The following is a 144,179-nucleotide window of genomic DNA, read 5'->3' on the forward strand; positions in this document are numbered from 1 at the left end:
CCCTGCCGTCCCTCCTGGGGTCTCCGCACCGCATCTGAGAGCAGCCTTGCTATGACGTCATTTCACCCTGTACCCCGTGGAGAGGATGTGGTCTTACTGCTAGAGCTGGCGACTTTGGAGCTGGGAAACCAAGGTTTGAGCTTCGGGGTCGACTCCACATCTGTGATTCTTGGAAAAGCACTTCTCCCCATGCCTACAAAGCAAGCAAATTGCAATGCAATAGGTCTCACATTTACGCGAGTTTAAGCTACTGGCATTGTAAATGACAATGATTTTATTTATGTTGTAAAAAAACAAGAATAATAGGCATTGTCATTTACAATGCCAATATCTTTAACTTGCGTAAATGGGAGACCTATTGCATTGCAAATGCTTGTTTTACATATTACTTAAACAGCAAGTCTTCAAACGTCTCACACTTTATCTTCTAACAACTTAGTCAACCCTTTCCAGTTGGATTGCCATGCTCACCAATCCACAGAAACTGCTTTCCTCTGCATCATCATATGTATCACCACTTCTCATCACAATCACTTTTCTCATGATTCAAGACCTACATGTTGCCTTTGACACTATCAACCATCCCGCTCTCCTCTCCTCACTCGCATGCCATCACATACCTGACAAAGAAATGGCTTGTTTTTCTTATCTGAACTCTCTTTCTTGGTCATTGTGATGCCAAGCTACCAACAGCTACATCGCTCCTGTTTGGTGCCCCAGAAGATTCTGGCCTTGGCTCTCTCATTTTCTCACTTTGTAACTCAAGCAATCAATCAGAGTTGGTTAAGCTCCGATACTCCCCCGCAAGGGTCTCAAGGCCCTAGGTGGAGGTGGGGGGCTGCTCTGTTGAGTAGTATGTTCATTCGAAGAGCCAGGTCTTGAGGTCCTTCCTGAACTGGAGCAGTGTATGGACTTGTCGGAGGTGGAGGGGAGGTCGTTCCCAGCCTTGGCTGTGAGGTAAGAGAAGGACTTTCCTCCCATTCTGATCTTGTAGATGTGTGGGATGGAGGAGAATGAGGTCAGCTGATGGGTGGTGTCTCTTGGGTGGTGGAAGGAGAGACGGTTGTTTAGGTATGCTGGTCTGATGTTGTGAAGGGTCTTGTAGGCGTGAGTGAGGAACTTGAAGGGTATTCTTCTTTCGATGAGGAACCTCAAAGGAGAAAACATTTTTTCATTTTTGTTCCCATGTCACCTTCATTCTAACAACACTGAAATCTTTTTCTCATTTCTTACGTTCTCAACCTTTTTTCAGTCATGCCCTACTGTCCCACAATCCTCTATATGTTAATGGCATCATGATCCCTTATACTAAACTCCTAAAACATTGTGGTCCTATATTTTCCAATTCATTTCCCCATGGGACCCTTTCTGTTTCCTATATGCTAACGCCTTGATGTTCTTTTTAACTCATTAATAAAAATTTAATCCTTTATAACCATTGTTACTCTGTCATGGTTTGTCACAGAAGTAGCACAGAAGTCTCATCCACTTGGGTATCCTAGGGCTAAGCAGGTATGTGTGCCTATGGTAGTTTGGTTTATTGAAATGCCAGGCCTTCAGCTTCTTGCAAAATTCAAGAATGGACAAGGAGGCTCTGATGGGGAGTGTGAGGCTGTTACATGTTTTTTGAGTGATGTAAGAGAACGCCTGTCCTCCTTATCTTATTCTGTGTATGCACAGGATGTGTACAAGTGGGAGTCATGCGGAGGGAATGTGTCTGGGTGGTTGGTAGAAGGAGATGTGAATGTTGAGGTAAGTGGGAACACCAAGTGTTTGGTTACAGACCAGTCCCAGAGCAAGGAAAGGAACACACAGCTCTCAATCCAGCAGGGGACCTCACTCCTGGAGTCGTCCTCTTTATTCTGGCCCATGATCAGGAGGTTCTGTTCCTCCTCTTTTATCCTCCCTTTTCCACATCCTCCTCATCCTCCTCCTGCTACTTTGAAGTAGACTGCAGCCAGTGGGCCTGTTCCCAGGCTCGGAGGGTTTCTTGGCACCTTTTGGTATCGGCAGCCCCCTTTCCTGGCACAATTATTTAAGCTCCTTCACAGTGTAGCTTTCAATGTTGCAAGGACTCGTTCCATTGTTTTAAAGTCTCACAGGGCAAAAATATGATTTGAGTTATTTGAAGTCAAACTGAATATTGAGCCTTGGGTGGGAAGGGAATATCATGAGGCTTGAAGAAGGAGTAGACAGGGAACTTGAGAAAACTGGAGGAAGCAGTGCGGCTCAAAGCAGAAATGGCACCCAGGATGTTGGCAATGTCAAACCTTCTGTGACTGATGCAATTCAGATACCTGCATAGTTTTTTTAACCAAAGAGATTGGGTAGGATGCATAGTGTGAGGGAAAAGGACTGTCACAGATATAGGACATGGGTATGAACACTACTAGTACTTCCCCTTAAGTAGTGTAGTAGGTGAGGGGAATAAACATCAGTGCTCAAGCTGAAGATGCAGTGTATGTGAGTGAGGGGGCCATATAAGCCCACGAAAATATGGGGCCTTAGACTATTCCATTGGGCAAGTGTGTTAAATTGAAGCAAGCTGAGTGCTGAGAGGGAAGGGTAGGGTTGATAGCAAAGATAGAATGTCTCACCTAACAACATATGACAAAATGTATCGTTGATTTACCAGATATGTAGATGTCTGTATGTTGTCTGTGTTTTGATCAACCATAGAATATATCAGACTTTTCTTTAAATAACATTGACATTTTGAGCAAACACAGCAGGAACCAAATCCCCATTAAAACTGAGGGGAGTTTTACTAAGGGCTTGTGTTGTCTTTGAGTCACACAAGGCAACTCAAGGCAACACAAGTCCTTAAGTAAGATTTACAATGCCACGCAGAGCCACCTTGCATGACTCTGCATGGCACAGTAAATCTGGAGAAACACAAGGCAGTGCAAGTTGCCACCTCATGCTGCCATGCACCCTTTCCTGCACAAAACAATCAATCCTGGCCTGCAATGCAGGCTCCCTTGCACAATGGTTCAATGGTTCTTGTGTTGGCACTTGGCAGCCACAAATGTGCCTGTGCAGAGAGAGATCCATATCTTAGTAGGTATTGCACATTCCCACTCTCTCCATATGATTCAAAGCAGCAGAGCAAGCTGTCTTGCTGCATTGTACTGCATCAAATCCTAATAAATCTGGGCTTGATTGTTGTCCTTTTTCTTGGGTATTACTACAGTTGCAAAATGAGGGGGACTAAAGTATTATTTTTAGCAATGACCTTTCCCGATACCTCTGACTTCAATCCCCACCGTTTGAATATCAGTTGACACTTCATAGCTGAAGGAAAGGAGCTTTCGTGTCGAGTCCCACATGAATCCTGCGTGACCCATAGGCCATATGATCCCTGTGGCAGATCACATTAAAATCCATAGCTTAAAATGTTTGTGACAAGGAAACAATACTCAATTGATTGTTCTGTTGTAAGCCCCCCATTTGTGCTTCCAGAATTGCCAGTCTGCCATTGCCTAATAGACACAGTCACTTTGTTATGTTATGTTATATATAATTTGTAATGCGCGCAACTACTCAGGAGTATCCTGGCGCGAATGGACATAGACAGAGAGAGTACCAATGAAAAAACTAGGAGGGTTGAAAAGATGAGTTTTGAGGAGTTTCTTGAAGATACGGAGGTCCTGTGTGTCGCAACAGGCTAGGAAGCTTGTTCCATAGAATGGCCACTTTTACTGACCATGATTGGCTGCCCATCCTAGAGCGGCGAAATCAAGGAATGGCCAGTAGGCGACAAGAGGAGGAGTGGAGCGAGCGCCAGGCTTGTAAAAGGCCACGCGCTTCCTAATGTATAAGGGTCCAGAATCATTCAAGGCTTTATGCGCCATGGTCAAGATCTTAAATTGAACCCGCAGGGTTACAGATAACCAATGAAGGTCACGTAGCAGTAGCCTCGCACTGGATCGTTTGGCGATGTTAAATAGGAGGGGACTGCATTTTGAATCAGTTGGAGTTTATTCATGAGGTAGCCAGGGATGCCAATAAATAGGGCATTGGCGTAGTCAAGCCTGGAGAGGATAAGTGCCCGAGCCACCATTTCCTTTGCCTGCTGTGGTAGCAGAGGGAAGAACTTCCTGAAGATCTTAAGAGTACAGAAGCTGATACCAGTCGGTTTTTTAATATGCTTGGAGAACCAGGGATCTTCCCCAAACCATATCCTCAAATTCTTGGTAGGCTGCCCACCGACCGTGGGTATGGGAAGTCCGGAGGTCATAGGGCCTCTCTAAACTGCGGGGGAAAGTTGCAGTTCAGCAGTATCTCTGATTTTTCTTCATTACAGTTAAGATGCGCCTCGGCCAGCCAGGTAAACACAGCAGATAAGCACCTCTGCGCATCCCCGGTGCCCAATTCGGAACCTTTCCATGTGAATAAAAGCTGCGTATTGTTGGCATATGCCATGATTTTGGCACCCAGCCCCTCAGCCAGGTCAATCAAAGGGTTCATATAGATATTGAAAAGTAGCGGGCTCAAAGTAGAGCCCTGCGGGACTCCCGTTGATAGCTTCCTGGCTGAGGAAGAGAAAGGAGGCACCCAGACCTGTTGGGATCACTCCTCCAGAAAGGAACTCAACCAAGCCCAGACTGCCCCAAAGATGCTGAAGGCAGAGAGTCGATCCAGGAGAAGCTGATGAGGTACCGTATCGAAGGCGTCAGAGAGGTCCAATAGAATCAGAGCCGCTCTACCGCCCCTGTCCAGGCACTCCCTGATGGCTTCCGCTACCTCAACCAATGCCCAGACCCTCCAGGGTTTCGCGATTTCGCGATTTGCAAAAAAATCGCGAAATCGGCAGTTTTGTAAAAATGCTGCGATTTTTACAAAACTGCCTGCGAAATTTGGACGGTTGGTCAGCGCTTGGAAGGAGGCCCCTTTAAGTTGTCTGTGATGACAGAACAGCTGTCTGCAATGTGAAAATGTGGGGCATATTTGTTAGGCCTTTGCAGGCATCAGTTACAATAATGTCCGTCTATGATTTCAGGAGCTGGGGGGAAGTGTCTTTTTAGCAGATCTCGCCCGACCTGCTCGTATGCCGGCCCCACGTGTGTATTCTTACACATCGCCCTCGTTGGGAACAGGGCGCGGCTTTACTCCTAGAAGTAACCCTGCCCCCCTCCCACCCATGGTGAATCTCTAGGACAAGTGAGATTTCGGACAGCCTGTGCATCGTGTGGTGGAGCATAGCAGAGAGGCAGGCGCAGCGGCGTCAGGAAGTGACCGGAGCAGGCAGGCTGCAGACAGAGCCACAGAGGCGGGATACAGGCCGGAGACCCCTCTAACAGCGGCCGGGCCCCCCTGCTGCCCCCCTCCCTCGGACCCGGAAAAAAAAAAAGAAAGTGTGGTGGAGCAGGCTAAGGAGGTGTGGGGGGAGGTGGGCTGATATGACCAGCGGCAACTGCGGGCTTTTAAATGAAGAGCAAATTGCAAGGAACGGAAAGATGTGCAGCGTGGAGAGGGGGAGCTGTGAATGAGACGTGAGGGGGCCCGAACGGGGGAGGGCTGGATGATGTAGAGGCAAGGGGAAGAGAGATTGGAGGAGGGGGAAAGGTGAAGGGACAATAGGGGAGAGAAGTGTGAGATGTGAAGGAAGAGTGAAGGAGCTAGAAAGGGAAAGGTTGGAAAGAAATGGAAGGTGTGAGTTGCTGAGGGTGGGAGGAAGATAGAGATGGCAAAGGAGAGATGGGATAGAAGAATTAGGTGTGTGAAAGGAGGCCAAGGCTAAAGAGGGGAGGGAAGGGAGAGGCCTTGAGGGGGCAGAACGAGGTTGAGATGGGGAAAAGAGGAACAGAAGAGATGGGAATAGAAGGGAGAAAGAGTACAAGATGTAGAGAACGGTGGGACAGGAGAATAGAGTTGCGAGGAGAATGAGTAAAAGGTTCCCAGAGAGGAAATGGAGGGGGGCGATGAGTTCTTGAGAGCTGAAGTGGGGGAGGGGGGCAAAGAGGAGGGAAGAGAAGAGGAGGAGAGGTGGGGAGTTTAATATAAACGAGAGACAAAGATAGAAGACATTGGCAGGCAAAGGAGAAGTGCTGGAAGTGAATGCACGAGAGAGGCAGGAAGGACAAACTGAAAGCAGGAGGGAAAGGCATGAAAGGAAGAGCTATGCACTGAAAAGAACCGAGGCAGAAAATTGGAGTGAAAAAGAGAGAAAAAACAATGAAGAAGAGAACTGAGCGAGTAAGGAGAATAGACAATTTGAAAGAGAATGATAAGAAGCACTGGAGGGGGAATTATAGGGATGAGAATTGATGGAATCAAGAACAAAACTGAAAATGAGAAAAGAGAAAGGGGAGGAAGGAAATAAAGAGAAGAGAAAGGCAAGGAGCAATGAAAACAGAGTAAAGGAAGAGGAGCAGAAAGGATTGAGAAAAATAACAGAAAAGCAAGAAAACGAAGAGAGAGAAGGAACAAGTCAACGGCTGAAATGGAAATAAAAGAATTATTTTAGGCCTGTGTTGATAGTACAGCTGTCTGCAATGTCAGTATGTGTTCCTTATTGGATAGGCCTTTGCAGGCATCAGGGTGTCAATACTCATGCTCACAAAATTCCAAGGAAAGGGAAGACGGGCAGTGGCCATTGAACCTTGTTGCTGCATGATGAAAGGTTTCCTGTCTGTGCAGAATGCACTGTTCAACGTAACCAACAAGAAAACTACAATTATCAGGCTACATGAATTATCAATTTCTTTGGAGATGGCAACCAGTGCAGGAAAGTAGGGGGAATCCACCTGATCTCACTATCGGCAGATTTCCCAGAGAAAAATGCTGAATTTGTCCTGGTGTCTGATAACTCAGCAGCGCCTGCAAGCTGTTTGTATTCGGCTGGGTGCCGCAACGTGCAGGCAGTAGGAGGGCTTTCTTATTTCAATATTCAGCTGGGAGTAAAAGTTATCTTACCTCTATTAAAATCCCATCGAAATTGCAGGGCACACAATGGTCTCTACAACAGGTATCTTAACCCTGTAAGATATTTTAAAATGCAGCCTCTATGTAACCAATTGAGTAACCTAGAACAGATTTACTGTCACATTTGTCATCTGTTAGCAATATCTTTGCAGCAAATTTAAAAAAATAAATATTATGCTGCTACCAATGTTGCAGGGCATCAGTGGCACCCGCAATTGGCAAAAGAGGGTGCCTGAGGAAGAGGTGTCCTGCCTCTCGGAACCGTAGGCAGCGGTGCCCCAATAGGGGTGCATACATGCCACTAGAACATGTCAGGGAAAAATACAGCTCCCTCCAACGAGGTTAGGACTGGTGCTGTGCTTACGTAGAGCTGCAGACACTTTAAACATGTCTATTTCAAAGTGGAAGAGACTGCTAAAACACCTACCATTGATTTCAGGCTGAAATGAAGGATTATGAGTAAAATAAAGTGCCGCATAAATGCCGCTAAATTTCCATATTTGTGCCGCTAAATTTCCAAATTTGTGCCGCTAAATTTGCTAATCCATGCCGCAATATCCTGGGGGGTCTGAATGCCGTCTCCGTGTTGAAAGATGTTCTAAAACCAGACTGGGCTGGATGGAGCGCCCCAGATGTTTCAACAAAAGCCTCAATTTGACGAAAAACACCTTTTCACAAACTTTGGCCAGTGCCGGCAATAAGGAGATAGGCCGATAGTTAGAAGGCAGCAGGGGATCAGCAGTTGCTTTTTTAAGAAGCGGGAGAAGTTTAGCCTGTTTCGATTGGATGGGAACACTAGCAGAGTGAAGTGAGCGATTAATAATGGAAGTGACTTCAAGATAGACACTCCCCGCTACCCCTGCTAAGGCTCTAGCTGGGCATTGGTCGGATGGAGAGCCGACTTTAAAGATTTGAGGATGGCAAGAATGTCGGAGTCTTCTGCTGGCAGAAACTGAGAGAACCGGGGGCGGGTAGAGATGTTAGACAGAATAGCTGAGGTAGAAATTGAAATTAAACTCAGTGATGCTTGTGTTTGGCAATTATCCATCTACATGGTTTGATACCTGATGGCCCACTTTGATAAGGTTTCCTCTTTCACCTTGAGTAAAGTCCACACTTTGGGTTTCATATTCAATGATAATTTGTCTTTAATGCTTCATGTAACTTAGCTGGTAGCCTTTTCCTTTTTTTGCTCTGAACCTTACACATTATATTCCTGCTATGTCTCCTAACAGCAAGAAGGGCAGTCACACATATTGCCTGCAGCTTACATTCCAGAAATGCAGTCTACCTTGGACTCCACATGCATATTGTCATTCAATGCAACATGTCCAAATTATGGCAGACAGAGTTGTCTTAAGCCTGTCTCGCAGGGAATATTCTTCCAACCACCTGAGGTCTCTACGTTGGTCATTGGGTTGTAAGCAGTCATTTTCAAGAGCCTTTCTGCCTGCTACATAGTGCTTCACAAGGTTTGCCCATATCACCACCTTTTATCAGATACTTGTGGACATGGGACTTGTGCTATTCCAGTCCCATCTGGATTCATAGGACCAGAAATGGTGATAGATGTCTTTCATATGTGACTAGCAAGACCTCGAAATTGCATCCTGTTTCCATTCACTCCAAAGCATTTGACTTTTCATGAACATATTCAAATTTGGCCCTTCACAGCCCCTGTTTAAATGCACCACTGGTCGCACCCTTCCAAGGCTTCCTGCGAGTACGAGTGAAAACGTTTTGGACCGGACAAAAGGAGAATTTAAAGCAGCTAAAGTAATGGTTCTTTGAACTATGCAAGGAGGAGCTCTGCCTTACATCGCCTGAACGCTCTGCAGCCAGAGATCGGGTTTTAAGAGATACGCGTCAGACCTATAAATAAGACATATATCGGTCTCAAGTACAACAACTCAGCGGCTATTTACGTCCATAAACACGAGGAGTGTGATTTCATGTTTCAAGTCCCAGTCATTGTGACATTTAGTTTAACACCGGATCCATAATAAACAAGCCTTTGCACCAACAATTAGAAGGAAACAATATCTGATAAAATAGGAAGTACTACTTAAATAAATCCTGAAGTCAATACTTGCAACTTGACAGGAATCCTTTCCCAGAATAACAGATATTCAACTATGCAGGGGCCATAAAACTATTGTTTGTGTTTGAGTATTCTGCAAGACAGGTCCTGAGGAAGGCGGTCCACACTGCCGAAACGCGTCGACCTTGCGTATTAATTTGCATTTCCACCTGCGATCCCTCAGACGCAGAATCAAGAATGAATGTAGTATGTATGTTAAGTAAGGGATGTATGTACTTGTGAGAGTGTTGATTGTTTTGTATACCGTTTCCCCTGCAGTAAATAGTTTTTTTACTGATGATATTAGAAAATGATGTGTTTTATACTATGTGTTTTTTGATAAAATATATTAACTGATGTGATAAAACGACAAATGAAAAAAATCTTTGTACTAAGAAATATAACTAAAAAGGAAAAAATAATAAAATGATAAAGTTATAAAAAAAAACCTTCCTTGTTGTTTGCCCTTATGTATGAAAATAATAGAATTAAAGTATTGGATATATACCGCTAAAGTTTTAGAGGTCAAGGGGGAACATATTCTGTTAGCGCACCCTTCCTTAGCACAGGGATACCTTTCGATGTCGCAGCAAAATTTACAATCTTGTTTCATTGATTTATTTATTCAAACCCATTTTTTATAGCGGCAAATGGAAGTGAGCCTTCATAAAGAATTTTGTAAATTACCTGACTACGTTTTAGTAATAGCTCACTCTCGTCAATTTGACGCCGTTTTCCATTCAGTTAGAGCAGGATCAGACTCCTACACAAATGTAGATTTCTTACATTTTGGATACTGAAAATCTAGTTTGATATGTGTGGATGGAGTCCATAGCGTAATTGCTTTGATATCTGAAGATACTGAAGATGTATTCGGTGTGTCTCCTGTAGAATGTAATGGGACTATTGCAGTTTAACAGCTGTGGGCCCTCATCTCTGTCCTCCTCGTCCCAGAAATAACCATGAGAGGCGTCTCCGCTTCCCTATGGTTATGACTGAGGCCAGGAGGAGTAGGAATCGGGGTAATGACCAGGCTACCCGGGGCTCCCCGAAGGGGACCCTCCAACAGGGCGGCCGCTTTAGTGCCACGGGAGGCACAGAGGTTGGCGCCCCAGGCGCCCTGGGGGATTGACCTCAAGGGTCTATCGGCCTCGTCACTTCCGGTCAGGGGCGGGGGGCAGGGGTACAAAACCTGTCCCCCGCCCAACGTGGCAGTCTCTTGTCCGCTGCCCATCGCGCTGTCTCCCGCCCTACCGCTTACCCGGCGGACGGTCAGGAAGGGGTACGGGGAAGGGGAAAATCGAACTTATTATTTTGTGTTGCAGGAGGAGTTACATGGCGATCCAGAGTCTGCAAGGTACAGAAGGGTACTATACTGCAGCAGCACAACAAGGGAGCTAAGCCAAGGATACCCAGGGATGTCTTAGCGTGTCTCCTGGAAGAACTACGGTGCCCCGCTAGTCCTACCGGCGGTTGTGGGCCTGAGCAACCGGGGCCTGCCTGGAAGGCTCTGCCCACCTTTGAGGGGGCGTGAGCAAGGGAGTGGACTGGCGCTCCACTGATTGGTAATCACCGTTTGCCGACGGCCACGGTGTAATTTGGCTCATCAGGCGGGCAGGTGGCATAGGGGCGTATCTGCCCTGGGATCGCCCATAAAATAACCCATCATGTTGACATATTGGTATGCTAATAAACCTGCAGCAAATTTCTCCACTAAAAAGGTGTTGTGTGGTTTATTCATGTATGTTGCTGCATGAGAACGGATGAATGTTGCCGATATTGGCACTATGAAGATTACCACTAAATAGTGGAATCCAATGCACCTCTGAAAACCGAATTCAGTGTCGTATTTCAGTTTTAATTTTCAGTATGAGAACCTAACTAAATCGAAAGGAACATTTTTTGCGTGTATGTCTGTCTACAAGGCAGGAGCCCATCGGAAGAGTTTTTTAAGGCTTTAAAACACGTTATATATCGAGTCTGTAAGGGGTGCAAAATAAAAGGACTAAAAATGAATTATTCAGCGTAGGCATGTGTCCCAGCCTTGCACTCTTGGTATCCCTTTGCTCATTCAACAACATCTCTGATTGGTGAATGCTGCATAGGGATAACTGTGCCTTTACTGATTGGCCTCCTTTTTGGTACACAGGCAGATAGCATCACGATATCCCTGTGGCTAAGCGGGTTAGTCATTATTATAATTATAATGTGTATGTCTATCTCACAAATACCCTCATCCATCACACCACCAGGCGCTACATCCCATAACACGATAACTTTACCTCAGAGGACATCATTCATAACATGAAAACACTTACCACATAAACTCAAAACAAAGGCAGCGCCCTTCTACCCTACATGGTGGAGCTTGAGATCTGTGTGAGTAAATGCTTCAGCCTCATGCTACGCGCTATTAAAATAGAACAGTACAATGCAATTACTGTAGAGAGAATTACTGAGGAAGGAGGGATTGGAGAAAGTTGGCCAAATGTGTGTAGAAAGGGCAGGACGTGCTCCTTCATTTGGTGATGGCAATATTAGTTTTGGAGGCAATTAATATTGTTTATTAGCACCCTCGATTCAATGCTGATTATGGCTCGCACTGTTGATTTGCAAAATCTAGAACTGAGAACTCATTTTGCCTAAGTCCAAATGTCAGTAAAAGCTTGAAGCAGTCAGTAGACAGGGGCTATTGGCATGTCTCTCTGCTTTATGCAAGATTAGGGGAGTGGGTACTTACAGCCCTATTGCTTATGAGCTGATGGAAAGTTACAAACAGTTGTTAATTGCCCTTTTAGAGCCATGTCTTTGGCCGGAAATATGTGGCAGGCAATTAATACTCGTTAGGAGCATCATTAGAGGGGATTAACCACTGTTAAAGTTAAGGCCAGGCGCAGTAGACAATAAAGTCTAACAGTACGTGGGCCTATCATTAAGTTTATAGCTAATGACTCAATTGACAGTAAACCAATAAAATATGTTTTATGGAGTACATCTTTGTTTGGCAACTGTAACTTTTAAATTGAGTACAAATGACACCAATTGTACATAAGAGAAGTTATTATGTTAATCCTAGTCTGATCTATCTGGCACACCAACAACTTTTTGCACTTTGCCCTTTCTAGGCAGACGACGCCTAATTTTCCAAATGCTTTCAGTCTGAGTGAAAGGATTGCCAAGCAGATGCTTACTCAAGACAATCCACCATCATGTCCGCCAGAAGCATTGAAGTATTCAGAGCTGTCATCGGGTCATCCGAGGACTAGGGAGGCACGAGATATTTGAGCCACCCGGCCCTTTCACAGCATCCTTTCACTGGCATCGCACGGGCATTCTGCAGCAGTTTTGTGATGGCGCCAAAAGCAATGGAGTATCATGTTCTCAGACCTCTCAGATATCCATCTCGCCAGTTTATAAACTGAAGGCCCAGCAACAATTAGCCCAATACCCCCCTGGTGAGATGTGCCAGATGTCAGCAGCTGTTCGTGATGTTTGGGGCTGGTGACAGCACTATGCCTTTGGGCTATATCAGAGTGATCTATATATAACCACAGGGGCGTAGATCGGTCAGTAAGATTGGAGGGGGCTTTAGATTTTCCAACAATGACGCTGGCATATACTGTTTAAATACATTACATGATAAGCAGCGCACATGAGAGGGGCTAAAGGGGCAGTGCAAAGGGGGACGATGGCGCGTTAGTAGGGGTATTAGTTGAGAGAAAACACAACTTTTTGTAAAATAACCAACATTTTTTACGGCTTTTAAAGTAGATTGTATGTGCACTTTTGCCACCTGTGTTTAGGTAAACATTCCTGGTGAAATCCGACAGACACCTCGCCATACCTGACTAAAAGCACCTGTACCCAACTATTTACCAGAAAATACATTTATTGGGGGAGCAACACCCAGCCCACCCCACAAATTACGACCCTGATAAACCATACACGACAGCCCAACCCCTCATCCTGCCAATCCAATGTGATCACGTTTTAAGGAGTGCATTATTGGTTAATAAAGAGAGCTAGCCAATGGAAACTAGGTGATGCCAGGGTGAACTTTAGAGCGCTCTCAACAACTGTTCTGCATGCCTCGCTTTCCAGAGCCGTCATCGTGGTCTTCATTACACTGAGACTTAGAGATGGCATAGCTACAAAGCGACAGCGACACATGGCAGCTATAAACATGAACTCTGTGCTGAAGGAACTCCAGCAGCAGAGCCAGTGAGACAGAGGGCAGGATTCTGAACCAAGCCTGACGGCATCTCTCTTTGAAAGCTAAGGGTGCCATTTTAAAGTGTATTTCTAACACTCAGACACCAGATGTTGAAGTTCTCTCAATCAAGAGAAACTTCGGGATACACGCGATGCAATTGACAGGTTGTACACATTAGAATAAACGATTTTGCTGGGACCGGTTTTAAGTCTAGATGTAGGAACTCACATGATATACCTTACGGAATTTCTGCATTCCAGTGTGGCAGATGTGAGTACTGTGTCATACTAGTAGTGGAACATTAGCAGCAGTGTATATCTGCAGTGGCGGCTGGTGACATTTGAAAGTGGTAGGGCGTAACATTACCACCGAACAACCTACGGGGGGGGGGGGGGGGGTTGGGGGTGTTCTCCCCACAAGAACATTTTGAAAGAAGAGTGGAAGAACTGGGCCTAATACACATAGATCCATCACTACATAGGAAAAGCTACTGGAGGCTGTGCAGTTGGCGAGCAATCATTGCAGGTGGCTAAAATGGCAATGTGTACCTGCAAATTCCAAGAGCAGCTTTTGCAAATCCCCATGTCTTATCTCTCCCAAATTCAGACCCCCTCACACTTTTTTAGCCATGCATTTGCTGCAACAAAACAACCTGTCAACCGAGAGAAGAGTAAGTTTAGCAGCAGCACAGTAGAACGGACCCCGTTAGTATGCATGGCCATATCACCTGAATGCAGAGTACCGACCACAGATTGCATGCAAGGAAAAAAGGGCACTTTTACAACCATGAATGCTCATTCAGAGACTAATTTGAGGCAGTGTTTGTCGGTGCTCGGCATCCGGCACTTAATTACAACACTGTCACTTAAGTCAATCCCCCGCAAGGTGGTGATATTAAAATATGTGAGGTAAGCACTTTAGCAGAGAATTAGGCACTTCAATATACATTTACAAATAACAATGCATAAGGCCAACAGGTGCAGGCCATTCTTACAGCTTTGAGCGTAGCACTGTAGCGTACCCTCCGGAACAGTGTTAGCACCTGCACTAACAGTCCTTAAACTGCTTTGATGTGCCTTGAACACTACATCAACGAGGCGCTTTGTGCATTTTTCCATCGCACGTCCGTCATTGTTTCGAAATAATGGGACTGAAACGCTCAGGGTGGCGTACATGACCGTGCAACCTTTAACTATGGCACATCCAGACCTGTGGGATTTGGAGGCAATGGGGCAGAAAGAATCACAATGTTACCCAGGGCCGTCTACTGCCTTTGTCAAGTGCCATTAGTCACATCTATTGCCTCCTTTGTGTAACCTACTCGTGTGCAGTGCTTTCTATATGCAAATTACTAGGACTTTTCACATTATTCCACATTTGCTTTATCGAGTCTAGTTTGGCCCTCTGTTACGGAGTTTTTATACCCAGGCAGGATTGCAGGGAGCAGTATGCTAGCAACAGTCACGGCTCGCTCACAGTGGGGGCCAGGGGGGTGGGGATAAATAAAATAAAAAACTTACCTTGTCTTCACTTGACCGGGTCCGACCGCACCATCTCTGCTCTGGGGTCCCGTTGGCGCCTAGACTAAAATTAGTAATGGCTGCCAACTTGCCGAGACACAGTAGTAGCCAATCCTGATGCTGCTCTCTTTAGAGGAGAGCTGCTCTCTAAAGAGAGTAGCATCAGGATTGGGCTGAGCATCAAAAAAACGTCGTTCGTTTTTTCAGCAACGGGGTACGTTGCATTAGGCAGGCAAACCCCTAATCGGTTGTTTTTTTTAAATCCACATAGTTTGCTAGTTAAAAAAGCCCTGCCGGGAAAACACCACATGCGCAGTGAGTGCGCACTGTGCCGGCACAGTCAGTCCAGCGCCACCCAGTGTCAGACAGTGCATACTGTCCAAGTCCATGACACACACCACGGCCGCAGGGCAATAATTATCGGGCAATTTATTCGAGCGGCGCGTTAATTTATAAAACTTTTATTAACGCGCCGCTCGAATAAATTGCCTGATAATTATAGGTGGGGCAACGCCCAAACGCCCTAATGGTAAAACCGCCACTGTATATCTGTTGCAATGGCGGCAGAGGTTTCTCCATTAAAATGCCTGACTCTGCTGTGGGGAAAACACCTCCATTGTCTTTGTAGTGCAGTGGAATTTCTCTCTCCTAATTTTAGAAAATGGTGGGGGCACATTTGTATTTGTATTTGTATTTGTATTTGTATTTAATTTATTTATAAAGCGCTAACAATCATCCTAGGTAGGATATCACGGCGCTGAGGTTTGGTGCTGAGGGGTACGGTGACCGCATTGATTACTGATTATTCTGTATTGCCAGTAACCACTTGTTCTCTCTGCCTTGGATTGTGGGGGGATTTCCCTGCATGTTACCAATACCTCTAACCGAATACCTCCATATTCTCAGTGGTCTTTCATTGTGCTATTTATGCTGAGCAGTACTCTAGCAGTTCGTCCGTTCCTTTTCTCACTATAAGGCAGGAGTGTACTATACCTCCATTATAAAACTGTGTAGAATTGCTCTTGCACTCTCTCAATTACCTGAGGTCATCCCGACATGAACCCTATGGACACATATCATATACCATAAAAAGCAATGCACCTACACTCCTGAGGTTACACAACACAAACTGGAGGGACTTTTTTTTGTGAAGAAAGGGTTATTTCTTCACAAAAAAAGTCCCTCCAGTTTGTCTACACCTAAAAAAAAAATCATATACGACAAAATGGGTAAAGACATTAATGCAAACTTACTTATAGAATGTCATGTTTGCAATTAACAGTAACTGTCCACCTATGAAAACTGGTGTAGAACCTTTTAGTGCTCAACTTACAAAGATTAGTATACATGTATACATTTATTCATTTGTATCTTTAATACTACACCTAGGTGTAATCCCTCACTTTTTTGCTGTTCACCATTTCCAAATAGAGATTACACCTACGCTTAGACTTACATGCCTCCAAGTCCTCCAATGAGTTGGTGGAGCTGGCTAATAATGAGTTTACAACCATGAAGACGCTACAAGTACATTTGCAGCCCTATTGTGCATTCTGACAGAACTTGTCTGCCACCAGGGCAGAGAGCTCAGCCATGTAGATGGAGATTTCGCTATTAGAAAATATTTTGACATTTATTAAAGTTTAGTTTAAAACAATCTAATTCTATCTATCTATCTATCTATCTATCTATCTATCTATCTATCTATCTATCTATCTATCTATCTATCTATCTGTTTTAAAGTACAATATAAATGTAAATGAATGTGCCACATTTGTTTTTAACATGGAAATGATAAAATAAAAACTTACAGTACATTACCTGATTGAGTTTGGAGTATGAGTTGCTCCATCACAAACATGACATATATCCCGTCCGTGATTATTACAAGTGTATTATTATTATTATTATTATTATTATATGAAATTTGTAATGCGCTCAGCTTACCCGGGGGCATCCCGGCGTATTATATCTTATTTCACTTGTTATAAGGTGGACAGGATATCTGCCACATTTGTAACAGAAACACCTGTCTGTCAAAGTCGAAATCAGCCCTGAAGTCGTCTAATTAAATGTGTATTAAATACTACTCCCCCCATTCTTGCACAGGCAATTTCCTACTACATTCCTTCTAGAGTTCTACGTTCGACGGGTCAATTTCTGGCTTGTGTTCCTCGCTTCAGAAAAGCCAGAGTTGGTGGACGCTCCTTTGGTGTCCTGGCAGCGAGTCTCTGGAACACTTTACCCGTTGATATCGGTGCCCTACCGGATCTACTGTCTTTCAGAAGAGCTATCAAAACTTTTTTGTTTCCACTAGTCTAAAAATGTTCCTTTGTTCTGTCTGGTATTTCCATCTGGTTGTGTTATTTTGTCCATTATAGCGCCGGGATGCCACTTTGCTGTGGCAGCTGAGCGCTTTACAAATTTTATAACATAACATAACATACCATTATTTAAATGTATCCATTTTAACTTTTGACCACTTATGAAAAGAACTATAAACATCACTGGAACAGACTTATTGAAGGCTATGCAATTGTATTTTTCAAGAGACCTGGAACCAGGTTTTGTGTCCTATTATGTTCCAGCAGTACCGCTGCTAACAGGGAAAGGGCGCTCCTCTGGGGGTTACTGGTATGGATTAGTATATCTCTGGATTGCTCAGTGAAACAAGTCCATTGTATTTCCCCTGACCTGTTAAGATTGAGCATTAGGGAAAATAAAGGAGGTAGAACCCTAGAAATTTTTAATATTTATGTCCGGGAAACGAAGGAAGGAGCAATATCCCCAATAGTTACATCCCTAAAGGCTGAGCTCTCTAATTGCCCACATCCTGGTAGCGGGCGACTTTAATTGCACGTTCGAGCCTCTCGCTGCTGAGGATGTGCTGGACATCGAAGATGATGACGCGAAACGGGGTATCCCCTCGCTGAACATCCCACCAATAAAAAGATGGACCAAACTGGCCGTCCAATTGAATTCTATGGCCATGTAGTATGGGCTAAGGGCGGCAAACGGAAGGTCAGTGTCTGATCCCAAAGGGGCACACACCTACAATAGGGTGCATTGTTCATCGCAAATTCACTATATTCTTTTGAATTACAAATTGTGGCAGCACCTAATAGACATGATAATAATACCAACAGTCATCAGTGACCACAATCCACCGTCTCTATCCCTAAAATCTTCATGGTTGTCTAAACATGATCCCCTCGGCTCAGAACACCTAATACCAACAAGGGAAGTAATCCCCTCTAACTGCAACAGATATCTGAAATGGCATAGAGTCCTCCTGGACGACAATAAACTTGCAGCCATTAGAGAAACAGTAGCAGAGACCTTGGGGGAAATGAGCGAAGCCTCCATAGATCCTGTTAATATTGATAAAATCCTGTGCATTTATGCAAAAACTATTAACACACAGATGAATCTCTTTCGTGTTACCGTCAGGCCAGGTCCTCCCCTAGTGTTTGAGAAGCCCAAAAACAATGACCGATGGTACACAAAAGATTGCAGGCGGAAAAAACTGCCCTAGTTACTGCAGTGAAAAGCAAATTGCTCCCAAAAATCCAGCAAGCAAGAAGGGACTACAAGGAGGCAGTGACCCATGCTAAAAAAGAGTGGGAATAACACCACTGGCAAGACCTAAAATCAGCCAGTTTGGAGAAAGATGCTGGCCGATTTTGGAGTCTTATCAGATCAAAGACATGCCCTGATAGTGAATCGATTACCTGCAACATCCCAAGCCATATTTGGCATGATCATTTTCTGAATCTTTATTCCACCACTGAGGATGCTGTACAGGAAGGTACACTAACCGACCCCAGTATAGGCCCGGGGGACGAAAATAGCTATCCCTTTACTGCGAAAGAGGTGGAAACCGCTATTCAGCGCATAGTTCCAGCTAAGGCAGCAGGCCCAGACGGCATCCTAGGCGATCTTCTCCGGGCAGGCCCCGCAAAATGGGCGAAATTTATCATGATCTTAATTAATGCCATCGACAAAGGCTCCCTAGTCCCAGATTCTTGGAAGGGAGCAGAAGTCGTCCCCATTTATAAAAAGGGCACCAGGGACGACCCTGCCAACCAACGCCCAATAAGCCTAATTGACTCAGTACAAAAGGTTGTTGGGAGGGTGGTGTTGGAGAGGATCTTGGAATGGGCTGATGATAACATGATCCTCTCCGACTTCCAAGCAGGCTTTAGGGCCAGTACAGGGACAATAGAGCAGGTGTTCAGGTTGACCCTCCTTTATTGGAAGGCGGTACGGCTAGGCAAAGGCAGTCTTTACCTCGCATTCATAGATCTAAAGACTGCCTTTGACCTGGTCCCCAGAGGGTGCCTGTGGCAGGTATTGGCTGAATTGGGGGTCCCAAAGTATCTTCTAAGACTGTTGATGCATCTTCACGAGGGCAGTTATGCCCAAAATAAGATGGGGTACCCAAGGAGAGAAGACTGAAAGAATACCGGTGAACTGGGGTGCCCACCAGGGCTGTGTTTTAGCTCCCACCCTATTTTCTTTGTATGTGAACGGGGTGGTTGAGCATTTAAAGCGAATACCATCTGATGCACCAGCCCTGGCGGGCGAAAACATTCCTACCCTCCTGTTTGCCAACGACACCCTTCTCATCTCTAAGACCCCGAAGGGCTTACAGAGTTTGTTAGACAGCTTCCAGTCGTTTTGTAACAACCGAGGGCTGGTTATCAATTCTGAAAAAACTAAGTATTTGGTGTTGAATCCTCCAAAGAATCTTGGGACTCCCCCTGTACTGAACATGGTCCCACTAGAGAGGGTGACCAGGTTCGATTATTTGGGAATTCGCATTTCTGACTCTATGCTTTGGAATTGCCATATGCAGAAAATGCTCCTGAATCACAAGAGGGTTACGGGGGCAATACTTAAAGAACACCGTACCTCAGTGAGCAGGCCTATCGCTCCTGCAATTGATATATATAAGGCAAGGGGAGTGAGCTCTGCAATCTACGGTACCGAACTCTGGGGTTTATCCAATGTAGACCAACTAGTGCAATCTGAGAATACATTTACAAAGGAACTTATGATGTTGCCCTCGAGGACCCCTTCTAGGCCCTTGTTGCAAGACCTAGTGTGCCACCCATTTAGAGATTTGGCCAGACTGCGTCCCCTCCTGATGTGGGCCCGCCTATGGCGGACACCAGAATTGGCAGGGTATGCAGCAGGGTTAAATGAAATACTGAACATGGACGGGTGGCACAAGTTGAAATGGCTGAAGGACCTGAAAACCCTCTTATACGACCTTGGTCTGGGCGAAGCGTGGCTAAACAGAACCGCTCCGCCGAAGACAGAACTCAAGAAAATCTATTGGTCGTGGGTTCGCACCAAGGTTTTTCTGGATACCAACCTCGGTAGACTAACTGAAGAGTTTATGCAATTTAAAAACTCCACTTTCTACGAACCCTACCTAGATGTTATCCAGAAACCTTATGACAGGGCTTTGTTCTTCCAATTTAGGGATGGCTTGCTTCCCACACGCAAAATGACTGCCCGATGGAAGGCTCCCTATCAGACACCAGCTTCCTGCCCGATCTGCAAAGCCACTATAGAATCAGTGCCATAAGGATAAACAATGGTCCTGAACCTATTTCTTTATGATCCGATTCAATCAGTACATGTTCATACAATTATATGTTCATGACGTTCCTACTGAATACGCTCCAACACATATATGAACTCAGTTACTTCAAACAAAAAAGAATATCACTACAACAACAATATATCAAAGAGGAATACAATATTTAATTCATTGTCTCTAATCAAATAATTGATGATCTACAAAGTTTCTCAATGTTTTAGAGTAAAAAGATTGCCCAAAGGAGCGTGCACAAAGGAAGTAATAAAAGTGTGTACAGTGAATAAAGAAAGAAAGGAAATTCAGGATAGTAAATAGACAAAATATTCACATTAGTATTCTGTAATTACGGTCTCACAGTTTTCCGTATCAAAACAACCCGGCCCACAAAGTAATAATTAATAACACCTGATATCAGAATAAACTAGATACAGACAGCCATGTCAAATGTGTGCACTTGTTTTTATATTGCAGATATGGGTCCAAGGTGGGAATAATATTGTCAACGTTTCGACTCGACTTATGGTCATCCGGTAAGTTAGACCTGGACCGTGCGAGTCTTCATCAGGACAATCAATAGTGGGGCAACCAAGGGTTAAAGATGACCCTATAAAGAATAAATGGGAATTACCCTGTAGTAGTGATATATTGCAAAACAATTAAAAACCCAAAAGGGCAGTGTGCTTACCCAAGGGTGCAAGGCCAAACAAAGTGTACCTCCTAGTCAGTCGAATGGGATAACTCCTGCAAAACATAATAATGCAGAATATGGACAACTAATACTATTGAGCCATGCGTACATAGCCATCACCTGGGTCTGTCCATAATATTACCTTTCAAAAAGATGATTCAATCATCCATCAGAATGTCATCCAGAGTCCTATGCTGAAGATACTTCCAAACAGCCGTGTCTTGGACTCGACTCCATTCCCTGTCCCACCCGATAAGGAAACTGTATGTGAGACAAGATTTCCATAAGGGATTGACCAATCAGGCTTTTTATCATTCAAAGAGCTCAACATGTAGATGGTCACTGTACTGAGGACTTTTACCTTGAATCAGTAGCTTAATTCCTAAACCGCTCCTGTCCCGCACAGATGAGGAAGCTGTATCAAAAGGAGAAGCAATGCTTCATTAAAAATGGGTTCAAGTAGTTTCCCGCCTTCAGACTAACGCAGTAGAACAAGCCTTCGAAAACGAAAAGGAGTATCTTACCGTACTGCCCTAGTTGCAGACTTCTAAACTCCCTAGTTCCAATGAGTTCCGAAAATGACCGCGTTTCAGAGCGTGTCACCTGACTCATATGTTGAGTCGCTCTATTACTTGATGGTAAAAATGGACATAGATGAAAGACTATTCGTCGAACTGAATATGAAATAAAGGGTCTATCGTCTCGTTTTAAAAAAAACTAAAGGGGTTGATGAGACTAATACCCGACTCAAAATTGTACCTACAATGAAACAACAGTCAGATTTAGAATTCCGACCGCAGTTATAAAATCGCGGGTGCCATCTTGAAATGGGAACAATTCCGGAAAATAAACAGAGGTACATAGGGGAACCGGGAGTGTTCAATGCGACCTCAAGCAATGATCCGTTTGCATAAAGTATTCAAAATATATTTACAAGCCATCAATATCATCTACATCAGAAAAACATTTTACAAAACAATGGGATAATTGTCATTCTGCAGCAGTGTAATTATCAATTTGTCCCTGTGTTGTGTTTTACATGCCAATAAGATAATATGCATCAGAAAAACATTTATAAAACCTGCAATTTAGTCGACTTTTGCCAAATGAATATGTTCATATTGGTAGGGATAATTGTTACCATACAACAGTATACTAATCAATGGCTCCCTATAGGGTGATCGAACAACACAGTTAAGCAGTAATACATACATGATTGTCACACAAGTTGCTTGTCCACTAAGGGAACAACACAGTTAAGCAGTAGTACATACATGATTATCACCCAAATTTCTTATCCACTATGGGAATGTGACTTAAATCGATATCATGCAGCCCAAAAGGATGTTCTATACCCCCAACAGTGACACTTGTCTGTTAATTTCCTCCAATTCGTTCAATCCAGTATTCACTGTATCCAGAGCATATATCCATTTACATTCCCTTCTGTTAAGGATATTATGCAAGTCTCCCCCTCGTGGGTTGGCTGATACTCTCTCTACAACCCACCACTTCAAGCTGTTTTCAGAGTGTTCAAACCTAGAGAAATGATCCACCAGAGGTGCTCCTGTGGTTCTGCAATGTATACGACTCATATGCTGCAGGATCCGGCATTTGACCTTCTGTATGGCCTGCCCTATGTACAAAAAACCACAGGGGCAAAGAATGGCATATATTGCCCCTGAGGTATTACAATTGCTGTGGTCCTTCAAATTGTATGTACGATCATTATGGGTAAACGTAGTGCATTCTATTGTCAAAGGACAGGCCTTACACATGCCACATTTCGTGTGATCAAACACTGCCGGAAGGCCCCAAAGTGTTGCTTGGTTCACTATCTGCTTCATAGGTAATAGGGATTTTACCACATGCTCCCTGATGTTTCTACCCTTGCGGAATGCATGTAGTGGAGGTGCCATCCCGCCTAGTTCTTCACTGATTAGGTGCCAATGCCGATTTATGCACTTTTTTATGGCATTGCTTTGAGTGTTAAATGTTGTAACACATACCAGTCTATTCTCAGTTGTTTTAGGTTTCACATAGGTTCACATTTAACAGGTGTTCTCGATGGTTATGCCAGGCACGTTTTCGTGCCTTTTTCAGTAGTCTTAGTGGGTAGCCTTGTTCACTCAGCCTGGCTATCAAAAGAGAGGACTCTTCAAAATAATCCTCCTTTTTGAAGCAGTTCCTCCGCAACCTCAGGAATTGCCTGAAGGGCAGATTATCCCTGAGGTTACGGGAGTGATGACTCGTGTATCTCAGCAATGTGTTTCTCTCACTGCTTTTCCTGTATAGACTAGTGTGCAGGAGACCTGCTTCTGACTTAATTTGTACATCCAAGAAATTAATTGAGGTAGTATCAAAATCTATCATGAATTTGATATCGTTTGAGCAACCATTGAGCCATTCATGGAATTCCGTGAGTCCTGTTTGATTACCTTCCCAAATAAGGAGAACGTCATCAATATACCTAGCCCATAATAAAATGTTATTCCGGTATGGTTTAAGCTGGTTCAGGATATATGTACTTTCATATTCACTCATAAAGATAATAGCTAAATTTGGGGCAAAACTTGCCCCCATAGCCGTCCCCTTGGTTTGGATGTAATATTTACCCTGAAACATAAAGACATTTTTTGACATAGCAATTGAGAGTAATTCGATAATAAACTCAGTCGGGACTCTATGTGGGGCGACTCTTTTATTCAGAAGATATTCAATGCATTCTAACGCTGCTTGCTGGGGGATGTTCGTATACAATGCCGTGATGTCCATCGTTGTTAATAAACAATTATTACAGTCATATGGGCGTCTTTCGACCAACTGGATGGTGTGCATTGTATCCCTTATGTATGTGGGTGTGGAAATAGCAATAGGTTTTAAGAACACATCCACAAACTTGCACAATGGTTCCAGCAATGACCCGCATCCCGATATAATAGGCCTGCCGGGGGGGCCTCCAGGTTTTTATGCACCTTTGGGAGGGTATAAATAGTCGGCATTCGTGGATGCTTATTGTTAAGGAACTGGTGCTCAAGTTTAGTGATTACCCCCTCTTCCAATGCTTTTTTTGTCAATTTAAGGATAGACTCGCTTATCTCTTTGGTAGGATCTTTCTTAAGTAGAATGTAATTACCTTTTACCGCTAATTGGGAAAGTATTTCAGTTTTGTATTTGTCAAGGCTTTGAACCACTATAGCCCCGCCCTTATCGGCGGGCTTTATGACGATGTCATTGTTATTCTTTAAGGAATGTAAGGCAGCCTTCTCCTGTCGACTTATATTATAAAGGACATACTGCCGTCTGGTTAATACATTTTCCACATCGCGTGAGACTACTTGCTCATATGCCATTATTTTATGGTCCATCAAGTGGGTCGGAGGACTAAACTTAGAGGGGGGGTCTTAGTCCACTGCCTGAAAAAACAGGATTGTAGAGGACTTTCAGAAAATAATGTTTCAAACGAATTTTTCTGAAAAACTGCTGTAATTTAATTTTTAAATTATCGGGTACCGACGTAGCAAAAGATAAGCCTTTTGCCCGGACGTCCTGTTCAGTGGGCGACAGCTGATAATCAGATATGTTAATTACAGGGTTCTCTGGTTTATGCACTAACACCTGTAGTGCTGGCGCCTCGTCTGGATGTCGCCATGGGAGCCCTGCTGGAAGCGTGTTTGCTTCTTCCCTCTCCCTGTTCCTCTGTTCCACGGCACAGAACGGCCTCCCCTGGGTCTCCTCCAGGGGCGTCCTCTCCCGGGTGGGCCCCACCATTGGTCCTCGCCTAAAAAAGGTTGCTGTTCTGGATAGTTTTGAGCCAAGTTATTGGAACTAGCGCCAGCACTTATGCTTGGGCGCTCTGTATCGCTATCTGAACTACTGCCAAAAGAAGATCCCGAGAAGCTATTCTATCTCTTATACCCCCCTCTACCTCTACTTGACAAGCCTCCTCTTTGGTCTCTGACAAAATAACCCTCCTGTAAGTAGGGATACGTTGTTTTTTTATCGTATGCTCTTATGTCTTTAGCCACTTTCTCCAATTTTGTACCTTGAGTGTATATATCAAACTCCTTAATAGTATTTTCAAGCCTCTCTAGAGCCTCCTTGGCATTCACCAAGGCTGTATCCTTCTGGGTTGCCCCATTTCATTAATGGTTACTCTAGAATCAGTTGCACATATTATATTTGCATGCCCAGCCTATAAAGCTCCAAGGGAACGTTGGCTTAAACCAGTTTGCAGGGAATTGGGCATTCGTAACCATCTTGCAGCGTTGCGTATTCTAAGATCTGATGCGCGAGCCCTGTACGTTTGTGGTTTGGCCAAATTCCTGAGCTGGGCTTGGATCATTAGGTCAAGATCGCTGAAAGCTAACCCTTAAGTATTGTTGCTGCTATGAGCTACCTGCATTCTAGAAACTGTACTTTCTCTGATTTTATGTTGTACATATTATCTTTTTATGCTATTTTAACTATCTTATTATCAAGGTCCAGATGAATTCTCTGTTCAGTCATATAGAGTGTTAGTAATATTTGTGATATTGCTTTGTCTTTTTTAATAATAATTCTGTTTTTTAAATTATGTATTATAGCTTTTAAGATATGTTTTATTGAAATAAAGCTAACATGGCTGACTGACTATAAACATCACTAACATTTTCATTTTGTATTTAATATTTAATACATTCAGGTTAAAATTATGTATTTATTGAATTTAACGCTTTTTAATTTTTTCAGATAAAAGTTTAACAGTTCATAAAAAATTATGCTTATTTATTCACTTACATTATAATATTACACATTTTTATTACCTAAAGAAATATACAATTTTAAATGCTGAACTAATTTAATGTATCTAACATTAGTTCCTATGTGGCCTTATTTTAATTCCTTGCCTCAAATGATTTCTATGGGAGTGTGTTGCAGTACCTGTGGTTCGCCTTATGTGGTGCTTGACTTTCTTCAAACCAGCATTGGAGTACAAATAAACCTGATTTAACAACTTTAGGGCTACCATAACTTTAAAAGTGTATTTTGTAAATTGTAATGTTCTTACTCTTTTGTAGCTGTGTTATTTGATGTTTTTTTGTGCTAGCATGTCCCTTTGAAATCCCTTCTTAAATTTCCCTAAACTCCTCCCCTTAAGTAGTCTGTAATTCCCATTTTCCATTCTCATCTCCCTTGCCCCTCCTCACATTTCCTACATAAAAGCAAATACATGTGTGTCTGTACATCTCTCCACAAGTGGCGGAGACCTCAGCATAGATAAGAGAGGCAGAGACAAACATCTCTGGTAGTAGGCTTGTGAACTCTTTTTTCTAATATGTGAGTAGTACTACTGTAGGACTACTTTACATATTGCAAAATACAGTTTGTGAATTGGGCCCTATATTTTTAATTAAAAAGACGCAATTCTATCATTTAAAGGTCAAAGTCTCTGTTTCTTCTTATTATTCCATAACCTTCAAAGATAGTTTTCAACTCAAGCCCTTTACAGACTTATAAGTCATTTTCAAATTCAAAACAGTTTATCAGTGGGACCAAATCATTGTTGGCTTTAATGCAATCACTTCAGCTAAATTATATTACTACATTTATTTCAGCTGATGATAAGAATCCCTCACTCTGTATATTTAAATTCCACCACCTCAGGACTGCAGTGAGTGCATTTTCATGACTAAACAGCTCTCTTGTTTATGAGTAACGTTCCCTACCTATGCTCACCGTCTGAACAGATATACACTTATTAGGTCGAATTGCAACCACTGGCACTGGCACTACTGACACTCATTTCTGGGGACATGCTCTTATTTTTCCTCAACAGCTTTGATCCAGAGCAAGGGAGAGAAAAACACAAAAAGGGGAAAAGGGGGGAATAAAAAGATGGAAAACAATGACAAGGGGAGAGAGATGTGATGAGAAAAACCTGCAAGAGTAGGATAAGAAGTGGAGAGTCTCCGAAAGCGGATCTAAGAGGTGAGGAAATATAAATTTTTGGTCATGTTATGTTCCCTAGCGCGTACCCCACCGACTCCATGTACCAGCCTAAAGTGCATGTAACTTCCCTCCTGTGCCAGCTATGAAGACGCAAATACATTTGCGTCCAACGTTAACTTGTCCTCTTTCAGATCCACCCTGAATGGGTTAAATAGTCCGTTCCTAAGTATGCTATGCCAACGTCTTTTTGTAGTGTACTTTACATGTTTTTCCTGCTCTGACAGAGTAGGCCCTGAATTCCTGCCATCGAGCCTCTTTCCTGGCTTTCGACTCTGACAGCCTCTGCCCAGGCTACCTCTGTACCCGTGAACTCTGACTTACTTTCAGCGCGGCCCCTCGCGCTCAGCTCAGCCTGCTTTCTGCCAAGACTGACTATAACCTTCGAGTTATCTGTTCCGCTCCTCGAAAATGCATTCCTGCCTACCAGCTTCGGTAAACATCCTCCCCAGCTGCAGAGCCAAAGGGCCGACCTGTCCCAGTGCAAGTAATTCATAGCCTCTGTTACCATGCTCCCATAGAAGGCCCCGTGCCCCCACGCTTCTCATGTAGACACTTAGGCGCTTATACACGCATCCACAGTTAGCATAGAATAGCTTCTGCCCTAGAGACCTTTCCGTCCAGATAATATGGTTCCTAAACATCAGATATCAGATATGATAGAAGTACAAGTTGATCTGACATGCCAGACTTCTGTCTCTTTCCGTCAGTGTAAATGTCAAGTCCCCTGCACCCCGTTAATCACACGTCATGCAGCTGCGCGCGCATCCAAGCTTCTGATTTCTGCTGATATTGCAACATCTCTGTTTGATGCCACCCACCCGCGTCACCTATCAGTGACGTTTCTAGCACACACCTCCAGTTCACGCCTAGTTCACGCCTCTTGATTACGTACTAGTACCACGTGTATACTGTTATCTTGTCTTCTCTCAACTGTTACGCCTCCTGCACTATTACTTATGATGTGAATTAAGTATATAAGCTATGTATTGTTAATAAACTGTAGCGCGCTCATCTATCCCTTCTGACACCCCTGTGGTGTTCAGAATCCGATATCTTGGTCACGACCATTCCTTTATGAGGAATAAAACCCTTAGAAACTCTAACACCACGGACTCTGTCTTTTTTCATCCGATCTGAGTTATTATTGATTAAGTACTTACCTGCATAGAAATTAAGAGAGTAAATTAATTATTTACGTCATTTTGGCGCCCGAACAGGGACCCCTCCCCCACCTCACGCGCCGGTTGGTGCGTTGCAAGCTCTGTCCCCTGCCATCAGTTAGACGGAACCTACGCGTACTGGCAGGATTTCCTGCATCTCCCTCTGGCCCACGGAGGTGACGAAGACTGCGATCAGTGCCCAGACGAGGCGGTGAGGAGTGCGGAGGATCCCGACCAGAGCCTAGCCGAAAGAAGCAAGGTCCGAGGTGTCAAGAGGCCCACCAGGTTTCCGAAGTTTTCCGAAGTTATCCGAAGTACCGAGTCGAGTCCAGTCAAGTTTTCCGAGGCCTTCTGTTTCCGTGCTTCCCGGTGAGTACCATTGCTGGGACGTATCTAGACGGGTTTGGGTACACAAGTCCGGTCTGCACTGTTTTCAGGCAGTGTATCTGTACTGTTTAGCAGTATATCTAGTATTCCGAATTTCTGCACTGTTACACCAGTGTATCTGTACTGTTGAGCAGTACATCCAGTATAGGGGGTAGTCATCTATGTCTCTAAATGTCTTCTTATGTGATTAATGTCGTGGTATGAATGTGACCGTTTAATGTGCATTTTTGTGTTTCTTGTATAAAGTAGCTGTAACCAGTATTAAGTAGTAAGGATTGAGTATTCAGTAATAAGTAAGCAAAATGCCGTTTTTCAACAAGTTAAAGCAGATAGGAACTAGGAAAGGGATACTGGAGGAAGAAATTCCTATTCCCCCTAGGGACACTCCAGGTAACTTTATGTATCATAAACATGGCATAGATGCCATATTGTATCTAGACTTATGGGCCGATTATACCAAGCACCTAGACGAAAGACACAGATGGCCTGTTACCGGAACATGGGATGCCGAGTGCATCATGAAGGTAGAAGAAGTATTATGGAAAAAGAAAGCTAGACAATCACAGAAAGACGCCATAGAATTTTGGCGTAAGGAATCACATAAGCGTGCTGAGAAAGCACTCCGTAGAGAGGACAGACTTAAAAAATCAGAAAAGGCCCAAGAAAACGAATTAGTTATTGAAGGGATCCGAGTAAAAACAGAACAAATAGACCGTGCCCGAAATAATCTTGTAAACGGTATGTATCTTGCAGCCGAGGGCACATCTGAGGCCCTATCAGAAATACCGAAAAACTTACCGCCACCATTAGTTCCAACTAAAGTAATGCATAAGACTACTAAAGACATATTCCTAAATTCTTATCTAGAGGATGTAGCACCAGCTTACACCAATTTGCCTGTTCGTGCCCTGCCTAATGACAGGGACGGGGGTGGCACTACGCCCCCAGATCATGTTCCGCCAGCTCCGCCACTTCCCGCACTAAAAACTGACCTGCCGAAACCACTCCGACCTGATCCTACCAAACGACAAATTCAAGTTCAGGTACAGACTCCACAGGGAGATAATGCCCAAGCATCCGCTTCAGGAGGTGCGACTGCGGGTCTTCGGACCCCGCCATTAACACGCAGATTCAATTTCAGGGACACGCAGAGTCCTCTCACGTTCCAGTCACCCCGACTTGACGCATTTAAAGAAAACCTTTCCGTTTGCAGATATGATCCAGTACCCGGTAAAAACGATCTAATGATATTGGCATCACTACGGTTAAGATCTGCTACTGATATCTTGCTATGCTATGTAGGGATGAAGGACCGTCTAGATAGAATATATGAGTTTGTTCAGACAGGGAAAGATCCTGACAGTATCAAGGATGCCATGGAGAAACAGAAAGTTGACATTCAAGCACAAATACTACGATTTTTTATAAATTGCTTAATAAGAGAACGAGACAGGCCCGGAACAGATCAAAGTGAATTAGATGCACTAAACAAGTGGGGTCAAAATATAGCCGAAGGAAAACATGACAAGGGGGCTTGCATAGCCAGTATGTACAAGAAAATTAGAAAAGCAGTGATAACAGCACACCAGAAAGAAAAAGCTTCCTCCGAGGAGGAAGAAGAACATGAAGAACCAGAAAGGACTCCAGATACTATAGCGTATGTAGGTAAGGGAACTTACCTTAGGAAAGGCATCCGTCCAGAAAGCAAGAGAGTTTTTCTCTCTGCTTTAACAAACCCGAATTCTTCTGAACACCTGTTCCAGGAGACTGATAAAAGACTACGAGAAAGAATGGGGTACCATGTACTCAATTCAATGGATGAACAAGAACTAGCCCGGTCAGCCATATTATGGGCTGAAAATCCAGACATATATAATGATGATACGTTAGCGCAGACATTCTTGAACCTCTCCCCAGACGAGCAGAAATTAGCAGGTGTATACATGATTCAGCACCTCCTCACGAAATACAGAAATAAACATTCCGATCCAGGTCCCTTACACGAAACATTAGAAGCACTACTCATGGATAGATGGAGAGGTTTCAGTACCAAGTTAATACAAATAATTCTAGAACAACGACATAAATATAACACCTTCATAAGTTCTGAATATGTTCCCGCTCCGCCCCCAGAAAGGAAAACGTATCACATGCAATGCCTGAGTGGCATTGAAAGTCAGAACCCCTTACGAGAAGTGCACCCAGTTATGGGTGAGGATCATGCCTTGAAACGTGTATATGTGCACACGCCACTGACTAAGTTAGAACTGTTAGAAATGAAGAAACTAGTTCTGTGCCATGATAAAGACCCTGCAGGTTTTCACAGAGAGCTTAAAGACATGTTGTTAATGGGGGATTACACGTATGATGATATTATGAAAATGTTAAAGGTACTGTTGCCCACGGGCATTTACGAGAAATTAAAGGAAAAAGAATGGGAGGTGGGGGACACAAAGATTGCATGGGCAGAAATAGAAGACGAAGAAAGCAAACGGGTCCCAGGGGTAGGCCTTGGGGACAAGACTAAAGCATTACCCGGATTAATAGTACAGGTTTTGCCAAGATTATTGACAACTAGAAAGGAAGATTGGGACGCAATCTCGTCCTGTAAACAGAAACATGATGAAGATACTAGCGACTTCTATTCAAGATTCGAGAAATGTTTCATTATAAATAGTGGCCTACAACCAAGTAGCGAATCATATCCACACCTTTTTGTATCAAAACTAGTCGAGAACTCCCTACCATTAGTTAAAAATAGAGTGTACAAGGTTGAAAGTACTTGGCAGGCAAATACGCCATCCCAGATGTTACAAATGTTACAATATCATCAGAACAGAATTAGAGAAGAACAAGATCAAGAACAGAAACGTATGAAAGATACGAAAATGAAAATGTTAGTAGCTCAGACGGTTCCAGCCGACGGTCAGAGAAAAGGTGGGACCCAGACAAGTCACACTACAGCTCCCGTTAAGGGGACCTGTAATTACTGTAAACAGCCAGGTCATTACGTACATGAATGCCCAGTTCTGAAACATAACATCTCAACAGGTAAAACTAAAGAAAGACCGCATCCGCCTAGACAAGATCAGGTCCAGCAACAGACCTCACAAAATGTACAGCCAATGCAGAATACACAGCCTATGCATGCTCCATCCCATACAGCACAGACAGTAGCAGTACCACAGCCACAGCCCATTGCCGCGACTCAGCAAATTTCGCAACAGATGTACCAGTATGCCCAATCTGCATATCCAGATTACCCCCGATATACATGAAACAGCCTAGAGAGGGAAGGTGGTTTGCCTCTTATTGAAATTCCTGTAGATCAAGAAGGTCCTTATGTACACAGTCACGTATTGGGAAAAGACAGAAAGTTTTTAATTGACACAGGGGCAAGCCGCACCACAATCAGTCATAATGAAGTCCCAGGGGCACCCCTCTCAGGCTCGCAGAATGTTTCCCTTGGTTTTTCAGGACAGCCTATTGTAAATGAAGTATCGGAACCAGTACCCTTGGCTGTGGGCCCATTATCACGAGTTACAGATTTATTACTTACGAACTCATGTCCAGAAAATCTGTTAGGAATTAAAACTCTGAAGGCTCTAGGAGCTATAATATGCTGTTCCCCGGAGGGAGTTAGACTCTTTCTACGGGATTTCAAGGGTCATTATGTTTTACGAGATTTTGATGTCAGATTGAAAAATGTACCAGATCACCTATGGGCAAAAGGCCCAGCCGACGTAGGTTGTATGCATATCACTCCATACCGTGTTACACTCAAGACAGGAGTTGTTCTACCCAGAATCAGACAATACAAGTTACCACCCGATAATGTAGTGGCTTTACTGAAAATAATTGAAGAGCTCATTGCCCAGGGAGTGGTCGTAGAGACCGACTCCAATATCTGTAATTCACCCATCATTCCAATTCTTAAACGTACAGACCCCAATGCACCGCCAGTATATCGGCTGGTGATTGATCTTCGAGAACTGAATAAATGCATTTTACCACAGTACCCTGTGGTCCCCGATATCTCTTCCCTATTGACTGCTATTGATTCAGAAGCAACGTTCTTTACTGTAATCGATCTCAAGAACGCTTTCTTCAGTGTACCTATTGATCCGGAGAGCCAATATCTCTTCGGATTCAGTTTAAGTGGACGAAGTTTCAAATTTTCCCGCGCACCTCAAGGATTCACAGAAAGCCCCAGCATCTATAGTCAAGCACTGAAAAGACAACTAGATTGTATTCAAATGCCAGTTAACACCGCTTTACTGCAATACGTCGATGATCTACTGATCACCGCACGAAGTGAGTCCGAATGTGAACAAGCATCACTGACAGTTTTACATTTCCTGGCAGACAAGGGACACAAGGTGTCTCCTTCGAAGCTACAATTCTGTGTTCAGCAAGTTGTGTACTTGGGTCACTTGCTGTCCAAAGTGGGGAGACAGCTCACTCCTGATCGCATTCAGTTAATTGTAAATATGCCACGACCACAGACACAAAAGGAAGTGCGGGCCTTTATAGGCCTCACCTCGTACTGCAGACAATGGATTCCTCAATATGCATTTCTAGCTAAACCACTCATCCAGTTAACGACACAGGAGGCAGCGACTTCGACTGTCCTCCCTTGGACTCAGGAACATACACAGGCCTTTGAAGAATTAAAGAAAGCATTATGTCAAGCACCAGTTTTAGCGACACCATGTTATAGCAAACCGTTTACTCTTTTTGTTACAGAACGTGATGGTACAGCATTGTCTGTCCTCACTCAAGATCAAGCAGGTTCACATAAGCCTTGTGCTTATTTTTCAAGTACATTGGATTCAGTAGCCCAGGCACTCCCTGCGTGCTTAAAGTCAGTAGCAGCAACAGCACTAGCAATAAGACAGAGCGATTCAATTGTTTTAGGCCATCAGTTAACAGTACAAGTTCCACACTCTGTAGAGGTTCTTTTAAACAGAACCCAGACTCAACACTTGACTATAGCACGACTGACAGGTTACGAATTGACACTATTCCAGCCACACATAGAAATCAGACGCTGCAGTATCCTGAACCCAGCAACACTGTTACCTACCATTATGACAGATCCAGCCCCGCATGATTGCATAGAGATCATTAATGCAGTAACAAAGCCCCGACGAGACTTAACAGATGTTCCACTGACAAATCCAGACCTGACACTTTATGTGGATGGTTCACGTATGAGAACAAGTACAGGAGAATTAGTGGCCGCATATGCAGTGACCACTGAAACTGAAGTTAAAGAAACACATCGTATTGACACACTGTCTGCTCAAGCGGCAGAGCTCATCGCTCTGACCCGAGCCTGTATTCTAGCCAAGAACAGAAATGTTAACATATACACTGATTCCCGTTATGCGTTCGGAGTTGTACACGACTTCGGCATGTTATGGCAAGAACGAGGTTTTCTGACCTCTCATGGTGCCAAGATCCAACATGGCCCCCTCATTCAAGCACTGTTAGAAGCAATACATCTGCCTTCAGCCATATCCGTCATGAAGTGTAAAGCACATACTAAAGTCACAGATTCTGTTTCCCAGGGTAACGACCTGGCAGACCAGACAGCAAAACATACAGCATTGACTCACACTCAGACAACTGACACAACGAAGACAATAGGACCGACAAATTGCATGACAGTCAGGGATCCCGCACTAGATGTTATCGACATTCAGACACACGCTACCACAGAAGAAATAAAGAAATGGATTGAACTAGGAGGGATCCAGACAGATCAAGGTTGGATGACGAAGGGAAAATCTACATGGTTTCTCCCTGACTCTATGGTTCAAGTTATGATAAATACAGCACATAGCCCAGCACACCTAGGAGAGAAAGCGATGTTAGACAGTTTACAAAATCTTTGGAACAATAAACACTTACGAGCAGCAGCGAAACAGAAAGTGCGTACTTGCATGATCTGTTGTCAGTTCAATCCAGGTAAAAGTGTCCCTGTAGAGCAAGGTGGATTTCATCCTCCCGATCACCCTTTTGAAGTCCTCCAGATGGATTATATCCAGATGGACCGTTGTCGAGGATTTAAATATGTTCTCGTAGTTGTCTGTGCTCTGTCCCGCTGGACCGAAGCATACCCAGTCCCAGATTACACTACTCCGACCACTGCCAAGCAGCTGGTTCGTGAATTCTTCCCACGATACGGCTTGCCTCGTGTCGTGTACTCAGATAACGGTCAGCCATTCTCATCTGCATTAATGAAAGAAGTTTCTTTATTACTGGGATACCAGTGGAAGTTCCATTGTGTCCGACATCCCGAAGCCGCAGGCCTTGTAGAGAGGCATAACCAGACACTAAAGATCCGCCTTGCCAAAATATGTCAGGAGAAGGGGGTCGACTGGATAGTCGCCCTGCCAGTGGCACTATTCTACATGAGAATGGTTGCCCATTCGAGATCAGGGCTATCTCCGTACGAGGTGGTCTTTGGCAGACCACCGAATATGTGGGGGACGCCCATTCCGAAAAAGATTACTGATGTTGATTGTAATATGTTGACAGATTACCTTGCCTCCTTGATGTCTGCACTCCAATCATGTCGTTCACAGGTTGCCGCAGCCTTCCCTGACAACACTGATGTAAAGCCACACGACGTCCGTCCTGGGGACATTGTACTAGTGCGCAATTTTGATAGAAAGAGTCCGTTGGAGCCCCGCTGGAAGTCCCCGAAGACCGTTCTTCTCACCACGAGGACGGCCGTGAAAATCGAAGGAAGAAAGGGGTGGGTTCACACGAGTCATGTGAAAAAAATTTTTGGACTGAAACCTGATCGAGACTCGTCCACCCCCACCAAAGACTGTGTCGAGCCAAAAGACTTTACAGAATCTGAACGAGAAAAAACTCCTCAAGAAGATTATCGCATGAAACTCCGATCTAGCAAGTCAGACAGTTTAATTGTTTAAGTCCTCCCCTAGGTGAATCGGTTAAATAGTTTCTGACATGTATCCCCTAGATCGAGATAGAGAGAGAGAGAGAGAGAAGCCAAGAAAAGTACATACTGTAAATCACTTCGTAGTCACTGTATAGTGACACTATTAATCATGTTTATTCTGAGTATCTTAATTATTGTTGCGAGCATCCTTTTACCTATCTACTACCCTATTTTCAAGCGTGAACAATCTGTCGATAATGTATCTACTGAACACACTTTTAGTGAGTTACCTCCACATGAACTCTCCTACAGACTTGCGCTGCGCAACAATACATTCATTAGTATGCTACACCATTCTCATCAAACTAACAATGCTACAAATTGCTGGATATGTGGCCGACTCCCTCCCTACCAGAACTACAAGGGAGCTCTGCCCCTCTTTCCGTACCCATTCACTCACAATGGCTCTTGTGGAGCATGGTTTAAAATAATTAATTCCTTAGATCCTGATATTGCTGTTTTCGATGGGGGCTGGGTTTGGGGAAACCTGAACTTAGTCCTGCTCGACGTCTGTTACCCTGATAAGGAGGGACTCCCCACTAGAACAGGAACTGATCTAGAAAATGAAGTATATGGATTAGGTAATTACACAATTAGCCTTATGATTCTTACTGTTGAATCCGAAGACACGCCAATTCTACCCATTATGTCAGTATTGCCAGTTACTGGTGAATTATGTATCAAGAAGAAAGGTTCAGTACACTTAGGTCATAGTAAATGTACTACTGTGGTCGAATTCAGCGATCATGGAAAGTCGTCCTTTAAAGCTATCAGTCATTCCTACTTTGTTTGTGGTCATACCGCATACATACGTCTACCTCCAGATTGGGATGGTACCTGTTACATTGCATTCCTTCTGCCACCTGTTTTCCTAGCTCCCCCTGATTACCATAGAAATACCAATCTAGTAAAGAATAGACCCAGAAGAGATATCCCACTTGTCGACTACACAGAAACGGCATGGGAACAGTACACCGATTTTAATAAAGGATTCTTTTTCTTTTTAGGACCTGTTCAGAATAGTAAATTAATACGCAGATTAACTAGAACGCTTGAAGCAGTAGTAAATGAAACTGCCTCCGCCTTAGGTAACTTAACAGAAGAGCAGTCCGCCATGCGGGTTGTTGTCCTTCAGAACCGTCTTGTTATTGACGTCATCTTGGCAGATAGAGGTGGAGCCTGTAAGGTCATCGGGTCAAGTTGCTGTGTTTTCATACCACAAAACGCACCATCTGTATATCAAGCTATTACACGTCTCCATAAAATTGCAAATCAGATACATCAGGATCCAGGCACCTGGACTTGGTCCGGTTGGTTCTGGACAACGTTAACAGCTTGGGGATGGAAGATCTTATCCTTCCTAGGCATTGGCCTAGTCCTAGTATTCAGTTGCTGCCTGTGCCTGCAGTGTGGGCCAGCGATTTGTGGACTATGTGCCACTTCTTGTATTGAACATTCCAGTTTTTTCTCAAAACGTAAACGAAAGAAAGAAGAACAAATGATGTTACAAGAACAAACTGATCGATTTATGAGGATCGATATATCATGAAGGGTCCGTAGGGAACAAGGAGGGAATGAGGAAATATAAATTTTTGGTCATGTTATGTTCCCTAGCGCGTACCCCACCGACTCCATGTACCAGCCTAAAGTGCATGTAACTTCCCTCCTGTGCCAGCTATGAAGACGCAAATACATTTGCGTCCAACGTTAACTTGTCCTCTTTCAGATCCACCCTGAATGGGTTAAATAGTCCGTTCCTAAGTATGCTATGCCAACGTCTTTTTGTAGTGTACTTTACATGTTTTTCCTGCTCTGACAGAGTAGGCCCTGAATTCCTGCCATCGAGCCTCTTTCCTGGCTTTCGACTCTGACAGCCTCTGCCCAGGCTACCTCTGTACCCGTGAACTCTGACTTACTTTCAGCGCGGCCCCTCGCGCTCAGCTCAGCCTGCTTTCTGCCAAGACTGACTATAACCTTCGAGTTATCTGTTCCGCTCCTCGAAAATGCATTCCTGCCTACCAGCTTCGGTAAACATCCTCCCCAGCTGCAGAGCCAAAGGGCCGACCTGTCCCAGTGCAAGTAATTCATAGCCTCTGTTACCATGCTCCCATAGAAGGCCCCGTGCCCCCACGCTTCTCATGTAGACACTTAGGCGCTTATACACGCATCCACAGTTAGCATAGAATAGCTTCTGCCCTAGAGACCTTTCCGTCCAGATAATATGGTTCCTAAACATCAGATATCAGATATGATAGAAGTACAAGTTGATCTGACATGCCAGACTTCTGTCTCTTTCCGTCAGTGTAAATGTCAAGTCCCCTGCACCCCGTTAATCACACGTCATGCAGCTGCGCGCGCATCCAAGCTTCTGATTTCTGCTGACATTGCAACATCTCTGTTTGATGCCACCCACCCGCGTCACCTATCAGTGACGTTTCTAGCACACACCTCCAGTTCACGCCTAGTTCACGCCTCTTGATTACGTACTAGTACCACGTGTATACTGTTATCTTGTCTTCTCTCAACTGTTACGCCTCCTGCACTATTACTTATGATGTGAATTAAGTATATAAGCTATGTATTGTTAATAAACTGTAGCGCGCTCATCTATCCCTTCTGACACCCCTGTGGTGTTCAGAATCCGATATCTTGGTCACGACCATTCCTTTATGAGGAATAAAACCCTTAGAAACTCTAACACCACGGACTCTGTCTTTTTTCATCCGATCTGAGTTATTATTGATTAAGTACTTACCTGCATAGAAATTAAGAGAGTAAATTAATTATTTACGTCAGAGGCATGAGGTGGAACCAAGACTATACAGAATTAGGTGTTGGTTACGATGTCAGTCAGAAACTTTCTGCCCAACACCATCTTTGAATAATCTTCGACCAACTCATGGTCGTCAGTTCCGCCCTACTGATTATGATGAGTCTGAGCTCTGTTCGGTCAGATTCTCATTTTTTCCTTTGGGAGCTTGTGTTCCGCCCAACAACACTGGCTGCTATGGGGAAATGGGGGGTGTGCAGAAAGCCCTGCACCCTGTCGCAGGCACTGCATGGTACCTGCAACACAGTGCATGGTTTTAGAGGGGGGGTCCCTTAGGTCTCCCCTCAGCCACCAATTGGAGGCATCAGAATTAAGATGGCCCTTCTAGGGTCCCCCAAAGTCACTTTCTGACAGCCATTCCATGTTGGACAGGCCGACTCACAAAGGGTGTTGGAAATCGACATCATAATCCCGTGGTCTGAAACGCAGTCCATAGGGGTGTACGATGCAGTTCTGACTGACAGGGATACTGAGAGCTGGTCGGAACTGATTCGGAACAACCGCATGGTTTACCTTCCGACCACGAACATAGTAATCAGTCAGCCGGAATATAAACAGACCGAGTTGTGGGAAGGGTTCTGACACGGTTGAGGAGAACTCAACTGTTGGAAGGAGGCTTTCCAGCCAACTTCGTAATCGTCACCTTAGTATTTCTCACCCTGAACTTCGATATGGTAAGCCTCAGTCTTCTGAACAAAACCTTCGTCCCTGGAGCTTATTCTTTTACAAATTAAGCACTGACCTGAATCCACCTTACCACATAGTTCAATCCTTCCTCAGTTTCTCCAAATCCTACCACAGAGCTGCCTGCCATATCAGGGAAGCAAGGAAAATCTCAGTTACCTCTATGCTGACAAAATATGGACTCCAAATGTTTCACTTGGTCTCAGGTTACCTTTGAGTCCACATCTCAAACAGAAGTGATAAAAGTACAGAAGAAAGCGTGGTTCACTGAAACACAGGTGACACTCTTAGGAATGTTGGACGCAGGATAAGCCTGTGAGAAGCCCCAGGTAACAGTACTTTGCATGCAAAGTGCAGTAGACTCATATTTATATGGGAAAAGGCAAAATACTGGGGCCAAAATGCAATGTGTTATTGGTAAAAGCATCAGAAATGTCCCAAATGCTTAAATGGCTTGGGGTCGCCTGGCACATTTTGAGTTTCTTGGGAAAACCAAAAAAAGCATTCACCTGTGGCAAATGGAGGAATGCAATTCATTCCGGAGGGCAGATGTCTTTGAGATTGTGTGGGGAACATATTAATGGCAGCAGCTAGGAAATTAATACCTATGCTTAACACCTACGTCGCAGAATGGCTTCCGTGCTGGGCACAGCACGGAAACCGCCCTCCTCGTGATGGTAGAGCATCTACGATCGGTGTTGGATGCTGTTCAGACGGCGGCGCTGAAACTATTAGACCTCAGCGCCGCCTTTGACACGGTCTCCCACAGTATCCTATTGCACCGGCTCGAGGAGATTGGCGTTGGGGGCAAGGCTTTGCAGTGGTTCCGCTCCTTTCTTGACAATCGCTCCTTCTGTGTGGCCATCCCTCCCTACAAGTCCAACTTCCAGCCGCTGGCCATGGGGGTTCCGCAGGGATCCTCACTGAGTCCCACGTTATTCAATCTGTACGTGAGACCGCTGGCTGAGGTCGCTAGGCAGTGGGGCCTGACCTTGGTCTCATAAGCCGACGACACACAGCTGGTGGTTACCCTCAGCGGGGATGCGGAACAAGATGCCCCCAGGTTTCAGGATGGACTGAAGGCGGTGGCCAGCTGGTTGACGGGGAACTGTCTCCAGCTCAATGCCACCAAGACAGAAGTTATGATTGTCGGAAAGAGAGTGGATTTATGGGGTGACCAATGGTGGCCGTCAGAGTTGGGACCAACTCCGACCCCGGTGTCGGAACTGAAAAACCTGGGAGTCTGGTTGGATGCCGGTCTTACCTTCGTTGGCCACACCAAAAAAACAGCAGCTTGCTGTTTCGGCCTCCTTAGGGGCTTAAGACCTGTTCTCAAATTTTTTGATGCCCCAACCAGGCAGCTGGTAATCCAGGCCACTGTCATCTCTCGCCTGGATTACGCCAGCTCTCTCCTGGTGGGGGCTAACCTGGCAGAAATCACCCGTTTACAACGGGTACAAAATGCTGCGGCTAGAGCGATTGTCGGCCTGCCCAGATTTTGTCCTGTGTCAAGTGTCCTTCGCTCCTTGCACTGGCTTCCAGTGAGGAAGCGAATCCATTTCAAGGTCCTTTGTTTGACCTTCAAAATTCTGAAAGGTATAGGCCCCCAAATCATGTCTAGCTTCCTGTCCTTTTATGTACCCACACGCACCCTTCGTTCTCAAGGCCAGGCTCTCGCTGTGGTCCCTAGATTCAGGCTCTGCCGTGCGGGAGGACGCTCTTTTAGTGTCAAAGCTGCAACCATCTGGAACTCCCTTCCGGTTGAAATCCGCCTGTTGGAGGACCTTTTGCTTTTCCGGAAAGCTATCAAAACTTTCTTGTTTTAGTCAGTCTTCTTAATGGCCTTCCCTGTTCAGCTTCTGTTATGTTATGTCCTACCTTGTCACTGCGCCAGGACGCTCCTTCGCTGGAGCAGCTGTGCGCATAACAAATACTGTTAACATAACATAACATAACGTCAAGCTTTACATAACCCATTTTTGTTTGCATCATTTCCAGCTCTGTCCTCTTCACACTCAGCCCCTCCCCGTACCAAGACTCCATATTCAATCCTGGCTCAGTTCCCTCTCGTTCTGTAAGCCTCCGACCAAAATTGTTAGACGGGAGAGGTCCCAGTCACTATTCAGGCTCAATAAAGTCTGTGGGGCTCTGGGGCTAAGAGTGAACCCTCGCCCAGAGAGCCAGATGTGGCTGGGGGAGTTGCAGGGCTCCTGAGTGGCAAAGTGGGTATTTCATATAATATGTTTAACTTTCATGTTTTTGTGACAAAGAGTATTTATTGTCTGTTGACCACTAATAAGAGTTTTTTTGGATAGCTACAAATGCGAGTTTGGAATGAGTGAGCAAGGTGAGCCTCTTTCTGTTTGTGACCTGCGCTTCTTAAAAATAAACACTAACTCAGTGACATATCTGATTAAATGAATTCTCTTTACCTACTGCAGATGGATAAAACAGGTGGTTGGCCCAGTGCTGCGTCAGAAAAAGCCCATCATGGTACAGGACCTGGAGCCTGAAGGAGAGATGGAAGGTGGTGCCAAAGTGCAGAGCATGTGCTGCCTTTGTAATGTGATGCTCCGGCAAGGATTACCTTGTTGGGGAGGTAGAATGGCAGATCATGGGTAGTGCAGTCCGGTTGGGCACAGTCATATTGCGTCTTGTCGTCTATTAGGCCCAGACAGAACCTCTAGCCTTCCTCGGCTGTAGAGTGAGCTCCCGAACCCACTGCTTCCCACTACGAGCACCAGCCGGACTGGCCATAGCGGGCACCGGGAAATGCCCCGGTGCGCAGCAAGGGTGGGGGCCGGTTTTGAGCCCCTGGGGGTCAATTTTGTTCCAGGGCCGTTTTTGCAGCATAGCTGCAAAATCGGCCCTGCAACAAAATCGACCGAAAACGCACTTTGCCAGGGCCGGTTTTGGTTCCCACTGGTCACCTCACTGTGCAATTTTGAACGCATACAAGAGCAAACAAATACTAATATGTGCCCATTCAAACTCAAAATGTGGGTACAAGCAATCCAATTTGTTCTTGCAAAAATAGGAAAAATGTTGCCCATTCATATTAGAAAGCTTTCATAAACCTGTCCAACTTTCGATGATGACATCACATGCACACTCCCATTCTGGTTGATCTTTGAATATTTCGTAAAGAAAACATCCACAGTCAAAATGCCTAGACATAGGACAGACAGTCAGGTATCTGACTGGAGGGTTGTATGTATCCAGGCTAAAGTAGACAGCAGCAGCATCGGTGGTCGTTTCATTTGCATGTAGTTTTTAGTCATATTTAATCATATTTCTTGAAAGTCGCCCATAAAAATGTGAGATGTTTCATAATAAGACAAGTCATTATGTCATGAATCTCCCTCTTCATGCGTGTACAGCGCAGACGAGAAACAGACAGTAACAATGGATCCATTTTCAGAGCTGTTTTCTATAGTTCATGTATTAACTTCTGCAGCTATGGTGTTACATATGTACTTTCAGTATCCTAGGGAAAAATGGTCACCCTCCATTATCCTCATAAACCCATTACATAGAAAATCTGTGAAGCACTGTGGGGCAGATTTACAAGCCCCTTGCGCCGCTTCTACGGCGCTGTTGCATCACTTTTGTGACGGCGCAAAAGTATCGCCATGGTGCGGGGTATTTACAATGTGACGCATCTCCCAGATGCGTCACGTTATAAAGCCCTGCACCAGAAGAGGCGTACCATCGCAGGGGGAGTTGTTCCCCCTGAAATGGCTCCCCCAAAAGTGGCTGAGTGAAATCTACAAGATTTCACTCAGTCACTTTTGGGCCCATGCTGCGTCAAAACCCTGCGCCTGCTTGAAGCAGGTGTAAGGATTGACGCAGCATTGGTCACATACCCTGATCATTTCTGGAGATGCGACGCAACTCCAGCAATGCGCCGCTTTTACGGCACAGATGCGTGACGCATCTGTGCCGTTTTTGCCCCATGGTGCGCCGCATTGTAAATGCGGCGCATCAAGGGTGGCGGAGCTGCGGCGCACAATTACTGGTGCATCCCTGCCGATATGCAGGGATGCGCCAGTAATTGTAAATCTGCCCCTGGAAGGGTATTGCAGAGAGACGTCGACACTGCTGGCTTCATGAGCTGGGCACAAAAAATGCATGAATTAGATACAAATATATGAAACTATAGTACAATTGAATCATCTCTGAAGCACTTAGCATTCGTCGACCAAAGGAAGTCTTTAGGATAAGAATGAAGCAGTGAGAATTCAGAGCTGCTACAATCAATAGAAAAGCACCATGATGGAGAAAAACAGAAACTTGTGGCAAATATTGAAAATTTAGAAGAACAATTAGCAAATGGAGAGTCGGATACACCATCTTGAACAGAGAAAAGAAAAGTGGTCATTCCTTAAGCTAGCCAATGCATGCTTTACCCATCCAAGATAGCTGCTGCACTTATGGATATGTGCCAAGCCTGGCCACGCTTTGAGAAGACTAACACTACTTTATAAGTTGTTTTAAGCTGAGCGCAAAAACATATATCCAAAGTTTACTATATGTATCATGTTTTTTAGGATTTAGATAAATATAAATACATTTTGTTTGATCCATTCTCAGGATATACCTCTGTGGCTCTCCTGATAAACGCATTCCTTGTGCTGAAACGCGCGTAGAGAACTTTTACAATTGTCACCATCTGCCACAATATATCAACTGTTCAATTTTTAATAACCCTTTTTTACACATTTGCTTTAGATTGTATTTCATGTATAATTGTAGTTTATGTATTTGTGTATGTCTATATTGTCTGGGACAAAGTGCTTACCACTCGTAACTCATGGTAAATACGTTAAACTTGATGTATATGCACCTGTATGTAAATGTTGTGTACCTTTTTGCGTTTTCCTGTCTGAAAAAACATTTTAGATAAACACCAAAAATGAAGAAATAATATGTTTTAAATAGTTGTTGTTTGATTGCACTGAGCTTTGGTTTTCCCCCACATCATGCTAAATAAATCAATGTACTGCCACTGGTATTTACTGCCTAGGAATTTTTTTTGTCTATGTGCCAAACCGAGTCATACTGACCAAGCCTGGAACTAGCAATTTGTCATCAAGGTTGGCCACTTCCCCAGTGTGCCAAGCTGAAATGCCATTGTGCAGTGGACCTTAGCACAGTACTTTGGTCATCTGGTTGCAGAAGAGCTCAGAGTAGGGGCGTCCAAGTCTGAGATTAGGCTCATAATGCAGAGCTCCTGCTCTTGTCCAACAGAGATACAAGATCCGCTGAAAACATGATATTCTCATCCTCCTATGTATATTCTGCTTGGTAACTGCTTTTGTTCATTCTTTAACCCCTTGCGTGCTGCGATAATTCTCCCGCTGTTAATTAATGAGCGGTACAAAAGGGGTTGGTGATGGACGGAGCATCTGAACCAATCAAACACTCACACCCAGTCAAAAGATCTGGGTTTGAGCCATCACCATTCTTTAGCCCACTCTGCCACCCCAGTTCAGACATGGCTATATGCAAATCAGTCTGACCTTGTGCCTCATGGGAACAGTCCAGCCCGAACTGCCAAGCCAGGTCTTCCCTGGACCGGAAACAAGCTTCAGAGGACCGGTTTCTGGCATTCCAGCCGTCTTCAGCCCGGCTTGATTGAATCCAGTGGCAAAGTGAGCAAGGGACTCACGTATGAGCATACCCTGCCACACTTATGGTGGCCAAAAGCAGCTATTATGGAGAAAAAAGGAAGGTACTATTAAAAAATCTCAGAGGCACTCAAATCGCCTAAGGAGCTTTTTGACATTTTTAACTCACTTATCGCGCCTACGGCTACTGACCCTGTGGAGCCGTCTCAGGAGCTTTGCGACAGTCTTTCTTCCTTCTTCTGCTCTAAGATATCTGATATATATGCTTAGTTGGACATTTTAAATCTGAATCAGACATCCGATGCCCGGTCTAATATCTATCCAATGGACAGCACCAGTAATATGGCGCCTCCCAGTTTACTTGCTTTTCCTAAGCTACAACAGCACCTACTAAAAGGAGTTAAGTCGGGATCGCCTATTGATCCCTGTCCTTGAAAGGCACCTCACCACGGTCCTAAATCTAGCTATCTCGCAGGGCCAATATCCTTTGACTTGGAAGGCGGCAGTGGTTAGGCCACTTCTAAAAAAGCCCTCTCTAGATCCGGCAAATCTAAAACATTTCTGTCCCATCTCCCTTTTGCCGGTCCCAGCGAAGATTTTAAAAACTCATCTGAATTTCAATTTGAGTGCCTATTTGAGGGAGCATCACATTTTGAATGGCTCTCAACATGGGTTCAGAAGGTCTCACAGCACGGAGACTGCCCTCACTGCGGTACTTGATAATATACAGGTACAGGTGGATGCAGGATATACCACCCTACTAACTTTACTTGATCTGACCGCAGTATTTGATACCCTGTCTCCCTTGAGATTGGAGGGGCGTCTCAGGGAGATAGGGGTTGGAGGCTCGGCCTTGGATCTTTTTGCCCCCTTTCTTGGTGAGCGGTCTCAAACAGTTAAATTGGGAAGCTTTTACTTGGATGCTACCCCCCTTGTTTGCGGAGTGCCTCAGGGCTCTTCCCTGAGCCCTACCTTGTTTAATACCTATGTGGCCCGTTGGGCAGGGGTGGTGAAATCATTTGGGCTGGAGGTGTTGTCTTATGCGGACAACACTGAAATAATGGTGTCCATCACGCATAATGTCAGTGACTCCACGCATAATTTTAATAACTGCATGCAAGCAGTCTCGTCATGGATGGTACAAAACGATCTAAAACTGAATGGCAAGAAGACAGAGCTCTTGATTTTTGGGGACAAGACAGACATCTGTTCTGGGGAGTGGTGGCCTGATTCCCAGGGCACCTGCCCAACCCCTGTTTCCCATGGCAAAAACTTGGGAGTTGTGTTCCCTTTCTCTGAGTCTGCAGGTCTCCAGGACAGTGGCCACCTGTTTCGGGCTCATTAGGAAAATTTCACAGTTCCTCTCATTTGATGCACGAAAAAAAGTGGTGGTTGCACTAATATTGTCCAGATTGGACTACTGCAACACCCTTTATTTAGGCATCAACAAAGGACAGCTGCGTTGCCTACAGCTGGTGCAGAATGCCGTTTCAAGGTTGTAATGGATTTACCCAAACATCACTCAGTCTCGTCTTCCCTTCTTTAGCTGCATTAGCTCCTAGTGGATCGTAGAATTATGTTTAAGACTCTCTGTCTCACTCACAACGCCTACTATGGCCTGGGCCCGTTGGGCATTAAGGCCTTATTTCAACAGTATGCGCCCTCGAGGAATCTTAGCTCAGCAAAAAAGAATCTCCTTACGGTTCCTAGGTTTAAAAGGTTGAGATGGGGCCGGAGAGCTTTTTCATTTGCTGTTGCCAAAGTTTGGAACTCACTCCCCAATGATCTTTCCGGGCAACAATCTCACACAATCTTTCGAAAGACTTTAAAGACTTGGTTATTCCCTGAGAGGCAGGTTTGACTGTGATCTTCTTTGCCTGCATGCTGTTCTGTATTCAGCACCTTGATGCCCTTGGGCTAAGTCTGCGCTTTAAAAATCCCCCATTCATTCATTCATTCAATTTCTCATAGGCCTTTAGATATGGATAGGGCAAAGAATGATAAAAAGCTGACTTCACTTAGTCTGAATATTTTATTTGGGTGCACAAACTTCAGAATGAAGGCTAGACTTCCCTTAACACTCGCGCTAACTGTGCCATGTACAATTCTGAATTACTAGATGGCAGTGCATGTATAATATGTGTTGAAGTGCAATAATGCTAAGAAATCAGAAGTGCTTTTAGCAGGTATAAAAACGAATTCACCTGTGTTTTTACAAACAGCAGTGTATACATACAAGTGTGTCTTCAGTAAGCTTTACCATTCATCCTTGAGCACTATAAACCCTTTGGCCCCCAGTGGAGTGAATACGGATTTTGAGATATGTGCTGCCGCTCTAGATATTGAAAGGAAAAAGCAGCTGCTATGTCTCCTTGTGGCCTATTGGGTAACAAAACAATTACACTGAAGCATGTGATAAAATGAAGATGTCAACTTCATGCCAATGAAAAATGTCGATTATAAATGCACTAGACTGATCAGAAACCTGATAAAACAATTGACCTTTTTTCACCTGACTAAAAATGCAAACACAGCATTTGAGCTCAGCTCACACACTTCCTACGAAGCCCTGAGATCACATATCATTGTTGGATATTCTATTCACTCAGATTGAAGCTGTTGCATAAGCCCAGGAAACTAAAATAGCAAGTTGAAGTAATGGCTCCCTGTGCTCACTTTAACAAACTGGGTAATGGATTTTGTAGTGCCTGGGACACAAGGCCGGTAGCCACCTGCTCAAGAAATCCTCCTAATGCTCTAATTACAGCCTCCCACATAAGGTATGTGTCCAGATGCTGCCGTCAAATGCCCTGAATATGGCAAACTGGATCATAGTCAAAGTGTGTGCAGTCATCATGAGAAGAATGAATGAAGACTGTTGCATTCTCTCCCACAGTGCTCTCATCAACAAATATGAAGATGTGTGAGGGATGCCTAAATGTCAAGACATGAGCCGAGAGAATTCACCATGAATAGAAGTTTCTCATCCAGATATGTCTCTACTGAGCGTGATAAGAAGAGCAAAATAAAAATGTTCTCCATATGTGACCATGTCCTGATGGAAGGCAATGATAAACTCACAAAGGTAGTGTTAGATATTAATATCTGTATGATGAAAGTTCCTTTCCTAGTGCACACAGGTACCATCAGCATCATTACTAATGTTGAAGTCTCTGGCATGTACAAAAACACTGTGTTGCAGATGACAAATGTACAGATATAAAACAAAAAACCTCAAATGGGATGCAAGACATTACAAAACATGCCCTCACCGTGCATGCCTTTACCAGACAGTCTTACCACATTATGCCTTTACCACCCATATGTCTTTATCAAGCATGCCTTTACCATGTACTTTCATTCACTATATTTAAAAATACCTTCACCACACATACCTTAACTATGCATGTCTTTACAGCGCATTTTTTAAATTTATTTAATCATTTCATAACAGTAGTAATTAAAAGTTATTTACGCAAATGACATTTTAAATAAAATAAGCAAAAATCACCCTTTTTTAACAATATTCAAAAATGTCGCTGCTAAGATGGCAGGACAGTTACGTAAGAAAGCCACAATTAAAAGCAGAAAAATCATATACAACTCCACATATTTTAGAACAAATTTAGGTTCACCTAAAAAAAACTATATATAATTGTGTCCTCCATTTTGCAATCAGTGTGTCAATAACCAGGAAGGTGACTCCTCACACTGAGCGAACAGCAGCAACTGCCTGACGTCACTTTGTTTTCATAGTGCCACGTATCGCTGAATGTATTACTTAACACATTTTTTTAAACTTTTTTCTAAGATAATTTCTAATAAATGTTTTTTTAGTCTTTTTCATAGAATTGCCAAAATATTTCACTCTGACCAATTCGTCAATCAATTTTGTGTTAGAAATTAACAAGGAAAGTCTTTTTTTATAATAAACAAAGTTACTTTTGCAATATAACCATACTATGTCAAATAGTATGGGTTATTTTAAACATAATAATATATATGTTTTGAAATTGTTTGATTATGTGTACCAAACGCACTGTCTAGAGAGCCAATTTGCTATTCTAAGCTCTGCCCTGTGCCAGCTTGGAGAAGGTGCTAGGAAGGGGGCAGGTTTACTATTTTAACCTCTACTCTTTGCCAACCCGGGAAGATGCTGGACATTGGCGGGGCAGACTTATTATTTTAACCTCTACCCTGTGCCATCTTTGGGTAGGTGATGGACAGTGGCAGGGGCTAATTTACTCTTCTAACCTGCGCCCTTTGTCCAATCTTGAAAGGTGCTGGAAAATGGAAGGGTGGCAGATTTACTATTCTAACATCCACCCGTGCCAACTTGGGGAAAGTGCTGGACACTGACCAGGAGGGCACGTTTTCTACTTTAACCTCCTCCCTGTACCAACTCGGAGAATGTGCTAGACACTGGGAGGAGGGTACATTTACTATTTACAATTCCACTATGTGCCAACTCGAAGAATGTGTTGGATACTGGCAGGGGGCAGATTTACAATTACCAACACCGCCCTCTACCAACAGTGGGAAGGTGTTAAAATGTTTTATTCACAGACATATAAACATTTTAAATTCTAATCTATATTGTTACTTTTCATTTAAAATACAAGAACAATATAAAGCCATCTACAGAAAGACAAAAAAAGATTTGAAAATAAAAAAAGTCCACATTTTATAACCAAACCAACTGGTTATCATCTCCTCAAACAATACAAATAAAAATAAAAAAAACATTCTGCAACGAAAAAATAGGGGCCAAAGATTACACTTCAACCTTTGTAAAATGTTACTGTAATATATAATATCGATTTTTTTCTACCTTCAACTTACATTTTTTAAATGTAGATGAATATTTGTAACATAGGATGTGGCCGAATGTCTAGAGTGGTCGACGTCGAAGCTGGGGAACCGGGTCGAGCCTTGGAAGGGACACTCAATATCCTGTGATTCTGGGCAAAGCACTTAATCTCCCTGTGCCTAACAAAGTGAAGGTGTCCGTCTGTAATGCAACTGGTGCTCATGTAAAGCGCTCTGATACATTTGGGTCAAGTTCACACTACATAAAACAAAAAAAAGAAGAAAATACACTACCCTAGACCACTTAAAAATAGAATAAAAAAACATCAACATTGCTGTGAACTTCCTTAAAAAATGCAAATCTGAAGCATATTTCTTCCCTTTTATGACAGAACAAAACAATGTTTACTTCTTCAACCAACAGGAACATTTCTAACTTTAACATATATTTCTCAACAGAATTCCAGCAACTAAAATGTTTTCTTTTTTTGTTCAACAAGAGGAAAATTATCCACATTTGTTAAATCTTTCCACAGGATATAGCAAAGAATGTAAAACAGTTTTAATGCATATTACCAACATTTACTCTTACTTCTGTTTTTTACAGATTAAACATGGTACATGCAAGGCAAGCTGCATACATCCATTTTAAGAGAGGAAATACGTTCTTAAATATGGAGGGTAACTTTATTGTAAGGAGATACATACTGAGCCCTGGAGTCATTGCTGGTGTGTGGACTACTTCTTAACCCATTGCAAAAGCAGAGCTGTTATACTTGGTGACACAGTTGAAAAAGCTACTGAGTTTACCCACTTTGCCTCTGCAATGGAGTTGGAAGTTAGAGATTATGTACAACACATTAATGCACTTGCTGCCTCCTCCAATGAACCCTGAAGCCTCAATATTGAGGGAAGTAACATAGGACACCGTCATGCATGTTGCTAGTTGTATGCCCACAATTCCTAATCTTGGAAGAATGGTACAAAGTCAAAAACAGGTGCATAATTCTCAAGTAACACCTCCTTATTCCTACTCTGATATTAACGTACCCCAGACTTAACAGAATATTTCAACCATCCTTCTCTTTAACAAGCAACACACTAAAAAACATATTCTAATCTTTGCAACCCTGCATAACACAGTTATTTTAGTAAACAGTGAAATTTGGATGATGAATGGCACCTTTAAATCCAAACCCCATCTATTTACCCAAATTTACACAATGCATGCCAACATTAATCACACTGCTTTCCCAATAATTTATTGTTCACTTCCCGACAAGCAGTCCTAAACCTATACTGATTTTTTACAAGCTGTAGAATCAAAAACAATAATAATAATAATTGATTGTGAATGCAAATGATTAACACTATTGTTAAACTTCATGCAAATAACCAATTCAAGGATGTTTTTTTCACTTTTCCCAGGCAGATTGGGAAACAAATCGAAAAATAACAGCTTTGTCCTTTGCGCTACCTGACTGTGTGGATGAGTTCCACACATCATTTATTCAATCAGAATGTTTTACACAAAATGAGGAAAAATATCCCACTTTTATATTATTTTGAAGATACATGGATTGTTCATCTAAGCAGGTAGGGTAACAGAAGGAAACCATGCTTTCCAATTAAATGGTGGAATTGTTACTCGACCTGCTTAGAGGGAGGTGCAAAAACAAAAAATACCATTGAGGGTTGACATAACTCCTTTAACAGTGCAATTGGAAAACAACACCCTGACCAGTAGCATTTCCTGAAAATTCTAAATATAGAACAAAGTTTTAAGGAAATTAAACAGGTAGTCTAAATGTGTACTTAAACAGTAAAGAAAGGTCTGAGTAACTATTGGCCAAATGCAACAGTTTTCCATGTTGAGAGGATGAGTCTACCTAGAAAACATTGCTTACATCCTACACTATTAATCTAACTTTCTTTTACAATAAATCACTCTCCCGTCTTTACTCAATTTTTTGCTACCTGCCCTAATTGTAGAAATCTTCTTTCTTCAACTTTTGGTGATATTTGCAAGATCCACTCAACAATGGTCTTTGGCAATCCAGCAGTCCAGTGCACGTAAACCTTTACCAAAACACGAAAAAATAAGTAAAAACTGAAACTAAATTCATGAATCCTTCTTAGCTGAACCAAAAAAATCTCCCATCAAAATCCTTAAAAAAACAGACTTTCTTTTAAAGTTCTTTTTAAAATGTACTTCAATAAGCTAAACAAAGCAACTGGAATGTTTTGAAAGTTTCCTACTCCTCTTTTCTTGATCATTGTCTTTCTTCTGTAAAGTAATTCACCTATACAAAAACGTGCAATAAGTATTTGTAATGCAATGATACTTCTTTTGAACATAAAATACAAAAATAATAGCCACCCAAATGCAACCTGTAAGAGGATGTCAAACTAGTTCAAAGTAACATAAGATACAAATGAACAACATTCCTTTCTCCTTATATTAAATAACCTTTATGTGATTTAAAAAATAAAAAACACATCTTACCTGACTGTAGCTCCTCTGTGCTTTCAATAATGACCACAGAGCTCCACTGACTGTAGAAACAAGTGCACAACCAAGAACATCTACCTGAAAAGTAAAAAACTAAATAAAGACTATTTCTCTGAATGAAATCAATGGGAAAATGTAGGGAAAAAAGGTTTAAAAATGTTTTTCAAATGTTGTAGATTACATTTAAAATTACAAATGTATTATATTAAATAAAGATATATCTTTTATCAATAATGTTTTCATGTTTTCCTATTTGCATTTCTATTTTAATTTAAATGATTTTGCATCCCTGAATATTGTTTTGCCGTTTTATTCCTGTTTTTTTTTAACAGATTTTATTGATTTTCTGTAGTACCAGATGGGCTGAGCCAGGCAAGCATCATACATGTGAATGACATATTGTAAAGACTTTAGGTACTGAAAAGTTTTCACCCTAGAGGTCTGTGGAACATCAGACCAAACCGCCCCCAACCACACACCCTACATACCATAAACAACATGATATAAACAACGCAAATGGGTTTCCGTCCACATATGTATAACTCTATCACATTAAACTGGCGAGTCATTTACTACTAGTCGTTCAAGAGGGTCCTGGTTTACTGGCTGCGTTAGGAGAGGCAAGTCAATGCCTCAATATTTGGCCCACCTGTCTCAGATCTCCCCGTGCTTATGTGGACAGCCCCTTGCCTGCCTGAAACACCGCAATTTCAGCAGATATGCATCTATCCATAGCCTTTATCCAATTTGCGATACAGGGGGGGGAGTAGCCTTCCAGTGTTGTGCAATGTCTCTCCTAGCCAGTGTGAGGCCCAAGAACAAAAGGTGTCTTTTATATCTGTTCTCCCCAATGTCCTCCGTGCTGTGTAGGAGTGTCAATTGAGGGTTTGCTGGAATATCCCATGCCAATACCCGCCCCATGCAAGACAAGAAGTGTTGCAGTACCCCACAACTCCATACCATATGGAAAAACGACCCCTTGTTTGAGTCACTGCGGAAACATGTGGGGGACTGAATAGCCGCCATCTTCCAGAAGCGGAGGCGTGTGTAATATATTCTCTGGAGGTATTTAAATTTGATCCGCTGGTATCTAGTGGAAACATCGGAGTACCTGGGGCTAGCCAGCACCTCAGCCCAATCATCATCCGTCGGAAAGTCCGTCTCCCATGCTGCCTGGGTCCGGTGTATAGGGGCTTTGGAGTGTGTAGTGAGGGTTTAATAAATTTGCTGGATTTTGTGGGCCCCCAGATCTCCCATCAACAACCTTCCCTCCAACGGGTGAAACTCGGGTAAAGATGTGAGATGCCGTATCAGGGGGGACAAACCATGACGGAGCTGTAGGTACCTATGGAACTGCGATTTGTGGAGGTTGAAATCCTTCTGCACCCCTCTGGAAGGTCTTAAGCGTGGGCCCCTGCATTATATCTCCAAGTGTGGATATCCACGCTAGGAGATCCCATCTATGAAACCTCACTAATGTTGAGACAGGCCGAAGGAGTGATCCCTGCCAGAGGGGAGTGGCACTGGTCAGCATGCCTCACCAACCCATAGACCTGGCCACCCGCCTCCATATCTGGATAACTGTCCGGCAGGCCGGGGGAAGCGCCTCCAAGGATGAGCTGCTGTACAGAAGGTGGAGCAGTGGAGTATCCACCAAAAAAGAGCCGTTCCATGGCAGAGGCCGGGTCTGCCTGAGAGCCAAACCACCATTCATTGATCACCAGGAGGTGGGAAGCCCAGTAATACGCTTGAACATCGGCCGCCGCAATCCCACCGCAGTACGCGGACTGAATACACATTGCAAGTGCCACCCGGACCCCCCCCCCCAGAAGTACCTATTCAGAAGCGCATTTATTTGGAGAAACCATGACGGGGGACAGGATATGGGTAATTCTGCAGCCGATACAGCAAGCGTGAGAAAGACACCATTTTGAAAATGGCGGACCGGTCATATAGTGAAAGGGGCAGGTGGGGCCATACTGTCTTCTCGTCGTGCACAGCGGGTAGCAGCGGCACGATGTTGTGCAACCAAGCTTCGTTAGGACACTGTGTGATATATACCCGGAGGTATTTGAAACCTTCGTCGCGACGATTAACTGCGAGGCCCAAGTCTGGCATTTTATTCCTGTTTTGATATTCTCTATAATATTGAAATATTACCCCTTTAGCATCCAACACCTGCTCCAAATTCATTTAGATTGGAGTGGGAATAGTTAATGTCACCCCTTTAGTGTCTAACATAGTCCCCCAATATGGCAAGATTGAAGTGGGAATAGTAAATGCCAACCTTCTAGCGACCAATACCATCTCCACATTGGTTGAGATTGGAGTGTGAATTGTAAATGGCACCCCTTGAGTGTCCAACACCTTCCCCTAATATAGTTAGATTGGAGTGGGAATCATAAATGTCCCTGTTTTAGTGTCCAACATCTTCCCCAAATTGGTTTGGATTTAAGTGTGAATAGTAGATGCCAACCCTTTAGTGTCCAATATCTTTCCCCAAAAATGGTTAGTTTAGAGTAGGAATAGTAATTGCTACCCCTTCAGTGTCCAATACCTTTCCGAATTGGCTTAGATTGGAGTGTGAATCGTAAATGTTACCCTTTAGTGTCCAACTCCTTCCCCAAATTTTCTACAATAAAGATACTTCACACATTTTTCTGTTTTTATTTGTTTTCAATTTTTTAACATTTAGAAACATATGTACTTCGAGTAAAACATTTACATATATTTAAAGTTAAGTTAATTAAACTTAATTCTCTATTTGCTTAACAATAAAAATCTGGTAAATCATACTTATGTACATTTCTATATTATACATTTTAAACTCTTATTTTTCATTCTCAAGAATTGTTTTACATTTATTAACTTTTTTATATATATAAGTTCAACATTATTCTAACATTTTTTATTAGTATATATTCAATAGTTGTATATATTTTATACTATTATTTAATATATACTTTACTCTTTGTCATGAATATTTATAACATTGTTAGATATGTTTTACATGTTTCATAATTATTTACAGTTTTTTAAACATTTATTCAATTTTTTTACAACATTTCCTAATCATGTCTATGGGGAGATAATCTTTTTTTTTGTTTAATTTAGAGCCAATGTTTTGTTATCTATTAGTGTTATTGTGCTGCTGTTCGTTGGAAAATGCAAGCCTTTTTTAAGGATTTTCAAGAGTTTTTATGGTAGAGGGGATTTAATAGGGATGGTTAGAAGTTAGTTATAGCGTTGTTTGTGGGTTATTGGTATGTTTAGATGTATTGATGTGGGTGTTTTACACTAGTTTGTCGTTTTGCATTTTTACCCTGTTTTCCTCACTGTTTTAATAATGTATTATTATGCTATGGTAAATTGTGTGATGTTAGTCGTATTTTGATGAATAACTTATTGTATTTGGGGAATGTAATGTGTTTTGCGGGTGGGTTATTAAAATTAATTTTTCAGGTTTTTGTCTGTGAATGCAATCTATGGGCATTTGGCGTTTACTTTTTTAAGAGAAAATCACTTTTGGTTTATAATAAACAAAGGTTTTTTACATTGATTCAGATTTCCTAGAGTGGTTCTTTTTTTAACAATTATTTTATGGAACCTTGATACTTTGGATTGCTTTGAGGGATTTCAATTAAATTCATTATATTTTTGCATTTTTTTAGGGTACTTTTTGATTCAGTTATCTCATTTTTGGTGGATTATCTGCAGCTACAGAACAGTACATTTTAATGTTCTCATTTATTTTGTGTGGGAAGTATGACATTATATTGTTTATGTTAAATGTATGTGATTATTATGTGGAATTGTTTGATTATGTGTTGGAATTATTTTATGCGATGGATTGAGTTTAATTGTATATATTTTGGTTAGTGATAGTTAAATTCTTTAAAAAAATACTTTATACATATTTTTATCATATCATTCTTTATTACTATTGTGATTCGTTTGAATGATCTAATAAAATATTATATTTATTATTTAAAACAATAGATTTGGTATGTTGGTTTAGAGTTTGTCATACTTTTTGAGGACTTTGGTAGGTTGATATTTATTTTATAATATGCTTTTGGCTATCATTTCTAAGTAATGTTGTCCTTTGTTATTTATGAAGAGTTTCACTTTAAAATTGTAGCGTATTCTACAATCTTTTGGTTTGTTTGCTAAGCTTAGGGGCAATTTGATTAATAGATTGCTGCATTTGTAGTTCTTGGTAGCTTTGCTCTTTTTCTAATACTTTTATGAATGTGTATATGGTGAGTGTTGGTTGAGTTCTGCCTAGTGTGGATTGGAAGGCATCATGCCATCCTTCCACCACATTGTTTGTTTTGGCATCCCGTGTCATGGTGCTGTCAAAGACATTCTACTATGGCGTTTGAAATTTGGGTTTTCGTGTGTGTCCGGAGCAATGCAGCCTGCCAACTTAGGATGGCGGACGGATTGCCTCCGCCAGGCCGGTGGTAGCCATACTCACAGAAAAGACCCCTGCCACATTAGGAGGGCTGGGGGGTCCGCGGCGGACGGCAAGACCGTCCGCCACTTTTCTGCAGGTTGCGAAGTGCATACATATGGTGGCAGTGTCTGCGAGACACCGCCAGCCATATTACGATGCCGGCGGTCCTATGCCTTTCCACGGCGGCATTGTTGCCATGGAAGGGCATCCGGTCTTTGCTTTGGGGGCCCATTGCGGGCCCCCAGGGTGAAGGGGGGTGGGGGGTGCACAACGGGGGTACCTATGGTACCCCCCCTGCGTTTCAAAGTACAACATGGCAGGCACCGCGCGGTGCCTGTCATGTTGTGCTCTGAAACGCACAACATGCATTTTCAGTATTGCGGCAGGCGAAGCTTTCAGCACCGCCCGCCGCAATGTTAAAAATGCGGGATGCACCCGCCACTGTGGCGGGTGCATCCTGATTCGAGGCACGGGACCTCCGCCCCTGTGGCGGACGGTCCCTTCCTCCGACAGGATGGCGGACGGACTTTGCCGTCCGCCATCCTAATCGACCCCCAAGTGTCCATTAGTCCATTAGGGTACTAAGTTTGACTTCATTTTGTTGGCAGAAAGGACTTTCTATTAGTAAATTGCAGTGGTTGGTTATCTCTGTGATAGGGACATAGGCTAGTGCTATCGTTTATTTGATTTCAAAGGTATATTGGCTCTTTTTGGAATATTCTACATTGAGTGAAGATTTTTGGAGGTGTCTTCATTTACCATGATTGAAATGAAGGTATGAATCATAGCTTGTTTAAAGTCTGCAATTATTTTTTGGGGTAGTAGTTATTTTATTATTTCATGTTTTATAAATGTTAAGAGCTCGTCGTAAGTTCTGCTTTGTTAATTTGGTAGTATGGCATATGTAAAAGGGATATCTGTGTTTTGACATTCACCATGTATGTTGTACATCTTAGTAAATGGATTATGACACATTTAGAAGGTCCCATCCATCAACCAGGTTGACACTGGCTAAGTTTCATTAGGTTGTTTGCTGCAGAGTATAACAGAATTAGTTTCTCATTATTTAGGTTGTCATGTAAAAGGAAAGGTTCCAGAGTGTGACCCTCAGCATGATGTTGGTTGAACCGCAACCGATGGCCTGTCGGCTGACCGACATCTGCTGTCGAAGTCCGACTGCCGCATTAAGATGCATGGGGGTCGGAGGCAGGACAGAGGAACCGACCGACGATTTTGACGGGCTCAAGTAGCCCGTCTGACCATCAGAATGTAATTCCCTACACAGGGCGGTGCCAGCTGAGGCACCGCCGTAGGAATTGCGACGTCCCTTTCAGACAGCCTTTCAATGGCGGTCTGACCACCATTGAAAGGCTGCCAGAAACTGACTTTGGGGGCCCTACCAGGGCCCCTGTCCCTTCGTGGCCTCCTCTATGGAGCATGGGAGGCACCTGTGGTGCCTCCCCCCCAAACATCCTGCACTATGTGGCAGGCACCGCATGGTGCCTGCCACACAGTACATGGATGTTTCTAATCATACCCTTTAAAATTGAGGGATGTGCTGCAGCACTTTTCTGACCACCACACATGCCGCAATAATAATGGATATGTTTCCGACCACTGTGCTGGCGGTCGCACCTTAATGCGTTGGGTGGGACCTCTGACTGCTTGTCTGTCGGTCTCATTCCAGCTACGATGTTGGTCACACAGCCCCTGTGTATAATTGTTAAATGTTGAGGTATGCCTATGTTTTGGTATCTTCTATGGGCAGGTGTGGTATCCCTGGTAGGTCTGGGATTAGTTACCAAAAAACTCCATCAAATTCCATGGAGTTTCGTGAGAGGGCAGAGTATTGCTTATCACCCCTAGTACACAGCACTGCAGTGAGCGAAGGGGCGCATGCACTTCACATATATTCCACTGGTCCACTGAGCGTTGCAGTTGGCGAATGAGCACCTAAACAAGTGCTATATCTACTGGCTCAGGGAGCTTGGCAGTGGGCAAAGGGCTGTGTACACTTGTGATATATGAGGACTGCACTGCTGTTCGTATTGAGCTGATTGACGAATGATCTCCTTTTTGGGCCCATTGATCACTCACTCCACAGTTAGTGATTTTTTGGTGACAATATCAAAGTCCAGCCTACCTGCATAGGTGCGCTTCTGCCGCTGTGTGTCAAAGAGCTTAGTGTGAGCCGGAGTAGCAGTCCTGAGTTCCCCACTTCTGAGCATCAAGCCTCCTGGAGCATCCTGGTGCCTGCCTTAAGTCTGGAGAGTAGAGGACAGATCGGGAACTGGGGTTGAGGGTTCAAGGTGAATAAGGTGTTAATTACCTTGTCAGCTGTGTGTTGTTTGGGAGAGCCTAGTTGATGCTGCCTTATCTTGAGCAGGAGATGGGGTACAGCAGAAAGGGCCAGGTTTGCCCTCAAGGAGAGCAGATCGATGAAAGCCTACCTGCCAACCGCAGTGGGAAATCCAGAGAGAGCGTGCTCTGGCAGCATGGGCGGGCTGCTGGCATGTCAGGATAGCTGGATCAATGCACACCAACTCTTTAACACCTTTAAAAACTCAGCGTGAAGGAGAGACAATAGCAGCGTCTAATGCTATAAAATGTATAGCATTTTCTGCATGTAATGAGGCTGAAGAGTGCCTTTAATAGTGCAGGTTTCTGCTCAGTTTCAGGCCAGGTAGTTGGGAAACACTTTTGTGCTTGGGGCAGAGCATGGCCGAGGCCGCACGCCATGATTTCACTTATTAGAATTCAACTTACCTTTTGTCAAGTGTGTCGTAATTTCAGTGTGCATTTTACCATTACTGAGGTGCACTCTACTCCTCTATCCTGTTCTCGTATGCCAGCAATAATAAATGGATAGCGCTCAAGTCACAGAAGGGTACTGTAAGTCTGGCAGAATTGTGAGCTGCTGATTAGTAATGACGTCATCCACTGCTCACTGACTCTCAGAGTTTAACTCAGTGAGCAATGATGAGCAGCAACACTTGAGTGAATGAGTAAGTCACTCCAATACTGGCTGCTGCACTGGCCCACTGGTGCCACTGTTTGCCCGTATGCCAGCCTCAGTGCCTTTCCTCCTTTGCCAGCCCTCCACAGCACACACGTCCAAACCAGTAAGCTAGAAACAGACTAAAACATTGGGAACTCACCCCAGTACCCACACTCTGCAGTGTCTGCATAGGGACATATTAAGGTTTTTCGGGGCCATGCGTATTTTGGAGGCCCCTGTTGGAAACCGCTATGAATTTATGATCCAATTGTAGCTCTTTCATGGTCTTTTTGGCCAGGTCAATGACACTGCACAGGCAGACTGCTCTAAATTCAAAATGTGTTTCCCCCTAGTACTCAGGAATGTAACTTGTAACTTGGTATATATTCCCTGCCATAACATCTCCTTCAGTTCAAACTCACTCGCTATGTTATATCATGTGTTCAACTCAGATCTAAGTTTTATGCCACACCACTTTTAGAGTCCACCAGCCGCCATTGAATCCAAAAGTTCAGTGTGAGCAAGATGGAGTGCAGGCCAGGTACAGAAATCATGCAGACCCCGTTAGAGTACCTTGGATGTGTCAGAAATTAAAGATGGTGCATCGCGCAGAGTAGGTGAGGCATCATGGTTACAGGTGATGCATTGGTTCCTTAAGACGGTGCAGGGTCGTTGATGCTGCACTGCTCCAGGACGATGCATTGTACAGAGTAGGTGATCCATTAGTTGCTAGTGCGAGGCCTCAGTTTCTGAAGGTGACACGGCGCTGATGATGCGTCATGTCGAGAGTGTTGATTCCTCAGCATCGAACTCGAACCGCTGGACAAAAGGCGATACGTTTATCAAGATATAAGCAGGGCCAGGGATGCGTTGGAGTTGAGACGGTGCACCATGCACGTCGGTGGCGCATTGTCAAGGCTCATACTGTGGCAGTTCTTCGGAGGTGCTGTGGTAAAGTCGGGGCTGCGCTGAAGTGGAGGTCTTTGCATCACGCACTCGGCAAGCGGTGTCCACAGCTTCAGTGAAGGCGGCCGTTTCACAGGCATGCACCGGTGCCGAACTAATGCTTAGGAGTCGATGCATCGGTTTCTTGGTTGCAGCACTAAATCCACCTCCAAGGGCTCAGGACTGGATTTGGCACTACTTGGCAGGTCAGGACGCACAGCAGAGGAGCTCAGGTGCAGGTATCAAGAAGCATGTGGAGTCTTTGACAGTGGCGTTACAAAAGCCCCCGCAGCCCCTTGAGTGCGATGGACCTGAGCTCCAGGGGACCCTTCTCAGCAAAAGTGATAGGTGGTGGGCCTGGGAGGGGGGCCCCTCCATGAACTTTGCAGAGGGGCCCCCTCAAGTTTCGTTACGCCAGTGGTCTTTGATGTCCCTAAGACTTCAGCAGCAGGAGACACGCCCAGTCAAACCCTTGGAGAGATTTAGAAAGCAGGATACAGAGAGCAAAGTCCAGTCTTCTAACACCCAGGCATGAAGGAGCAGGCAGCAGTCAAACACAGCAAACCAAGCAGTAAAGTGGAAGTTCCTCCTGGCAGCAAAATAGCTCTTCTTCCTGGCAGAATGTCCTGAGTCCAGAAATGTTCTCTGTATATGGTGTAAGAGGTCAAAGTCCTTATACCCAATTTGGCCTTTGAAGAAGGAAGACTTCAAAGAAAGGTCTTTGTAGTGCACAAGACCCTGCACTCCTCAGCTCCTTTTGTGTGTGACTGCCTAGAGTGAATTCACAATGCTCAACTGTCATCCAGCCCAGACATATATTCTGGGACAGGCAGAGACACAGAATGTTAAAGTAAGTAAATGCCAACTTTCTAAAAGTTGCATTTTCAGACCTGCAATTCAAAAACCAACTTCACTAAAAGATGTATTCTTACATTTCGAATCCAGAGACACCAAACACCAATTTTCCATCCGCTCCAACTTGTAAGACACTTGTAAGGAGTTACAAGGCAGCTCCAATGCTAACCAAGAGGAGAGATAGGCCGTGCTGTAGTGAAAAACTAATTTTGCAGTTTTTCACTACCAGCACATGTAAAACTCAAAAGTGCATGCCCTACCTTTTAAATACACTGCACCCTATCCAGGGGCTACCTAGGTCCCACCTTAGGGGTGCCCTAATTGTGGTAAACAGGAAGGTTTGGGCCTGGCAAGTAGGTGACCTTGTCAGGTCGACATGGCAGTTTAAAACTGCACACACAGGTTCTGCAGTTGCAGGCCCAAGACATATTTGAAGGGCTTCTCATGTAGGTGGCACAATCAGTGCTGCAGGCCCACTAGTAGCATTTGATTACAGACCCTGGGCACATGTAGTGTGCAGTGTAATAGGACTTGCTAGTGAATCAAATATACAAATCATCAGGAAACCAAACACCATTACATTTTAAACACACAGCACATGCACTTTAGCACTGGTCAGTGGTGCCCGGAGTCCTAAAACCAGCAAAAACAAAGTTCAGCACACAGTCAAAAGCAGGAGATCAAAAGCAAAAATAGATTACTTAATATTAATGCTACAAGGGTGATAATTTGACATCTTAAAACAGACGTGCTACTACTATTGCAAATTGATGCACTCTATTATTGTTTTAATATGATGGTCATTGTAATAATCGCATATTAGCACTTTACAGTAAATTGACGCACTTTATTATTGCTTTGATATGATGGTTGCTGCAATAATTGCACATTAGCACCTTAAAATGTAATTTGTGCATAAAATGCACATTAGAAACTTTTTTGTTTCAGGTAATTTAGCAATTTAGCATTAATGCTTCGAATTACGTGTAATGTTTTCCAGCTGAAATTAACGTTTATTCATTAGAATATCTCCCCATTATGTATAAGGAAATAGTATGCTGTGCACGCCATCACCCTTAAAATATAAAATGTGCAATATTATTCTGTAATTATTGATGTTATGTGTTTGGATTCTATTTTATTGATAAGTTTTAAAATTGTATATATAGGACAGTGTCTTATTTTATGTGCTGGGAAGATGTGTTGCTCGTAATTAATTTTTAATGATTAATCTACTTATTAAGATTGTGATGTGAAGTTGTTGTGATTGCAACGATTTTAAGTAATCAAGCAAAAAAGATTTATATACAGTAACACAGGACTTGCACATTGGGTAATGGTGTCCCAGGCAGAGGAGCAGAACCAAATATGTATAGGCAGTTGTGTGCTTTACAGTGTCATATCAGCCTCTCCATTAGACAGTAATGCTGGCCCATACAAAAGTGAAACTAATACATTGTAAAGCACTGCTGACAGTGGGGAAACTAGGACTCCCAGGTTGAAAAACTATACTTTCGATGCTCAAGAGAGGATTCTCAAATTCAAAAGTTAGCATACATTTGCTTCTCTGCTATTTTTATGTTTTCTGTGCATAACTCGGAAATACTGTTGAAATTAGGAGCGGATTTGTGTTAGCAACGCCTCTTCACAATCAGGAACCGCAGTTTCTCAAATGTATATTACCAAATGCGTTTCTGTTTTTCATATTAATCTTTGCAGAGGGCCTGCCTTTGGATACACTGCTTTGTGTGTGGGGGAAGAGGGAAACAATACTATTACTTCACAATGTTTTTTCCACATCACATTCATTTAAGTGGAGATCTTTGGGAGGTAGCAAATGGGTGTCAAATATTTTATTGGTTTTACCGTGCAAAATATCGAATGGATTACTATATATCATGTAGCCCTGTCTGCTGTGCGCGAGAACGCTCGAATGTAGACCATTGTCCTACAAATCGCCTAAAAATGCCACACATTTCATTAGAGGCAGGCGAGCCGCAAGGAAAGGGAAAGATTTACAGACCCTCGACCCTGTAGAATGTCAGGTTTTGTGCATTAGCTATGTCTAAGTGTTTGCATACCAATATCCACACTGTGGCATCAAACGAAGGTCGAGTTGAATAATTCTGTCCGGTGGCCCAGAGGACAATATGTCCTTTTAATTGGGGTCCTAAATTATTGTCTAAGAGAAGAACACAACATAATGATTTACTCCAATTATATTGACGCCTAGAGGAAAAATCGACCACCCACTTTCACATGTGGGGTACAATGGTCTCCTGTTTTAATGGAGCCACACTCTTCCCGTAATATCGTTTTAAGCTTAAAAACAGCACAGGCCACAAAGGGTTACTAGCTTTTCAAAGTCAAGGATCAATGTTGAAAGCGTTTTGAAGAATTGTATGATTATTTTTTCGCCCGCAGTAGTTATAAAGTTCTTATATAATTGTCAACATTTCCTTAGCTTATTTTTCTTTTTTAATGATATTTGATTATTTTCATGTTTATTACAACACCTCACAATATATTAAACAACGCTGTAGTACAAATCCAATGCTACCCGCCTTTTCTGCAAAATGTCTACAGGTACAAGATATACTATCATATTGAACATCTCTATAAGTAGGGGCATAGATTACATGACAAAATAATTTGCAATAAGAGCGTTTATTTGCTTCCTTCTATAGGCACCAACTCACTTGTGACATCCATTTCCATGCAGTTCCCCATTTTCGACCCCTCCACAAACATAAACAATTGACCTTTTTTTAACACATATTGACCACAATAAATAACTGCGCTTTTTTGGCCTAAAACGGGCTCATTTCATAGAGTGTACATCTCAGTACATAATTGTTTGATGTTTGGGGTCCATTCATTAGTGATTTGTGCTAGCAATTCTTCAAATGTGTGAGGTCAGAAAAAAATGTGTGGGGGGTATGTAGAAATGTGTAAATTTCACAATTCTGTGTTAACAAATAAAATAAGTATTGGCATTTCCAAAAGGCCTGGTCCGTTGTCAATTAGGGGAACGGATCTATTTTTACGTGAATGTGAACAGTGTGCACTGTGGTGTCTGATACCACAGGACATTACATGCACTGTGCACAGTCACTCAAAGTCAAGTGAGGCAACAGGAAATGTGGGCTGACCCATTGCCACAGCAACAAGCTGTAGTAGATGGAAACAAAATCTGACTGACAATTTCACAACCCAATCTACGTATACGGGTCATGAATGATTTAAAAACAATATTAAACTGGTGAGACAGCTAAACCTGTCCCCAAGGGCAGACCTACAAACAGGTGTGAAGCCATGATCTTTGCATACTATTGTGAATTCTTGAAACGCAAAGGGATGTGATGCAATTGCACACAACCACTACTCTGATTTACTTTTTCCAAAATCATAAAAGAATATTTGTGACTGCAGTGCAATCTTGAGGGCAGGCACTTTAAATCTCAGGATTTATCCTCTGTAATTGCAAGGGCCAGTGATGCTGCCATCATATGTCCTGGGTCCCTGCACATGGTGATGCACATGAACCATTAAGCATGGCAAGCTTACAGCCAGTTCTTTCATATTCATTAAGAGCAACCTAGAGGCACATACTATCAAACCTTGATTTATTTTCTCGAAACTCATTTAGGATTACTTGTCTCTGAATGGATTAAACTATTTTCATATCACCTTCGCTTGTTTTCGAGTTGGCACTTAAAGTTTTCTGTATAACATCAGTATAAAATGAGTTAAGTAAATAAATGAAGTGCTGATTTCACCTCTGGCCTCTTAGGACCATATAAACTAGCTCATTAAATAGGACGATGGTTTAATTTTGTTAAGTCTTATTTGTATCGGAGTTGCATCTTTTGTTAAAGAATCATGCAAGGAAGCATTGCACTTTTGTAACAATCAAGTAATATGGTATTCATTTAAATAGATATGGACAAAATCACTTACAAATTAATATATATTACATGCTTCAATTAATCTTGTTGATCATATTTAACAACAAAACAAGCAATTTGATGAGCCTGTTACCCTGCACGTCTTCAGAAGCACACACTTTGCTTTAATGACCTTTCATGTGCAGCCTGAAGTGCCCTGAAATAAGGCTCCCTACTCAGCAATAAATCTGATAGCAATGCATAATGTATCAGTCCAAGGTATACAGTGGTAGGTCTCGCATGTCCTGCATCAGTGCAGGGTACAGCCCATGGTTGTAGTGCTGTGGGGAGTCATGTCCGCTCATCTGTCCCCCTGGCCTCCTCCTGCCACTGCTCTTAAAGGGGTCTGGGCGGGCCATAAGCCCAGTCCCTAAGCTATGTGTGGGTGGAGTTTCTTTCCTTCCGTCTGTGCCATGACAAGAGTATGCACTCGCTTGTGACCCGGCAGTCAATTCAGATGCAGCATAGTTTAAAACAGCCGCAGCCCGTGCAGGGAAGAGCGGTGGGGCGGATTTTCACAGAGGACAATGAGGGAAAATTAATTATGTATTTAATTTTCCCTCGTGGTTGTCTGTCGAATCCCCCCAACCCGGCCCACCGCTCTTACCTGCACAGGCCGCTCCTGGTTTAAAAGCTGCATTCAAGTCAAACGCAGCGCTTGACGGGCTTCAAGTATTCTTGTGGAAGGTTTTCTTGTCACATAGCTTCTTCTCGAGTGCCATTTGTTTCACCTGCTCCCCGAACCAAGGGGCAGATTTACAAGCCCCTTGCGCCACCAGTACGTCACTTTTTGTGACGTACTGGAGGCACATTTCACTTCTCCATATTTACAATGAGATGAAAAGCCACCCTGCTTAAGTTTTCCTCTCCGTCTAAATATGGCCCCTTCATACGCAGCACTTTGCGTGGAAGGGGCGTTCCATGGGTGCTGCTGTGTGTGTTCCCACGTGATGGAGCAAGGTTGCGCAGGTAAAGCGATTTCATTGAACTCAGCCCTCTCGAAATAATTTATAATATACTAATTAACATGTTTTGTATTACTAATAATGCACTACACAACATTTCTAGTATCTAGGGGAAGCTCGTCTATGTGCTTTTACTAACCAGTAATGCGAATGCATTAAAATGGCCACGGCAATGCAGGAACTTTTCTGCTCATGCGTCTATCACACTCACGTGACATGACGTACTTTCTGCTTGGAGGGAAAACTTTGCATCTGCGCACTAGAACTAAAGATGGCTGCTCTATGTTTTAACGTGCTAAAAGCTTACATCGCTGCTTTTATTAAACTGTTTGTTCTGCCTAAAACCTACTGCTATAGTTAAAATAAAGTAATGGGAATAGAGCAGAGATAAGTGGTATACAGTGCATTAGTTTATTCTTTGTTCTAAAACTGTTTCTCTTTGACTTTGCCATTAGCTCGTATTTGGGCCTGATGTAATCTTGCTGCACTCCATCTTGCAATCCTGCGACTGCGCAGAAGAGCTCAAGAGTCCACAAGTCATGGCATTGAACCTGTGCCAATGACTGTCTTGCCTGAAGATGCGCCTGGGTAACTCACCCTTCGACCTCTTGAGAGGAAGCTGAATTGAACATTTTTACATACAATGTATTTGTTATTGAAACATTTATTGTCGAGTGGAATAAAAGTGCATGGGAAAATAAAACTATGTGAGGGAACATTAATTTGAATATATGAATCAAATGATCTCATAACTGGTATGGTGTGATGACCTCTCCTCGTCTTTTGACCAATCAAATTGAAGGAATACACAAATTTGCAACATTGGGGGGTGGTACACTGCCCTGGAAAATGGTATAACTAAGGTAGGCTTAGCTAGTTAGATTGTCCGACTTGTCTGAATAGCTGACCTGTCACTGACCCAACGCACTCAATAGGCGATCGAGAACAGAGGTGCTGGCGGAGCACTCTTTCAGAAGATTCGGGAGCAGAGGTGCTGGTGGAGCACTCTGTCAGAAGAATCGATAACCTAATCGGGGTTCAGGGAAGGAGTTTGATAACCCAATTGGGGTTCCTGAGGGAGAAGATTCGCTAACCCAATTGGGATCCAACTGTTAGCCGCAGTCAGGGGTGTAACGCTGGCTTTGCACTTAGCTGAGGGTACCTGGTTCCATCCTGAATCCATCCTAATTTGGTCTTCACTGGTCCTGATCTACACCTGTGCCGTCTTACTGGCATCGGAACTTCTAGAAGTCCTGTCCTTTATCCCAGTCCGTGGCCTGGGTTGGTCTTTACATCATTCTAGGTAAATATAAAGTATACGTAAGTAAGTCATTGTGCTGTTACTCTCTTCATAGCCTTCTTATGTTTCAATGTTTAATGAAAATGTCATAATATTTCCATATCATCTTGCTTTGATTATATTCTTTCTAACTGACCCTGCTCTGACTAATTTAGTATGGACTCTAATAATTAAGAAAATATTTAGATAAAGCGTTTAAATCTTTCCAGAGTTTGTGATTATTTGTGAGTGCAAATGTTTATTTACTGCCTATTTTCTTGCTAACTCCTTTGATCCCTTAGGACTTTAGGTACCAGAGACTAGGATTGGTAAATCAAAGGTATAGGTCCTAAACAGTTAAATAAAATCCTGATTTAGCGTAGGTTTACCTGTTCAAAAGTGTGTATGCGTTTATGGGCCCTGGTGAGTATGGTAAAACTCTTGGGCAGGTGAGCCCGCGCTCTATCACACGCAACACCCATGGAACAAGACACACTACATAGAACCCGTTTAATCACTGGGGTTTTTCTCCGTAAGGACTTTGCTGTTCTCCTAACACAGTGCTAGACTGTACTGGACATGAGGTACAACCAAAGCGTACTGTACAATTGTGAAGAGTGTCTATTCTTCTCTCACAATACTACTTAAAACTGTTGGTTAGTATCAACTGATTGATAGACAAAGGCACAGGTCTTTTCTTAAGAGGCATTAATGCACTTTTTCTTTAAATTCTTTCAAGTAAGGCATAGATAAGACTACTCACATATCTAGGCAGGTATGTTGTATGGCTGTGTATATTGGTGGGGGCCTGGAACCCATGTGAGGTATGATGGCTGACCTTGATGCAGACACATAGTACACATAATAATATGATGATCCCATATACAGGCAGTAGACCCTTTCCACTTCTCTCTTCTTGAAACATTATCTGCATCTGATCTTCCCAGACTCACTTTTGTCTGATCACTTATTGTAAACTGCACCCAGCCCAGATCCCTGCCAGAAAACACTATTCATATCTGTACTGATTAAGCTGCTTGGGCAGATATGCTTCTTGAAGGATGCTGACCTCTGCTTAGGACATTTGGCTATTGTGAGGCCCAAGACACATCCCAGTGACCATCATATGTCCTTCTCTTTTCTGTGGAGCAGCTAGCTGTCAGATAAACTCAGTTGCCTTTGATGAATCTTGACTACTTCTCCTCGAATAAACAACATTTTGACTAATTATTGTATAAGCCTGTCCTCCTTTTGTTGAAATGTCTGGGGAGACGTGCCCAGTAGGGACAACCAGCATCCGTGAAGGTGGAAGGACATTTTCACTAGGATTGTCTTGCTGCCGGTGTCAACAGAATTGGTTAAGATTTCCACCTCCAAAGCCAGTTCCATGTATTTGATGTAACTGCAGAAGGAGCTCTGAGCATAGAACAAAAACATCTCATGGTCCTGTATACTCACAGGACAAAAACCAAGCAGGAAAACTTTACTTGACATGAGACAATGGGAAACCATATCTAAAGGACAAAGATCAATTTAGGGTTAAATGAAACACTGTGTGCAGGATACGCCAACAAGTGAGACATTCAGGAGCCACAAGGACCTTTTCAGCCACATGATCATGACCAAACAGAGGATGTGACATAGACTTGGCTAATTTGTGGAATCATTTGAACCATAACTGTCTAGTCTGTGGCTCCAGATAGACTGCATTTTAAAAGTGCAATTAGACCGTAACCCCCCAATTCTAGTAGGTATACAAGTTGGGACCAAGGGGTCTACCCGGTGTCCTAGGGTCCATGGATTCCATGCAAACCAGAATTTCAGATTGCTACAACTAATATAAGTGATATCAACCCCTAAAATTTGACACACTGAGGAGCATAGAGTGAATGCTAGCCCATGCCTGGCAGATGTTTTCTCTGAGCTCATGATCAACCCCTCATCAAGACCTGACCACGACAAGATAGCTCACTGAGACCGCATCAGCAAACACGGAGGTGGAATCACCATCATCCACGAAGAAACCATCCACTGCAGCACCATCATAGATGACACCACCCTAAATCATTGAACACCTCAACTTCCAACTACAAACCAACAGCAAAACCACCATCAGAGGCACCCTTGCTTACACACCTCCAGGACCTCGCCCCAACTTCTGTGACACAATCCCTGACTTCATTGCCCCACTCGACATTGACTCCAAATACTACGTCTTCCTCTGAGACCTCAACTTTTCACCTTAACGACCTTAATGACACCAACACCATCAACCTCCTTGAAACCATGAACAACATCTGCCTCACCCAACTAGTCACCCACCCAACACACATTGCAGGACAAACACCCAACCCCAACTTCTCGGTCACCATCAGAGTCAATTGCAGTCTTGTCACCGAGCTCACCTGGACAGACTATGCCATTATCCACTTCTCCATCACTGGAACCACAGGCACCACCACCAAGCCACCCAGCACCACACACCAAAGGTGGGACAAAGTATCAGAAGGCCAGTGGATAAACACCTCAGCACCTCCCACCCTGACACTGCAACCAACCTAGAACATATATCTTTGCCACCTGGATCACCGATTGTGCTGACAGAGATGCCCCCGTCAAGCTCACCAAACTCAAAAGATCCTCCAAACAGGGCAGTTTATATATATATCACAAACCAGAGAACTACAAAATGCAGATGCAAGTGCCTTGAAAAGAAATGGCACACCAGCAAAGAATTCACAGACCAAGTCACAATCAAGACATCCCTCAGCCAATACCACCAACTCTTGAAAAAGACAAAAAGGAGTGCCCTTGCAGACCGCATCAAAGCCAATTCTAATCATAGCAAAGAACACTTCAACATTGTAAATCTCTAACCCCTCAGCAACCAACAGCATCATCACCCCTTCTCAGGAACTCTGCAACACTCTAGAAGACTTCTTCAATGACAATATCTCCTCCATCTACAAAAACCTCATACCACACTCCACTACCACCAACACCTTCAGCCTCCTTACTCCCACAGATGCAAACCCTGACCACCTGCTCAACAGAAGGGACCAGCTCACCGCTCAAAACACTGCATCCATCATGAACTTCATCCACTCAAGAGCACCCATGGGCCCCTGTCCCCATTGCATCCTCAACCTCAGGAGGAAGATGATCAGTAACAAGGCACCCCCATCTTCAATGCATCCATCACCACGGCCGCCTTCCCTGAAGAATCGAAACATGCAGAGGTCAAACCCCTTCTCAAAAAAGCATCTGCTGACCCCAGTGAACTCAAGGACTATGTCCCATCTTTCTGCTCCCTTTTCCCGCCAAAGCCCTTGAAAAAGGCATGAACCTCCAACTCACGGAACACCTAGAGAACAACAATCTTCTGAACACCTCTCAATCCAGATTCCACACCAACCACAGCCCTGAAACTGCCCTGATCACTGTCACCGACAACATCGAATCCCTCCATGACCAGGGAGAAGCAGTGGCCCTGATCCTCCTCGACCTCTCAGCAGTGTTTGACACCATATCCAACAACATCCTCATCAAGAGGCTTCACCACATTGGTATCCAATAAGACACCCTCAAAATGAATTGCCTCCTTCCACACTGGAAGAACCCTGAGAATCTGCCTACCACCTTTCACCTCAGAACCTAAGAACATCATCTGGGGCATCCCTCAAGGCTCATCTCCAGCCCTACACTGTTCAACACCTACATGACCTCCTTTGCCAACATGGTCAGAACCCATAGATTAAACATCATGTCCTATGCCTATGATATTCAGCTCATCCTCTCACTATCAGAAGACCCCTCCACCACAACGATCAGCTTCTGCAGATGCATGATTGATGAGTGTCGCCAACTGGATGAAAGACAACTGCCCAAAACTCTACACAGACAAAATATAAGTGCTGATCTTCGGGAACAATGCCTCCTCATGAAACGACGCTTCGTGGCCTTCCGAACTTGGACCCAGACCCACTCCTACAGACTATGCCCGCAACCTTGGCATCATCCTATTCAGAAAGCTCTCCATGAAAAGCCAGATCAACTAAGTCTCCTTTTCCTGCTCCCTCACTCTGTGCATGCTCCATAAGATCTTCAAATGGCTCCCCATCAACACCAGCCAGCTGGATTACAGCAACGTTGTCTACATAGGAATCATCTCACACCTCCTGAAGATGTGGCAGACCATACAGAATTCAGTGGCTAGACTCATACTCGACCTCCCAAAGCGAACCAACATCACCACCCCCCCACCTCAGGACACTCCACTAGCTCCCCATTCAGAAGAGTTGTCACTAAAAGATGCTGATCAACACCTACAAAGCCCTACACAACCAAGGAACATCATACATCAGCCACCGCCTGAACTTGTACCAACCCTCCAGACATCTGCACTCCGCCTACCTCTCCTTGCTCACACTCCCTGCTTCCGCTAAAGCAATAGTGGAGAAAGTTCCTTCTCCTTGCTCGCTGCAAAGGTCTCCCCCTTCATCTCCGGACCTCATCATCTTTGCTGGAACGCAGAGAAGGACTCAAGACCTGGCTGTTCAAGTGATCCCTCCCTAGCAGCAGGGTTTTCAGCACCTGGATACCCTCTTGGGTGATTAGCTGTGATTTACAAGTCCTCTTCGATTGATTGAGCCCATGAAGACTGAACTGTACATTTGTGAATATATATAATATTTTTCTGTCCCACTTGGTACTCCTGTATAAAAGGCCCACTCCGTAGTAACCTATGTTAGACCCCAGTGACCTGTATATTAACTACTAAATTCTCCAGGTGCTGTGAAAAAACTTGACAGTAGAGCAACCATTTCCTAATAAAAAAAATCGAATTTGCAACTTATAAAAAAAGACTGTGATGCACAAGGAAGGGATATTAAACCAATTTTATTTTATTCTACATTCATCCTCCATTAGAACTTTCCTATATCAAGACGACCTTGTATCAATCAATCAAGGCATTTGTAAAGTGCACTACTCACCCATGAGGGTCTCAAGGCGCTAAAAGGCGGGAGCAGCTAATGGTCAAACAGCCAGGACATAAGACATTTACTGAAGGTCAGCAGGTCTTGAGTCTGCCGTAGATGGGCGGGGAGGGTGTTCCATGTCTTTACGGGGAGGTGGGAGAAGGATCTGCCGCCGGTGGTCATTCGGCGAATGCGTGGGACGGTGGCGACGGAAAGGTCGGCGGAGCTGAGCTGGAGGTTTGGGGTGTAGAAGGACAGTCGTTCGTTGAGGTATGCCGGTCCGGGTTGTGGAGTGCTTTGTGAGCGTGGGTGAGGAGTTTGAAGGTGATCCTCTTGTCAATTGGGAGCCAGTGCAGATCTCTTAGGTGGGTGGGGTGGTGATGTGGCTGTGGCAGGGGAGTCCAAGGATGAGGCGTGCGGAGGCGTTCTGTATACGTTCCAGTCTTTTCTGGAGTGTGGTCCTGGTTACTGCGCAGAGGGCGTTGCCGTAGTACAGCCTGCTGCTGACAAGTGCCTGGGTGACTGTTCTCCTGGTTTCGGTGGGGATTCATCTGTAGACTTTGCGGACCATTCGGAGGGTGTTGAAGCAGGAGGAGGAGACATCTTTGACTTGCTGGGTCATAGAGACCGTTGAGTCTAGGAAGAACCCCAGATTGCGTGCGCGGTAAGTGGGTGTCGGGGCAGCTCCCAGCGAGGTAGGCCACCAGGAATCGTCCCATGTGGAGGGGGTCGATCCAAGGATGAGGAACTCCATCTTGTCTGAGTTCAGGTTTAGTCGACTGGTCTTCATCCAGTCTGCGCCAGCCTTCGTTCCCGTGTGGAGGTTGGATTTGGCGACAGCCGGGTCTTTGGTGAGGGAGTGGATCAGCTGTGTGTCGTCGGCGTATGAGATGATGTTGAGGTGCTGCACTCTGACGATATTTGCGAGCTATGCCATGTAGATTTTAAAAAGGGTTGAGCTGAGGGATGAACCTTGGGGTGCGCCGCAGGTAATTGTGGTGGCTTCGGATCGGAACGGGATAGGCGGACTCTCTGGGTTCTGCCAGCGAGGATGGAGGTGATCCAGTCCAGGGTTTTTCCATGGATCCCTGCGTCGTGGAGGCGTGTGCGCAGGGTGTGGTGGCAGACGGTATCGAAGGCGACCGAGAGGTCCAGGAGGATGAGTGCCGAGGTTTCGACCTTGTCCAGTATGGTCCTGATGTTGTCAGTGGTGGCTAGGAGGGCGGTCTCGGTGCTGCGGTTACTGCGGAAGCCGGATTGGGAGGAGTCCAGAATGTTGTTCTCCTCCAGGAAGAGGGTCAATTGTCTGTTGGCAGTCTTTTCGATGATGAAGGGGAGCAGGGAGATGGGTCAAAAGTTCTTGAGGTCCTTTGGGTCCACCTTGGGTTTCTTGAGGAGGGCATTGATCTTGGCGGGAGTAGAGTCGGGGGTGTCATCTTTGTCTGTTGTCGGCTCCTGAATGTCGAAGCTGTTGTGGATGTTTGTGACCTTGTGGTCGAAGAAGGTAGCCAGAGAGTCACAGAGTTCTTGTGACGATGGGACGTCATTGGAGCTGGAGCTGAGGGTGGCCAGTTCTTTCACAATGTTGAAGAGCTGTTTGCTGTTGTGTGCATTGCTGTCGATGCGTTCCTTGAAGGAGTTTCTTTTGGCGAATCTGATGAGTAGGTGGTGTTCGGGCCTGGTGTTCGTGAGGGCTGCATGAGTCTGGTGTCTGGTCTTTGTGCCATTGCTTCTCTATTGTTCTGCAGGTGTGCTTGGAGTTCTGGAGGTCGGCGTTGAACCAGGTGGCTCTCGAGTCGGTGCACCTGATGGAGGGTTTCTTGATCGGGCAAGGGTGTTGGCGCAGTCGTTGATCAATTGTCTGAAGTTGTGGACTGCTGCGTCGGTCTTGGCTGGTTCGGGCAGAGGGGCTCAGGTGAGAGTGGCGATGAGCTGGTCTTCTGTGACTTTCTTCCAGTTGCAGTGTGGGATGCGTTGCGGTTGGTTGTGTGCGGTGGGTTACTCGAAGTTGAAGTGGATGCAGTGGTGGTCGGTCCAGTCCAGTTTAGTGGTGTGGCTGAAGGTGACGTGGTTGCTGGCGGAGAAGATGGGGTCGAGCATGTATCCAGCGGAGTGGGTGGGTGTCATGACGAGTTGTTTGAGTCCGAGGTTGGCAAGATTCTCAATCAGTTTTGTGGAGTTGTTGTTGTTGTTGTTCTCGAGGTGGAAATTCAGGTCTCCGAGGAGGATGTAGTCTGCGGAGGCATTGGCTTGCGTACTGATGAGGTCGGCAATGGATTCGCTGAACTGTGGTCGGGGTCCCGGGGGTCTGTAGACGAAGGTTTCTCTGAGGGTGGTGTTGTGGATCTGGAAGTGTAGGTGTTCGGCCATGCTGAGGATGTCTTCGGTGCTTGTTGAGATTCTGATGGTGTTCCCGTGGATAATGGCGATTCCTTTTCTTGGTTTGTTGTTGTTCCGGTCTCTGCGTGTGATCTTGTAGCCGTCCGGGATGGCTATGGCTATGTTCGGTGCCGAGGAGGTGTTCATCCAAGTCTCAGTCAGGAAGGCGACGTCCAGGGTGTAGGAGTCCAGCAGGTCCCAGAGTTCGATGGCATGCTTGTGGACTGAGCGGGTGTTGAGCATCATGCAGCTGAGACGGGTTTGGCCTGTCGTGTTGGGGTGGGCGGGACGAGCTGGTGTAGCTGCAGTTTAGGCATGTGAAGGGTCCGTGCGTGAGCTTCGGGGTGGCCTGGGAGCAGGTGGGGTGTCGGTCGCCGTTGAGTGAGTGGAGGGTGTTGGCGTCACAGCGGCATCGGATCCTATTGAGGTCTAGGGGGCCATAGGATCTGGCACTGTGCGCAGTCCAGGCACCTACGGGCACAGACGGGCTTGCCTTAGGCGCATTTGAAGGGGAGGAGGGAGGGACGAGTAGCTGGGAGGCGGGAGCAAGGCAGGAAGGGAGGGGAGGGGTCAGAGGACATCAGCGGGAAACGGTGGGAAAAGAGTACAGGGGGAACAGAGCAAACACAGGGAAAAGAGGCAGTCAGGGAATAAATAACAGAAGGCAGTGGCAGGCAAGAAACAGCACAATAACGAGGGCAGCACCAGGAAAAAAGCAGTGATCAGCACGGTGATCGGCGCTCAGATAGAGGAGACCAGTGTAGGCTTGAACCCTGCACAGGAGGGCTGACTGGGTGCAAGGCGGCACAGAGGACTGCTGAGCTGCTGGGGAGTTGTTGGGGAGAGTGAGATCCTTGGACCAAGGATCTCACTCTCCCCAACAGCTCCTCGGCAGCTCAGCGGTGCGCTGCGCCTTGTATAATTGTCTAGTCCACCAAAGACTGACTGCTTTTCTACAGAGGTGTTCAAGCAGACCCTTAAGTCACAATTACATTATAAAGCTTTGAAACTTTGGCAGTTTTCAGGTGCAGTTATAAGGACCACTATACAAAATATTTCCAGCAGTTTGAGGCTTCTTACACTTTTAAATACGGTTGTTAGTGAATTGTGAAAATGTTCAGAAGGAAGCCACCTGGCCTACGCTTGATTTTGTGACTTAAAGAGGTCACAACATTCAAGTTTATTGCCTCAGACGTCCTCAATGTGTGCCTAGACAGGCTGAGCTTCTAACAAAAATATCTTTCAACCCAGTCTGTAGCAGCATATTAACCCTCAGGCAAATTAGAGAGTGCACTAAAGAGATGCCCGCTTCCTATTCACCATTGTTCTGTATTGTGCCGCCTAAGGAAGCCCAAGATTTAATCTACAATCTTTGTGTGCATGTAATTGCAAGGTAAGCAATGAAGCAAAAAGAGTGTTCTAGTTTTTTGTGACCAGAAGAACAGGTTCAGTTCTAACTCGATATAATAACTGTAATAGTACACACTTACCAAATTAGCTAAACATTTCGTTTGCCTTGAAGGTTGCTTTGTGCAAGAAACGATCTGTCTGTATCATGTTTTGCACAACCCCAAAAGATAAAACACATAATTGCCTATGTCTGTATCATTGATTATAGCAGTAAAAAAAGAAAAAAGCCTGCGCCCTTTAAACGCTTGTAAAGCCCGTCAGCATGGATACTTCTGTCTAGAGTAAAAGTCCCCCAGGGGGAAGCATCCGTCATGGGGTCCTCCCTTTCGCCAAGGATTCCAGAGACCATTTGCAGCAAGGCGCACTGACATACTGCCCTAGCACAGTTAGACGGGTTCCTAGATAAGAACCCATAAAATGTATGGATTTGTGCATTCTGGCACCACTTCACATTCTGTAAATGCTCATCAAATGTCAGCTACATACAAATAACTACGGGGCTTATCTGTGATTACATGCCTTTGCGATGGGCAGCCCTGGCTGCAGACATCAAAGAAACCTCCCAGACTGTTTAGCTCTTCTTACAATTTCGTTTTGAGCATGTGAAATCTGTTCATTCAAGAATGTATTACTGCATGACATTGCTAGGCATGCACCATGCACTCCACTGCGGACTCGTGTAGATCAGTCGGTTCCAGTCTTGCACCAGGCTGATTGGAGTGACCACACGGTTTCTTGGAGGGAGTGAACCCACAGCACATTACAGTTCCTGTCGATTCTGAAACAGAATGGACCCACTGTGCACTACTGTTCCCTTCGTATAAGAGGACAGATCGTGGCCACAACACACTTTTGTCCCCACCGATGGGGTGACAGGGTGGGCCTGTAAAGCAACTCTCACTCGTCAGATGACGGAACAGGTTGAACCCAAAACCCATTTCTGTTCATGCATTGCAGAGACAGTGTGGCCATAAGGGACGTGGGCCCCCTCTGAAACTAGGAAAGCAAGTGTTTAAATAGAATGGCCCTAAAACACAGGTCTGTCTCTGTGGGTGGGAGGGCAGTTTGCGGCCATAGCACAATTCTGTACCCGCAGATGTAGGTTGCAGATTGTGACCTACCCGCAGATGTAGGTTGCAGATTGTGACCCCAGTCCTATCCGATATGCGCAATGTAGACCCAGCAATCCAAGGGATGTGAAACAGCCTGGGGATCGCTGGCATAGGCCCCCAGCTCAAAATGAGCACAGAGTTAGCCTGCTCCAACCAATATGGAGCTGCTCTCATGCTGAAAACCGAATGAGAGCAGCTCCAGGATAGTTTGGATTCACGTTCCACGAGCGGGAAGGAAGTCCTTCCCTTTCCTACTCGTGGAATCCATGATCCTGATCCCGCCGAGGAAAAACACACAACAGACAAGGGCTAGCAAGTTGGGTGCAACATATATGGTGAGTTTTTTGGGCATCGTGCCCCACTATATTTTAATGTTGCCAACCACCACTGACCCTAACACACTTCTATTTCTGGAGGAATGGACCAATAAGGCATTTCTATTCATGCAGATGCTGGGCAAATTGTGGTCACTACACAGTTTTGTTGGCATAGATTGTGAAAAAGATTGGGCCCACAATGCACTTCTGTCCCAAGATAGATTGTGGAACTTAGACGCACAGAAAACAAGCATTTGCAATGCAATAAGTCTTGCATTTAGGCACATTTGAGCTATTATTATTTACATTGTAAGTGACAATGCCTTTTATTTTTGTTTTCATTTTTAAAACATAAATAAAAGGCATTGTTATTTACAATGCCAATAGCTTAAACTTGCGTGAATGCAAGGCCTATTGCATTGCAAATGCTTGTTTTTAAACATGAACCAATGAACACCATGAAGAGACCGGGGATAACGAATGCTAGGTTTTATATAACGATTAGTTGATTGCTATGTGAAATTGTTAATTGTTGTGTTTGTTTTGTCCATCTCTTTTGAAGGTCACATTTAGAACCGAATAAGCATTTACTTACTTGCACTGAAACAATACTGTATTTTGCATACGTAGTAAAAGTGTCAGTGCAAATATCTGTGTACCCCTAGTTCCAGTCGTGCTGCCTGCTGCATATGTGCTGCTTACATCAAAGATGTCGCAAACTGTCATAATTTGCTTTTAAAGGTCTTCACAACTTTCTGTAAAGTAAATAAAGCGTTAACGCAAGCGTTTGGATTGGTGAATTTCAACTGCGTGATTTACTCAGTTTTTCTATTGTGGGCCAATTTATGTTCTGATTTGAATTTTTAGAAATATTTGTAAACTAGGTACAAGGCCCTGATGGGAGGGAGGGGCGAGTGGGGGCCGGAGACCACAAACCAAAAACTGTGTTTAAAAGGCTGCTTTATTGAAATAGGTTTCATTTTTTAATAAATGTTATAAGTGTTCTTGAATACCTAGCTTAATACTCAACTCCCTGATCCTAGGTGATTAGGTTCCTAGTATCTACATTGCTAGGTTATAGATATAGGAATCAGTAGTATAGAGAATCTCAAGTTATATTGATAGTAGAGCGTGAGATACCCAAAATAATGTTAATGTGAATGAAAATTATGGGCCCAGGTGAGTCTTAATAAAAATATCCTAGCCGGGTGACCTGCGCGCTCTATCAGTATACTTTTCTGGTAGCAGAGCTATGGTTAGGGATTAGTTAAAGTTAGGTAGTCAGTTAGTTAGTAGGTAGTAGGTTAAGATTCATATTTTATTGATCGATCAAATGTGTTATTATTGAAAATGTGCTATTATTGAAATGTTTATTTGATGCTGCTAGATTGAAATATATGTACTAATTACAATTGTGCGTACTTGTAATATGTTTTGTCTGGAATCCCCGGGGGCAGAATAGCGGGTGGTAATAGAAGCCACATCGCAGTGAGGTCACTTACTCGAGGAAAATTAGTGATTGGTTATGCAGAACTGAAAGCAATAATTAGGGTTTTCTGTATGAATGGTTGAATAAGTGATAGCAACGAGGTCTTTGGCGAAACTTCTATTGTGATATAACCTAGTAAGGGTCACACGGAAGGAGTAGTAGGTTCGTCGGAGCTTGAGTGACAGCAAAAGGGTTCGCTGGTGAAACTTTAGACTTAGTATATATCCCAAAGTGGATGAGTCAAGGGAGTAGCAGCTTCTCTAATGCTTGTATGAAGGATAGGCAGAAGGGATCTATCCACAGTATATGAGAAGTAGACAGAAGAAGTTTACTTGCAGTAAAACAAATCTTTCCTTTCCAGACACTCGAGTACAGTGGTGAATGTTTTACGTTGTAAATTGAATAAAGCACTTGCACTTTAAGAAAGAAATTGAATTTCAGTTACATTTTGTCCTGCCGGGACCAACCTCTATTGTTTGCCTCTGTTGCTGCCCCAATCCTGAAAGAATGCATCCCATATCGTGCCCCATCCAACCCAATACTGTGTCACACCTTCCACAAAACCATACGCAACTGATAGTCTGTTACCCGGGTCCTGTTAATATGCCTGAAAACCAAATCATCCCCAGAGGTTCCTGCCACCTTCCCCCAATGCCAAGCCTAATGCACCAGGCACGTAGATACCAGGAAGGCTGCTTCCAACCAAACCCCCCTCCCTTGACCTCTCTGGTCCGTTTTGGAATTGGCCAGCCAGATATTTATCCCTCTCCCCTCAACCCCCACGTCTCGCCAGCGCACACCCTTTTTGGCCTTGTTGCCTATATGCTGGTAGACTCTAAATGCCCCAAAAAAAATCCACACCATCAACGTGGAAAACAAACAATCCTCCAAATCATCCCTGCAGAGTACGGGTAACAACTCCAGCAAATGTGCCAGGGTATGCCAGGAAAGGGGGCTGCAGGCCATACGCTCCCCACCCGCTCCCTAGCCAAGCCCTCAAGCATCCTTCTCCCCACTTCCCCCGCGGAAGGGGCGCAGCGCCACAGGAGCTTCCCCATAAAGGCAATACCCGCCAACTTCCCTGCGATTGTCACTATGGGCAGGCCTCTCTCAATGAGGTCTAGGATAAACTGAATCACATCCTCTGATCTACGCCAGACCTCCCCCCGCCTACAAGCACCAGATACTAGAAAATCCCTCCAAGCCAGCTCGTAAGCCGCCCAAGTGGATGCTGACAAAGAACTTACCACCAACTATAGCACCCTACGTTGCCCTCATACCAAAGATGCTCCGGCATTGGGGTCGGTGTCCTGTCAGCCTCCTTGGCCAGCCCATGGAATCTTCCCCACTGTGAACGAGACAAAGCATCAGCTATGTCATTGTCCACGCCAGGTATGTGCAAGGCTCGAAACGCAATGTCATGCCTGAGGCACGAAAACACGCAGCAACTTCAAAATCTGCTCATCCCTTGCGGACTGCCTATTGATGATGTCAACCACTACCATGTTGTCCACTCGAAACAAGACCCAGAGCCAGCTCTTCACCCCACAACGTCAGAGCCACCAGGAGCGGGAAAAGTTTCAGAAATGCAATGCTCCACCCCCCATCCCTCCATTGTGGGGGCCACTTTTCAGCACACCAACTGCCCTGCCAGTAAAGGCCAAAACCATCACTTCCTACCGCGTCAGAAAAAATCTGTACGTCCCACTGGACATCCTCCGCCCTGGCCAAAGGCACTCCATTGAACGAGTGTAGAAAAACAGACCACATACATAAGTCCTCCTTCACCCCAGACAGCGGGACATGGTGGTGAGGCAAGTTTTGACCTGCCAGTGCCCGCCCTAGTCATCTACAGAAAGTCCTCCCCGACCTGACCACCCTGCAGGCAAAGTTAAGATGGCCCATCAACACCTGAATGCCCTTTAGTCACTTTCTGCTTGGACAACAATCTGTTCAACAAGTCCAACATTTTTACTTTATTATTGTCTGGCAAGCGAGCCTGCATTGCCACCGAATCAATTTCAAGTCCCAAGAAATACAGAGCCATGCAGGGTGCAATGATCTTTTTGGATGCCAGCGGCACTCCCAGTTCCTCCATGAGCTCATGAAAGTGTCCAGAGCTACCTGGCATTCCGTGACGCCCGGGGAACCGACAAAAAAGAAATTGTCCAAGTAGTGTGTGACCAACATGTGCCCTGTGTGCTGCGTAAAGTACCACTGCAAGAAAGTGCTAAAACATTCGAATAAAGCACATGACATGGAGCAACCAATCGGTAATGCTTTGTCCACGTACCATTTACCTTTGAAATGGATACCCAGAAGATCCCAATCCTCTGGATGGACTGGAAGCAACCGAAATGCCAACTTTATTTCGCATTTTGCCATCTCTGCAGTCGCGCCCACGGTCACAACTAGTGACATGGCCATGTCAACTGAGGAATAGGACACTGAGGCAGCCTCCTCATCAATGAAATCATTTACTGATGACCCCTCTGGCCATGAAAGATGCTGAATCAGTCTGTATTTACCCAGCTCCTTTTTGGGTATCACCCCAACCAGTTAGATAATCAAATTCTCTGTTGGCCAGTCATCAAATGGGCCTGCCTTTCTCCCTTCCCGCACCTCCTTGTCCAATTTGTCCTGCACCACCAACCTGTGTTCCGCAGCTGATTTCAAGTTATCCCCCTAGGGCCTCTGCCGTGGCCCCTTGTAACCCAAATGAAACCCCCACTGGAACCCCTCCAAAAGCACCCTTTTTGGCCCCAGGTCCCCATACCCCTGAAGAGCCTCACTCAGCTTCGCTAGCTTAACTGGCGTAGGAGCATTTGGGCCCAGTACCCTGAGGGCCCTTGCCCCCTCTGCCTCCCTGAAGCTGCAGGGCTCTCTGCGAAACCTCCCTGTCTCCTGTTCCTATCCCCATATCCCTCACATCTTTACCTTTAAGTAGTCTACCTTCCAGCACCCCCCACTCCCCTCCCCCCATCCCCACAGACACCATTTAAGTTTGGCCTGTGGTATAATATTCTCACCTGGCTCTAAGGAGTGTGCCCGAGCACTGACCGCCGTGCCACTGGCTCCGCATGACCCACTATCCGAGAAGCCCTCACTGAGGGGCTGCGCTCTCTTCTCAATTCCACTGCCAACGCCTTTTTGAGCGGCGGCACCGCTGGATCCTGCAAAATACTAGTAGACACATTAGAGGGTCCCCCCCTTCATTATCCTGCAATTTCCCTTCCTCTGGGCTATCCTCATCATAATCCAAAACAATCGGCTCCTCCACCTGGAGGGCCACATTAGCTAAATCCACATCATGGGCCTTACCGGACCCAGCATGCCATACATTGGGGGGTGAGCTGACTGTACCAGCTGATACTACCCCATGCGTTGACCGTTCTGAAAATCCGTCCTCGCAGGCGTGGCTGACCACCTTACTCTGTTTGTCGTTGGGGCCAGCGAGGTCGCTCCGGACCTTCGTGTGCTGGCCGTGCTGGGATCCCCCACTGGTACGGAATGCGCCATGCAAGGTTCCACCCTCCCTTCACCTCGGTGTAACTGGGCCGTTCGCAGCCCTAATGAGTCAGCTGCGCTGCGACACCCGGCAACCTGAAAAGAAAAAGTTTGGACTGATGTGCTGGGTCCCTCAAGTCTATTCCTTGCCCCCTGCAGGCCCGGGGAGCCATCCCCAGCCCGCCTCCCTTCGTCCTGCCCTACCTGCCAGGAACTGACCGGTCTACCTGGAGAGGGGGCAATCCCCCCTTCCTCCTCCCCGCTCCATTCCAGCATTGCCTGAACTACCGCTGAAGCAGAGCCCCACACCCGGTCCCCGCTCCCACCCCTGCCGGTACCCCAGAGCCCTATCTGCCCACCTCCCGGGGCTTACCCCCGTGACCGATGCCCACCCGGCTTGTGAGCACTCCCCCCACCCCTGAGACCACTGAAGGTCCTGCTGCTCCCTTACATCGTGACCCTTGACCCCCTCAGCCCATGACGGAAAAATGTCCAAGCCCTCCCAGGCTGGACCTCCCCCTGCTGGATCCAATTCCACCCACATCTCAGCCTCTGATACCCATACCCTGGTCCCCGCCCTCCACAGCATATCCCCCTCCAAAACATGGGGGCCCGCTCCCCCAATTTGGGGATGGAGCAGATTGGCCAACCCTCGAAACCGGAGGGTAAAATGCCCTCTGCTGGCTGCCCCACCCGCTTACCCGTGCCCACTCCCCCTCCCCAAGTGAGCTGCCCCCAATCAAGTCAGACTCCCCACCCAGAATACGTAGCGGAAAAAAGCAAAGAGCTAGATATAGTGCCTGACACCCCCCTCCTCTAGATCTCCACGCTCCATAGTGCCAATTGCCCCAAAGGAAAGAACTCCCGCAGTGGAAGAAACTCCAAAGGCGGGCTCAGAAGGCACAGAATCGCTTTCCACTTCCTCAGGATATGAGAGCCCCATCCTGGCCCGGGACCGAGAAGGAGAAGCAAGGTACTCCCCGCCCACCTCCCAGCTGAGCAGACCTCCTGCTGAACCCGCGCGCAACACAGACTTCCTGCCCACCCGCCTCCACACACAATATCCCAGCACCAAGGGAGAGCGAGGCCGAGCGCCGCTTGCCGGCCCGCCCTCCCCCCGCTTCGCGCTCCCCACGGGAGCCAAGCCTGCCTTCTTTCCTGACATTAAACCCGGAACCAGCTCACGGGCTGCTGCCATTAAGACACCCGGCCCCTCTGCCTCTTTCCCACCCGCACGCACAGGGCCAACCATCTCCCCTAACCCTCCCCCCACTGGGATGTTGTAACAGAGCCAGGACCGCTTTTTTCACGAGTTGGCGGCCCGCTCACTTACCGGAGATGTCCTCCGACTTTTGGGTGATTGACACTCTGCCACTGCTGCCGCTACGCCCGCCGAGGCCTGTCGCGCGGGGTATGCCGGCCCCCCACCTCACCAATCACAAGGTCCATCCGGCCCTCTTCGCTCAGGAGCCGGAGGGCCTCGAGAACGCAGTAAACTTCGCTCGCCATATCGCCAGAAGCAAAAAGGCACTAATAAACCATTCTAACACCTCACAAGAAAAACTGCATTAAGGTAAAAGCTCCCAGCCATCAGGTCACCAAACCTAAAATGGTGGCTGGGAGAGGGAGCCCAAATTGGTTATAATTGAGCTCCCTTTAGGCCACAGCCCAAAAGAAGCCCAAAACAAAATGCTCGCTAATTGTGGTGAAACCCCACACCCCCCACTCCCCTCCCAAACTGCCCAGGGGTACACCTACATGCGGTCGTCTACCCACCCCCATACCCCCCTAATCCCACCCCGTACACAGAGAGCCGTTGGGAAAAAATAAATAAATCAACAAGCCCAGCAGAGGCTGACTGCGCTGAAAATAAAAACACACTGCATTAGTGAGGAGAAACGTTCCCTTTTGCCCAGCTTGGCAAAATAAATAAATAAATAAATAAGCGCAGCCGAGGCGGACCGCGCTGAAAAAGAGTGCTGGCACACCTATGAAGTAGACCGTCAGGCCACAGGTAAAAGATCCAGCGGGATGGGCCGTCCAAAAAGGATAACTATTTCACGCCTGCACTCTGTAATTATTTCTTTTTTTACAAAAAGTTGTTGCGTGCTCCAGGGTGTACCCTCCTTCAGGGTACAAATAATCAATAGAAATGCGTGACCCTTGATTGAGTAACATCCCCTGGTCACAGCCTGAGCCCCATGGTGAGGGTTGTAGTTTTTCACAAAAGGTTTCTGAGAACAAATTCCAGATATTTCAACATATCTTTATATAAAGATATGTTGAAATATCTGGAATTTGTTCTCAGAAACCTTTTGTGAAAAACTACAACCCTCACCATGGGGCTCAGGCTGTGACCAGGGGACGTTACTCAATCAAGGGTCACGCATTTCTATCCGTCCAAAAAGGAGACAGGGCGGTAAAAAGGAAGAACTAAGAAGCCTCCTTTTCAATCGGAAGTCAGCGTTTAGCCTGGAGGATGACGCCAGCCAGTCAGAAAAATGGGTGTGGCTTCAAGTCCTCTTCTGAAAGCCTACCGATGACAATAAGCCTCACAGAGCGAGGCGTGCGTGCACGCTCCAGCGCTAGGTCTGCAAGACCTAAAAATAATGACAGATGGGCAGGAGGGAGATAAAAACTGTGAAACGGCAGAAGAAAATACACAGACATACAGGGAGCGAGGAAGAGAGAACGTCATATAGAATCAAAGTCAGTAAATAACAAAGAAAAGCACAGAAAGACAGGGAAATACCAAAAAACAGGGAGAGACACAATAAGACAGGAAGCAAAAGAGTCACAGAAGTACAGAGGGAGACAGGAGGGAGAGTAAAAATTGAAAAATAAGAGAGATACATACAGAGAGAAAGAGGAAGGCAGGCAGAAAGAGAAAGACAGGGAGAGAAAGGAGAAAAGGGAGAAGTAGACAGAGTGAGACGCAGCTAAAGAAAGATAGTTAATTAAAGACAGGGTAAGACAGAAAAGGAGAGACAGGGGATAAGAGACAGGGAGGTAGAAGTAAGAAAAACAGAGGAGGCTGAAGAGGAAAAATGGAAGAACAGGCCGCGATGAGGACAGATAGAGAGAGACAGTCAATCAATCAATCAATCAATCAGCATAATTTGTATAGCCAGCTACTCACCCGTAAAGGTCTCAAGGCGCTGAGGGGGGGGGTCGCTACTGCTCGAACAGCCAGGTCTTGAGTTGTTTCCTGAAGGAGAGATGGTCCTGGGTCAGACGTAGGTAAGTGGGGAGGGAGTTCCATGTCTTCGCTGCCAGGTAGGAGGAGGATCTTCCTCCGATGGTGGATTTCCGAAAGCGTGGGACGGAGGCGAGGGCGAGGCTGGCGGATCGGAGCTGGCGGGTGGGTGTGTAGAATGTGAGGCGGTTGTTGAGGAACTCCGGGTCAATGTCGTGGAGAGCCTTGTGTGCGTGGGTGAGGAGTCTGAACGTGATCCTCTTGTTGACGGGGAGCCAGTGAAGGTCTTTCAGGTGGGCAGAGATGTTGCTGCGGCGAGGGATGTCCAGGATGAGTCATGCTGAGGCGTTCTGGATGCGCTGGAGTCTTTTCTGTAGTTTGGCTGTGGCTCCAGCGTAGAGGGTGTTCCCGTAGTCCAGACGGCTGGTGACGAGGGCCTGTGTGACCGTCTTCTTGGTTTCGGTGGGGATCCATCGGAAGATCTTTCGGAGCATGCGCAGGGTGTTGAAACAGGATGATGAGACAGCGTTGACTTGCTTGGTCATCGTGAGGGAGGAGTCCAGGATGAAGCCCAGGTTGCGTGCGTGGTCCGTTGGCTTGGGTGCGCTGCCCAGGGCAGGGGGCCACCAGGAGTCGTCCCAGGCGGAGGGAGATGGTCCGAGTATGAGGACTTCTGTCTTGTCTGAGTTCAGTTTCAGACGGCTGATCTTCATCCATTTTGGGACGTCTTTCATACCTTCCTGGAGGTTGGCTCTGGCAGTGGCGGGGTCGATGGTGAGGGAGAGGATCAGTTGGGTGTCGTCGGCGTAGGAGATGATGTTGAGGTAGTGTTGGCGGGCGATGTCTGCGAGGGGGCTCATGTAGATGTTGAAGAGGGTGGGGCTGAGTGAGGATCCTTGTGGGACGCCGCAGATGACTTCGGTGGCCGAGGATCGGAACGGGGAGAGGTGGACTCTCTGGGTTCTTCCGGCGAGGAACGAGATGATCCACTCCAGTGCCGCTCCTTGGATTCCGGTGTTGCTGAGGCGCTGTGTCAGGGTGTGGTGGCATACGGTGTCGAAGGCTGTCGAAGGCTGCTGAGAGGTCTAGGAGGATGAGGGCAGCAGTTTCCCCATTGTAGAGCAGGGACCTGATGTCGTCAGTGATACACAGAGAAAGACAAAGTGACAAGGTAGAAAAACAGGGAGAGACCGATGTAAATTATCATACCATAAGCAGTTACATGCTTCTGCTGACATTTCTGGTACGTGGAATGAGTGTATTTCCCTTGTGCCTTAACATTTCCACACAGATGTTACTTACTGAAGCTTCTAAGTTCATTGACTCCCTTGTTCGTGCGCACTTCCTTACCACAATACTCACCACCATCCCTGATCTACCCCAGCCACTCATAAAGTAGCATGAGTTTCATGCAGAACTTTCCCAGCCCACTTCAAGCGTAGGTCTTAAATGGTTGCCCCTTCCAAATTCCAAAAACAGATGGAGGCTGGTTTAGAGGAGGGCCCTAATTTTGTGATCCGTTTTTCACATCTTTGACATTGGGTATGTCCTATCTATACAGGATTGTTGGCCATGTCCTACTGGGCAATGCTACCGTGCATACATATTCTGTGTGTATGTTAGAGCTCATGCCATCATGGTTGTTCATCTCCCAGAATCAACCACCAGAGGCCACCACAAGGTAAGTGAGCGTGATGTGTAAGGTTGGTCCCGTTTTATCAGCGCCTGCCACTTCCCTTGGTTCAGTTACAGCTGCTCACTCCAGGCCCATCACAACTGCAAGAGGACTCAATATTCTTGTGGGGCAACTTGCTCAATTGTCACTGCCAGCTTAATTCCACAGCCCATCAACATGCTTTAAAACAAAAGGACTTGGGGGCCTTCCTTGTGGGACCGCTACAGTCTTTACTTTTAAAAAGTGTTTACATTTTTTAAGTACTCTGATACATTCCCCAATTGAAATCCAGATATATGAAAAAGCAACTTCACACTGCTTCAATAAATATTTATCTTATTATAGTATTTGAATTGATCCCACTGCAAAAGATTTATGCAGGTGTTTATGAACTCACCCATTCATTTATCCATGCAATCACTCATAAAATCACTTATCTACCTTATGACTCATTCTTGCATTGAACCACTAGCCATTTGCATTAAAACGCACACATATACACACACATTCGCACACACACACACACACACCTACACCCACCCCCCAACACACACATACGCACACACACAAACACAAATGGCCCCACAGGAACTCACCACCTCCGACAGACTGCGTCTCATTCAAATGAATTACCTTTACTCTGTCTATCGCTCTCCAGACCATTTATGCCGAGTACACCAACAATGCACTTCCACATCGCGGTACTGGTCAAGCAGATTTGTATCACATGGCGTGGGCTTGCAACGCCGTGCTCCAGCACTGGACGGGGGTGACCAGGGAGGTGTCAGAGGTTCTGGGCTAGGAGGTCCCCTGTCTCCCCTATTGGTTCTCCTCGGGGTGTTCGAGGGCCCGGGGTACAAGAGCTGAGAGGTCTTTTCTAGGTACGGCCCTCCTGGTGGAGAAACCCACTCTGTCAAAGGTTTTGGACTGGGGTGGGCAGCAAGAGTGGGTGTTCTTTGAAGCACGTGGCTTCCCTTGGGAGCATGCAGGGGTTTTGGGAAAATGGCGGGGGCAAATTGCTTAATTGGTTGCGTTGTTATGCTTGTGGGCTTTACAGAAATGCACTGTGTAACAATTATTGGATGTCTTGCTCTGTATGGACTACTTACCCTCTGCAATGTTGTAAGGGGTGTGGCTTGCTCTACTGTTTCACCAGTGCTACTTGTTTAAAAACGAATGAAAACTGTTTATCAAAAAAATTTACTGGCGACCTAACTCCAGGTGTTATGGAACATTTTGGGCTGGCTATGGAAGCCCTGTTCAGGCTAAACCTTCCACTATGGAAAGGTGGCGATCAAGTCACAAGGTTTGAAGGGCCATTGAGGCAATGCAGCTCTTTGCTGCCTCTGTTTAAAACCCGCATCAATCACCACTAGTAGTTGAAATGTAGACACAGGAAGTAAATCACGATAAGCTAAAGTGGTATTCACAAGAGAAATAATACCTCTTGGGAGGCAGACACATTATGCCATTGCCATTTGCCTTCTTTTGCTAATCATTAGTCAGCTTTTAAGCAAGCACGGGCACAGGGCGGTACTGGGGGCACTTTGTTACCTGTCGATTTCAGGCCCATGCAAGGGCTGGCCAGTTTCTTGAAATCAAGCAATGGTATGTAGTAGATAGTATGGCTGCTCAGTCCAAGAACATATTTACTTAATTCCCTTCTATCTTTCATCAGTTGCATGGTGGTTACAATGAGGCATAAAGGTTTTATGTAAATGGCCTCCTTGGCTGTAAAGTTGTATGCAAATTTCACTGTAGTTCATTTACAAAAGTCCAAAGCAAAATGGACCATAATTGATGACGCTAGTGGAGGTGCGCCAGGTAATAAAGTCCAAATACTCTTGTAGTTTCTAAACCTTTATTTGTACTTATTCTTTTCTTTTTTTCAATAGCACATACAGCTCAGCCAACATGTTTCATTCCAACAGTAGGAACTTCATCAGGGCTTAAAAAACAGTATAATCTAATTACTTTTTCCACGACAGTCAGTGTAGTTTCTCCAGCTTATTGCGCTGGATGAAATGGGAATTCATAGGGCATCATCATGCCCGTAAACATCAAACAGAGTTCCTTTTCGGTCAGCGTCCACCTGATGAAGTTCCCACTATTGGAACAAAACACGTTGGCTGAGCTGTATCTGCTATTGAAAAATAGAAAACAATAAGTACAAATAAAGGTTTTGAAACTACATGAGTGTTTGCACTTCATTACCTGACGCACCCCCACTCGCTTAATCAATTAAGGATCTGGAACTTACATAATTGCTGGTTCTGGAGCGTCAGTGCGAGGACATGATACTAACGAAACTAGCGTGAGGTGCAGATCTATAAGTCCGCTGTTGGGTTCTCCCTTATAGACGAGCAAAATGGACCATACATTACACATCTGACTTACATATTGTTTCTTACTGTGATATATGCTAATTTAGTCTTTTATTAGTAGACCCATGATTTGATTCTCTTTATAAATATGTCTTACACTATTTGACTTAATCAGGATCTTCTCTAACTACCCTCCTAAAATTTGAGCACATCAAGCCTATTACCAGCATTCAGCTTGTATGTCTGACCTTTATTATTTCATTAGACTGATTTTGATAATTTTAGTCAACCGTAGTAACACCACTCTTAGAGAAGCCAGTAGGTTTTCAAATTAAAATGTTTTATCCTGCTAAGAATCCGGTGGTGGGTTTCCACTTTCACCAAGCAGTATCTCATTCAGTTTTCTAGTATGGTACTCCTGAGGCACATTTATTTAACACAATTCACAGTTCTGAGAAAGAAAGAGCTCCTAACTATAAAGTTTTCTGCCTGTTCTTGCCTTGCATGGTACAGCTGCACGTGCAGACCTGCTGGCACACTCTAAGCTTCTGAGGCCTGGCGCAGAAGGAATCTACAGTCAACAGATATATTACTCTCTAGAGCCATGGAGATGAGGTTTCCAGGAAAGAGAGTCCAGAACATGTACCATCCACACATATTTCTGTAGGGCAGTGCTTAATTTGTAAACAAATAAGTGCCAGGGCTCTCGTCACGAGGCCACTGCAGCTTCCACCACACATTACCCTTGCCGGCGCTGCCAGTGATAATAACAACACAGCTACTAACCATCACACTCTTACAAGTGTGACAGTTCAGACTATTTCAGGCCCCCAAAGCTATAAGAATGGTTTGGGCGGCAGGTAATAGTCAATTTTAACGAATATAGCATAAATAATTAACTGTTGTTTTAGTCATCTCTAGATTACCTAGACAGCGCCACCTTGTGGCAGGCTGTCCCAAGCACCTGTGCTGACAATTAAATACCGGTGCTGAGCACCGGAAAGCACCGGCTCAAATTAAGCACTGCGTAGGGTGGCATCTTCGTCGTTCTGCATACAACTTCATGACCACATTTATGTTCTTTGGGGTTCATAGTGCCTCACCAGCATGTGCTCTGGTCTAAAGCACCTTGTGGGCTGTTGCCCCCACCCCTAATTTTACACGACGAATCGCTTACTGAGTCCATAATTCCCATTGTTCTGAAATAACCTGCCACCAATCTGCATGTACATTCAATTCACCAAGACCTATGCATTTGTATCATCTGTATTTTAATCATATTTACTTTTCTAACATAGCTGTAGTGATATGGGTTAAGCATATGCATTCTACATTGTAAACACTTGGGGCATCTTCTGCAGTAATATGCAGTTGAAAACATCAGAGATTAAAGAAGCAAGGCATCTTTGTGACAGAATAAAGATATGACTGGCTCAATAACGTACAAAGTGTTTTGTCAGACCATTCAGTAAAGATTTACACAAGGAAACAAACTTACCGAGCCCCATTAAGGTAGCCCGGACACATTAAACAAGCATTTGCAATGCAATAGGTCTTGCATTATTAAAGTTTGAGCTATTGGCATTGCTTAATAATGCAACACCACTAGCTCAAACTTTAATAATGCGGGACCTATTGCATTGCAAATGCTTGTTTTTCTACTGTTGAATCTTCAGTTGGCGACACAGGCACCCTGACTCCTGCTTTGTCTATGGTGGCCATCTTAATTTGCAACAATATTGTATACAATTTTGTAAACTTACTAGCCATACACCGGTTTGATGTGGTTCTCTATGGCAAATCTAGATGGAGGTAGGACCAAAGCACTAGGATAACTGGTGTGTATGATGCTGCATATTTAGTGATGGTCAGTTTTGATGTATAATCGGAATTTCTGATTCTACCCAATTCGGACTGAGATATTCAGTGGCTATCCTTTTATGTAAGAGAAGTTGCTCAGGTGAATAGGGTGAAGCCCAGGCCAGTTGTTTGCTGACCCCTGTGACAGCAGATTGTTTTTACCTATTGGTAAGCATCCTTCAATTATGTCTGCCCACTTCTTTCACCCAATCAAAGTAGAGATAGTGGGGGGCATGGCTTAGGCGCCGAGGGGAATGGACGTCACTCTTGGAAGCTCCGGAGGAACATAGGAAGTCGAGTCTCCCCCTGGCGCTCACCGTTCTCCTGAAGACCGCAGAGCTGCTTTTTCCGACGGCGAAACACCTTCTCCATGACTTGGCATAGTCGCGGAGATGCGGAGTGAGCTTGCTGACTATTTTTCTTGACAAATGTTGCCGACCGCGGCTTGCTCCTGAGGCGTGGCCGCCATTTTGTGTGCTTGCAGCTCCCCGTGTGTCCTGCAATGCTGTCACCAAGGTTTCTCGCCCTGCGCTCTTTCTTCAAGTACCTTAAAGGGATTTAGGTAGCAAAAATTTCCCTTTTCTACATCATGTGATAGTTCCCTTGACTTTTGGGTCCTTTTTTGACGAGTGGAGACGATTTTTCTTTTCTCTTCAGCAATGGTAGTCGTTTCTCTGAAGCCATTTTGAACATGGTATTCTGTCATTTCTACTCAGCTTTTTGAAGTAAATGTGCTGTGGTTCCTCACCTTTCCTGCTGAAGACCGCTCATGTGGATGAAGCTTTGTTTTAGCACATGTTTGGATTTCCGCTTTTCTCCTAACATTTTGGATTGATTTCTGACACATTGCTGCAACACTCCTTCACTCTTCTCTCTGAATGACTTGCAAACACTTATATGGATGAATGTTTTCTGATGTCAACTGCATTTTTGCCTTTCCTCAATTTTTTCAAATAATCTTCGACACACCACTTTAGATCTTAAAGATATTCTCTTCTCACTTTTCTTCACTCAAAATGGCCCGTTCCAATCGTAATAACGCTCAACATACTAATGTTACCTGCGTGCCGTTAGAGGACAATAATCCTTTCAGTGTACTACAGGATACCATGGACAACTCTACTTCTAATTCTATTGGTACGAAAGGCTCCTCTTCTAATATTTCTCAACCAGGTGCTAAACCTAATTCTAATTTAGCCTCTGAAACAGCAAAACGAGTGAAGACAAATCCCCCTTCTCCCACTAACCCATCTTCTTCCATCTCCCATGGAGCTTCTTCTCGAGGAAATATGCTCACTTAAACCGTACATGGCCGAAACTAATGTTAGCGTTCAAAGCCTTGAGGATAATTGGTTGCATACTGAGCAACAAGTTGCAGATCTTGAGAGGAAAATGTCCTCAGTGCAAATAGTCTTGGACCAGATTCTAGGAATGCATAGAGAAATACAATCACTTAAGCAAAAGGTTGAAAATTTGAAAAACCGCAACAGACGCAACAAAGTACACATTTATGGCCTTGCGGAGGGTCTTGAAGGTCCCAATCATATATCTTTCTTTCAGTCCTTCCGATCAACACTTCGTGGACTTCCAACTTCTACTCCATTGAACATTCAACGTGCGCAATGATTGGTCCCACCATCTCGTTCGGCCAGTTCCGCTTCCTCTCCAACGAAACATCGAGGTGTTATCCTATACTTTCTAGAGTGTACAGATTTGATTAAAATTATTCAGACTGGTAAACAAAAGGGGAAACTTACTTGGAATGGCGCCAGTCTCTTCTTTGCCCAAGACTACGCTAAAGCTACCCCAGATCGTCGCAAACAGATTATGGACGTGAGACCTGCTCTCGGCTCCCTCAATGCACGTTATGGACTGTTTCATCCATGTCTCTTCAAGGTGACTTATAATAATAAAGCAACAAACTATGAGGATCCTGCTCTTCTTCAACATTTTATCGAATCCTGCAGAGATGACTCCATGGATAATCCATGATGATGATTATACTTGTTTTATTGGTTCTTGATGTCTTCATTTGACTTTTGTTTGCTGTTATTTGTATTCATCATGTCTTTTGTTGTTGTGTGTATATCCTGAATGCCCTCCTAATGTTTTTTTTTTCCTTTTTTTATCAGGTGCAGTTCTGTGATCCCTTTGATTTCTGACCCTTTCGTCCACTGCCCGGAGGTTGTTCTCCCTTTGCTGCGTCCTTCTTGAGTACTCCGTTCGGTGTGCTGTTTCCCTTATGTGGTTCCATCATCCCCACTTCCATTGTCCTTTTGTGGTATGTCTTTTAGACATTCTTATGCATTATCATTTGTTGTTTGTTATACTGTATGTTTTTGTTCCCTGTTATCTTCTTCTGCGTCCTTTTTTCTCTCTCTCCTCCTTCTTCTACTCTTTTCTTCCTCCCTCTGTTCATTTTCTCACGTCTTTTTGATGAAAGCTTCTCTTCCTTTTCTTTTCTTTGTCTAATCTGGGACTCATTTTTCATTTTCGAAAACTCTACTATCTTTTCTTCTGTCGATATTGTCTTTAATTTTTCTATTACTTGCATAACAATTGTTAAAGGTAAATTTTATTGGTTATGTGTTTGTTCTATTTTTACTATTTCTTAAGTAATATGCATAGTTTTCTTAGTACTTGCATAATTATTGTTCAAGTTAATTTTGATGGTTTCCATTTAGGGTAGTTACATGGAACGGTAAGGGAATAAACAATCCCATAAAAAGACAACGGGTATTAACCCATTTATCTAAATTAAATGCTGACAAAGCCCTAGTTCAAGAGTCACATTTATCTAATGCCGAAGCATCTAAATTAAAACAAGGCTGGGTTGGTAATGTTTTCTCCTCTCAAGCCTTAGGCAAGAAAAATGGAGTTTCTATTTTGTGTCACAAAAAAGTCTCTCACCAGGAAAGTGACCCTGAAGGTTGATGGGTAATAGTTGAGCTCCTCGTTAATCAGATACCTTTAATTCTTTTTAAAGTTTACGCTCTAGTTAATGTTGATAACGCTTTTTGGTCTCATATATCTGAGAAACTTTTATTATTTTTGAAGGTGATTGTAACCAGGTCTTTAATCCTATACTGGATAGACATTCTTCTGTTCGGTTCTCCAACACTAAGATGCATTCCCAATTTATTTCCACCATATGACGCAAATCCCTAGTTGACGTTTGGAGACTGTGTACTCCTGATACTCGAGAATATAGTGTCTTCTCCCCTCCACATCACTCACAATCCCGAATAGATTACCTCTTTTTTAGTAAATCCCTATCTCAACAGGTCTCCCATTCCGAAATTGGATCTATCTTAATTTCGGATCATGCCCCAGTTTTGGTAGATTTTGATTTATTACCCTTCACTCCACATACATGTAGATGGCGATTCAATAATACCTTACTATCTAATCCAACTTTCACAACCCAATTCACCTCATTTGCATCTGAATTCTTTTCAATAAATCTACCCCGACCACTTTTCCTGTTATGATTTGGGACTCATTTAAAGCAGCTGCCAGGGGTTTTATTATAAATTTTGTTTCTCATAGGCCAACATTTTTTGAAGCTAAAACGTCCCAATTACTTGCTGAGATCAAACTAGAGTATTCTTACTATCATTCTAATTCTGAATCTTCCTTAAAAAACTTATTGAAGCAAAATTTAAGTTTAATAAAACATCTAGGGAAGCCGCCTCTTCATACCTATTAAAGAGCAGCGTGCTGTATTATGGAGGTCAAAATAAAATGGGGAAGTTACTGGTGATCTATTTAAAAATACGTTGTGATCGAACTAGGATAGAGTCTATTCGGAATAATGCTGGTATCTCCTTAGTTAAGGATAACGACATTTTAAATGAGTTTGTTTCCTTTTATAAAACACTATACACCCCTGAACATCATCCAACTTCAATTGACCTTGTATCCTATTTTCAATTCATTGATCACCCACTTCCTCCCTATGTTGACTTTACCTCCTTAGATGTAGATATTACCCTTTCTGAAATTACTCATGAAGTCTTTGTGCTAAAAAGGGGAAAGGCTCCAGGTCCGGATGGGTTTACTATTGAATTTTATGCACACTTCGCTAATTTACTCCTCCCACATCTCTTATTTCTTTTTAATTCCTTTATTACGGCTGGCACTTCTTCTGGTACCTTTCAAGAAACCATGAACTCTTTAACCCCTAAAGACAATAAAGATCCATCTCTCTGCAAAAATTACCATCCAATCTCCTTAGTCAATCTTAACTATAAGATATTTGCAAAAATTCTTGCCCTCTGAATCGACCCTATTTTACCTAATCTCATTGGACCTGAGCAATCAGGTTTTGTAAAAGGTCGTCTATCCTCTGACAATTCCAGAGTCTTTTTTAATATCCTCAGTAAAACTTCTACTCTTGACTATCCCATTGCAGCAATAGCATTGGATGCAGAGAAAGCATTTGATAGGATTGGTTGGGATTTCATGTTTCAACCACTCAAATGGATAGGTTTACCCCCTAAACTAATATCCCGTATCTCCCTACTATACTCAAGTCTTACAACTTCTATTTTTGTTGATGGTAAAGTCTCAGACTATTTCCCTCTTCTTAGAGGAGTACGTCAAGGTTGCCCCTTATCTCCACTTCTATTTATAATTGCTTTAAAAACTTTTTTATCCAAAATTAGGCAAGACCCTCAGATTACTGGTTTTCACCTCACTACCTCTCATGTCAAAATATCTGTTTACGCAGATAACATTCTTTTATACTGTTCTAATCCTTCTTCTTCCATTCCATATTTTATGAAACAGGTTGATGAATTTTTCTCAATTATCTGGCTACCGTCTTAATTCAGACAAATGTAAAGTTCTTCCCCTAAATGTACTCTGCCTTAAACAAGATTTTAGTTCTACCGGTTTTTCTTGGCAACCTTCAAAGTTAAAATACTTAGGCCTGTGGTTTTCTTCAAACACTCTGGAAACACTAAAATTAAATTTTGACCACATAACTAAGACTCTCTCTGATGCTATTGATCGCTGGCATCCTCTTTTCCTTTCTTGGTGGGGACAAATAGACTCTATTAAAATGATGCTTTCTCCCATAATCGTATACATAATCTCTATGATTCCTGTACGTATCGCTGGATTTTATTTAAAAAAAAATAGACTCTCTTTTAACAAAATTTCTAGGAAAAACAAATCTCCTCGCATAGCCCTATCTTCCTTGAAGGCGGATAAAACCTCTTAAGGTAAATAGTTTCCTGATTTAAAAAAATATCATCATGCCTTCTCATTAAAACAATCTCCCTATTGGCTTTCTCATGATCAGAGTATTTCTGCCCCTATTTGGTTGACTATAGAAAACTATTTTATAAAACCTTTTAAATTTGAAGAATCTCTTGCCTTCACCAACAATATTTCTTCTTTTCAAAGTCCAGTTATATCTCATACTCGTAAAATTCTTGCTCCAATTCTGCCTTCCTCTTATCCTTCTTTTTTCTCGTTAGATTGAAAGTCCATTTGGAATAATTCTTTACTCCGCATTAAAAACCAAACTTTTTACAGGAAATCTTGAAGAAATAAGGGATTGCTTTGGATTTTACAATTAGTATACAATAATATCCCTTTATCTTTTCCAGCACTTGAAGCACAATTTGCCCTGCCTGCTTTCTATAAAACTCAATATGATCTTTTGTATCCTTCACTTTGTCAATAGCTTTGTTCCCTACTGTTATTGCCAAACCCCTCACCTAGTTATTCCACCCTCTTTTCCTTAATATCAAACTTCTCCTCTGCTTCATCATTACATAAGTGTTTATCTCTATCTTCTGGTAGAAGCAAAACGAAAGTTTAATTGGCTTGGGAAAGTGATCTCCTGGAATGTTGGACTACTTCCTTTTGGGATAAATTGTGGCTCTTTATTCATAAAACTTCCAGAGCTGCTAATACTTCTCAAACATTCTATTTTATTTATCAACTTCTTGTATAGACTCCTGCAAAATTAGCCTCCTTGACTGTAAATCTTACCCCTAATTGTTGGTCTTGTCCGTGCACAAACGCAGATTTATACCATGTGCTTTTTGACTGCCCCCCTATACATTGTTTTTCGCAATTAGTTTGGTCTCAAATCAACAAAATCTTTACAACAAAAGTTACCTTTTCTCCCTCCAATGTGTTGGCCAAAATCTCACTCTAGTTCCAAAATTCATAGATTTGCTAATGGCGATAGCTCTTCCCTTAATCACTTCTATTTGGAAACAAGCTGACAAAGTCACAATTAGAGCCTGGTGGAATTCAGTCTGTTTTCATTGTGGACTTGACACTAACTACATTTCCCCTGTTTCTTTGTGCATCAAGAGAGATCTTTTATGGCTCCCTATATCCACACATTTAATTTACATTGCCTCTCATAGCACTCCATCAGTTCCAACCTCTGATGAAGTTCGAAAACTTCCGTGATTTGCTAGCTTTGTTGTTTATTTAAACAAATTCTGTTTATTTTTCTTTACTGTAACTTGATATTTATATTTCTTAACATTGTTTTTTATGCATATAGAATTGTTTTTATAGGTAACTATTTTTACTTAAAGCTATTATAGAGTTCAGATTATAATAGTATGGATATTTTTCCTTCCCTTGTCCCCTTTCCCTTCCCCTTTATTTTTTCTTTACCTTCTCCTTCCTCCCCTTTATCTTTTTTATATTTCTCATATATATCTTATTGCTTGTATATAATGTTCCTTTTAATTTAACAAGTGGTTCCTTTCTATACATTGTATTACTTTGAACTTTGCTAAATAAACTCAGATATTAAAGTTAAAAAAAAGTAGAGATAGTGAGACTATAGTAAGAAAAACATTCCTCTCAGAAATTTAAATATAGCTTCCAGATCAGGTTTGCATCTTGGAGGTATCACTTAATCTTTAATCCTTCCAAAGACAATAACACAGGTACCAAAGAGATACATAATACCAACAATTATTTTGCATAGCGACAACACAACATTGCTAGCTAACTTATGTTCGATTAATATAGGACTTCCAGGAAACTAAAAATAATGTATCCTGACTTGGATAGGAAATGTTCACAAAGGTGTGGAATGCGGGGACACTAAATACATATCTGGTGGTCAAGCCCTAAACTACAGATTCTCTGGATAGAGTTTCTGATCCATATTAAGAATGTGCTGGGTTATCCATATCCTGAGGACTATGGTGCTCTAATACTGGGGCTGCCACTACACTCCTTGACAGTTATGTCCCAAATGGATTTGATGCCCACTGTGCATAGGGTATTAGCTGTGAAACAGGAAATTACAATTGAAGAGACATAAAAGAAAACCCCATGCACACTTAGTGCTGATTGATCATGATGAATATGGACATTAATGATGATGATGGAAAGACTCATATGGGATTAAAGTAACAAAGCCTATAAAACTGATCCACACATTTGTTTTGCCCCAAAACTTTAAGAGTACTGACCATATGCTGGGATCAATAAATTAAAGTGAAAGTAGGCAAATGTAAATAGATGAAAGTTATCCAGTAGGGGGGATAAAATGGTTTGTACAATGGACCATTTCTATTTCTAGGCAACATCGAACCATTTTTAATTAATACTTGAACAGGATAAAGTGGTTCCAGGTGGAGTGGGTGGGAGGGAGTTACACTGTGCAGTTAAATAACAAAAACGTACCGGGTCAGAGTGAGCATGACCAGCTACACTTTAAAGGGCAGGTTGTTTGGTTAAAATAATTTAAAAACAGGGCAAGCAGGTGCTATGTAAAAGTTAGTTAAATTTTTCTTCAATTTAGGAGACAGCACTAGGAAATATAGGTTGGCAGCATTTGTTTGAAGTCTCTTTTCCAGTGCTGATGTCTAAAAGCCAGCCCCGGGTGTTCTATTTGATGTATTGGGTGAAGCCTAGGATGGCTAATTCCACAAAGATTTCTTTTTTTATAAACATTAAGTTTTACACTTTCCTGGAATAGAGTAAATCTCTCTTTAAGTGTTTTTTTAGGGCAAATTGTTATGGAGCTACTGGAAAAGAGCTATCAGAACTATGCTGGTTTGTGTTGGGATGTCAGAAAATGACATTATTGGCACACGGAACGGAACGCTGGTGCTGAGGAATTACCTTGAACAAACTCTTTGAAAAACAAAAATGCTTCCAAGGAACCAGCAAATGACATACTCAGACTATAGGTCTGGCATATTGGGCATTTTATACATACTTTTAAAACAGCCATTTGATACACTACAAAGTTACGCTTTCATCTATTAAAATACAGATTTCTAATAAATGCATTGGAATTTTACCAGAAAAAAGTCCATGCATTAGAGAATTTAGGAATGCTAAATTTCTAGAAAAAGATTTTGCACATCTGCTTTTCGTGGATTCGGTCATGTAGAGGCATGCAACACGTTCACCTTATTAAAGGCAAAAATATATCTTTCCAAGATAAAGGATTTGTAGGTTTCTAAAATAAATGATTTTGCAAAGCTAATACCGAATGGCAGATTTGACACATCAAGGAGGGCATCGCCAAAACTACTCTCTAAGGTAATCAGGACGCTATAAAAATCACTATAACATAACCCCTCCAGCGTCTGCAGATGAGAATGACAATTGGATAATTGTAGGACACGAAAAGAAACAGTCATTATCAGTCAAGCCCACCAAGTAGCAAAGACTAAATGAAAGAGTGTAAAGAATTACCTATTGAAAACCATGACATCCTGATGCTTCTTTGCTTTAAAAGCAGATACAAACAACCGGTACTGGAAAAAAGACACCCCCGCGAGTAGTATGCGCGTTTCAATTATCACGCCCGTGTCTGGGCACGATAATTGAAACCACATAGCCTTTGGTGCGCGTACCAGACACCAATAGGCCATGGGCGGAGCAATGCGTCCGCCTTTGGTCTATTGCGTGCCGTCTTTGGGAAAAACACGCACTCAAAGGTCAATCGCGGATGCCAAAAGGAAAAGCAGACGCTCGTGCGTGTGCGATTCCAGGCTTGATTTCTAAACCCCCTACAAAAGGGCTCTCGCCTGCGTGACAGTGCTGCGCACTGCAACGCAGGGCATGAGCCCTAAAAACTGACATTCTGAGGTCATTTGAGGCTTTTTGGTGAAATGTCAAATACAAGGTCACAAGGTACGCTGATATTTGAGTAGAGCTCATTTGTTTAGTGTTTTCACTTTTATTTGAAGCATCTAGAAACATAATAAAAAGCATAAAAATATTATTTAAAAAAATTGTTAGCATAATATGGATGGTAGATGCATTTTTTGATGCAGAGGTGTCATCTTTTATTTTTTACACTGGCTTTGAACTCTATATCTAGGGAAGCATAAACACTATTATTCATGGGACGTTAAACTGACCCATGTTAATGTATACCATTTACAAATGCACCATCTCAAAGATGTAGGTTCTGCAGCACAAATAGAAAGAGGAAAAATCCTCTTGTGATTGTTTTTGTGCAGGAAGGTTTCCCTTCCGGCACAAAAACAACCATCCTCGCAATGCAGGCATCCTTGCACTATGGTACAAAGGTGCCTGCGTTGGCGCACAGCAGCCTATTGTGCACTGGTGCAGAGGAAAAAGACAGGAATGCGCTGTGTCTGACAGATATGGCGCATTCCTGCCCTTTTCTTTTGCCATAGCTTAGCGCAGCAGGAAGTGCTGTGGCTCCGCCTTACTGTCAAAAACTCATAAATGAGGCCGCTTGTTTAAAGATGTGCTTTTATGCATATGGCAAGTGGGATATATACCATATGGATTACAATTGTCTTCGTTCATTGTTCTTCATGACTAATATTTAGGCCTGATTCACAAAAGTAAACTTACATTTTGGGGGATATTCATCAAATGTAAATGCAACGCAGTGCAGCCTCCCGCGAGGCTGTGATGCATTGCGCGACAGGGAGGGAGCAGGAGATAACCATGGGGCATATTATCAAGGGGGTTTATCTCCACTTTTTTGGCTTTAAAAGCCAAGAAAAACAGAGATAAAATTATCTCCCTATTACCTAGCTGTCGCTAACACCAGTTAGCGACAGCTAGTAGGAGATAGCGACCATCTTGGGCCCCACTTTGCATGTCAGTGATATTTATCACTAATGACATGCAAAGTGGGCGTGCCAAGATGTTAGCAACTGGAAACAGTCGCTAACATCGCTATCTTCTATTACCAACTTTTGGAGATATTCGCGCTAAGCGCGAATATCTCCAAAAGCTAACACCTGCCCTGAGCAGTTCTTAGCCATGTTATCCAATGGGAGGTGGATAACATGGCTAGAGCATTAGCTCGGTAATGCATGAATATCGCTGACTTTTCAGCGATATTCATGCATTGCGGCCGATTTTTATCGCATTTGCGATAAACCTTGGTAATACCAAGGTTTATCTGCGATAAAAATCGCCGCAGCTCAGTGGTAAATTTTTGTCTCTAACCAAGCAATAGCGATAATTATCGCTATTGCTTGGTAATATGCCCCCATATTTTCACATATATGGCTCTCTCCTTCCCTTTCCCTTGCACTGCACAAATTCAGCTGCAGTGCTCCACGCACACACCTTAACGCCATAGCGCTAGGTTGTGTGTGAGTTTAGCATAAGTTTTATACAGTAAGGGTACCCTTCCAGTACAAAATACTATCCCTAGACGTGAGAAAAAGCTTTCCCCACTTTGTAAGCATGCGGCACAGCGCAGCACGCATGCAAAGTCGGAAAAGGAAGGAGAAAAGACAGCATTTCTCCATCTTTGCGCCTAGTTTAAAAGGGTACAGTTTTCCCACGCTAAACCCCATCTACTGTATTTAGTAAATTGGGTTTAGCCTGAGAAACTTTGGGTGGTTGCATGGGAACGCTCATGCACCATCCATTGTACGCCCCCATGGTGCAAAGTAATGCGAAGCACTGATATGTGCTGCTTCGCATTACTTTCATGTTATTTCCGGCTGGAAAGTAAATGAGGAAAAAAAGATTTTGTGCTATTTTGTGTCACTTTTGTGATGTAAACATGGCACACAATCTTAGTAAATCTCCCCCCTCGTGTTAGTTTACTCTTTTTTTACTGTACACAAACTATAAGTTAATAGTAAGTTTACGACTGTGGAGACTCCGCAGTCGGGGTGAAGAACTCCGCACATACAAATACAGGACAGACCTATAATTTTTTATGTGCGGAGTTCTCTGACCTGACTGCAAAGTCGTAAGCTTATTATTAGTATACTCACCGAGCAGTACATGTGTTTATTGTATGTATTAAAATGCATATTACCATGTTATGAGACATTTGTATACCAACCAAAAACAACAAAGTTTAATCATCTGATTCGCCCTCCCGTTTTTAATATGCATTCTGAGTTGACTCACCAGCCCTAATGTACCAAGCACATTCAGACAACATTCCTATCTATAGTAACAGAATATCGTTGTGTGTGTGCGCGCGAACTGGAGCATGTGTTATTCTGAATGAAAGATTTGAAACCTCTCTCTGGCTGTGAAGAAAATGAACAGTGGATTTTCCTTTGACATCACACAAAATATACTTTAAGAAAATCTTCAATATTTTATATTTACATCATTATTTTTTTTTAAAGGCTTGAACATCCAGCACCTTCGAAATACCCAATACTTTGATGTGCAAACATGTTCCAAGAATCATACCAATGTCAAATGTGCCATTCTCTGTTCCATACTCCAAAGCAGAATGTGAAACCATCCACGTTGCATATCTGTTAATTAAGATAAGAGGTAGAAAATACTTTCAACATTTTAGAATCAGTTGAAATCTAGAAAGACTGTGCTGCGCATAAAAAATGAGAGAGACATTTTAAATGCTCTATTACGATTTGTCTTGTCAACTGAATGTTTATTCACCTATACCACTGAAATATTTCAAATGTCTTAAAGGTGTTTGGTTTGTCTTCAAAATTAAACTAGACTATTTTCCTCAAGAAGCAATAGCCAACCCTCGAAAGAAGGGAGGAAGGTGGCAACTGCCAAAAAATATGAATAGGACCGCCAATTATAGTCAGGTCTTAGTGGGAATTTTAAATATCAATCCCACTCTTTCCCTTTTCTTTGCTCTTGTGCAATCCCTTCAGGCAGTTACAAACACAGGAAGGCTAGGTTTGTCTGAGTACGCATCTACATGCATTTGCATTTTGATGGCCCTGCCCGAGCAGGATGGAAGGAAGGGAATAACACTTTATTTCAATAGGCTCTGTCCGGTCCCCACATAAAAGACTGATAAGCCCCCACAGATAGCCTGGCAGACAGAACTGGGTTGAAAGGGATATTTGTGTACTTCAGTGAGTTGCTTTGAAACTAATCCCACATCAAAGGCCCGTTTGTGTATAAGTACTGGGTCTCTGACCTCTTAAAATCAGACACTTTTAGACCTGGAACTTTGGCTCTGCCAGATGAATTGCTGTGCTGCATGAAGGACTCAACTGAACTGTTGATCTGGAAGGCCTGCTTTTCTGTTTGTTGCTCTGCTTCCTGCTGCTCTCTGACACTGCTGCAGGGGAGCTGGACTTTGCCTCTCCCTGGTGTTCTCAGAGGGCATGCTGGCTTGTCTCCTGTTTGTTTGAAGTCTCATGGACACAAAATAATTCCAACTCATCACCTACAGCTTCTCAGCTCATCCTCAATTCACTTCTAACCCTCAAGAGGGTCCTCTGCAATCCTGGGCCCTCTTTAGTGGTTTTCGGATCCTTACAATCAAGCTTTTGGGCTCTTTGCGACTGCGAATGGACCGTTCACTCTGTATCTGCACAGCTAATTTGAAGGATCAAAGTGAAACTCTTTAACATCATCTTGTCAGACAGCAAATATTGCTGGCCACAACCGTGAGGCCTGGTGTGCCATCCGTGACGCCCTGCTTATTCTTTGCACCCCCCAGGATTATCGCTAGCGATGATCTACTTGCTCCTGGCAAATGTCTCTCCCACAACAGGACTCTTTGATCAACTTGAGAAGGTTAAACTTGGATTTACCATGGCTCCCTCTAGAGAATAGAGTTACCTTCAAAGCCCTCACACACGCCTACAAATGCCTACACAACTACGGACCTAAATACCTCAATGACAGAATCAACTTCCATGTACCCAAAAGAAACCTCCAATCTTCCAACCTTGATCTGGCCTAAACCCCACGCATCCACAGAGCCAGAGCAGGCGGAAGATCGTTCTCTCACATTGCAGCCAAGACCTGGAACGACCTACCGGCAGACATCAGATGCGCCCCCTCCCGGAACACCTTCAAGAAGACTCTCAAGACCTGGCTCTTCGGTTAAACAGATCTGCGTACCCCCCTTCTCCCTCAGCGCCTTGTGAAACCCTTCGGATGAGTAGAGCGCTTACAATTTCCTGATTGATTGATTGACCATGGTCTAGCACAACCTCAAGTAACTTCTAGCAGTGTTTTTGGTTTACTCTTTAACATCATCTTGTCAGACAGCAAATATTGCCGGCCACAACCGTGAGGCCTGGTGTGCCATCCGTGACGCCCTGCTTATTCTTTGCACCCCCAGGATTATCGCTAGCGATGCTCTACTTGCTCCTGGCAAATGTCTCCCCCACAACAGGACTCTTTGCTCAACTTGAGAAGGTTAAACTTGGATTTACCATGGCACCCTCTAGAGAAGAGAGTTACCTTCAAAGCCCTCACACACGCCTACAAATGCCTACACAACTACGGACCTAAATACCTCAATGACAGAATCAACTTTCATGTACCCAAAAGAAACTTCCAATCTTCCAACCTTGATCTGGCCTATACCCCACGCATCCACAGAGCCAGAGCAGGCGGAAGATCGTTCTCTCACATTGCAGCCAAGACCTGGAAGGACCTACCGGCAGACATCAGATGCGCCCCCTCCCTGAACACCTTCAAGAAATCTCTCAAGACCTGGCTCTTCGGTTAAACAGATCTGCGTACCCCCCGTCTCCCTCAGCGCCTTGTGACCCCCCATGGATGAGTAGAGCACTTACAATTTCCTGATTGATTGATTGATCATGGTCTAGCACAACCTCAAGTAACTTCTAGCAGTGTTTTTGGTTTACTCTTTAAAAATTCATAACTCTGGTTCAACTATTGAATTTTTGTCATTTCGGTCTTCTTTCGTTCATAAAAATATAATCTCTTTTTCTAATCCTGTCTGGAGTATTTTTGTGGTGTTTTCATTCTGTTACTGTGTGAATATGTGTGTGTTGCACAAATACTATACACATTGACTCTTTAGATAAGCCTGACTGATCCTTGCCAAGCTACCAGAGGGGGTGCATAGGCTTTCTTTTAGTGTGTAGTTAGCTTACCCTGACTAGAGTGGTGATTAGCGCCTGGCCTGGGTGCATACCTCAACCAACCAAGAATTCTGGTTCTTACATTGGTTGCATTAGTGGGATAGTAGTTGTGTTTGCGCAACATCATATAATATTTAATTGTTCACTACAACTTTACAGTTAGACCATTTTTGTGTTGTTTCAATTCTTCCTGATTAGCCTTTTGATTTTTCTTGCTAAATTATGTCTCAATCAGGAAAAGCTACATTTGCAACTCCACTTGAGGTTTTGGAACTTGATCTGGCAAAGTTAGAATCCTATACTGTGGCTCAGTTGACAAGTTTTTGCCAAGATTTTCAGGTCTCCAGTAGAGGCTTCACTAGGAAGGTGGAGCTGCAGAAAGCCTTGAAGGCCTGTGTTAAGCCTCAGGTTGCAGGGTATTACAATCTAGATGAGGAGCAGGAAATTCCTAAGGAGGATGGTGACCTGATTTTGGATTCTGAAATGTCTCTGGAACTGCCTTTGGAGGGGGTCAACATCTTGCCAGGAGCAGTAGTAGTTACCAGAGCAGGGAGCAGTGTGTCTTCAAAGAACCTGCCTGCAGAGGAGGTGGCATAGTGTACAGTGCAGTAACCTATAATGCAGTGGCATGCACAGTGGCTCACAGTGCACTGGTGTGGAGTCCAGTGACACTGAGTGCAGTGACGCAGAGCACAGTTGTGCAGAATAGAGTAGAGTGGTGTAGAGTGCAGTGGCATAGAGTGGTGCAGAGCAGAGTACTGTACCATAGAGTGCAGTTATATAGAGTAGAGTGGTGCAGAGTAAAATGACGCAGAATGCTGTGGCACAGAGTAGAGTGGTGCAGAGTAGAGTGCAGTAACATGGAGTGGTGCCGAGTAGAGTTCGGTGGCGTAGAGTGCAGTGGCATAGATTAGAGTGATGCAGAGCAGATTAGAGTGGTGCAGAGTGCAGTGGCACAATATGCAGTGGTGCAGAGTAGAGTTGTATGGAGTGCAATGGTGTAGAGTGCAGTGGTGCAGAGTAGAGTAGAGTGCAGTGGTATACAATCCAGTGGCTTCTAGTTCAGTGGTATAGAGAAGAGTGGTGCAGAGTAGACAGGCTTAAAGTGATGCAAAATAGAGTGCTGGAGAGTCCATTGGCAAAGAGTGCAGTGGCATGGAGGTCAGTGGTGCAGAGTGGAGTAGAGTTGCATAGAGAAGAGTGGTGCAGAGTAGAATAGAGTGACACAGAGTAGAGTGGTGCAGAGTAGAGCGTTCTAGAGTGCAGTGGCATAGAGTGAAGGGTCATAGAGTGCTGTATCATAGAGGAGGGCATTGCAGAGCAGAGTGGTGATAAGGGCAGTGATGTAGAAAGGCAGAGAGTGCAGTGGCACAAAGTGCAGTGGTGTAGAGTGCAGTGCATAGAGTAAAGTGGTGCAGAGAAGTCTGGAGTGCCTTAGAGTTCAGTAGAATAGAGTGGTGAGGAGAGCAGAGTGGCATAGAGTGCAGTGGTATAGCGTGCTGCAGAGTTCATTGGCAAAGAGTGCTGTATCATAGAATAGACTGATGCAGAGTAGAAAAGAGTGGCATAGAGTAGAGTGGTGCACAATAGAGTGAAGTGGTGTAGAGTACTGTGGCCAGGAGTACAGTGGTGCAGAGTAGAGTGTAGTGGCATAGAGTGCTGTGGTACAGAGTAGAATGCAGTGGCTTAGAGTAAAATGCAATGGCATAGAGTAGAGTACAGTGACGTAGAGTGCGCTGGCTTACATTAGTGTAGTTCAGAGTAGAGTGGCAAAGAATACCATGGCGAGGAGTGCACTGTATTGGCTTATATTAGACTTCCTTACGAGACGGTAGCCGGTGTGTGGGTAATTGAGTCTCCCGCTTTTCTAAATAAACAGTTACCATGATGGAACTGAGATGGTCATAGAATATGTTTCCTGAGTGAACATTTCACATGAGAGACCTTTTATTGATGCTTACAGGAGTTTACTTGCTTTGCGTCCTGCGTCCTAAAGATGGTTTTGTGGACCTGTGTGGCCTTTTGAAGACTGAAATGTCGACGACATTGCACCCTTCTTGTCGGCAATTCCCGGCCTTTGGGTATTGGTAAAACTGATGAAATATCCTTATTCAAGAAATGTATATGGACTGTTGTTCGCACTGAACATATCAATGATTTGACAATAGGGTGTCACACTACTGCCAAGTTCCATAGCAAATTGATGTATTGATTGGGAATGAGCTAGTAGTGACAGTATTGCTACATATAAAGTTTGTCATGTATATCGACTGTTATGCTCTCTGAGAATGTTGTAGCATTAATTGATTTAAAGTCAATTTGAATTACAATACAACACAGGTTTGAATTGGTTTATTAACTTGCCGACGCTTGTGGCTGAACTAAATGTTGAACAAAAGGGGGTGGTGATGGACGGAGCATTCGAATCAATCAAACACTCACACCCAGTCAAAAGATCTGGGTTTAATCCATCACCGTTCTTTAACTCACTCTACCACCCCAGACATGGCTATATGCAAATCAGTCTGATTCTGTGCCTCATGGGAACAGTCCAGCCTGAACTGCCAAGCCATGTCTTCCCTGGACCGGAAACAAGCTTCCGAGGACCGGTTTCTGGCATTCCATCCGTCTTCAGCCTGGCTTTCTTGAATCCAGTGGCAAAGTGAGCATGGGACTCAGGTCTGAGCATACCCTGCCACACTTATGGCGGCCAAAAGCGGTACAAAAGGGGGTGGTGATGGACGGAGCATCCAAATCAATCAAACACTCACACCCAGTCAAAAGATCTGGGTTTAATCCATCACCGTTCTTTTAGCCCACTCTGCCACCCCAGTTCAGACATGGCTATATGCAAATCAGTCTGACCCTGTGCCTCATGGGAACAGTTCAGCCCGAACTGCCAAGCCATGTCTTCCCTGGACCGGAAACAAGCTTCTGAGGACCGGTTTCTGGCATTCCAGCCGTCTTCAGCCCGGCTTGCTTGAATCCAGTGGCAAAGTGAGCATGGGACTCACGTCTGAGCATACACTGCCACACTTATGGCGGCCAAAAGCGGTACAAAATGTTGAACATTTTTTTAAATAATTCCTCAGGGTATATTTGCATATGTTATTTATAATAGAGTGGTGCAGAGTACAGTGCAATGGTATAGAGTGCAGTGGTGTACACAGTGGTGCAGAGTAGAGTATAGTGGCGTACAGTGCAGTGGCGTAGAGTGGTGTAGAGTGCAGTGGCATAGAGTGATGTCTTGGTCATATAAAGTGGCATAATTTGCAGTGGCTTAGAGTGGTACAGAGTGTCAAGGCGGAGAGTGCAGTTGTAGAGAGAATAGTAGAAAGGTTGCAGTTCCGGACAGAAGAGTAGAGTGGCATAGAGTGCAGTGACATATAGTGCAGTGGCGTAAAACAGAGTGGTGAAGAGTACAGTGGCATAAAGTGGAGAGATGTTGAGTACAGTGGCATAGAGTAGAGTGGTAGGGGGCGTGGCTTGGATGCCGAGGAGGTAGGCAGCGTGAGCTCGGAGCTCCGTGCCCGATCCCGGATAATATCCTGAAAATTCATTTGAACCCCGAGATAAAGGACACTATCCGGTACTAGACGGTACTGTGGAGGGTCCGGGACCCACGGAGGACGACGCCGAGCCTTCCCACAGCAGTATCTCGACTTTGAAAACTAAACTCGGCCGAGAAGTCGCGGACCCCAAAATGGCGGCGAGGGCATGAGATAGCTTGTGACGGAGACATCTGCCCGGAGACCCACTGAGGATCATTCCCGGACACGCTAGAGGTGCTGGTAGCTGCGTCGCGCCTCTCCCCAGGTGCCGGATGGACTTTTGGCGCGCCCTTGGGCGGTGGTTGAGGACCGTCTCCTGATTGGGGCAACAACGGTGCGACAGTGACCCGGAGACGAGGACCCCGGACCTCTGGCGCAACTGGCGCTGGCCGGGCCACGACCGCTCGGTGCTTCCTGCTTCTTGGTGACATTTCTGGGCCTGAGAACCCGGCCGGAGGACGGTGCCCGGCGACGCTCGGAGGGCGACCAAGTACACACTTGAAGACCACCGCCCATCCCGGCCCAAATGGGGAAGCCGAAAGGGAAAGGAGATGGCGCGACTGACACTGAGGCGGCGGAAGGAGCGGAGAGAGACCAAGCGGCGTTACAGCGGATGCAGGATCGTATCCTGGAAGCCATCGCCACCACAAAGGATGCCCTGCAGCAAGATATAGCTCAGGTGGCAACGGGCTTGGGCCTCCTGAAGGCCGACCACGACAAACTCAAGGACAGGGTGAAATCCGTGGAGTCCACGGTTAAGGACTTAGCCCCGGCCCAGGCAACGGTGAAGGCCCAGATGGCCGACGTGATGGACCGTCTGAAGGTGCTGGAAAGGAGGGCCGAGGATGCAGAAAACAGGAACAGGCGCAACAACGTACGCCTAGTGGGCCTGCCGGAGAAAATTGAAGGCGACGACATGGTGGGCTATTTGGATAACTGGCTGCGAACGGAGGTGGCACCAGAAGGTCTGTCCCCCTTCTTCTCCCTGGAGCGGGCACATAGAGTTCCGGCGCGTCCGCCAGCCTTGGGCCTTCCTCCTCGCCCGGTGGTGTTCAAGTTGCTCCATTACCGGGACAGAGACTGGCTTCTGCAGAGGGCGAGAGAGGCAGGGCCCTTTCAAGTGGAAAACAATAGAGTCACCATGTTCCCGGACTACACGTTTGAGACTCAGCGACTCCGGGCAAACTTCCTGTCCCTCAAGCGGGAGCTCCGCCAGGAAGGCATCAAGTACTCCCTGTTGTTTCCTGCCAAGCTAAGAGTGGTGGTGGATGAGAAGTCTTTATTCTTCACGACTTCCGCGGACGCATGGGACTGGTGGGACACTTATAAGGCAGGAACGGACGGTGCTAAGGCCAGGGAGGAAGAGGCTAAGGTGGAAAAGCCGATCAGGCAGTCCCAACGGATCAGAAGGAACCGCAAGAGGACCGGGAAACCATCGATGTCGCAGACGGAGGCGGAGAGGCAGGCGGCCCTACAGGCGGTGGTGGACTTATCTAGAGCCGCCAGGACTCAGTCTGGGAAGGGTACGGATTCGGAGGCCCCGGGCACGGGCTCAGAGACAGGACAATCGGAATTTGGTGGAGCCCGGGGCCCTATTGTGACGCCGCAGACCTCGGGAGAGATACTGGAGGCGTGCTGAACTGGTTTGGCGGAATGGACTCGCTGGTTGGACACCGGGGCGATGGACCCGCAGCGGATGTTGATTGAGGTTTTGGGGAGCTGTAATGTGGGGATTGTGGGGTGGAGCGCGCGGGGCTGATTTGTTGGAGGTCTTATAGCATTGAGCCGCGCCTTACTGGCCCCTAAGGTCATCGCAGTGGGGACTGCGAATATTACCACCTTTCCTTGAGGGGTGGTCGGGAGTGTTGGTTTGGATGGGGGTACTTCCAGTTGCGGGGGGGCCTGTCCTGGGGGGGTGGGAGTTGCGAGCAGTTGGGGTTGCTCAGGGGGTTGTAGTTGTTGGAGGGGTTTGGCTTCCTGTTTGGAGAGGGTGGGGGGGGGGGCCCGTGGTCGCGGGACTTATACGAACACTGTTCTTTGCTGTCTGGTCCGGTTGTGTAGGGGGGAATGGCTAGTACTGGAGCGTTGAAATGTGTGACCTGGAATGTGCGGGGTATGCAGTCCATGACGCGCAGACATAAGGTTCAGGCGTACCTCAAGCGTAGGGGGGTTCACATAGCGTTTTTGCAGGAGACGCACCTAAATAAGCAGGAAGGGGCGGCTCTACAAAGGCGCTGGAGGGGGCAGTTATTCTATACGACATTTTCGGCATTTGCGAGGGGGACATTGATTTGGATACGGGCGGGGGTCCCCTTCCAGGTCTCGAAGTCGTCGATAGACCCAGAGGGCAGGTATGTGGCGGTGGAGGGAAGGCTGAGAGGCAGGATGATTTCTCTTTGTAATGTGTATGCTCCTAATGTGGACCTGCCCGCTTTCTTGTCTAACATCTCGGGCAAATTGGCGGGTTATTTGGCAGGGCCGGTCCTCTTGGGGGGGACTTCAACTCAGTTGAGGATGTGCTACTAGATAGGTCCCATCCCCCGCTGCGCGCGTCCCCAGCACATAGGATCGCCAAGCGTAGATTGGAATGGCAGGAGAGCTGGGCCCTCACGGATGCATGGAGGGCGTTGCACCCCACCACTAGGGACTACTCCTTTCACTCGCACTTGCATGATTTACATGTGAGGCTGGATGCGTTTCTTTGTTCGGAATGTGTGCTCCCCGCGGTGGGAGGGGCGGAATACTTGGCCAGGACGATATCAGACCACAACCCCTTGTTGATGTCTCTGGAATGGATGGTGACTGTTAACTGTGTGCCAACATGGCGCCTGCAACCTGACACCCTGGACGACTTGTTGTTCAGGGAGGCCCTGAGTGAACGTATTGAGAGGTATTTTGAGGAGAACAGTGGCTCGGCTTCCACGAGGGCGGTTGAATGGGATGCTTTCAAGGTGGTGGTGCGGGGACACTGTATTGGGCACACGGCAGGGGCGCGGAAGACTTTGTTGGATGATTTAGACAAGGCTGAGACACGGCTGAGGGATCTTGAGAAGAGGCGCCCGAATCACCCTGAACTGCAGGAGGGGCTTAGCGGGGCGCGGGAGGGGCTGGCGGTGGAGCTGGAGCGGCTGCGTAGCTTTGACCACAAGGCGTACGTGACGAGGGCGCATGCGGAAGGTGATAAGGCGGGGGCGATGTTGGCTTGGCTTGCTAACCCTATCCGGGGGGGAGGGCCGATCATGAGGATCCAGGAGCCAGGGGAGGAGCCTTGCCACTCCCAACCCGGGATCCTGAACAAGTTCCGAGCTTATTATGAAGGGCTCTATCTGAGTGGTGACACGGGAGGGACGGAGGAGCTTGAGGGGTTCTTGGACGGGCTAGAGTTGCCGCGAGTGGAGGACTCGGAGGCAGAAGAGTTAGGGCGGCCCATCTCCCTCGGAGAAATAGGTTGTGCTGTAAAGCAGATGGCTAGAAACAAGACCCCGGGCCTAGACGGTCTACCGATCGAATTTTATGGCAAATACCTAGAACATCTTGCTCCGCGGCTGCGCGAGGTATATAATGAGGCACAGGAGAAGGGCCGACTCCCGGGCTCTATGTGCGAGGCCCTTATGATCCCACTTTTGAAGCCGGGCAGAGAGGGTGCGGCGCTGTCCTCGTATCGTCCGTTGTCTATGTTGACGACGGACTACAAGATCCTCAGTAAAATTCTGGCCAACAGATTACTAGTGCACATGACGGGCCTGGTTCATGGTGACCAGTGCGGATTCATACCGACACGCAATACCACTCATAACATCCGTAGACTCACGAGACTGATGGGTGCGGATTGGCCGGACACCGTCTCCCCATTTGTCCTGTCCATCGACATTGAGAAGGCATTTGACAGCCTCGAATGGGGATACCTGTATGAGGTGATGCGTCGCTTTGGGTTGGGTGACGGATATATACAGTGGACCAAGGTCCTCTACACTGAGGCGGTAGCAAGGGTCCGGGTGGGTGCACTGATCTCAAGACAATACCCGATTAGGCGTGGCACTAGACAGGGTTGTTCCCTATCCCCGCTGCTGTTTGCGTTGGCAATGGAACCCTTCGCTGCGGTAGCCAGACTGGGCCGCCACTACGCAGGTTTATCTTTTAGGGGGAGGCCACACCTCATTTCCCTATATGCGGATGACTTGTTGATGTTTTTGGCCGATGCCGGCGCCGACCTTCAGGGGGCGCGAAGGCTACTGGAGCAGTTCGGTAGGTTATCGGGCCTGAGGGTCAACTGGCCCAAATCCTGTCTGTTTCCCCTGAGGCCGGGAGAGCCGTGCCCACTCACTGCTCAGGAACTCCGGTGGGAGCCGCGCTGCCTACATTACCTAGGGGTTTATGTTTACCACGCCCCCTCCGACCTGCTGGATGGCAACATAATTCGCTGTATTAACGCCCTGCGTGGATCTATGGACTTCTGGGCGACTCTGCCGCTCTCCCTGGCTGGTAGAATTTCCCTGCTTAAAATGATAGCCCTGCCCAGGCTTCTGTATTATTTTAGGACACTGCCGGTATGGATCCCGAGTTCGGTTTTCAAACGCCTGAGGTCACTGATTATAGCGTTCCTGTGGGGCACGGGTAGGAGATGCATAGCGCTCGGCACGCTGTTACGCCCCAAAGATGAGGGAGGTATGGCAGTGCCAGACTTCGAAGGATATTACCTCGCCGCGCAGCTGCAGACTTTTACTCAGGAGGTGGCAAGAGTTTATAGAGGTCCCGAAGACGCGAGAGCCGAAGGCACCCCGCGACACGTTCTGGCTTATATTACGCTGCACCAGAAACTCCGAGTGGGAGACCTGACGGTCGAGGAGCAGACTTTCCGGCTATGTTGGGACCGGGCCCGTAAGCGGGCGGGTGTCCGCCTTATGTATGCCCCCGAAATACCGCTGGGAATGGTCACTGCCCTCCCACATGGAGGTGATTGGTCACGCTTGCTAGGGTGGGAGGAGGCGGGAGTGCACGTGCTGGGTGACCTCTACGAAGATGGGGTGTTGCTGCCATTTCGGGACCTGCAGGAGAGATTTGACCTACCGAGGGGTGACTACCTGCTGCACGCGGCAGTCACGGGCGCCATGCGAGCCCACTGGGGGGAAGGGCTGCAGGAACCAGGCACCTCGATGGCTTGCCAGTACGCCATGATGGCGGCGGGAACCTTTAAGGCCGTCACGTGCCTGTACTCGAGGATGCAGCGGGAGGCCCTGCAACCTTTGGCAGCCCTGAAGACCAAGTGGGAGCTGGACCTCCAGGTGGAGATACCAGACACGACCTGGGGACAACTGCTGAGGAGGGCGCGGAAGAGCTCGAGGAATGCAAGGTTCCAATTGATCCACTTTTATGTTATCCACAGGGCATACCTCACGCCCGGGAAAATCCACCAGTACTTTGGGGCGACCGACGCTGCTTGCCCCAGATGTAATACAGCGGGAGCGGATCTATGTCATATGCTGTGGGACTGCCCCACTTTAGGCGACTATTGGCAGGAAGTTGGGCGGGCCCTTAACGGCGCGACGGACAGGGATATCCAGTATACTAAAGCAGTTGGCATCCTTCACTGGTTCCCACACACACCTAGAAATACGATGTCAAGTAAATTTATAGATTTAGGGCTTATCTTGGCCAAGCGGGAGATCACACGAAATTGGAAGTCCAGAGTGGGGCCCACGTATAAAAGATGGTATGGGGAGTGTCTGAGATGGGCCGCGTGTGATAGTACCTTACGGTACCAGATGGCTTGGAGGTCGAATGACGAGAAAGCACTGGAAAGGGCGACTGCATGGGAGGTGATGGTGCAGGCGCTCAGGGATGTGGACGATGAGGGGCAGGAAGGCGAGAGCGAACTAGCTGGAGCAGACCCTAACACTATACAGGAGAACACACCTTAGCGATTGTTTGCTTCCTCCTACAACACACCGGGCACTAATACATGATTACCCAAGCGCGGCGCGACCACGGGGGAGGGCGGGTAGGAAGCTGGATTGGAGGGGTGTTGGGGTACCGAAATTGGGGGAGGGGGAGGGGCGTAAATCACAAAAGCATTCCAGGGTTCTGTGCAAAATGAAGCGGTCAGACAATGTAAGCAGTACGAGACCAGAACGGAAATGAAGCCACCCGCGTCAAGAGCGGGATGATCCCCCCAGATGAAGAGCGAACATCTTCAATTGCATTGGTTCATGTCATGTTATATTTGCTGAATATCTTGTCTGTACATTTATATTGGTGATGCAATAAAAATGATGTTAAAAAAAAAATAGAGTAGAGTGGTACAGGATAGAGTAGTGCATGCTGCAGTATTCTTTGTTAGGAAGGCACACTGAATCCCTGTCACACTTTACACTACAAGGATAAGTGTATTCTGTACCATAAAGACAGCTAGGGAGGGGAGGGAGAGAAAAGAAGCAACATGGAAGGGTAAAAGAAGCTACACAAATGTGGATATAGGAGATGGACAGAAAACACAAGCAGTCATGTGGAGTGCTTGATTACAAAAAATAAGTAGCTTAAAAAATGAAATGGGAGCAGTGGATGGACACAAGTAGTTGGTCCATGCTCCAGGGGATGACCAAACAGAAGAAGAGGACATGATGCCTTCATGCTGTGACAAAAGGGAGCAAAGCAAATGAGAGTGATGATGAAGCTCACAAATTGTAAGGAATGGTCGGGCTGCAATCCCACAATATGTACACATGTCTTGCAAGGACAGCAAATGCACAATCTAGACAAAACTTTAAAAAATAATGTTCCAACCTATACCATGCATAGTGCATACAACTCTCTGAACACAGTTCATAGCTCACTCTGCTATATAAGGGTGTAACTTATGAACTGCAAATAACAAAAGGAACTCTGTGACAAAAGCAGTAACATACTAAGCATTCACATAGAATACAGTTCAGTTATTTGCATGGTACACTTTCTTTGCAGCACGCATAATAACCCACTGCGCTACATTATCATAAGTGGAAACTGCCCCTAGACAAAAGATCTCTCTCCAGCAGGTACATTAATCACCAGAGTTATCTTGACATTTTTATTATTGCCTGAAAACTGCTGGGCACAGAAGGAACTTTGCCGCAGGTGCTTTTTAAACCCAGTTATTTCTAAACACGGCACCTCACGAAGTCAGTGCCAGATGCAGCTGCACCGGTCGCACTGCCCTAGAGCCGGCCCTGTACATGCTCAATGTGCATGTCCTACTTTGCATAAACCTTGCATCAGATTTGTGGAAATTGTGTTTAAATAATTATGCAAAGTTTTCCTGTGTTGAAGTAGTGCTGTGAATTTATATTTTCAAATGTAAGGTTAGTGTAATTCAGTAACAGGTAAGCCTTGATTACAAACAGTTTTTGCTAATTTATTATGGGCTAAGGCAACTGCTCTAGAATGGGTTACAGACACTGACCATTATCAGTTTGGCTGCTCTTCTAGAAAGGGTTACTTACAGCCAATAACAATGATAGGTTATATTGTAGTATTTAATGTCACCTTCTAGTTTCGTTTTCCCTCCACTAATTTCTCACAATGACCCTAAGGATCACGGGATGATTGTACCAACCTAACTGTACCGCAATTTATCACAGGCTCTTCTGTAAAGTAGCTGCGATTATTAATTGTAGTACTTTATGGATAAAAAAGTCAGCTCAGGCTACACCCTCCTCTATGGAGGAATGACTCAGTAAGCCACAGACATTGAGGAATCGTTACTGCAGTGCAGCTATTGTGTCTCTGCCCAAAACCCACATTAATCATCACTTGTAGTTGAAGTTAAGGCACATAAACAAATCACGGTAAACAGAGCGTCAATTACAAGACAATATCTCTTGGGAGACAGGCATGACATGCAAGCAAGTGTGGTCTGCCTCCTTTTGCTAATAATTCTGCAGCTTTTATGCAAACAAGAGAACAGGGAGGTGCTGGGTGAAATTTGTAACCTGTCCATAGCAGGAGAATGCAAGGAATGCCTAGTTTCTTAGAATCAAGCATTTTCATGTTGTTGGTATGACATCAATTATAGTGTGATTGCTATGTTATGTGTATTTGTATATCTGGTCAAGCAGCAACCACAATTCTTGTCAGGGTAAGCTACACGCAACCCCAAATGAACCTGTGCTCCCCCCCTTTTTCACAGAGCAGTCAGGCCTAACTCAGAGGCAAAGTGTTAAAGTTTATAGTGAAATATTGCGCCAAAAAGCACAATGTGCTATTAGATTGAAGAAGCACTACGCAGCTGAAGCGATGCATCTGTTCTGTGATGCGGCCAGGGTGCAGTGTGGAGTCCTATTGCGTCAATGTCAGGGATCTCCTTGACGGGGCTTACAATGCGAAGTCCGGGCATCGAGGATGAGGTGTGCAGCTGGCAAGGCACTGCTCAGCCGAGAAGATGTATTGGTTCTGCTTGAGGATACATCACTCAGCAGAGAGGATATATATCGGTTCTGCTGCCAAGCACTTTAGAACCACTTCCAGGGTCCAGAACTGGGGTGACACCACTTGGCAGGGTAGACTCACAGATGGCGGTGTCCAGGTGCAGATTTAATGTTGCCGGAAGCCTGTTGTGCTCCTGAGGCATCTTATCAGCCCTTGGAGTACCGCTGGCTTCTGGGCTCAAGAGATGCAGGACCAGTCCTTCTCACCGAGGCAAAAGGGGAACAGACAGCAGGTCAGTACAGCAAAGGAGGAGTCCAACAGTGTAGCAATACAGCAGAGTGGCAGTCCTTCAGCAACACAGCAGTCTTTCTTCTAGGCAGAATATCCACACATCCACAAGTGTACTCAAATGATGGTGTCTGAGGCCCTCCTTTTATACACAGTTGTGCCTTTGAAGTGGGGAGAAAGCAAAAGACACAGAGATGATGGACGGAATGCAACACAATTCAAACATTTTCCCTAGTCAATACATCTGGGTTAAATCTATTGTTCTTTTGCTCACCATGCCACCCCAGTTTTGACCCAGCCAAATGCAAATCAGTCTTAACCCTCCGCCTCATGGGACCAGTCCAGACCGAACTGCCAAGCCAGGTCCTCCCTGGACCAGAAACAAGCCTCCTGGAACCAGTTTCAGGGCATCAACCCTCCTCAGCCGGGCTAGCTTGAATCCAGTGGCACAGTGAGACCAGGACCCATGTCTGGGCATACCTGGTGCACTTAGGGTGAGAAAGCAAAATACACAGAGATGATGTAGCCTGGCAGTTCAGGCTGGACTGTTGCCATTGGGCGCAGGGTGAAGACTGATTTGCATATGGCTGGGTTCAATCCGGAATGGCATGGGGAGCAAAACAACAATAAATTTAGGCCCAGTTCTCTGTACTCGGGTGAATGTATGACATTGTTATGCATTCTGTCCATCCATTGTTCTTTTTGCATTTGTCCCCCTGAGTGGGACTGGTATGCCCAGACGTGAGTCCCGTGCTTTCCATGCCACTGAAGTCAAGGTATTCTGGCTGATGCTGGTTGAAACCCCGAAACCAGTCCTAATATGCTTTTTTTTTAGGTCCTCATCCTGTCAATTAACTTGTAGGCGATACTCCATTTTCAAAACTGAGGGCCGGATGGAATAGAGTCTTTCCAGACAAGAAATAGCTGCTTCCATTCCCACCCCTCATATGACACGAATGAGGGGGAACAGGACCAACAATCATAATTGACTTAATCATTGGACCCTGTTACCAGGCACCAGTTAACCAACAAGGCCCAAACCTTTTCCTGACTTCTAGGATCACATGCTATATCTGATTGGCTGGTTCATATGATATTTTGTTTACACTCAGAGAAGAGGGGTGGAGCAGCCAATTTCCAAGCTTTACATATTTCTCGTCTTCCCAATAGGATAACATAAAAAATTAATCTAATGGCCCTCTTATCAAATGTCAATAAATTATCCTGACATAAACCCAAAAAAATGAGTAACGGCGTAACTTCTAGCTGAATTCCTGTAACATCCTTCAGAAAGTCAACAATATCTGCCCAAAATTAAGTTAACACTGGACAGGTTAAAAAACATATGGCAATAATTCGCCAGAGGATCCTTACACCTTGAACATACAAATTGAGTTCCAGAAAATTTTGTTAACTTCGCAGGGGTCCAGTAAACCCGGTAAAGGGTAAATAAGTGATTACGGTTAAAATAAGCTGGTTTAACTATCTCATGCAGCAGTGAAAAGGAAGCCAGCCAGGCATCGTACAAATCAATATTTTCTAAAACATTTTGCCATAACTTTTGAATATCGTCCTTAACATTGTCCTCTGCTTCAATTAACATTCGATACCATCAGGCAACCTCTTTATTGATTTTTCTCTGTCTTCATAGCCTGGATTAACCACATATCATCCTGGTGTTCTACCCACTGCTGCCTAGCTCATCAAGCTGAAAGTTGATAATATTTAAATCGGGCTAATTCTCCTTGGGTACATAGAGACAAAGATTCCCACGTCATCAAGTCACCACCTGATTTCAGGTCTCCCCAACAGAAAAAACCTGCTTTCTTCAGTGGCAGGCTAAGCACGTCATCCAAACATTCTGGCATACCTGGTGAACCCCAAACCCAATTGTTCACTGCCTGTAACAAAATCTTAAGTCGAACATTAAAAAATGTTGGATCCCCAAACTTGAACAAAAATTGACGCTGGTCATATCCATGTTCACTCAAAATTGCTCCATGAATAGAACCCAATACAGAATCGTCTGGCTTCCTTAATAACATCCTGACATTTTTAAAGTGAAAAACATGCACGTAAACCCATAGATCCGGTAATGCCAAGACCCCCTTCTCCAACCTCCTTCTAAGCCTTTTCCAAGAGATACGGGCACCCTTAGATGCCCATATAAAACTACTGATCTTACCCTGCATCTTAACAAGTTCATTATTTTCAAATGGAAGAGGTATATTATTGAAAATAAACATTATCTTTGGAAGGATGATAATTTTGATCAAATTCACCCGCCCATATATATTTAGAAGGAGATTTGCGCACCTATTCAATAGTTTCCCAACCTCATTACTGATCTTTCTCCAGTTTACGATAGGAATATCTACTAATTTTTGAGTAATTTGAATACCCAAATATCGCATCTGGGATTTAGCCCCCGGGGTCACAGATGTTTGATTCCACTCCATTACTTCTGTTTTATCCCTGTTCACACTATAGCCAGAGTTGTTCTAAAAAATCTCTGCTCTAGCCAGGAGCTTAGGGAAAGAAAGTGCACATTTTTTTGTCTATAAAATTAGATCATCTGCATATAATGTCAATTTAGCCTCAAAATTATTATATTTAAACGGAGAAATAGTAAGATCTTGTCTAATTGATGCTGCGAATGGTTCAATGTAAATATTAAATAACAGTGGAGACATCAAACATCCCTGCCTAGTCCCTCGCATGATCTTAAACAAATCAGTTAGTTCCCCATTAACTAACACTGCAGCTGTAGGAGCTCTATAAATTACCTGGAGGGACTTAATAAAATTCTTAGGGAAACCAAACTTGTCCCATAAATATGGCCAATGGACTTGATCAAATGCTTTGGCAGCATCTATTGCCACCACAGTTACTGGAAGTTTATAGCATTCTGTCAAATCTATTATTCCCAACATTATAGCAATGAGGTCATTGAGCTGTCTTTCAGGAATATATCCCCTCTGATCCGTATGGATAATTTTGGCCACCCTGGTCGCCAATATCCCCATTAACACCAGTAGTACGTTTTCAAAAGGGATATAGGCCTGTAATATTCGGCTACGAGCGGGTCCTTATTTGGTTTTAAAACTAAAATTATCGTTGCCTCATCCCATGATGCCGGGGGATCATGCCTGTCCCTCAATATGCTATCAAAGAGTTCTTTAAATACTGATATTAAATTGTCCTCTAATATTAAATTTAACTCTATCGGAAGGCCATCAGGGCCCGCTGCCTTTCCTCTTGCCATCCTTCTCAACTGTGTCCTAATTTCTTCCTCCTTATTCCAGAACCTAAAGAAGAGATCTGGTCATCACTAAGAGATGGAAGCTCCACGTTTTCCAAAAATTCCCTAATCTTTTCTGCCTCAGGGTTAATCTACTCATTATATAATTTAGCCATATATCTCCATACTTCCACCCCAATTTCAACATTAGTGAGTAAAATCTGACCCGTAGCGCCCTCCCTCAGACTACTAATTTGATTTCGGACTCTATCTGTGTCTAAGAGCCTTCCACTCTTCTCCCCATAAGAAAAGTTCTGAAGTTTGCTGACCTTCCATCTATTTACTAAGATAATATCCAAGAAGCTCTAATATTCTACTTGAAGATTCCCTAGATTCTTGTTAAGGAGTGGAACCCTAGAAAAAGATTCTAAAGAAGCCCTTTGTAATTCCTGCTCTTTACTTTGAATATTCTCAAGAAGGGCCTTCTCTCTCCTTGTATGGGTGTGATTCTTCCCAATCATTATAGATGTAATCTCTGACCTTAAAAATGCCTTAAAGGCATCCCAAATAACCTATGGCTTTGCTGACCCTCTGTTAACCTTGAAAAACATCAGAGCTTCCTGACGTAACTTTAATTGAACCACTTCGTCAAGAAAAATCTTCCGATCTAATGTCCATCTTATAGCTCCTCTCTTTCCTTGTAGTCTCATGGATAATAAAACAGCAGAGTGATCACAGAGGATAGCAGGCAAATGATCAACTCTATCAACTTCTCCATATAGGCCCTGATCAATCTAAAAGTAATCTATGCGGGAATGGTGACCGTATTTTTTGCTGTAAAAAGTATATCCCTTCTCATTCCCTTTTTTAGCTCTCCAAACATCAATCAAATTTAATTAATGCTTCAAGATTTTTAGTGCATTCATAGAATTTAAAGGGGTCTTATAAATTGTCCTAGAGGTCCTATCTAACTCTGAGCTTTGAACTAAATTAAAATCCCCACCGATACGTACTGGGGCATTAACTAACAAGAGGGCAGCCTTCAATTGAATCAAAGAGTCTGGGTTATTCTGATTTGGTCCATAACAACTCACACCTACCGCAGCCCTATTCTGGATTTTAATATTAGCGATTACCCACCTCCCAGAATGACCTTCTAATTTAATACTACAATTAGATCTGGATAGGGTGTTGGGAACATTTGGGAAAAAGGAAAAAAAGTAGGGTCCTCTACCTTTCAGGTTGTGTGTATATATATATATATATATATATATATATATATATATATATATATATATATATATATATATATATATATATATATATATATATATATATATATATATATATATATATATATATATATATATATACATATATATAATTTTTTAATTTTTTTTCACACAATGTGGTCTTCTCACAGAAGTTGCTGTGTGCGGCGTCCTTTGTGCAAAAAAAAAAAAAAAAATATATATATATATATATATATATATATATATATATAATAAAGGTTCACAGTTGCCCATATGCAGGATGCACTCTCTGTAAGCAAGCTCCAGTTTGGGGAAGAAACCCATGTTCCCAGCATCAGCAGAGCCTGACGCGTTTCAGGATGGGTTTCTTCCCCAAACTGGAGCTTGCTTACAGAGAGTGCATCCTGCATATGGGCAACTGTGAACCTTATATATATATATATATATATATATATATATATATATATATATATATATATATATATATATATATATATATATATGCAAAAACTCAACATTCTATTGGGAATAACTTTGGCTCCAGTTGAGAAATATGCCTGACAATTTCCTCAAATTTGCCTCGTAGCACTTCGGTCCTTCCCTGAAAGTTTGGGGGGGATTCGTCAAGCGGGGGCCAAGATAAAAGGGGGGTCCCAAAACGTGTTTTCCCCATGTTAATTTCCATAGGGAGGTCAACCTCACTTTTAGCCCGAACGGCTGAATGGATTTCTACCAAACTTGGTAAAATTGTAGGGACTGGCAGCCCGATGTGCCTTTGCTATGTCTCAAGATATGTGCTCCAGTGGATTTTGAGTAATTTAGGTTAAAAAAAAATATATATATATGGCCGCGCTCCGGTACGTGCACCGGGGAGCGCTCCGGGCGCTCTACGCGACTTGCACGCAGAAAGCTGATTAGCTCTTGGGTGTCTGTAAACATTCGAAACAGTCCGGAGCGGCCGCCATCTTGTGTCTCAGTAAGATCGAGACACAAGAGGAGGCTTTTATGAACTATTTTATATTTTTTTTTGTTATTTTTATGGGGAGAAACAAAAAACAGGGAATTGAAAATGGCTCAACTGGAGCAAAAAAAAAACTGGAAAAAATTAGGGTTTTTTGGGGCAATTGTGGTTGTCACCAGCAAGGAGGATGAGCTTTATGCTCTGTTCACCATAGGAGATGGTCTTACCACAAAAAATACATGTAATTCTGAATTCCCCAAACAGTGATTGTATGCAAGGGATCGTCTCCCTTGTCTCTGGTCCCAATGTAGTAAGTTGCTTTCTTTTGGAGGTGGTGGTTGAAGATTGGGGAGGGTTACTGGCCAGTTCTCTCATCTCTGCAGCAGAATAGTTGTTCGGATGCTTGCGCTGCATGTGTTTATTCATGGTATTATTACCAAAAGAATATTTTTTGTTAGGGTTCCCCCTTGAAAGTTCCATGCCACAGATTAGGCAAGTCACCTTGGGCGCTTTGACTTTCTTCTTGCCCTCTGGTATAGAAAAAAACTCCCATACAATGTGCTGCCTTGGCTTGTATGGGGTATTGTCTTCTTGCAGCCACCTTCTCCCCTCCTCCTCCTCCTCTTCCTCCTCCTCCTCTTCTTGACCACCAATGTAATGTTGTGGTGGTCCTCTTGGTGGTGGTGGTGGTGGTGCAGATGCTCCAGCTGCTGCTGCTACTGTAGCCATTTTAAAGTACAAAATATTTCTCAAAGATGTTCAAACAGGTCTTCCTCAGTCAAAGGACAAAGTCAGAATATGGAAAAAATGTGGGGTCTTTCATCATTTGGAGAAAAAAAACTGTCCTGAACCAATGAAAAGTGTTATTTTAGGTCACATGACCTGGGTTTTCATCATTTTGAAACCAAAACTGTTCTGCACCAATAAAAAGTGTTATTTTCAGGTCACATGATCCGCCACGTTTACGCGACGCGCCCCGGATCCCGTCGCGTAAGCACGTCTGATGTTTACGTTGCGCGATCGTATTCGCTCGAGTGCTTCCGGGTGCGCTTACGCCATGCGTATCACACGGACTTGGCTGCGCGATACGTCACAATGATGTTTTCGTTCGCGGCAATAGCGGTAACAGGACGCTAACCGGTGCGCGCCCCGGGCGCGCTGAAAAACTGCGCTTTCCGGTGCGCACACTGGGGCGCGCACCGGGAGCGCACCAAGGCAAAAATATATATATATATATATATATTATTACATAAATATACAATATAGGATTCATTGTAAAAAATATTACATTTCATAGCTATAGAACTTTGCTATTAAAAAACCTTTGAAATTCACTGAAAAAACCATAGGTTTCACATCAGTTATAGTTAGGAATTAGGATTTAAAAAACCTATGAAATTCACTGAAAAAAACATAGGTTTTACACCAGTTATAGTTAGGAATTAGCATTTAAAAAACCTATTAAATTCACTGAAAAATTCACTCATGACATGGTCAGTGACATCACTCATGACATCACTGATGACACCATCCTTGTGACAGACTGACAGACCTCCTTTCAGTGTAATGTATCCCTTGAAACACATATTCAAAAATAGAAACTAACATTTTCAAAAAAATGGAGATACCCATACCAGTTACAACAACCAATTCAGTAATTCCACCATCTATATACACATCCTCTCATTCAGCAACAGTTCTATATAGTCACTCATACATATACTCACTCATCATATGCAGTGGTACATATATACATCCTGTTACACACCATCCATTTATTTGCATATACAGCTATACACACACTAGCACATTACTTCTAAGGAAACTTATACATACTTACTCTCTTAAACAATCACTTATAGAAACACATACTTATTTAAGCAGGGACTCTTTCAATCTCTCACTCTCACATATACTCACTTATATACATCAATACTCACATATACTAGATTAAAACATATGTAGTTACTCATAAAGACACTAGTGAGGCAGGCATTCACTCACTAACACACACATATACACACTCATCCACCCATACAGTCCTGCACATATGCTATCAGTCACCAACCCATGCAGCCACTTATACACAAAGTGAAACACTGATACATATATTTAAATATTTAAATATTACTCACTAATATTTATTTTTCAGAAAGACACACATTCAATATATGGTGTCATCAGTGATGTCATGAGTGATGTCACTGACCATGTCATGAGTGATGTAATATGTGACGTCATCAGCAGTGCTTTGCAGGCGCGCATGTTATAGTGAGTCCAACTAACTATAATGTGGGAATTTCAATGGTTTTATGTCAGTAAAATTTCCAGCTAACTATAACTGGTGTGAAACCTATGGTTTTTTCAGTGAATATATATATATATATATATATGTTTAATTTGCTTTTGGTTTATAATGAGAGGGTCGGAATTTTTACAATAATAAATGACTAAGAATTTAATAAATCTCATCTCCTGGAATGTTAAAGGGGTGAGATCCAGGAAAAAATTGGCCCGTATTATGGAGGTCCTTAAAAAATCAGAGGCTAATATTATACTATTGCAGGAAACCCATTTGGAAGAGAAGGAGTGTTTAATTATGTTTACAAAATGGTCTTGGGTCCAGGACATTGTCAGTTCAAAACAGAGAGGTAGCACAAGAGGAGTTGCTATTATTATAAGATCAAATTGTAGTATTAAATTAGAAGGTCATTCTACAGTCCTAATATGCTTGTTTCTAGTCCAGGGAGGACCTGGCCTGGCAGTTCATGTGGACTGTTCGTATTGGGTGCAGGGTCAAAACTGATTTGCATATGGCTGGGTTCAAACTGGAATGGCCCAGATGTCTGTACTGAGGTGAGTGTATGACATTGTTCTGCATTCTGTCTAACAATTGTTCTTTTTACATTTGAAGTGGGCAGAAGCATCTAGAGGCATGCCTTTGAAGTGCACAGATGCTCTGCCCTGCCAGCCCTGCTACCAGACTAACTACAGGGGGTATGCAGCCCTTTGTGTGGGGCAGGCCACAGCCTATTCAGGTGTAAGTGAGGCTGGGTCAAGCTCCTCCCTACCATCCTGCCATGGTGGCCCACTGAGGCACTCCTAATCTCCTATTGTGTGTGGCTGACTAGGAGGAATACACAAAATCCCAACTCCCAACTACACATTTATTTATTATTTATTTTATTTTTGACATTTATAGAGCGCAGCAAATACCCGCAGGCGTCTCGGCGCTAAAAATTCATCTGTTTCCTATTTGTAGTCACCGTCTCACTGATTAAAGAGCCATGTCTTTAAAAGTTTTCGGAATTGGTGGAGTGAGGGACTCATCCTGATGTACTGGGGGAGGGTGTTCCAGAGTTTGGGTGCTGCCACTGAGAAGCGGCGGTCACCCCAGGACACTGTTTTTGTTCGTGGGATTACTAATTGGTGTAAGGTAGAAGAACGTAGCTGTCTGCGGGGTATGTAGGGTGTTAATTGGTCTTTAAGAGCGTGCGGTCCTTGGTTGTTGAGTGTCTTGTAGACTATACACAAGGACTTAAACTTTATTCTGTTATGGATCGGTAGCCAGTGGAACTGCCTTATCGTATCCGATATGGGATTGAACTTAGAGGTTCCTGAAAGCAGTCGTGCTGCCGTGTTCTGTATGGACTGTAACTTTTTTGTGACCCTGACCTGGGCGTTGAGGAATAGACCGTTACAATAGTCTAACGATGACAGGACTAAAGCACTAACCAGTGTTTTAATTGCTGCATCCGGAAGAAAGGGGCGAATCTTCCTGATCATTTTCAATTTGTAATGGGCCGTGGTAGCAACTTTGTTTGCATGGTCCAAAAAGGTGAGACCTTCATCAAAGATGACTCCCAGATTCCGGACTTTGGCTGTTGGAATGGGGGGTGAACCAAAGGCTGCTGGCCACCAGCATGATGACCATGCTGGGAGAAGCGGTCCAAAGATGACTACCTCAGTTTTTCTGAGTTGAGCTTAAGGCAGTTTGTAGCCATCCACTCTCCTATTTCAAGCAGTCCATCTTTACAGTTTTGTGCCACTTGTCCTCCGTCACCCTTGATGGCCAGGACCAACTGCGTGTCGTCTGTGTAAGAAGTTAGGCTCATCCCATATGCTCTGATGACATTGGCAAGGTCAGACACATAGATGTTAAATAGTGTCGGACTAAGGGATGAGCCTTGGTCAAGCCATAGTCTTGTGACCAGAGAGAGGATGCAGGCACCAAATGGCTAAGGCAAGTAATAGCTAATTTTCTAAAAGGGACATTTTCAGAATTGTAATTTAAAATCCGACTGCACGATAAGTAAGGATTTTAAACTAGGATTCCAGAGACAGCAAACTTGAACAGTCATATCTTGCCATTTGGAAAATACACTTATAGAATGTGATAAGGTAATCCCAATGATGTCCTATGGGAGATATAGGTCTTGTAGCAGTGAAAAATTAGTTTTAGAGCTGTTCACTACCAATATATGTAACACCTAAAAGTACATATCCAAATTTTTAAATACATTGCACCTGGCTGTCATGTAGTTCCCACAAATCCGTATATCCTGCACCTTTGTTGGACAACATAAATTTTAGGGCGAGGTGCCTAGACTGATTCCAGGCACCCAGCAGGATATGTTGGCCTAGCGACCGGCTAGCTCAAAGTGCCACCGTAAGCTCCCCTAACCTTTCCAGGGAACTAATGGTTTCCGGCAACCACTGAACATAACAACCCTGACCCCTCAGGGATCGTGGAAACAGATGGGAACCTTTTGCATAGTCACTCGTGCTTATTTATGCTCAGAGAAGTATACAGAGAATACACTGTGGGAAGTTTTATATATATTTATTGAACCAGTGTTATTCTTGTATAGAATACATGTGCTGCGGTAATTAGTAAACAGAAGCAGATGAAAGTGATTACAAGCACCAAAAGAGTCAATAGTGTCTACAGTTCTATCATGGTGCTAAAACAGTGTAACAGTATATATATATGCAGGCATATACACAAGGCAGTAATCAGGTACAGTCCTTCTATGCAAACCCTACTCTGAGTGTACCTGAGTGTACCTTGAAGGGCTACTTAAGTGGGTGGCAAAATCAGTCCTAATAACCCACTAGTAGCATTTAATTTATAGGCCCTGGGAGCATGTAGTGTGCTGTTCTAGGGACTCATAAGTAGATTCATTGTGCCAAATTGAAAATGGACAAATATTCCTATGTGTAGAAAGAGAGCACATGCACTTTAACACTGGTTAGCAGTGGTAAAGTGCTCAGAGTCCTAAGACCAGTAAAAACAAGGTCAGAGAAAATGGAGGAGGAAAAAAAAAAGTTAAGAGGAACCACACCAAGGATGCCAGACTTAACACGTCTCCCCCCGTCTGAAAGTGGGGAGAACTACCCAACCACTTGGGAGATTTCTTCACTAAGGCGGAAGAGCCTGGAGAGACCATCTGCATTGGTGTGGTCTGTTCCAGGGAGGTGTCCCATTGTCATCTTCTTTCCCTGTAATCAGATGCACCATGTCAACGGTTTGTTATTCCCACCCCTCATCTGCATTAAGGATCTGATGGGTCTGTGGTCTATCTGAAACCAGAGAGAGTACTAAACAGGTATGGCCTTAACTTCGACAGTGCCCAGACCACTGCAAAGGCTACTATCTCTACTGTACTCCATCTCTGTTCCCGGAGACGTAACTGCCTACTGATTGAGGCTACAGGTTGATCCATTTCCTCTTTGTTCAGTTGTGAGATCACTGCCCCTCTGCCAGGCTCTGCGGCGTTTGTCTACACAATACATTTTTGGGAGAAGTCAGGGGCCTTTAGCAATGGTGCTGTGCACATGGCTTCCTTCAGGGTGCCAAAAGCATTCTGACATGATTGCGTCCAGATCACCTGATGTGCCTGCTGCTTTGAAGTCAGCTCTATCAAGGGGGCAGCAATGATGCCAAATCCCCTGTAGCAGCTGGTGAGGCCTAAGAAGGCTCTCAACTCTGTCAGGGTCCTGGGGGTTTACTAAGCCAGAATGGTTTCAATCTTGGCCCGGAGATGCTGTACCTTGCCTCCTCCCACTTGGTGACCCAATTAGCCCACAGAACCCTGCCATTTCTGGCCCCTTCTAGCCTTGATAATCAGATCTGCCCTCTGCAGAGCCTGATGCAATTCTCTGAGATGGCATAGGGGGTCTTCCCAGCTAGAACTGAAGACCGCAATGGTGTTCAGATAGGCGGCACTGAAGTTCTCCAACTCAGCCTGGAGCTTGTTGACTAACCTCTAGAAGGAGGCACGGTAGTTCTTAGACCCAAAGGACATTACACAGAACTGCAAGTGCCCTTTTGGAGTAGAGAACGTGGGCCTTTCTTTGGCCCCCTTCATCAAAGCAATCGGCCAGTCCCAGACATTAAATCCAACATACTGAGGAACTTGGAAGCACCTAGCCAATCTATGAACTCATCAGTTTGGGGATGGGGTATGGTCAGTCCGGGTGACTGCTTGGAGCCCATGGCAATCAACACAGAACCTAAGTTCTGGGGTGACACCTGGAGGGGCAGCCTTGGGAACCAACACAACTAGGCCAGACCAAGGACTGTTTGATGGCTCAGTAACACCTAACTCCTGCATCTTGGTGACCTCCTCCTTAATTCTGTCTCGGACCTTATGAGTGTATTGCTCTTCACAGGTGTGCTGCCGTCAGTGTCAATATCACAGGTACACCATGTAGTGAGTCCCGGAATAAGGGGAAATAAATAGGTAAACTGCCCCAAAAACTGACAGCAGTCTCTCTGTTGTTCCAGGGTCAGTGTAGGGGAGAGGCTGATACCCTTGACTGACCCATCATGCTTCACTCTTCTCTTCCATCCCATCATCTGTGACCAGAAGCATGGCTAATTCAGACCCCTCCAAGAGGGGTTTGAGGCGATTAACATGCAGGACCCTGAAAGGGTTCCTGTAAGTCTCAAGGTCCACTAGGTACCCGAGGTGGTACCACAGGTTTCAGAACCCACAATTTTAGGCCAGACTGTAACTCGACCAGAGTGGCGTCCTAGTCCCTACCACCATTTTATGACCTCCTGGCTGGCTTCTTGTTTCTCCAGCGCTTGCTCCCAGAAGCGCTTCATCTGGTTACAAAGTGGTAGCATGTAGCTGACCACATCCTGAGGGGCCTTCTTAGGAGCTTGCTCCCAGCACTCCTTCACCAGACTGAGAGGTCCTCTCATAGGGTGCCCATACAGAAGTTTAAAGGGGTTGAAAACAACCCCCTTTTGCGATACCTCACTGTAGGGAAATAAAAGGTATGGTAGGAAGACATCCCACTTCTACTTAATGGGCCCAGACGAGCCCATTAACATGCATTTTAGGGTCCTGTTGAACCTCACAGCAAGCCCATTGGTTTGAGGGTGTAAGGAGTAAAGAACTTGTAGGTTACCCCACACTCCTTCGACATGGGCTGTATATACCCCAGCATGAAGTTGGTACCACGGTCTGACACCACGTTCTTGATGAACCGCATAATGGTAAAGATCCCCATTAGTGTCCTGGCCACTGAGGGGGCAGTCACTATTCTCTGAAGTGTAGCCTCTGGATACTGGGTGGAATGGTCCACCAAGACCAAGATAAACCTGTTGCCCAATGCAGTCCTGGGGTTCAGAGGCCTAGACATATTGATGCTGATGAAGCGAGTTTCAGAAATAACTTTGTTTTTAACTCGCGAAGTTTAACTTCCATAATGACTAATTGTATTAATGTGTTTGTGCACGAAAACGTATTAATCAACCTAGATTAAAATACATACATGACACAAGGTGTTAACATTATGTGCTCTGTGTTGCACTTGCAAGTACGTTGAAAAATAATGAACTAACTTTGTCTATTTGTTTTGTCAATATTAATTGCGGCTGTTTAATTAATGGTGCTTATTTTAAATGTGCTTTTGTCTATGTCATGTCTTATATGTGGCAAAAGCTCGTGGAGAATCCTGGAGGCCTATAAGAAGAAGGTCTTTATAAATGCTGCATTCATGTGCTTAAAGCTAGATAACATAAACTAACGGGTTAATAATTAGCAAGGGGGTGGGAAACAGAATAATCTTCATTACTTGAATTAATTAGTGTTTTGTGTTTCTTTGCATACTAGCCTTCAAGAAAGAGGCCTGAGGCCTAGCTTTTAAAAAAGGGTGTTTGGAATCCTGTCGTGATGAGCTGTGCACAGCAAAGAAAGTGTGGAAAAGGTTTTTGTCACAATGATATCTGTCACAATAAATAAATTGAACTGTGCAAGATGTGCTCTGAGTTGTATAACTTCAAGGACAGGAAACGGCAGATCAGCCGAGCTGAGGAAGCAGCAAACTGTTATTTAATAAGATGTTGCAAAATCCTCGGAAGCTAATTTCGCCTGTGAATAGAGAACAAAGACGTTTTTAGAAAGGCACAACTTTGGATTGAAAAGGTTATTATTATTATTCTTTAAATGCTCTATGACTGATAATAAAATTAATAAAATAGATTTTGAAATGACAAGCTGGTCCTGTTTATTCTTAGTCTAGTTACCATCAGTTGATCCATCTACCTAGGTGACTTAATTAAATGTTTTTTGTTATATTTTCATGAATATGTTGATGACAAACTGCAGTTGTATATAATATGTAAATAGTTTGGGGATAGTTCCGGTTAATTAGGTCACATGATTCAGTTGCCCAATATTTGTCTCGGTTACTTATGGGCCTTGTGAAAGTTTATGATTAATGGTGAGTATCAAGGTAAAGAGTAGTGTTGTTGAGACAGATTTTCTATAGGGGCGCTGGATCAATGCCCAGCCTTTTGCAGGGGGTCCCAACAACAGAAAAAGTTTGCAGGGTAGCCTTACGCTTCTCTTCTGACGTGCCTCTGGACTAGCAGGTAGGGCAAGACCGGCAGAAAGCATGTGAGGCCATCCGAATATGAGGCCAATAAAATTGGGTGACAAGCCTATCAAAAATTTTGATTTGGCCCAAATGACATGCCAGGTGTACATCATGAGCTAGCTCCAGTAGGAACGTCCTTTAGCAATAGAGGACCACCAACACTTGGGTTGTGCCAGGCTCAGGAACCTTAGGCTCACTACACAGCAGACCATTCTTCCGGTAAATCAGGTGATCATTAGAGGTGTTGCCAGCTTCCTGGGCTTTGGCCGGCTACCGTAGGCCCCTAGGAGTAGGGCACTCTAACTGCACCCGGTGAACTCCTCCCTGTTGGGCCACCCTCTCTGCTGCCAGTTGGCTAGGTCAGGTAGGTCTCCCAGGGTGGCAACATCCTCCCCTGTAGGCTCCAGGGCATCCCCTTCAGGTTCAGTCTCCTTCCGGATCATGGGAGTTTCAGTAGCAGGTTTCCCGCACATGTTGCCCTTCCTATTTTTTGCAGGTAGCTGGGCCATTCTGACTACCCTCTTGGGCTGCCATGGACCATGTGGTCAGGCACACCCACTCAGGCAACCCTAACAACTCCAAGTGGGACCTAAATTCTTCCTCCATTCAGATGGTGTTCTCCAGGTCATTGCCAAGCAGACAATCCACAGGCATTGATGGGCTCATATCTACCCTCAAAGAACCAGAGACTTCCCCTCACTCAAGAGAAACCAAAACCACTCTCATGTTTTCAGCTGCAACAACTTGGTGGAATGCATTAGGGACTACCTGCTCTGAGGTCACCAGATGACACCTAACAGTTGTCATGCTAGCTCCAGTGTCTCTCAGAGTCTCTACCCTTTGTCCATTGATGGTGACCCACTGCCTGTACTTCCTAATATTACTAGGCATGTGAGTTTTCTGCACCATCTCTCCATCACCGAAGGATACTAGGGTAACCTCTACACTTTACCCCCACTAAGTGGGAAAATCTCCTTCCCTAATGCAGTACCAGCCAGCCCCAGTGACTGCCCACCAGTGCAGGTCTGTGCCTGCTTGGGACACTTGGCATTACCCTCAAGGTTCTCTTCCTGTTGGCACTCATAGCCCTTGGGGGATGCCTTCCCTGAAGACTTACTTTTTGGGGATCATTTGTGGTAAAGTTTAAGTCTAAGGGCCTGCTGATTTAGATCTTGGCAGAATCGGTCCTGTCGTCATTTATCCATCAGATTCCCTGTCTGCCTAATAGGCGGTCTGCCCACTCTGTTTAGATGCAGGCGGGTCAATGTATGAGGCCTGATGGAGTGCTGCCAACTCCGCCAGATTTGTTCACCTGTATTGACGGCACCATAGGCAAAAGTGGCTGTCGGAGGAGTACAGCTACTTCGTCCCCCGGGCCAATCATGATATGCCTTTCCATTGATGTAATAGTGGCAGGTAAACCTCCACACCTGAGTTGGCAGTGTTTTTTACTTGTGTCCATTTGTATTGGCTGTTTGCATTATCTCTGGACTAATGCATTTTGGAATCTCTCATACAACCAATATTCAACTAATGTGTAATGGATATGTGTGTAATGTTGTGAATTAAGATATTTAAAGAAACACACCTCAATAATGTTATTGTATTTGTAAAGTTTGTGCAAGCTGCCTTAATGATAATGGATACTAACACAAAAATTGACAATAATCAAAAAAACAACCATGCAGGTAGGTGTGTTTAAGTAATTTTCCTATACATATATAAATATGTGCATTACACATTATTTGAATAATTTAAATGTAATATAACGTAGAAATTACACTAGGCAAGGTGTAATGTCTTGTTTAAATATCTGTAAAATCAATGTTCGTTCTAAACTTGAATCACCTAAATATTCATTAATGTAGCATTTACCCTTGTCTAGTGCATTATCTGTATTTCAATAAACTGAAATGTTCACAATTTAATTTTAACGTGTAATGCATATGTGTTTATTTTCTTGCCAAGTTAAGATAAATGCACCTGTATTAACACTTAAAATAGGCTTAGATTGGTGTAAGTGTCCATTATCTTGATGAATGCTTGCACCAAAATTACTATGTCCATGATAATTCCTTGTCACTGATGTTACCTAAAAAAAGGTAATATTTACTGTCATAAATGTAAGTAATAATATCGGTCACTCATTTTCATCATTAACATTGTTCACAATCAAGGAGTTGTAAAATAATAAAAATGTCAGGACAAACTTTGTAAAAATATTTTGTTTTATTCATAAATGAGATACTTCTCTCAAATAATTTATTCATGAAAAAATAATACAGGGGACAAACACTATACACAGCAACAGTGTCATTGTTGCCCAGAACTTTCCTCCTAAACAGACTATTGAAGCCAAAGCAGGCACCTCAAAGATCTTCCTTGTGGGTGGGAGGGGGGGGAGGGTGGTGAGGGGTGGGCGTGGATGTGGGAAAGGTGTTTTGGGGTTTGGGTTTGGGTTTGAGAGTGGTGGGAGGGGTGGCTGTGGATGGGTTTGGGAAGAGTGGGTTAGGGTTTGGAAGGTGTGGTTTTGGGATGAGTGGGATAGGGAGGGGTGGGTTTGACTTTGAAAGTGGTGTGTTTATTTTTGTGACGGGTGGGTTTGGAAGGGAACAAGGTCAGAGCAGAAAGACAAGTTGAACTAGGATAAAGGGTAGGATGGGTAGGAGAGGAATGTGTTTGGAGATAGAGGGAGCTGGGGTGTGTGACATGTGTGTGTCTGTATGCTGTGCAGTTGCATGTGGGTCTTATGTATGATTTGTACATTAGGGTGAGTGTTTTTGGCAGGTAGTTGGTGTTGGGTGGGTGTGTGTGTTTTGGTTGCTGTTGTGGGTGTAGGCATGGCTTTGTGTGTGTGTGAGTTTAGATGAGTGTGCCTTTGAGGTGGTTGGTCTGCTTCTGGTGCTGGTAGGTGTGCTTGTGAATGTGGTGGTGGTTGTGGTGCTTGTAGGTGTACTGGTGCATGTGGGTGTGCTGGTGATTGTGGGTGTGCTGGTGGCTGTGGGTGTGCTGGTGGTTGTGGTGCGTGTGGTTGTGCTGGTGGTTGTGGGGGTGGTGGTGGTTGTTAGAGTTCTGGTGCTTGTGGTAGTGGTTGTGGGTATGGTAGAGGCTGAGGTGCTTGTGGTGCTTGTGTGTGTGTGGTGGTGGTTGTGGTTGATATGGGAAGTAATGTCAATAGGGTCTGTATGTTGTTTGTATGCTTGTGTTTCAACTGCCCTTCAAGCTCAAGATAGGCCACCGCAAGATTGCGGGCAATAGGGGGGGTCATGGTGTGGCACACGTACTTCCCACGTTGGAAGGACTGCCCAAGCTCTCATCTCTTACAACAATGCACGCTGCACCACTTGCAGACCCCCAGGGACTACACCTTCTTGACGATGGCCTTCCATTTGGTCTTCTGATGAGTGTTGACCTGTATGGATACAAGAAATAAAAGAAACAAAATGTGTTTTGTGACTTTTAGTTTGTCTGTATTGAGGTAACACAATTTTCAGAACTCAATCACGTGCATCAGTAAAGGTTACAACACAATATTTTGTTTTCTCATTCTGATAATCAAAAAAAAAACATTTGCAGTAACCTCTTGAGTATCCTTATTCACAAAGGGCATTTACGAGTAGTAAAGTAAGACTAATGTCTCAGTTTTACTCTTAGTTAAACTTAAGACCAAAACATAAGTTTAACTGAGACAAAAGTCTAACTTTACTACTCGTAAATGACCTTTGTGAATACCGAAGGTCGTAGAGTTAGACTTTTGCCTCAGTTTACCTTTGTGAATCGGGCCCATAGACTTTAAGCCTAATGTCCATAAAGCCAGATACTATAGGTTTAACTTAATGCTATGACTATGGGCCAGCCATGGCCTGTTCAGGTAAGTTCGTTGGTGTGGTGGGGCCATGTGGGGCGTTTCGACAGACGATAACGAGGGAAAATTATTTATTTATTTATTTTTCCCTCGTCATTGTCAATTGAAATCTCCACACTCGGCCCAACAGCCCTACTGCTCTTAACTGCATGGGCCGGGGCTGCTAAGGGCACCTGCCAGCTCAGGTGCAATCATTCTTCCTGCCTACAAACACCCTGGTGGGAATTGTGATCCTAGAATGCACCATTCTTTCTGTTTACGGCCTTTTGCCACAGGTGCCAAGGGGGGAGGCGTGGTCAATGCAGATAAAAACTCCGCCTCTACCCCGTGGCACAATACTCCAGCCAGATCGGGGGGCAACCATTCTCCCTGCCTACAAACACCCTGATAGGACTAGTGGTCCCAGGCTGCACCGGTCTGTTTCCTGCCTTTTGCCACAGTAGCCTCGGGGGATGGCATGGCCAACGCACATAAAAGCGCTGCCTCTACACCTGTGGCGTGGGACGCCAGCTACCTCGGGGGACAAGGATTCTTCCTGCCTATGAACACCCTGGAGGGACTCATGGTCCCTGGGTGCACCAGTCTGTTTCCTGTATTTTGCAACAGTTGCCGGGGGAGTTCAGGCCCATCCTGCGCCCGTCAGTGACAGGAGGAGGTGGGGCTGTAAAACTTGCATCCATAATCTGACCTGCTCCTGACTGGATCGTCTAACAGCGGTTTTGATTTAGAGAGAGGCCATCTTCGATTCCACGATTGGTAATCTGTGGTGAGGGCATTCATATCAGCCCGCCTGTGTGTGTCCCGTTCCAAAGGAAAGCCAAGTCAAAGCACTTCACTGTAACCAGCAAGACAAGTGCTACCAAGCTGCACTGAGTGCTAGGCACTGTTTTCTACCTTCCCTACTCTTCCCTAACCTTCTGCTTGTGACTTTCTTGAAACATTTTTGGTACCTGAGGAAGATCTCCTGCATATTTATCACAGGATCAAGGTGGATTTGCTATTGGTAACCTGCACTTTAAAACGTGTCTCCTTATTGTAATAATTCAGCAACCATACACAATGTTTATATAGAAATAAATGTCACTCCATGAGAGTCACATAGCATAGACCAATCAGATTTTATTCTTTTCAAAACACAATGCTTCACAGCCAACACGCATTTCGCCCTATGTGGGCTTCCTCAAGGCTTATTAACAATATATTGAACACTATATTTATACCTGAGAATATAATTTTTTAAGAATCCAGGTTTCCAATATTTAAAATACTTCATGTAAGATTCACCATAAATTTTTCAGCACCCGTTCGTGCATACAGTATGCAAACTTCCAAGTCCTCCGTGATCACCCTTGTTGTGGAGACATAATACGTTCCATCACGCTGAGCCGATAGATTTAGCATTCATCCATGTTTGAATCCAAGTTGTATTAGATTCAAACATGGACGAATGCTAAATCTATCGACTCCTGGACCTGGCTGGCAAAAGGAGGTGAGGAGGCGAGGAGGATTTGATTTTGGGTATTATCTGCAAATTGAGAATATATAGCGAGTAAGTCAAGAAGAATAAGTAAAATTGGAGGTGACTGACAAAGATAAGGAAACATGGTAAAGAGCAACAAGACTTTTTTTTCCAGGGGGTGTAACAAGGAACAAGGGGGGGAAAATATGGGTAAACCTCAGAAAGACAGAAGTATCATTAGTAAACCCAGCAAAACCAAAGTGGCAGCCCCTCTTAAAGTAAAAACACGCCAAGGGTTGGTGAAGAAAGCTGCACGTCAGGCTGCTAAGGACAAGGACTAGGATAAGGATAAGAATGGGGGGAATAACTCCACTTCCCCAGGTCTGGACAACAGCTTTGGAGAGTTCGGAGGATGAGCTCTCCCTTACCTCTACTTCCTCACAATGTGAGGGGCAGATTGAAACTACAGAATTAGGGGTCAAACAGGCGAAGGATACATATTAAGTGTTGGACGTCCCAGTGGTTTTAACAAGCCCGGCTCAAGATGGCCTCAAGAAAGATGCAAAAAGTACAAAAGAAAAGAAAGAGTTTCCCTTGTTCTTAAAGAAAACTACCTCAAAATCCTTAAACCCGCAATCCTCCTCCCCGACTTCAGGTATTGCCTCCAAGCCATCTAATGCTCCATTTCCAGATGTAGGACAGGTCTCAACAGCATTAATATCTTCTAGAGTATCTGGATTAATGCAACAATTTCCCCAAATTAACTGTCTGGGGTTCAGCAGCAGCAGATGGACCTGATTCAAACCATGTCTCAAATACATGTTTTGGCAACACCTCTCATATCTTCAGCCTCCCTGAATGATGAAGTAGAAAATGAAATATTTAATCTGGATTCACCTTCAGTGCAAGATATAGCCAATAAAAGCAGGGAGGGCTAGACGGAGACTTTAGTGAATCCAGTGGCACTACAACCCATAGGATTACAACCCCCTATAGCTACAATAGCTTCAGATAAGGCTTCAACAAGAGTACCATCAAAGGCCTCATCGGGCTTATTAACTCCATCGGTAGAGTTGGACTCTAAGGGGGGAAGTACGAGTGTTAATACTGATACCTTGTTTGAAAACTCCAGCCAAAGCCCAGAAACCGAGGGGAGGTACCAGCTAGACATCCAAAATATGCTGAATTTGATTCTAGAAGAAATACGGGAAATGAAAAAAGCTCAGCAAGTGGAGATTGCTGCCCTGTATTTGAGATTGGAGAAGTTCGAAGAAACAATGTCTGGGTTGCTGAGTAGACTACAGGAGGCTGAGGCCAGAATCTCTGTATTAGAAGACCAAATGAATATAGCTATGGTTGAGGTTAAAGAGGCGGCCCAAAAGAAAAATTTTCTAGAGAGTAAATTGGAGGAACTTGAGAATCATTCTTGGAGGTCAAACCGTAGGATTGTTGGGGTCCCTGAAGGTAGAGAAGGTTCTCATCCTCTTCAGTGGGTCAATTAATTTATTCAACAGAAAGTGCTGCCAGAGTTTGAAGGCGACCTCACTATCACAAGGGCTCATCGAGTTCCTGCCTAGAGCTTTCCTAATTCTACCATTCCCAGAACTATCTTGCTGAATTTTATGGATTTGTGGATCAAGGAGAGGATCCTGTTGAAAGCCATTCAGCAGAGACTGTTCTCTGTGACAGAAACAAGCAAATATCATATATTTTCGGACATGACTGCCGCTGCTGCCCGGAGGAGAACATAATTTGTTAAAATTCTCCATTTGTTTAAAGCTCACGGTGCGCAAGCCTCAATTGCTCAGCAGTCTAAGTTGAGAGTTTTGGTGAAAGGGAATTTTTTATGTTCTCAGATCTAGAAGGAGCACAATCCCTCTTGAAGGAGATCTCAGCAGGGGCTAGTATCTAAATAAACATATATGGGTAGTTTCAACAACAGTAATAGTTAAGGATTCCCTCTCCCATTATGCAAGCTGCGCTGAATGCTCCTTAGATTGGTTTTAAGATATTGAAGAGGATCTATAGCCGGCAGATTTATTATTTTGCAGCACATGTGCTTTTTTATTTCAAAATGTGTAGTGCTTGCTAGTAATTTAAACTATTAATAGTGATCACCTTGCGGGGCGGTCAGGGACTAGCGGGGAAACTCAGTGTGATTTCATGACACCCAAGATAGATGGGAGGGGTGAAATGTGGACAGCGTGGATCGTAGGGGTTTTTCCACATTTCAGGGGGTGGTTTTTTTTCCTTTTTTTGGCGTAGGGGGAGTAAGAAGTGGTAAAATGAGCAGTAGCAGGGCTTGGAATGGAAAAAGAGGCATGAGCAAGCAAAGTTCTTTTGTAGTTGGCAGGGTTTATAGACATAGGTTTGTCAATGATGAGTAAATGTAATATTTTTTCACTCAATGTGAATGGAATTTAGAACAAACAAAAATATGGAGCCCTTATCGGATGGCTAGCCTCGTTTGAACTCCAAGTACTTTTTTTAGAAGAGACACATTTAAAAACTAATTTTCCTACGAGATGAAGCGAGGTCCTCAGGGGAGATGGATATGGGTTGCGACGAAATTGAATGGTACAAGTCTACATTTTAATAATTATTACCGCCCCATTGTGGATGACAAGACTACCCTGTGTAAAATCAGTGAATTAGTAAGAGGGAAACCCGGGAAAGTGATAACGGGAGGGGATTTTAATTTTATCCAGGACCTAAAAAAAAGATACCTCAAACAAAAGTAAAAAAGAGCTTAAACCAAAAACTAAAAAGGGGATTGAGGCCTTAAAACCGGAACACATTTTGATCGACCCCTGGCGAATTCCCAACCCAACAAAAGCAGAATTTTCATGTTAGTCTGGTCAGTTTCATTCGGCCTCCCGAATCCATTTTGTCGTAATTTCACAATCTCTGGGTGGTACAACCTCTGATATTGTAAGCAATCCATTTTCCAATCAAACTTAGTATAGAAATTGGGGTGAACAAGAGGACAAGATCCAGGTGCAGGTGGATCGGCTCCTTCGACAGATAGATACCAGAGAATGGATTGTCGAATGTTTTAAGATTAAACTGAATACGGCAGAAACTTTCTCTGTTTGGGGGGCGTACAAGGCTGCCCTTCATGGGCGAATGATTGCATTGTCTGCCTCTCTTGTTAAAACAAGAAAAGAGAACATTTTTAAACTTCAGCAGGCTGTAGCAGAAGCAACAAAAACCAGATATACACAGCCCGCAGGGCGGGGGGATGCTAAAGCAAAGTTAGATAGGGCTAAACTTGAGTTAAAAGAGTTTTTTACTCTGGAAGAAATTGCTAGCTCGAGAACCTACCAACAGCGGGTATACGAGAAGAGTCAGATGGTTGGTAAGCTGCTCACTGGGACTGTGAAAACTAAACAGGAGGCATCCACTATTACAGAGATTATAGATCCCAAAACCAGTGTGTCTGTAACAGGTAAAAAGGAGATAGCTCAAGTTTTTGTAGATCATTACTCCCAGCTATATACAACTAAATATAAGGCTGGAGCAAGCTAAATTAGCAACTACTATGACGGAGTCGAGCTTACCTCCTTCTCAGGGTCTAGGGCAAATCAGCTTTTGCTAGATATCTCCGAAGAAGAGATTCTAAGGGTTAATACGTCTATTTCAGGAGCAAAAGCCTGCAGAGCTGATGGCTTTCCTCTACAGTTTTTTAAAACTTTTTCTAAAGAGCTGGCCCCATTCTTGGTGAATCTTTTTAAAAACATCACCAGAGGAGGATGTGTTCCCTCTAACTTTAAGGAATCTATACTGGTTAGTTTTGTAAAAAAGGGTAAAAGTTGAAAAGATGTAAATTCAAACAGGCCTATTAGTCTCCTTAATGCTGATTTTAAAATATGAATGAAAATCTGGGCACACCGATTTATGCTGATCGCCCAGGAGCTTATCCACTGTGATCAAACTGGGTTTGTTGCAGGGAGGTACATGTCTGCAAATCTCAATTTTTAATTCAAGCACTTGATTATGCAACAAACAATAAAATACCTACCCTTACTACTATGGTCGATGCTGAAAAAACATTCGACCTTGTCAATTGGGAAGCACTTTTCTTTGGATTAGGTAAATTTGGTTTTCCGGCTCAAGTGCTAAATATGTTAAAACATATCTACCAAGGTGCTCAAGCTCGGTTGATAGTCAATGGAGATGTAGTAGGGACCGTGGAAAAAAATCGCGGTACTAGACAAGGGTGCCCGATGTCCCCTCTTTTATTTACTTTTTTCATTGAACCCCTTGCGGTAAAAATTCGGGGAAAAGCCCTTATCAGAGCTCCATGCGAAGGGATATCAAAAGTAAAATTATTTGCGGACAATATAATCATGTACCTTTCAGAACGTGGAAAAAGCCCTTTTACAATTTAACAAATTTGAACAGATAGGAGGCTATAAAATAAACTAAAAAAAAACGGAGGTGTTATTACTTAAATAGAATTATGACTGTCTACCCACGATTTTAAGAACTCAGGCTCAGAAAGATGAGCCAATCAGATACTTGGAAATTAATGTCTCATGCCATGTAGACCAATTATTCAATCTAAACTATACAGCTGGGCAAATTAAAATTAAAACTTTACTAGATAGTTGGTCCCTTTTGCCCTTGACATTGATTGGTCGTGTTGCACTCCTAAAAATGTCAATTCTTCCTCTATTAATATTTTTGTTTGTTAATGTACCCTTAAAAATTAATGTTAAATATTTTAAGGAAATCAACACTATGTTCAGGGAATATGTCTGGAATAAAAAGATGGCCAGGGTCAAATTGCCTATAATACAATTAGAGATTAATCAGGGGGTTTAGCTCTACCAAACATCCGCACATACTATGAAGCTGCGTTATTGGATCATACGGCACGATTGTTGGATTTGAATGATCAGATAGACACATATTTTTTTCAGAAGATGATTGCTGAGTCCGGCACACAGATCCCCGCGTTTCTAAAAACATCTAAACTACCGAAAAAGTCACGCTATAAGACTGTGCACAATTATGCTGATCGACTTCAATTGTTGTTTAAACAAGCTAATGTTTCCGGATTTGCCTTTCTGAAATTAGATGAATGTAAGGTGTTTGGTCTGCATATCCATTCAAGCCAGGTAAGATATGGAAAGATATTGGCCTGGAGTACTTGGACCAGTTTCTTAATGGTAATAAAATGATTCCCTGGGAAGGAGTAATAGGCAGGGTAGGGAGCCGAATGAAGCCAGGGTTTTTAGAATATAAACAGATTACAAATGTTATTAAAAAATATATATTTCCCCGGAAAGTGGGGCTTCAACTCCCATAGCTAATGTGTTATTCAAAGTAAACCTGAAGGGAGTTGGAAATTGGTATTCCTTACTTATGAAACATAAGGCACTTCCCCTGGTGGATGAATTTTTGCAAAAAATAACCAGGGAAACAAATTCCGTTTTTTCTCATCAGGAATGGCAGGTAATACCCCAATTAGAAAGTAAGGCTCTAAGAGCGGCTAATTTTAAAAGGATGGCCTTCCTGCCACGATGGCTGGCTTATTATACTCCGGAAAAATTAAATAAATATCATCCGGAAATAGAAAATAAGTGTTTTCGATGCCTCTCCCAAGGTGAGGGAGATTGGCTCCACACATTTTTTACATGCCCGAAGCTTGAGACTTTTTGGGAAAATATTTTTTCAGCAATGAGCCAGTCAATTAAAAAAAGACATCAACCCTGAAATAGAGGTAGCTCTCTTTGGACTTACTAAAGCTAGGTCAGAATTGACCAGAACTGATGCGATGTACATATACATTTGCTCTACCGTAGCCCGCTCATTAATCCTCCAAATTTGGAGGTTGGAGGAGGCTCTCTCTATCTTAAATGGGTAAATAAAATGGCAAGAATAAGGAGATTTGAGGAAGCATATGCTAAACGGGTTGGGGGAACAAAAAGGTTTGCAGTGGTTTGGAAGCTTTTTGACAACTTGGCTGTACCACAAGATCTTTAGCACTTTAGCAAGTTTGCACTTTAGAAAATTAAGCACTTTAATGCACAGCATTTTAATGTCAAATAGCAGTTTTTGTAGTGTAGTAATAATGCCTAGATCTGTCAAATAGAAAAAGGAACCATTGAACTACTGATTTACTTGTATTCTTGATAATTAATTATCTGGCACTAGGGGTAATTAATTGTTGCTTTGATGTTTATGAACTTAGGGTGCTGAGGACTCTTTGCTACTCTCCATTTCTTCATTTCTTTTAAAGAT

Source organism: Lissotriton vulgaris, chromosome 8 (assembly GCF_964263255.1).
Source record: "Lissotriton vulgaris chromosome 8, aLisVul1.2, whole genome shotgun sequence".
NCBI lineage: Eukaryota > Metazoa > Chordata > Amphibia > Caudata > Salamandridae > Lissotriton > Lissotriton vulgaris.